Source organism: Meriones unguiculatus, chromosome 10 (assembly GCF_030254825.1).
Source record: "Meriones unguiculatus strain TT.TT164.6M chromosome 10, Bangor_MerUng_6.1, whole genome shotgun sequence".
Lineage (NCBI taxonomy): Eukaryota > Metazoa > Chordata > Mammalia > Rodentia > Muridae > Meriones > Meriones unguiculatus.
The window spans coordinates 93,907,729-94,051,907 of record NC_083358.1 but is presented as its reverse complement, the minus strand read 5'-3'; the positions used below and the strand labels follow the sequence as shown (position 1 = coordinate 94,051,907).

General features: G+C 37.5%; 1 long non-coding RNA gene across 1 annotated transcript; it reads right to left on the bottom strand.

Moving 5' to 3' along the window:
* Window positions 1-45,959: 45,959 nt before the first annotated feature.
* LOC132657060 (uncharacterized) lies at window positions 45,960-106,253 on the bottom strand. Its single transcript, XR_009594902.1, has 4 exons — window positions 106,170-106,253; window positions 76,614-76,929; window positions 74,593-74,700; window positions 45,960-46,653 (listed from the first exon to the last, which is right to left on the bottom strand). It is a non-coding gene; the product is annotated as an uncharacterized LOC132657060 (long non-coding RNA).
* Between the last annotated feature and the right edge of the window lie 37,926 nt (window positions 106,254-144,179).

The following is a 144,179-nucleotide window of genomic DNA, read 5'->3' as shown; positions in this document are numbered from 1 at the left end:
TTCTAGGTTATATCCATACCTGGTTCTTGGTGGCATATCAGTCTCAGAAAAGACCCCTGTGCCCAGATATATTTGGTCCTTGTGGAGCTCCTGTCCTTTCCACATGATACTAACTCCCCCTTCTTTCACATGATTCCCTGCAATCTGCTGAAGTTTTGGTTATGAGTCTTAGTATCTGGTTTGATACACTGCTAGGTAGAGACTTTCAGATACCCTCTGCGGTAGAATCCTATACTGTTGCTTGTTTTCTCCTATGTCCAATGCACATCCATTTGTCTTACAAAGTAAGGATTGACCATCTTACCTGGGACTTCTTTTGTAAATACTGGGATGGCCTGAGGAGGGAGAGAAATGAGGTCTCTTTCAGAGGCCCTCTGGGGTAGGCTCCTGTCCTGTTACTTGCTTTCCCCTAAGTCCAATGCACAACACATTTGTCTTTCTAAGTGAGGATTGATCATCTATCCCTGGGTCTTCTTTTCTGTTTATCTTCTTTAGGTGTAGAGATTTCATTATATTTGTCATATCTCTTTTTATGTTGTTTTTATTTTTTTAATTATTTATTAATTATACTAATTAATTTTTTATCCCCCCCGTGGTTGCCTACTTCCTCCCTTCCCAATCCTTCCCTTCCTCCACCCTCTGCATGCATGCCCCTCCACAAGTCCACTGATAGGGGAGGTCTTCTTTTCCTTCCTTCTGATCCTAGTCAATTAGGTCTCATCAGGAGTGACTGCAATGTCTTCTGTGGCCTGATGATGCTGGTTCCCCCTCAGGGGGAGGTAATTAAAGAACAGGCCAATCAGTTCCTGTTACAATGGAATCCACTTGGATACTGAACTGACATGGGCTACATCTGTGCAGGGGTCTTAGGTTATCTCCACGCATAGTTCATGGTTGGAGTATCAGTCTCAGGAAAGACCCCAGATTTTTTGGTTCTGTTGCTCTCCTTGTGGAGTTCCTGTCCTCTCCATATCTTACTGTTTTCCACTTCTTTCCTAAGATTCCCTGAACTCTGCCCAAAGGTTGCCCATAAATCTCAGCATCTGCATTGATATTCTGCATGTCAAAGCCTTTCACAGGTCCTCTGTGCCAGGCTCCTGACTTGTTCCCTCTTTTCTCATTTTTCTGATGTCCATCCTGTTTGCCTTTCAGGATAGAAATTGAGCATTTTAGCAAGAGTCCTCCCTCTTGATTAGTTTCTTTAGGTGTACAGATTGTGTTGGTTCATTTTATATTATATGTCTATATGAGTGAGTATATACCGTGTGCATCTTTCTGCTTCTAGGATAGCTCACTCAGGATGATCTTTTCCAGATCCTACCATTTACCTGCAAATTTCATGATTTCCTTGTTTTTTATTACTGAGTAATATTCCATTGGGTAGATATACCAAAGTTTGTGTGTCCATTCCTCCACTGAGGGGCATCTGGGTTGTTTCCAGACTCTGGCTATTACAAATAAGGCTGCTACAAACATGGTTGAGCAAATGTCCTTATTGTGTACTTGAGCCCCTTTTGGATATATGCCTAGGAGTGCTATCGCTCGATCTTGAGGTAGTGCTATTCCTAGTTGTCTGAGAAAGCACCAGATTGCTTTCCAAAGTGGTTGTACAAGTTTACATTCCCACCAGCAGTGGAGGAGGGTTCTTCTTTCTCCACAACCTCTCCAACAGTTTTTGTCTCTTGAGTTTTTGATCTTAGCCATTCTGATGGGTGTAAAGTGAAATCTTAGGGTCATTTTGATTTGCATTTCCCTGATTGCTGATGAGGTAGAGTATTTCTTTAAGTGTTTCTCTGCCATTCGATATTCCTCTATTGAGAATTCTCTGTTTAGCTCTCTACTCCATTTTTTAATTGGATTACTTGATTCTTTGATGTTTAACTTCTTGAGTTCTTTATGCATACTGGATATTAGTCCTCTGTCAGATATAGGGTTGTTGAAGAACCTTTACCAATCTGTAGGCTGTCTTTTGTTCTAATTACAGTGTCCTTTACTTTACAAAAGTTTTTCAGTTTCATGAGGTCCCGTTTATTGATTGTTGCGCTTAGAGCCTGTGCTGTTGGTGTTCTGTTCAGGAAGTTGTCTCCTGTGCCAATGAGTTCAAGGCTCTTCTCCAATTTTTCTTCTAACAGGTTTAGTGTGTCTGGTTTTATGTTGAGGACTTTGATCCACTTGGACTTTAGTTTTGTGCAGGGTGATGGATATGGATCTATTTGCATTTTTCATAGACATCCAGTTAGATCATCACCATTTGTTGAAGATGCTGCCTTTTTTCCATTGAATGGTTTTGGCATCTTTGGCAAAAACCAGTTGTCAGTGTCCATAAGTATGTGGATTTATGCCAGGGTCTTCTATTCGATTCCATTGATTCACCAGTCTATTTCTTTGCCAGTACCATGCAGTTTTTAGTATTGTTGCTCTATAGTACAGCTTGAGATCAGGGATGGAGATACCTCCTGAAGATCTTTTACTGTAGAGGATTGTTTTAGTAATTCTGGATTTCTTGTTGTTCCATATGAAGGTGAGAATTTTTCTTTCAAGTTCTGTAAATAATTGTGCTGGTAAATTGATGGGAATTGCATTGATTCTGTAGATTGCTTTTGGTAAGATCGCCATTTTTACTATATTAATCCTGCCAAGCCATGAGCATGGGAGATCTTTCCATCTTCTGATATCTTCTTCTGATTCTTTCTTCAGAGACTGGAAATTTTTTTTTCCTACAAGTCTTTGACTTGCTTGGTTATGTTCACACCAAGGTACTTTAGATTCTTTGTGGCTATTGTGAAGGGTGTTGTTTCCCTAATTTCTTTCTCAGCCCTTTTGGCTTTTGTATACAGAACGGCTACTCATTTTTTTTTTCTTTTTTAGTTAATTTTGTATGTAGCCACTTTGCTGAAGGTGTTAATCAGCTGTAGTAGTTCCCTAGTAAAATTTTTGGGTCACGCAGTTAAACTATCATATCATCTGCATATAGTGATACTTTGACTTCTTCCTTTCCAATTTGTATCTTCTTGATCTCCTTTAATTGTCTTATTGTTCGATTTTGTCCAATGCCTTTTCAGCATCTAAGGAGATGATCATGTGGTTTTTCTCCTTCAGTTTGTTTATATGGTGGATCACATTGATGGATTTCTGTATACTGAACCACCCCTGCATGCCTGGGATGAAGCCTACTTGGTTTTAGTGGATGATATCTTTGATGTGTTCTTGGATTTGGTTTGCAAGTATTTTGTTGCGTATTTTTGCATCAATGTTCATAAGGGAGGTTGGCCTGATATTCTAGTTCGTTGTTGGGTCTTTTTGAGGTTTAGATACCAAGGTGACTGTGGCTTCATAGAATGAGTATGGTAGTGTTCCTTCTGTTTTTATTTTGTAGAATAATTTTAAGAGTATTGGTGTTAGCTCTTCTTTGAAGGTCTGGTAGAATTCTGCACTGAAACTATTTGGCCCTGGGCTTTTTTTGCATGGGAGACTTTCATGACAGCTTCTATTTCCTTAGGGGATATAAGACTATTTAATTGATTTATCTGGCCTTGATTCAACTTTGGAATCAGTCAAGAAAATTGTCCATTTCATTTAGATTTTCAAATTTTGTGGCATATAGGCTTTTAATGTAAGTCCTAATTATTGTTTGGATTTTTTCAGTGTCTGTGGTTATATCCCCCTTTTCATTTTTGATTTTGTTGATTTGTATATTTTTTTCTCTGCCTTTTATTTAGTTTGGCTAAGGGTTTTTCTATCTTGTTAATTTTCTTGAGAACCAGCTGTTGGTTTCATTGATTCTTTGAATTGTTTCATTTATTTCTAATTTATTGATTTCAGCCCTGTGTTTGATTATTTCCAGCTGTCTACTTCTCTTTGGTTTGTCTGCTTCTTTTTTTTTTTTTTTTTTTTTTACTAGCGCTTTTAAGTTGATTGCATGAGATATTTCGAATTTCTCTTTTTTTTTGAATTTTATTTTTTTCTTATCAGTTACATTTTATTAACTCTGTATCCCAGCCGTGTCCCGCTCCCTCATTCCCTCCCAGTCCCTCCCTCCCTCCCTCCCTCCTCTCCACCGTGCCCCTTTCCAAGTCCACTGATGGGGGGGATCTCCTCCCCATTCATCTGATCCTGTTTTATCAGGTATCTTCAGGACTGGCTGCAAAGTCCTCCTCTGTGGCCTAACAGGACTGTTCCTCCCTTGGGGGGTGGGGAGGCCAAAGAGCCAGTCATTGTCTAATTTCTTCTTGAAGGAACTTAGTGCTATGAACTTTCCTCTGAGCACTGCTTTCATTGTGTCCCATAATTTTGGGTATGTTGTGCCTTCATTTTCACTGAATTCTAGGAAGTCTTTAATTTCTTTCTTTATTTCTTCTCTGGCCCAGCTCTCATTTGGTAGCAAGTTGTTCAGTTTCCATGTTTGTGTAGGCCTTTTGCTATTTTTGTCATTGAGGTGCAGCTTTTGTCCGTGGTGAGCAGATGGCATACAAGGGATTATGTCAATCTTCTTGTATCTGTTGAGTCTTGCTTTGTGACCAACTATATGGTCTGTTTTGGAGAAGGTTCCATGAGGTGCTGAGAAGAAGTCCAATTCTTTTTTGTTTGGGTGAAATGTTCTGTAGATGTCTATTTGATTCATGACCTCTGTTAGAGTGTTATGTCTTTGTTTAATTTCTGTTTTGTAGACCTGTCTTTGCTGAGAGCAGGGTGTTGAAGTCTCCCACTATTAATGTGTGGGGATCTATGTGTGGTTTAATTTTTATTAAAGTTTGTTTTACAACTGTGGTGCCCTTGCAATTGGGGCATGGATGTTCAGGATTGTGATATCTTCCTGAAGGATTTTTCCCTTGATGAGTATGAAATGTCCTTCTCTATCTCTTTGATTAATTTTTATTGAAAATCTATTTTATCAGATATTAGAATGGCTACTCCTGCTTGCTTCTTGTGTCTATTTGGTTGGAAAACCACTTTCCAGCCCTTTACTCTCAGGTAATGTCTATGTTTCTGACTTAGGTGTGTTTTTTGTATGCAACGATTGTTGGGTCTTGTTTGCACATCCATTCGGTTAGTCTGTGTCTTTTTATTGGAGAATTGAGTTCATTGATGTTGAGGGTAATTAATGCCCAGTGGGTGTTAGATCCTTTGATATTGATGTTGGCTATGGTAGTGTGTTTGTGTGTTTGTCTACTTTTGGTTTTGCTGTAGTGAGGTTATTTATTTCCTGTGTTTTCTTGAAAGTAGTTAGTTTTTTTGGGTTGTATTTTTCCTCTAGTACCTTCTATAACGCTGGATTTGTATATAGGTATTGTTGAAATTTGTTTTTGTCATTGAATATCTTGTTTTCTCCTATGAGGACTGAGAGTTTTGCTGGGTGCAATAGCCTAGGCTGACATCTGTGTTCTCTTAGGGTCTGCATGATATCCATCCAGGCTCTTTTGGCTTTCATAGTTTCTGTTGAGATGTCAGGTGTGATTCTGATGGGTTTGCCATTATGTGTTACTTGGCCTTTTTCCCTTGAAGCTTTTAATATTTTTTCTTTGTTCTGTATACTTACTATTTTGATTACTATGTGGCAGGATAATTTTCTTTTCTAGTCTAATTTATCGGGTGTTCTGTAGGCCTCTTATAGTTTTATAGGCCTCCCCTTTGAGTTGGGGAAATTTTCTTCAATGATTTTGTTGAAAATATTTTCTGGGCCTTGGAGGAGGGAATCTTCTTTTTCCTCTATTCCTATTATGCTTAGGTTTTGTCTTTTTATGTTGTCTTGGATTTCTTGGATGGTTTGTGTTAGGAATTTTTTAGATTTATTATTTTCTTTGATGGATACATCGATTTCTTCCATTGTATCTTCCACACCTGAGATTCTGTCTTCCATCTCTTTTGGTCTGTTGGTTATGCTTACCTCTGTAATTTCTGTTTTCTTTCCTAGGTTCTCTCTCTCCATGATTTCTTCCATTTGTGTTTTCTTTAATTTTAACAATTCTATGTCCAGATCTTGAACCATTTTGTTGATTTCCTTTACCTGTCTGACTGGATTTTCCTGTTTTCCTTCAATTCCTTCAGCTGTTTGTTTGAACCATTCCTTTGTTTCTTTTATTTCTTTCAGTGATTTAATCATTTCCTCTTTGAACGCCACAAACTGTTTGGCTGCATCTTCCTGCATTTCTTTACAGATGACCATAATCTGTTTTATTGTATCTTCTCCTAATTCTTTTGCATTTTATTTGCTTCCTCCATTAACCTCTTCAAAAGCATAGATGTAAGGTGTCCAGGGCTACTTGCCCCTGGATAACTTCTTTCTGGGGATGCCATAGTGTTTTGCCTTTTGCTGGTAGTGCTTTTTCGCTGGCCTCTACCCATCTCTCTGTCTCAGGTGTTGTCTGTTAATTTCTGGTGCCTGCTGGGTCCTTGGGTGGGGAGAATCCACTTTGTGGGGTTCTGAAATTCTCCTCTGCATTTTGGGTATGGTCAACTGAATGGTGGTGCTTCTCAGGAATTGTCACAGTTCACTTCAGTTGTATGGACCTGTGTGGTAACTGTGGTGTTCAGGAAGGATGGTGGTCAGAAAAAGTGTTTTCCCAGCGCCACCATCTTGCAGAAAAATCTGTTAATCATATCTTATAGGTCTATATAAGTGAGTATATACCATGTGTGTCTTTCTCCTTCTTGGATACCTCACTTAGAATGATCTTTTATAGATCCCACTGTTTCCTTGCAAATTTCACGATTTCCTAGTTTTTGATTGCTGAGTGGTATTCCATTGTGTAAAAATACCACAATTTCTGTATCCATTCCTCCCTTGATGGAAATCTGGGTTGTTTCCATCAACCAGGTTCTGACTATTACAAATAAAGCTGCTACAAACATGGTTGAGCAAAAGTCCTTGTTGTGTACTTGAGCAAATTTTAGGTATATGCCTAGGAGTGGCATAGATGGGTCTGGAGGAGGAAACACTATTTCTAACTGTCTGAGAAAACACCAGATTGACTTCCAAAGTGGTTGTACCAGTTTATATTCCCACCACCAGTGGAGTAGGGTTCGCCTTTCTCCACAACCTCTCCAGCATGTGTTGTCACTAGCAGTGTATCAAAGCAGATAGTAAGACTCTCAACCGAACCTTTGGCAGAGTGCAGGGAATCATATGAAAGAAGGATGAGTTAGTATGATGTGGAAAGGAGCTCCACAGGGACCAAATATATCTGGGCACAGGGGTCTTTTCTGAGACTGATACTCCACCAAGGACCAGGTATGGATATAAACTTGGACCTCTGCTCAGATATAGCCCATGGTAACTCAGTAACTAATTGGTTTCCCATAATAAGGAGAACAGGGACTATTTCTGACAGGAACTAAATGGCATGCTCTTTGACCTCCCCACCCCTCAAGGGAGGAGCAGTCCTGCTAGGCCACAGAGGAGGATTTTGCAGCCAGTCCTGAAGATAGCTGATAAAACAGGGTCAGATGAAAGGGGAGGAGGTCCTCCCCAATCAATGGACTTGGAAAGGTGCAGGAAGGAGTTCAAGGAGGGATTGGGAGGGAATGAGGGAGCAGGATACAGCTGGGATATAGAATTAAAAAATGTAACTAATGATAAAAATTTAAAAAAAAAACAAATGAGGTCTCTAAGGAAACAATTTTTAAGGGAAGGTTTTTCTTATTCTTAGAATAAAAATAAGAAATTAACTTTGATCTGGGTTTATATCTATTTAATTGACAAACCAAAACTGTTTCCATGTTAAAATTTCTATATTTAATTCTGGTCAAATCGAGGTTGGGTAAAATCAACATTAGAAGAATTGTTTTGGTCATTGTTTCTATACATACATACATGCTACATACAAACATACATTGTTTTTTATGTTACATTTACATGTGCTTGTGTGTTCATTTGCGTCTTCCTTGCTATTAAGTCAACTGTGAATTATCATTTGCTTATGCTGCCTGTCCATTCATCCTCCTTCAATATTCCTGACAATACAGGATTTTTGACAGTCTCACTATCTGATATAAACTGCACTTGTTTGTCAAGCAAATACTATTTTCCCTCAGAAATAAAAAAAATTAAACTTCTGGTGCACAAAAGTTTCCTGTTATAGAACTCCTAACAAATGGGAAACTCCTAACAAATTACCTACAGAAATGGGTGTTTATAGGATTATCCATTGCCTACCTTCCTACCTTTGGATCATCCATTTTGTTACATAGTCTCTAACTGAGAATAACTATCCTAGACTATATATATAATTCAGTACCTCACTCCCAATAAGTAACTTCTGAACAAAAGAGTTGAACACATGATCTTAATGTAGTTCCTGACCTCCTTCAGTCTAGGGTTGTGGTTGTTTTCAAAATCGTAAAATATTTCAGAATAAACTGTTAAAAAGAATAAGTTTATATGTCAAAAGTAAAATTGAGATCTGCAGTGACCATTCTAGGAGGTCCTGTTTCTGAGAAGGGGAGGCTGGCCTATGCTTTACTAAACATGTACAAACTTGAACAGCCATGTAGACATTTGCTTACAACGAGTCTGGCATTTTAGTCTTATTAATTTAGTCTTGACATTATTCTGAAGAAGTAATTTCCTGGAAATAGTAATATATAAAATGCTCTCTGGAATGAATATCAGCAAGCATTTTGTCACTATCTGTTATATTGAAGTTGTATAAAGTACACATCAGATAGGATTCATAAGAATCATGCATACTTACTTTTAATCAGAAAATACAAACAATCCTAACTGATATTATATTTAATGAAATTCATATTAGAGAAATGCACTTGTATAGAACAGAGTAATAACTTTCTGTCTAGATAGTTTTGAGGTTTATAAACCAAAGTTCCTATTTCTTCCTGTTCAGAGGTAAATTATTTAAAATCTAAGTCAAAAACTTCAGTTTTTCTGAAGAGGAGTCTTGGCCCTTGAGAATATCTTACGGGCCAATGGTTTGCCTTTATTCCTGTTGTTTAAATATAGCCCAGTTTTGCATGTGTGATGTTTAGTCTTCAGTGGTTTAAGAAACTTTCAAGTTCCTCATCAATTTTTAACCTCAGGTGAATGATTCTCAAACCTGAATGTTCACAGTTACTAATATGGTATCAATTCTCTTTTGTATTATGCTCATTTATAAAATGTGGATCTCACTCATATGTATGTATAAGACAGAGAGTGGGGTGTTTTGAGAGAGAGAGAGAAAGAGATGAGCAGAAGGACGAAGCAGGGGAGGAGTAGGAGGAGGAAGGGAGTGGGATGAGGAGGAGGCTGTTTATCATTTGCCTTGACCATATATTCCAAAACATGATCTTCTTGGAAACTCTACTTTACCAGTTACTGTCACTGTTCATAATGCACTCAAGTATAGCCAAATGAGTTAATTAAATTTATTAAATTATTAAATTTATCTGTGCACAAATCATTAGGGTATTGTTTATAGCTCTAGAGTAAAATACTTGTTTAGTATGATTAAAGCCTTGAGTTCTCAGTAAAATGTCCAAGAGAGTAGTCAGGCGACACAAACTATACTATAAGAATGCTGTTTGTGTAGTTGTTTTATTTTTAAGAGAGAAAAAGAGATGGAGAGAGAGACATATTTTTCTAAATATGCATTAGTTTTAAGTCAATAATAACTGTTCTTTCAATTTAATACCGTTCTATTAAAAATAGAGTTAGTAGATGATGTGTCATCATTTACCTAGAAAATTCCAACTAAAACCAAATGTCAGTATTTAAAAATCTGTATTAAAAGGCAAGCAGTAGTGGCACATGCCTTTAATCCCAGTACTTGGGAAGCAGAGGCAAGTGGATCTATCAGTTTGAGGCCAGCCTGGTCTACAGTTATTTCCAGGAAAGCCAGGACTACACAGTGAAACCATGTCTTGAAACAACACCCTTCACAATAGCCACAAATGACATAAGGTACCTCAGAGTAACCCTAACCAAGGAAGTCAAAGACTTGTATGAAAAAAATTTCAAATCTCTGAAGAAAGAATTAGAAGAAGATATGAGAAGATGGAAAGATCTCCCATGCTCATGGCTTGGTAGGATTAACATAGTAAAAATGGCCATCTTACCAAAAGCAATCTACAGATTCAATGCAATGCCCATCAAATTACCAACACAATTCTTTACAGACCTGGAAAGGAAAATTCTCAACTTCATATGGAATAACAAGAAACCCAGAATTGCTAAAACAATCCTCTACAATAAAAGATCTTCTGGAGGTATCTCCATCCCTGATCTTAAGTTGTACTATAGAGCAACAGTTTTAAAAACTGCATGGTACTGGCATAGAAACAGAATGGTGGATCAATGGAACCGAACAGAGGACCCAGAAATAAACCCACACACTTATGGACACCTGATCTTTGACAAAGACGCCAAAACCATACAATGGAAAAAAGATAGCATCTTCAACAAATGGTGCTGGTCTAACTGGATGTCTACATGTAGAAAAATGAAAATAGATCCATACTTGTCACCCTGCACAAAACTGAAGTCCAAGTGGATCAAAGACCTCAACATAAAACCAGACACATTAAATCGGCTTGAAAAAAAAGTGGGAAATACCCTAGAACTCATTGGTACAGGGGAAAACTTCCTGAACAGAACACCAACAGCACAGGCTCTAAGAGCAACAATCAATAAATGGGACCTCATGAAACTGAAAAGCTTCTGTAAAGCAAAGGACACCGTCATCAAAACAAAGCGACCACCTACAGATTGGGAAAGAATCTTCACCAACCCTTTATCTGACAGAGGACTCATATCCATTATATGTAAAGAACTAAAGAAGCTGAAAAGCAGCAAACCAAGTAATCCACTTAAAAAATGGGGAACAGAGCTAAACAGAGAATTCTCTGTAGAGGAATACCGAATGGCAGAGAAGCACTTAAAGAAATGCTCAACCTCGCTAGCCATTAGGGAAATGCAAATCAAAACAACCCTGAGATTTCACCTTACACCCATGAAAATGGCCAAAATCAAAAACTCAAGTGACAACACATGCTGGAGAGGTTGTGGAGAAAGGGGAACCCTTCTCCACTGCTGGTGGGAATGTAAACTTGTACAACCACTCTGGAAATCAATCTGGCGCTTTCTCAGACAACTAGGAATAGCGCTTCCTCAAGATCCAGCCATACCACTACTGGGCATATATCCAAAAGAGGCTCAAGTACACAAAAAGGACATTTGCTCAACCATGTTTGTAGCAGCTTTATTTGTAATAGCCAGAAGCTGGAAACAACCCATATGCCCCTCAACTGAAGAATGGATGCAGAAATTGTGGTACATCTACACAATGGAATATTACTCAGCAATGAAAAATAAGGAAATCATGAAATTTGCAGGTAAATGGTGGGATCTGGAAAGGATCATCCTGAGTGAGTTGTCCCAGAAGCAAAAAGACACACATGGTATATACTCACTCATATAGACATACAACATAGGACAAACCCACTAAAACCTGTGCATCTAAAGAAACTAAGCAAGAGAGAGGACCCTAACTAAAACGTCCAATCCCCATCCAGAAAGGCAAAGAGGATGGACATCAGAAGAAGAAGAAAACAGGAAACAACCTAGAAACCTACCACAGAGGGCCTCTGAAAGCCGCTGCCCTTCAGACTATCAAAGCAGATGCTGAGCCTGATGGGCAACTGTTGGGCAGGTGAACGGAATTTTAGGTAAGAACTGGGAAATAGTAAGAGCTAGAGAGGACAGGGTCTCCACAAGGAGAGCAACAGAACAAGAAAATTTGAACATAGGGAACTTCCCAGAGACTCATACTCCAACCAAGGACTATTCATGGAGATAACCTAGAACCCCTGCACAGATGTAGCCCAGGGCAGTTCAGAGTCCAATTGGGTTACATAGTAATGTGAAGAGGGACTGCCTCTGACATAATCTGATTGGCCTGCTCTTTGATCACCTCCCTCTGGGGGGGAGGGAGCAGCCTTACCAGGCCACAGTAGAGGACAATACAGCCACTTTTGATGTGAACTGACAGACTGAGATCAGAAAGGAGAGGAGAACCTCCCCTATTAGTGGACTTGGGGAGTGGCATGCAAGCAGAGGGAGGAGGGAGGGTGGGATTGGGAGGAGAGGAGGGAGGGGCTTATGGGGGGATGCAGAATGAATAAAGTGTAATTGATGAAAAATTTAAGAAAAAAGGGAAAAAAATAATTTAAGAACCTTAAATGACTTTCAAAATTGGAGGAAAACATGGAGTTAGTCAATTGGCATGGAGCACGTCTCGCCCCTGGGGGCAATGGTCTCCTGAACCTACTCAGACCTCGGACACCACCACTGCTAGTTCTAGAACTGACGCAGGATGTTCCAACGAGGGGTTAAGGTTTCTCATAATATTTCCTATAAGCCCACACCTGTTTGTCTATATCCCCCATTTTTATTCATTATTAGCCAGATAGAGCCAAGTAATTGTGGTAATGATACTTGCTTTTTTTGCCCAATGCTGGAATGCTAGTAAATTTAGGTATGCCCTGGTTACTCGCATGCCTCACTGGGTGCCTGTGCCCATTGATGCCCCTCACGCTATGACTCTCTTCAGACAGAAAAGGGATCTTGGAACTACAGCGACCATTGTTACTACCATCTCATTGACGGCTGTTGGAGCTACCACCAGGGCATTAGCCATGAGTCATACTGGGCAGACTGCTCAGACCCTGAATAATCATTTAGCCAATGTAGCTCATGCCTTAGTCGTACATAAAGGAATTAATGCTCAACTAAAAGGAAGCTTGATGGTGTTCAATCAGAGGATTGACCTCTTGCAGGAGCAAATAGATACCCTATGGCAAATCGCTCAACCTGGCTGTCAATGAAAGTATGCTGGACTTTGTGTCACTAGCATACAACATGAGAATTTTTCCTGTGCTGCAAATCTGTCTAAACAATTGTCGAGCTATATTTTAGGTAATTGGACTGGAGAATTCGATACTATGATGGAGCAGCTAAGAGTGGCCATTGTCACAGTAAATTCTACCAGAGTGGAGGCAGGACTAGCCACAGGATTATCAACATGGATTGCTGCAGCCATGAATCATCTGAAGGAATGGGCGGGCATGGGAGTGTTAGCAGGCCTTCTGGTGTTGGTCTCCCTGGTTTGCCTGTGGTATATATGCAAGATTAGAGTCTCACAACAGTGTGATGCAGCCATGATCATTCAGGCCTTTACAGCCATTGAAGCAGGACATTTTCCCCAAGCATGGTTGGATACCATAAAAAGCTAAAATGATACGCTCAGGATGCGAGGCTAAGCACTGCACTCAGGGTCAGCCGCTTTGGACCCAGAGAAGAGCATGTCTGATTGCATGCGAGTTGATGCCCCAGGTCCCGCCTCTGAGAAAAAGGTATGGGACGGGTCTGATGCTCTTTGGGTGGATGACACCTCAATGAACATCTGTACAAAGTCCCAATTTATTTCTAATATCAGAGATCAGACCTCTACTCTTGCCTGATGCGTCTAAAACAAAAAGGGGGAACTGTAGAGAGCTGCGGAATGCTATGCCTTAAAGATGGAGCTGGTTTCTGCCTTCCACCTTCCCGATGGTGAGTGCTCTCTGTCACGAACAACTCCACATTTGGCTAAGGCCGAGGATCAGGCTTGCTTCCATGTATGTGGACCTATCTGCATTGCCCCCGTGGCACGCCTGGGTTGGCTACCCAGAGGCTATTTAAGCTGTGGGCTGGATTTTCCCGGGGTCCGAGGATTGTTGAATGTTCCTGAATAAACAGCATTGAAAAAAAAAAAAAAAAAAAAAAGAACATTGAAGCTAAAATTTTCCGGCTGCCTAAAATTAAAAAAAAAAAAAAAAAAAGAAAAATCAAATTAAATTAACAAATGAAAAATACCTTAGTCTTATAAGGATTTTAGCTTAATTGATTTGGATTAATTCTGTTTGATCTACTATCTTATTTGTCCAATTAAAAAATCTTATTTTTCATGATTTCCTTGTTTTTATTGCTGAGCAATAATCCATTGCATAGATGTACCACAATTTCTGTAACCATTCCTTAGCTGAGGGGCATCTGGGTTGTTTCCAGGTTCTGGCTATTACAAATAAAGCTGTTACAAACATGGTTGAGCAAATGTTCTTATTGTGTACTTGAGCATCTTTTGGATATATGCCTACAAGTAGTATAGCTGGATCTTGAAGAAGCACTATTTCTAATTGTCGGAGAAGTGCCAGATTGATTTCCAATGTGGTTTTACAAGTTTACATTCCCACCAGCAATGGAGGAGGGTTCCCCTTTCTCCACATCCTCTCCAGCATGTGTTGTCACTTGAGTTTTTGGTGGGAACTGGAAAAGATCATCCTAAGTGAAGTATCCCAGAAGCAGAAAGACGCACAGGGTATATACTCACTCAAAAGCAGATATTAGATATATCATATAGGATAAATATACTTAAATCTGTACTCCTAAAGAAACTAATCAAGAAGGAGGACTACCGCTAAGTTGCTCAGTCCCCATTCAGAAAGACAAAGAGGATGGACATCAGAAGAGGGAAAAAACAGGGAACAGGATAGGGGTCTACTACAGAGGGCCTCTGAAAGGCTCTACCTTGCGGGGTATCACAGCAGATCCTGAGACTTACAGTCAAACTTTGGGCAGAGTGCAGGGAATCTTATAAAAAAAGGGGGAGACAGTAAGACCTGGAGAGGACAGGAGCTCCACAAGGAGAGCAACAGAACCAAAATATCTGGGCACAGTGGTCTTTTCTGAGACTGATACTCCAACCAAGGCTATTCATGGAGATAACCTAGAACCCCTGCACATGGCAGTTCAGTATCCAAGTGGGTTCAATAGTAATGGGAACAGGGACTGTCTCTGACATGAACTCAGTGGCAGGATCTTTGATCACCTCCCCCTACGGGGCGGGCAGCCTTATCAAGCTACAGAGGAAGACTATGCAGCCACTCCAGATGATACCTGATAGACTAGGAGCAGAAGGAAGAAGAGGAGGACCTCACCCATCAATAGACACGAGTGGAGAAGAGGGAAATGAGGGTGAGATTGGGAGGGGAGAACGAAGGGAGGTACAGGGGGGATACAAAGTGAGTAAACTGTAATTAATAAAAATAAAAATATATAAAAATATCTTATTTGTGTTCTAATTTAGAAATATATTTCAAGAAAAATGCAAGTGATCATAGTAAAATCTTTGTAAGGACGATTTTTAATCTAGTCAGACTTAAAATTCAGAGTTAATATTTGTGTTCTTACATGCGATCATGTGATGTTTCCTGCCCTTTTGGTTAATACATGGTCTGAATCTGTGTTCTGATATCATCCCAGTAAATTAGTCATGTTTTTATACTGTACTACTGAATAAGTACTAGCAAGGTAAATCACACATAAAAGTTTAACATTATATGATGATGTCCTATGAGTTTCTTTCATGTTTCATATAAATACTTAGAATCATATCTTACTTTGGGAAGTTAAACATTCATTAATTTTAATAATTCTTTTAAAATGACTTAAAAACTTTTAGTTTGGTATTTAAACACTAGCAATAATTTTGTATAAAATTATATGACTAAATCATGTTTCTTCCTCTGGTATTATGATAAAAGTAAAAATCCATCAAAATAAGTTAATCTGTGTTTTAGCCTGCCCTTCCATTGTATTTAAATATGTGTCAGGAAATAATGAAGTTTTCTTTATTGTTTATTTTAGTAAATAATTAATATTAGAATAATTTATTTATAAACTAATAGACATTATTGTATTTGAATATTTTGTTTGTATTTGTTAAATAGTATGGGATCACATGTGTACATAATAAATACTACATGTAAAATTAAATTTATTTCTGTCTGCTTTTATTTTTCTTATAAGAACTGACACACATAATTCATACTCTGAATATTTACAATGAAAGTATTTAATGCTTATTTTAAAGGAATAAAATGATTTATATATTTTTAGCTGGCATGGGATTTCATATTTAATGTTTTCATTTGAGGTGATCTAGGAAATTTATCTACTTCAAAAACTCCTGTAACATACATAATTAAATTCTGTATTAGATCCCGAACTCATATAGCTAAAGAGGGAGAGAAATTCAATGAATTCAAAAATTTAACCTGATATAATGGCAGCCTATAGAATGACTGAAACAGGCTGTCTTTCTGTGGCTTTGTGACTATGGACATTGAGAGGAAAATGAAAAATAAATCGTGGCTCTGATGAGACTATAGTACTTAATATTTTTCTATTAAAATCCAGTTTGTGAGTTCACAGATAAAATTTTTTAGATACTTATATCTCCATAATGATAAAAATCTTATCCATATTTTCTTTTCAAACACGATTGATTTCCATCTAATGCTACACATTTGTCTTGGCTACCCCCGTGTGCTGTGTATAAAAGACTCTGGTCTTTCCCCACAGCATATGAGCAGATTATTTACAGGTTCTACAAACCAGAGTAATTTGTTGTGCTACTCATTTTGTGTTGCTTTGTATGCAAATTATTCAACTTTTAAATTGATAACTCATTTATAGCTTTTAGAAAATAAAGTGTTAAAGGCTTATTAAAGCATACACAATCCACATTGTTCAGCATGTATGATACAGGCTACTCAGTATGTATAGTTATAAATGTACAGTAATAAGTAAATAAAGATGATACATACCATTTACCTGTTGTATAAATATTTCCCTTTAAATTTGTCATATATATATTAATTTTTATTAATTTTCATTTTTATATTAATCACAGGTTATTTACTTTGTATCCCAGCCATAGCCCCCTCCCTCATTCCCTCTCAACCCCACCCTCCCTCCCTCATCTCCTCTGTGCCACTTTCCAAGTCCACTGATAAGGGAGGTCCCTCTCCCCTTCCATCTGGCCCTAGCTTATCAGTTATCTTCAGGACTGGCTGTCATATTCTCCTCTGTGTCCTAGCAAGGCTGTTCCTCCCGGGGGGAGGGGGGAGGCAGTAAAGGAGCCAGTCATTGAATACATGTAAGAAATAATTCCTGTTCCCCTTACTAGGTAAACCCACTTGGATACTGAGCTACCATGGGCTACATCCGAGCAGGGGTGCTAGGATATATCCATGCATGGTTCTTGGTTGGAGAAACAGTCTCATAAAAGGCCCCAATGCCCAGATATATTTGGTCCTTGTGGAGCTCCTGTCCTCTCCTTGTCATATTACCTCCCAAATTTTGTAATTTTTAAGTGGTTCCTGGAACTTGTAAAGATCTTCATTCCTGGGGACTTTACTCCAAGATGAAAATATTTTAATTCAGACATATTGCTACACTATTACTAGCATATACTTTTACTAGCATATTTTTCTTTTTTATAATTTTTAATTTTTATATTAATTAAAGTTTATTCACTTTATATACCAGATATAGCCCTCTCCTTCATTCCTTCCCAGTCCCACCTTTCCTCCCTCATCTCCTCCCATGTCCCTCTCCAAGTCCACTGATAGGGGAGATCCTTCTCCCCTTCAAAGTGATCCTAACCTCATCAGGTCTGGCTGTATTGTCTTCCTCTTTGGCCTGGCAAGGCTGCTCTCCCTTCAGGGGGAGGCAATCAAAGAGCCAGCCACTGAGTTCATATCAAAGACAGGCCCTGTTCCCCTTACTAGGAAACCCACTAGGATACTGAGCTGGCATGTGCTACATCTGAACAGGGGTCCCTAAATGGAGGAATGGATTCAGAAACTGTGTACATTTATACAATGGAATATGACTGAGCAATTAAAAACAAGAAAATTAAGAAATTTGAAGGCAAATGGTGGGATCTAGAAAAGATTATCCTGAGTGAGGTATCCTAGAAACAGAAATATATACATGTTATTTACTCACTTGTAAGTGGACATTAGACATATCATATAGGATAAACATACTAAAATCTGTACACCTAAAGAAGCCAATCAGGAAGGAGGACTCTATCTAAGATGATCAATCCTCACTCAGAAAGACAAATTGGATGGACATTGGAAATTGGAAGAAGGAGAAAACTGAAAACAAGATAGGAGCCTACCACAGAGGGCCTCTGAAAGACTCTACCCAGCAAGGTATATGAGCAGATGCTGAGACTCATAAACAAACTTTGGACAGAGTGCAGGGAATCTTATGAAAAAAGAGGGAGATAATAGACCTGGAGAGGACAGGAGCTCCACAAGGAGAGCAACAGAACCAAAATGTCTGGGCATAGGGGGTCTCTTCTGAGACTGACACTCCAACCAAGGACTGTTTATGCATATAACTTAGAACCTCTGCTCAGATGTAGCCTATGGAAGCTCAGTATTACTTGCGTTTTTAATGTTAGTAGGTAACGGAGTTTGGCAGACTGATTGGTGATACAGCAATGAAGTAATTTCCTTCTAACAGGAAGTATTCTATTCCAACTTCATCTGTGAGATGAAACACAACTTTCACTGAAGTGCACTCAGTGAATATTTTCTAAGTATTAAAAATGGAAAGTAAAATATTATAGGTTTTTCTGCAATGATGTAAAGCTTGGTTCATATCTTAAAGGGAAATTTTAAGAACGGCTACTATGAAGGAAACTTACAAGTTATTTTATGTAATGAGCTTTTAAACTTCAAACACAAGCCCCATTTTCTTCCGCTATTTTTAGTGTCTTCTTTTTCATATATGCTTATTTTTAAAAATTATTACTTTTTTATTTCTTTTCCTTTGTTGTATGTACCTACTCATTTTCTAAAGTGTCCAGTTGTGTATGGCCTTAATTAGCTTAATTAGATATACTTTTTAATTAAAATAACTTAATTGAATACTATTTCAAAAACAGCATGTCTTTACTTTTCTGGGTTTTGGGGGAAAATATATAACAAATACCAATTTTCTCACATTGCATCAGCTCATTTTCTTACCTTGTGTCAGCTCACAAAATCATTATTAAAGAGTATTCATAACATTGATTTCTCTTTTCATATTTAATAATTATTCAGCATGTTTTTCACAAATGTGAGTTTAAAATAAATCTTAATTATGGTTTTATAATGTTCCAGCTATATTAGAGTATTACCATACAAAACAGAAGCCAATGCATAATGAGAATTGTCATGAATTTAAATAGCATTTGTACAGTGAGTATGATAAATTAAAACTTACAACTGAATTATTTACTAATTTTAATGTATGAATGCAATTACAATCTTCTTGCCTAGTAAGGGTTATCACACTGCACTATAGGATTGTTTTACAAAAGAGCCGTTTTATAAGAAACAGTGAAATCTAAATCAGAAAGTTGGCTATGATCCTACGTCACAGAGGGCAGAAGGAAGCAACATTGCGGATGGCTAATTATGGATTCCCACATCCAGACATGACTGAGAGATTTTTGTGGTTTAAGCCACCCAAGTTGGGACACTTAGTCATGGTCGCCCAAGAAACTAATATAATCATTTGTACATTTTTATTTAAAAACTGAACTGTTTCAAGGCTCCAGCTACTATAAAAATGAAAATAGACAGTGACATTTTATCTGTGATGCTCTATTTATTTACATGTTTTATATAAAAGTTTACAAAGATCATAAACAAGTGCTGTTTTAAAGAGTCACAATGACATTTCTTCACTGTGTCAATGACAACTTCATTAATCGAATGCTTTCGAGGACACACTCTTAATTACGAATCCATGTACTCTCCCCCAACTGAACATTCTTAAAGGGCCTGATATCATCTCCTCTGGTATAACAAAAATTTTAATCTGACTTCGATTTCCAAAATTTCATAAATTTTAATGAAATTTTTACTGTTTAGATTTGGGTTTTATTTTTTGTTTGTGAGCCTAGCCTTTAATGGCTGAGCCAAAATTTGCAGGCAAATGGTGGGAACTAGAAAAGATCATCCTGAGTGACATAACCCAGCAGAAAGACACAGAGTATGCATTCATGTGTACGTGGATACTAGCCATATAACATAGGATAAACATACTAAAATCTACAAGGAGGACACTAGGGAAGAGGCTGAAACCTCACTCAGAAGGGTAAACAGAATAGCCATCGGAAGTAGGAGAAAACAAGGAACAGGACAGGAGCCTTCCACAGAGGACCTCTGAAAGACTCTGCCCATCAGGGTAGCAAAGGAGATACTGAGACTCATAGCCAAACTCTGGGCAGAATGCAAGAAACCTTATGGAAGAAGAGGGAGATAGAAAGACCTGGAGGGGACAGGGACTCCACAAGGAAATCAGCAGAGCCAAAATACCTGGGCCCAGGGGGTCCTGCAGAGACTGATGAATCAACCAAGGACCATGCATAGAAAGGACCTAGATCTCCTGCTCAGAGCAAGCCCATGTTGCTCAGTTTCCTAGTAAGGGGGGACAGGGGCTGTCTCTGACATGTACTCAGTGGCTGGGTCTTTTATCACCTCCCCCTGGGGGTTGTAGCCTTTCCAGGCTAAAGAGGAAGATGACGAAGCCAGCCCTGATCAGACCTGATAGATTAGGGAAGGGGCATAGGGGGAGAAAAGGGAGATTGGGTGGTACCGGGAGGAGATGGAGGAGGTTACTGCCCTGTACACCTTGTTGGTAGGGTAAATTTTAGGTTGAAGTTTTTGCTGGTGGGTTGCAAGTATCTCTTACAGTGAAACAAAACTATATGAGGTAAAATTATATTTTTCCTTTTTTAGTAAATTGCAAAATTTATTATGTTTTTATAGACACATCATTTTACTTACTACATTTTGTATGTTGTGATGTTGTGTATACGAATGACCCCATAGGCTCTTACATTTCAATGCATTAGGGAGTAGCAGTATCTGAGAGGGATTAGGACAGTGGTTTTGTGGGCATAGGTGTGACCTTGTTAGAGGAAGTGTGTCACTGGGGGAGAGGGGAGGTTTCAGAAGCTCAAGTCAGGCCCAGAGCCCTATCTCTCTTTTTCTGCTGCTTGTCAATCCACATGTAGAACTCTCATCTACCTGCCAGCACCATGTCTGCCTGCATGCTGCCTTGCTTCCCACCATGATGATAACGAACTAAAACTCTGAGACTCTGAACAAACCCCAATTATATGTTTCTTTTTATTATAGTTGCCATTTTCATGGAGTTTCATCACTGAAACAGAATAGTGACTAAGATGTATAATAATTGTCTGTATACACATTTTACCTAATATATAGTATTGGTATGTAGTACGTTTAATGATATTCACACTATATATTATACATTATGTATGACATATATTGTATCTGATAATCAAATGTATAATATATAGATGTATGTTTAGACATTATTTTTTTTGTAACAGGTTAAATAAGATATTAGATAAAAAAAAGCAGTAAATAGACCTAGTTAAGTGTTATGTTTTTATTTACTTACTTAAGTTAGTGTTCATACCAGTTTCTATTAAAAACAGAGCCCATAAGGCAGGTCTATAAACCATAGATAACTTTCTTTTCAAGAACAATTCTTTTTGGATAAGCTAGTTAGGGCTCACGCTCCCAATCCTGATGCCTCAGTGCCCTGAGAACTGAGATTAAAGTGATTAAACTGAGATTAAGTGGGTACCCTAGTAAGAGAAACAAAGACTGTCTCGGACAGTGGCTGGCTCTTTGATCTCCTCCCCATGAGGGGGGAACAGCCTTGCCAGGCCACAGGGGAGGACAATGCAACCAATCCTGATCAGACCTGATAAGCTAGGGTCAGATGGAAAGTGAGGAGGATCTCCCCTATCATTGGACTTGGAAATGGGCATGAAAGTTGATGGGGGAAGGAGGGTGAAATGGGGAGGGAAAGGGGGTGGAAGCTACAGCTGGGATACAAAATAAATAAACTGTAATTAATATATGAAAATAAAAATTTAATTAAAAAAAGAGGTTGTAGTTAGAGGAGGCATTTTTCCAGGTGACAGATGTCCACCAGATCATCACAGTGCATGAAAGGTGGAAGGGAGGAGACAGCCAGGAGGGAAACTGGTAAAAAGCTAAGATTTCAGTTAAGAGCTGCTAAATCCCTATTATTTCTTCAAGGAGCACACCTCCCACAGACATGTAGCTGCTGAACCAAGACCCCCAGCCACTCCTTGTTGAGGGGAAGATGCAGATCCTTGACCTCAAAGGACCTCCACTCCATCCAGTCCCTAAAGAATTGGCCAAGGTGTTCAACAGCCAGAGAATTATGAATATGGATCCAGAAATCCGAGGAAATGCCGTTCTTTGTGCCCAATCTGAAATGAGTTAGAAGTTGACAAAACTTCTTTTGTAAATGGCTTCACTTTTCTGTGTCACTTAAAAAAGAAAAATGCCAGCACTCAGAAATATGACTCAGAAATCAGAAATGGCAGGGAATATGGCATGACACAGTTCCTCTGAGAAGGGATACTCCTCAGGAGCCTCCATCAGCTAGAACAGCTTTTGAAGTGAACAACAACAACAACAAAAATATTAGGGCTGGAGAGATGAGGCAACTTCTGATAGCTCTCCTGGTAACGGAAAATGTTGGTTGAAGGTTAGTACTCTCGAGGAGGCTGGAGACTGCTAAAAAAATGTCAAATGTCAGGGTTTAGGTTGTCAACCCCAGAACACAGGCCTTGTCCCTAGTCCTGTCCTTGTGTGAATTTTACATAGACAGGTTGCGGATTTAAATTCACCCACCAGGAGACAGTTTCCTCCCTGGACAAGGTACTCGGTGGACCTCCAGGTAGAGGAAGACCTGCCTCTAGCTTGAGCCCTGCTCAACCCTTAACTCCAGTCTTAGTTTTTCTTCTGGAAGATGCTCCTGGCAGCAGCCCAGTTGCCAACTGCTTATAAGAAAGGGTAATGTGGGAATTTGAGACCCAAAACATCGTATATCTGAAATGGGTAACAATGAAAACAAATGGAAGTTCTTGAACCCAAAGTGTCTTGAGTCAGGGAAGAACTACTTCTGTGGTGGAAGAGGACGAGAGGCGTGAGTTATGTGAGACAGGACATTTTCTCCCTCTGTGGTAACAGCAAGTCAGATAGCTAGAAGGCCCAAATTCTCCATTTCGGATACGTGACTGTCTCAGTATTTTTTTTTTTTTTTTTAGGGGAGGAAAGACTTTATTTCACATTATAGGCTACACTCTATTACTGAGGAAAGTTAGGGGAGAAATATGAAGACGTTTTAAAGGGATGCTGCTGGCTAATCCGCAGGATCGTACTTAGCTAGCCTTAAGGCTTTTGCCTTAAATTCTGGAGAACATGATCCTAAAGTTACATATTTTTAGAGATGGTGAACTTTTTGGAGTTGCCCTTGAAAATTGGGGCTGATAGTGTTTCAGCATGTATATCCATTGAAATTCAATAATATTTTAGAAATTATGACATGAAACCTGTAATTTAAATCTCCCCCAAATAGATTAAATAGTTATTCATAAATTTTAAAATGTTTAAATGAGATAAGTAGCACACCTTCAAAGACACAGTGGAATTTAAAAGGACTGCTGAATTAGAGTACCAGTAAAGGCCCTAATTGCAAAATGGTGAACAAGGAATGTTACACTGGGGAAGAGGTTTTTTTCATATGTTCATACAGGAGAAGAGAAATTATGGGTTCCATCAAAACTAATAAAAATAAAAATGACAGAGGAAGACCACCTGAAGATCTTGGCCACACACAAGAAGAGATAAATCAAGAAGACTAAACAGAACAACTAACATAAATTAATGATCCTTTCACATGGGAACAACTCTGAAACTGACTGAGACATAAAAATGTCTCCAGCCAGAACTTCAACAATACATGGCCAATAAATCCTTGGCTACAATATCCTCAGATTTTTTATGCCATTCTTTTAATTGAAAAAGGTAAAATTGGTTTACAGTTTAGTTTCATCATGCACATCTCATACATTTATAATATCAGGACTGTATAATTCTTATGAGAAATGATATCTTTGCAGAACAAAAGGAATGGACAGTGGAGACGCTGGATCAAACCTGACAGAATCATCCTTCCAACAGGCGAGACATTGACACAGCTGATCCAGCATCTTGCATGTTCCAGTATTCTGCTTGTTCCTGCCTCAACTGCTGTTTCTCATCAAAGTCTGCTCCCAAGAGAGCTTTGAAGAAAGCTATTAATCTCAATTGGTCCAGCATTTTAGACTGTTCCAAACAGGACTTCGGTTAAGCCTGAATTTTCTCAACATTTAAAAACTGGACCACAAAAGTTAATGCTTGCTTAATTAACCATTCTTTTCCAATTTCCTTTGGGCTTCTAAAAGGATTTCCGCATGTCCAAAAAGTCAGCTAGAAAAAATTTCATGAGAAAGACTTTCCATTTTCTTTAAGAGGGGTTGGGTAGGTTTTTGGTTGTTTTCTGGGGCTATGCATGTTCATTGTCATTGGGAGATCATTATAAGTTGTTAATGATCTTTTTCAGAGAGAAAATAAGATAAGGATATTAGGTAATGCAAATTAGTTTTTAGTTAATTAACTCATATCATATCATACAGTAGTCTAATTTTTCACAGGAGTATACATCAGAGGTTTAACAGATAAATATGATGATATAAAGATAGGTAAGTCTTCAAAAACCTCAGAGACCTACAGAATACGACATTTTAAAATGTCTTTATTATTTTAAAGATTCTTTGACAATGAGCTAGGTCATTTCCTGGCAGCACCCAGCCTACTTCAAAGACAATAATGAGCATCAAAGAGCCTCCATATGGAGATGGCATCAAATGTGGCAAATGAGCCACTCAGGCAAAAATAAAATGCCCTTGTTTCAGGACAGACAGAATTCTGCCAAAAATGGGCAGGCTTAAATGCAGGACAAGTCGACTGCTGAACTCTGCCAAGACAGGGTAAGCAAGTCCTAAATAGTTTCTGCTTTACATATATGTCTGTCAAATATACTGAGCCAGATGGCTGAAGATGATGCCCCAACGTTATAGAAAGTTTTGAGTGACTGTTCAGGCAGCAAACTGTCTCTGTCATTTTTTTTTTCTTGGAACCTGCTAATACGTACTTCCTTATTTACTCCAGTAACTAATTTCATTCCTTCTCAAATCTCTGGTGGGGCTGAAGACCAAATAGTTAGAACTCCACAATTGAGTTTAAGTTGTTTAGAATTTAAGAAAATGTTTTCATATAGGTAATACCAATAAGGATAAAAGTTAATTTAGGTATACACCTCCAAATTTGTCAAGATAGGATAATAAAATACGTTCTCCTAAGCTGCTAAATACTCATAGACTGGACATTGCACAAGTAAATTTTACCTGATAGTTTTCATAACTATTATAATTATTATTGTATTGAAAGAAAAGGAGCCTTTTATTGAAAGGGGGAAATGTTGGTATAATCTTCTTGTGGAATGTATACAATTTACTATTGTTCATTCACATTATGATTTCTCTATCCCACTATATGGTTTCAATCAGGATATTGCATTGTGATGCTTATTCTAAGCAACACTTGTCTCAAGTTTGTATAAACACGCCACCATTTGTTCTCTGTATTGTCAATGAAATAACCAGCCAGTAATGAGAAATGGAGAGAATAGGGTGGTGAAGAGGAAAAGAGAAAGAAAAGAGTGTAAGTAATAGGAGAGGAGAGATTAGGCAGGAGAGGACTTGAATCCAGGAAGAGAGATGAACCGGATCTAAGATATGACTAAAAGCAAGTATAATGGGTAAAATCTGAATGGCAGGAAGCTATGTGGGCTTGGGGTTTAGGATGAAGTCCTGTTGCCAACATTGTGATCTAGGTTAATTAAATAAATCCTAGCCTCTAGTGTGGTGATTTTGGCTGGTTTATGAATAACCACTGTTTAACTGACAGGTAAATCAATAGTAAAAATATTAACATTCAACAATAAATATTAGTGTTTTTGTTTTTTCTTTTTGTATTTCTAAGGACAGAGGGAAAAATAAGACACAATCTTTCACTTATTTGATTATCTTCTTGTTGTATACTTGAACATATTTTTGATATATGCCTACGAGTTGTACAGCTGGATCTTGAGGTAACACTATTCCTAATTTTCTGAGAAAGCAACAGATTGATTTACAAAGTGGTTGTATAAGTTCATATTCCCACCAGCAATGGAGGAGGTTCCCCTTTCTCCACACCCTCTCCACCATGTGCTGTCACTTGAATCTTTGATTTTAACTATTCTGATGGGTGTAAGGTGAAATCTCAGGGTTGTTTTGATTTGCACTTCCCTGATTACTAAGGATGCTGAGCATTTCTTTTAGTGTTTCTCTGCCTTTTGGTATATTCTGGATATTAACCCTCTGTCAAATATAGGGTTGGTGAAGATCATATCCCAATCTGTAGGCTGTTGTTTTGTTCTGACAACAGTGTCCTTTGTTTTACAGAAGCTTTTCAGTTTCATGAGGTACTGTTTATTGATTGTTGCTCTTAGAGTCTGTGCTGTTGCTGTTCTGTTCAGGACATTGTCTCCTGTGTCAAGGAGTCCAAGGGTCTTACCCACTTTTTCTTCTAACTGATTTAGAGTATCTGGTTTTATATTGAGGCCTTTGAGTACTTGGACTTTAGTTGTGTGCAGGGTGATCAGTATGTATCTACTTGCATTTCTCTGCATGTAGATATCCAGTTAGATCATCACCATTTGTTGAAGAAGCTATCTTTTTTCCATTGTATGGTTTTGGCATCCTTGTCAAAAATCAGGTGTCCATAAGTGTGTGGGTTCATGTCTGGGTCGTCTATACGATTCCATTGATCCACCATTCTGTTTCTATGCCAGTACCATGCAGTCTTTATTACTGTTGCTCTATAGTACAGCTTGAGATCAGCGATGGAGATACCTCCTGAAGATCCTTTTTTTAGAGGATTGTTTTAGCGATTTTGAGTTTCTTAATATTTCATATGAATTTAAGACTTTTTCTTTCAAGTTCTGTAAAGAATTGTGTTGGTGATTTGATAGGATTGCATTGAATCTGTAGATTGTTTTTAGTAAAATGTCCACTTTTACTATGCTAATAATGCCAAGCCATGAGCATGGGAGATCTTTCCATCTTCTGATATCTTCTATTCTTTCTTCAGAGACTGAAAGTTTTTTTCATTCAAGTCTTTGACTTGCTTGGTTAGGGTTACACCAAGGTACTTTATGACCTTTGTGGCTATTGTGAAGGATGTTGTTTACCTAATTTCTCTCTCAGCCCTTTTGTCTTTTGTTTACAAGAGGGATACTGATTTTTTTTTTTTAGTTGATTTTGTATCCAGCCACTTGGCTGAAGGTGTTTATTAGCTGTAGGAGTTCCCTGGTAGCATTTTTTGGGTCACTCATGTATAATATCATATTATCTGCAAATAATGATACTTTGACTCCTTGCTCTACAAACTGAATCCTCTTCACCTCCTTTATTTGTCTTACTGCTCTAGCAAGGACTTCAAGAACTACGATGAAGAGATATGGATAGAGTGGGCAGTCTTGCCTTGTCTCTGGTATCAGTTGGATTGATTTAAGTTTCTCTCCATTTAGTTTGATGTTGGATATAGGCTTATTGTATATTGCCTTTACTAAGTTTAAGTAAGTGCCTTTTATTCCTGACCTCTCCAGGATTTTAAACATAAACAAATATTTGATTTTATCAAATTCTCTTTCAGAATCTCAGGAGATGATCATGTGTTTTTTCTCCTTCAGTTTGTTTATATGGTGGATTACATTGATGGAATTTGTATACTGAATCAGCACTGCATACCTGGGATTAAGCCTAGTTGGCCATAGTGGATGATATCACTGATGTGTTCTTGTGTTCGGTTTGTTGTGTATTTTTGTGTCAATGTTCATGAAGAAGATTGGTCTGAAATGTTCTTTCTTTGTTGGGTCTTTGCGAGGTTTAGGTATCAAGGTGACTGATAGAATATCATAGAATGGGTTTGGTAATGTTACTTCTGTTTCAATTTTGTGGAAGTTTGAAGAGTATTGTTAGAATTCAGTGCTGAAACTATTTGGTCCTGGGAATTCTTTGGATGGGAGATTTTGATGACAGTTTCTATTTTCTTAGTGGATATAGGATGACTTATTTTATTTACCTGGTTTTGATTCAACTTGGGCAAGCAGAATTGATCAAGAAAAGTGTCCATTTCACATATATTTTCAAATTTTGTCATGTATAGGCTTTTGAAGTGAGACCTAATGATTGGATTTCCTCAGTGTCTGCTGTTATGCCTCCTTTTCATCTCTGAATTTATTGATTTGGTTATCGCCTCTGTGCCTTTTAGTTAGTTTGGCTAAGGGTTTGTCTATCTTGTTGATTTTCTCAAGGAACCAGTGTTATGTTTGTTTCTAATTTATTGATTTCAGTCCTGATTTTGATTATTTCCAGCCCTCTACTCCTCTTGGGTGTGTCTGCTTCTTCTTCTTCTTCTTTTTTTTTTTTTTTCTTGTAGGGCTTTCATGTGACCTGTTAATGTACTTGCATGAGACATTTCGAATTTCTTCTTGAAGGCACACTAAGTATGAACTTTTCTCTTAGCACAGCTTTCATTGTGTCCCATAAGTTTCAGTATGTTTTGCCTTTATTTTTATTAAATTCTAGGAAGTCTTTTTTTCTTTCTTTATTTCTTCCTTGACCCAGATGTCATTGAGTAGCAAGTTGTTCAATTTCCATGTGAATGTAGGCGTTTTGCTATTTCTGTTGTTGATGATGTCCAGCTTAAGTACATGATGGTCAGATAGGTTACAAAAGATTATTTCAATCTTTTTGTATCTGTTAAGGCTTGTTTTTTGAGCAACTATATGGTCTATTTTGGAGAAAGTTCCATGAGGTGTTGAGAAGAAGGTAAATTATTTTGTGTTTGGATGAAGTGAATGGGTGAGATGTCTGATAGGTCCATTTGACTCATGACCTTTGTTAGGGTCATTGTTTTTTTTTTGTTTAATTTCTGTTTAGTTGACCTGTCTTTTGTTGACAGTGGGATGTTGAAGTCTCCCACTATTAACGTGTGGGGATCTACATGTGGTTTAAGTTTTATTAATGTTTCTTTTACAAATGTGGTGCCCTTGTATTGGGGGTATTGATGGTCAGTATTGTGATGTCTTCTTGTTGGAATTTTCCTTTGATGAGTATGAAGTGAGCTTCCCCATCTCTTCTGATTAAATTTGATTGAAAATCTATTTTATTAAATACTAGAATGGCTACTTCTGCTTGTTTCTTGGGTCCATTTGCTTGGAAAACTCTCTTCCAGCCCTTTACTCTCAGGTAATGTCTATCTTTTTTACTTAGGCGTATTTCTTTTATGCAAAAGATTGTTGAGTCTTATTTATTAACTTGTCCTGTTAGTCTTTGTCTTTTTATGGGAAAGTTGAGTCCATTGATGTTGAGAGAGATTAATGACCAGTGGTTGTTAGATCTTTTAAATTTTACTGTTAGTTGTGGTAGTATGTTTGTGTGCCTTTCTACTTTCAGTTTTGCTGTAGTGTGTTTATTTATTTCCTCTGTTTTCCTGACTGCAGTTAGGTTTCCTGTGTTGTATTTTCCCTTCTCGTATCTTCAGTAACACTGGATTTGTGGGTAGGTATTATTTAAATTTGTTTTTGTCATTGAATATCTTGTTTTCTCCATCTATGAGCACTGAGAGTTTTGCTGGGCATAATAGCCTGGGCTGACATCTGCGTTCTCTAAGGGTCTGTAATGTATCCATCCACACTCTTCTGGCTTTCATAGTCTCTGTTGAGAAGTCAAGTGTTACTCTGTTTGGTTTGCCATTATATGTTACTTGGCCTTTTTCTCTTGCAGCTTTTTGTATTCTTCTTTGTTCTGTATACTTAATGTTTTGATTATTATGTGGCGGGAGGATTTTCTTTTCTGGTCAAATTTGTTGGGTGTTCTGTAGGCCTCGTGTTCTTATAGGCCTCTCCTTTAAGTTGGCATAATTTTCTTCTATGATTTTGTTGAAAATATTTTCTGGACCTTGGAGATGGGAATTTTTTTTTCTATTATTATTCTTAGGTTTTGACCTTTCATGTTGTCTGGATGGTTTGTGTCAGGAATTTTTACATTTAATATTTTTGTTGATGGATATATTGATTTCTTCCATTGTATCTTCCACACCTGAGATTCTTTCTTCCATGTCTTGTAGTCTGTTGGTTATGCTTACCTCTGTAGTTCCTGTTTTCTTCCCTAAGTTCTTCCTCTCCATGATTTTCTCCGTTTGTGTTTTCTTTAATTTTTCCTATGCTATTTTCATGTCTTGAACCATTTTGTTGATTTCTTTCACTTGTCTGACTGACACCTGTTTGTTTGAACATACCTCTGTTTCTTTTATTTCTTTTAATGACTTAATATTATTTCCTCTCTGAAGGCCACAAACTGTTTGGCTGCATCCTTCTGTATTTCTTTACAGATGGCCATATTCTGTTGACTTTATCTTCCTCCATTTCTTTAGGGATGGCCATAATCTGTTTGACTTTATCTTCCTGTATTTTTTTTTTACACATTTTATTTGTTTCCTCCATTATCCTCTTTATAAGCATAGATGTAAGGTCATCTTCTTGGATTTCACTTAAGATAGCGTTCCAGGGCTACTTGTGTCGGGATAGTTGGGTTCTGGAGATGCCATATTGTTTCGGTTTTTGTTGGTTGTGTTTTTACGCTGACCTCTACCCATCTGGCTTTCTCAGTTGGCTGTTAGTTTCTGCTGGTTCCTGGATTTCTGGGGTGGGGAGAATCCTCTTGGCAGGAAGATTTTTTTTTTTTCCTGAAGGAGGCCTTCTCTGTTTTTTGGGTATGGTCACCAAATAGCTGGTGTTTTCAGAAATTGCCACAGCTCACCTCAAGTGTATGGACCTGTGTTGTAACTGTGATAGTTGGTAGTCAGTGGGGACTCTTTTCTCACCAGAAGAAGTCCTGGAGATAGCTGCCCTTCCACTAGGTTTCTTGCTCTGAATTTATTGGGGTGCTGCTGCTCATACACTGTGTTTGCTGAGTGCAGCCTTTCTGAAGAAGCAGGGAGTCCTGCAATTTGGTCAGTTTAGTTAGAAAGACAGGTTGAGCCTTGGTGCAGTGTCTGAGGCTAATACTATGAATCCTAGGCTTCTGTGCATCTGAAGTTGGAGCTCTGTGTCCCAGTACCCAAGTGGTAATCAGTGGAAGGTGAACTCAACACTCATGCATTCACCTGGAGGCTAGATTCTGGAGCCTGCAGGAACCTAGAAACTTTTCTGGAGCTGGATGTCCTGAGGTCAGACCTGATGTTTCTCCCAACGTGCGGTTCCCTCCCAACAGGGGTAGCCAGTCTGTGGTGTTTTGGGGTCTATAGTTCAGTCTGAGATGAGAGTAGAGCACACAGGCACAGGCAAGTGGCTTCACACTGGCAACTGGTCACCTGTGAGCCTGCAGGAACCCAGGAACTTTTCAGGAGGTGGGTTTCGGCTGAGTGCCCTGAGGTCAGACCTGATGTTTCTCTCACCTTGGGAATTTCCTCCAGACAGGGGAATCCCAGTCTCTGGTTCCTTGGGTCCCACAGTTCTGTCTGAGAGGATGAGTCTGACAGGACGGGTCTCTGGGCTGGAAGCTGAGCATATGCTGGAGCCTGGCACCTTCTCCAGAGATTGTCTGGATGACCTGAGGTCAGTCCTGATTGCTTCCTTCACCATGGGTTTTTCTCTCAATTGGAAAACCCAGTCTCTGGTGTTGTGGGGCCCACAGTTCAGTCTGGGATGGTGATCAGAGCACACAGGCATGTGGTTCTAGGCTGGTGACCGAGCACCTGCTGTGACTCAGGAACTCTTCCAGGGTTTAGCTGGGTGACCTGAGAATTGACCAATTGCTTCCACACTGTGTAGTTTCTTCTCACCTGGGAAACACAATTGCTGGTGTTTTATGGCCCAGAATCCGGTCTGTTGGTCGCTGTACAGTCAATGCTGTCCTGCTTATCAGACACAGTGTCTTCTCAATGCTACCATCTTGGATCCATCTTCAATTTACTGACTTTTGAAATAGGTGGAAGATAATTTATAAGATATTTTTATGGGGAATAAAACACTATTTTTTAATACAGGACACTCAAATAATAGGATATCCCCATAGAAAGCTACATTACATGCAGATGAATTAAGTTCTGTGTCTTAAAGTAGTCATCAAAAACTAACTCCCCTGAAAAATGATTAATGTCTGTGACTCTGTCACCTTTACCTCAGACCATCTTGCAGACAGGAAAACTTTTAAGTAGAAGGTTTTGAGGGTGGGGTTGGTGTCCCAATCTCTGGATGTCTTGCCTGGTTACAGGAGATGATTGGTTCAGGCTCCATATTCCCTGTTACTAGAAGTTTTAGCTAGACTCATTCTCTTACATTCTTGGGAGTTGGTATTGCACTAGGCTTTTAGCTTATCCCTGAGATGGCCCCAATTCCAGTTGTCTCTCCCATCCCTTTCTCCCTCCATCCTCCTTCCATCTGATTCCTTCAGTTCCCATTTCCACTTGCCCCCAATTCATATATGACTTGTATTCTATTTTGAGTTTCCAGAGAGATTGATATGTTCCATAGTGAGCCTCCCTAGTTACTTAGCCTCTCTGGGTCTGTGCATTGTTACATAATTATCCTTTACTTTACAGCTAATCTCCACTTAGAAGTGAATAGACACTATGTTTATCTTTCTTGGTCTGAGTTACCTCACTCAGGATGTTTTTTTTTCTAGTTCCATCCATTTGTTGACAAATTTCATGGTATTATTATTTATTATTTATTTTTTATTTTTATTAATTACACTTTATTCACTTTGTATCCCCCCATAAGCCCCTCCCTCCTCCCCTCCTGACCCCACTCTCCATCCCCCTTCTTCACACATGCCCCTCCCCAAGTCCACTGCTAGGGGAGGTCCTCTTCTCCTTCCTTCTGATCTTAGTCTATCAGATCACATCAGGAGTGGCTGCATTGTAATCTTCTGTAGCCTGGTAAGACTGCTTCCCCCTCAGGGGAAGGTGATCAAAGAGCAGGCCAATCAGATTTTGTCAGAGGCAGCCCCTCTTCCCATTACTATGTAACCCACCTGGACACTGAACTGTCATGTGCTACATCTGTGCAGGGGTTCTAGTTTATCTCCATGAATAGTCCTTGGTTAGAGTATGAATATCTGGGAAGTTCCCTGTGTTCAAATTTTCTCTGTTGCTCTCCTTCTGTGGTTCCCGTCCTTTCCAGCTCTTACTATTTCCCACTTCTTACATAAGATTTTTTAATAACTGAATAATAACCCAATGTGTAAATCAATCATATTTTCTTTATCCATTCTTTTAGTTGAGGGGCATGTAGGTTGTTTCCAGTTTCTAGATATTATAAATAAATCTGTTATTTATTTAGTTGAGCAAGTATCCTTGTGGTAATACAGAACATGTTTTGGTTATATGCCGAGAAGTGGTCAGTATGAAAGCAATGCTATGAAAGACAGCTCACTGCTACAATTCCTTGAGCCAGGAACTATAATCTGGGTAGCTCATGGACCTTGGATTGAAACAAGAATGACTGGAAAAAAAATAATGAAAAGAGTCATAATTGTATTGTTATACTCATAGACAGGATCCTAGCATAATTGTCATCTGAGAAGCTTCATCCAGAAAATGATGGGCACAGATGAAGGGACCCACAACCAAACATTAGATGGTGCTCGGGCAATCCTACAGAAGAGTTAGTGGAAGTATTGTAAAAGCTAGAGGGGTCAAAGACACCACAAGAAAAACCACAGAATCAAATAACCTGGGGTCCTAAGGGCTCAGATACTGAACCAACAATCAGGGAGCCTTCATGGGTCTGACCTAGGGCTTCTACATATATGCTATGGTTATATAGCTTGGTCTCCTTATGGGACCCCTAACAGTAGGAAAGAGGGCAATTTCTGACTTTTTCGCCTGCTCTTGGGAACCTTTTCTCCTATTGGGTTGCCTTGTACAGCTTGAATATGAAAGGAAGTGCCTAGTCTTAACGCAACTTGATATGCCATACTTGGTTGACATCGATGGGAGGCCCATTCTTTTCTGAAGGGAAATGGAGGATTGACTTAGAGAGATAGCAGGGGTTGGGGGGCAGAGACAAGGGGAGGTGGATGAAGTAGAAACCATCATAATATATAAGAGAAGAACAAATCAAAAGAGGAAGGGATTAAAATGTAAAAATTAAACTCTAAGGCATTTGTTTAATAATAAATAATTAAATAGATAGTATATTGCTTGTAATGAATTTAATGATACAATAATAAAGTTATGATTGATAAAAGACATTAATTTTATGAAGTTCAGAAACTTCTTTCTGGACAAGTAAAAGACAGGAGACTGAGGTGATGACACACAAGCAGGAAGAATTTATTTGCAAAAACATATCTAGTAAATGATCATTACCTCAATATAAAAAACTCTAAAACTTCAACAATAATATATCTCATAGATATTTAAGAAGCAAATCAGGGGCCCAGGAGAGATGACCCAACATTAAAGTCCACTTTTTGTTCTTTCCTAGTACTTAGGATCAATTCCCAACATCCATTTGGCTTCTTACAACTATCTACAACTACAGTTCCAGGGGATCTGGAGCTTTCTTCTGGCCTCCACTGGGATCAGACACGTGTTGTATAGACATACATACAGGCAAAACACTCATGTCCATACAATAAAACAAAATATAATCTATAAAAGGCAAAAGCAAAAGAACCCCCAAGGAATTTAAAAGATCCTCATTTTAAAGAAATTATGAAAATGTCTTATAAGCAAATAAAATATTCAGTGTTATATTTTAAATGAGAACTCATATTTGGGTAGTAATGACATGCCATTCTATTCTTATTAGAATATATAAAATGTATTGTGGATAATGATCAGTATAGAAAGGATGTGAAATGATGAGTAATCTCATTAATTGCTAGTAGGTATGAAAAAGTAGGCAGACACGTTGGAATAAAGTTTGGTAGCTTTTTATGACATTAAAATATTACGTCTTACAATATACTATATTTACTCATTATTTCTTACTTGACACAGAATATATGTAAAATAACTATTAAAGTATTTGAGATTATTTTATTAATAGTCTGAATATAAAGTAATCACAATGATAATTCTGATTTCAATGAATAAGAAAAAATACAACAGAAGATAGAACTAAAGAAGCATAGAGTAGATAAAGAATCTCTAGTGAGGAAAATATTTTTAATATTATTCTGAATTAAATGAGATAGTTATGATCCATTTTAAACATTGCCATTGAAGAAAAGGCTAGTAAGACAAAACTCTATTATGCTTAAAGCCAAGATTCATTTACCTTTCACATTTTAAGTAAGTGTACTCTGACACATTTCCTAATTGCTTAAACATTTCCTTTTTACTGTGATTTCATTTTCCCTAAATCTATCTGTCTTTGTGTTTGCTATGACATTGTTGTCACAATGTTGAGTTTCTGCCAGTGCAGCAGATGGCATCAGATACTGTATCACCAGCTTCTAATATATAATTCAGTGAAAAGTCAGAGGAGACAGCACAAAAAGATGGATTTTGATTAAATACAGCTAAGTATTACTTATTTTATCACTCATTAAAATGTATAGTCATGAGGAAAGCTACAAAATTATTTATATTATGAAAATTTTGTAATAACTACATACATAAACTAATGTGGCTTAAATTAAAATCCATTTTCTAACCACAGTTAATATTTAGGACTTGCAAATCTCATGCTTCTCTATAGAGAAATGCAATGACAACATATCATAACTGATCTAAATCAGAGAACAAAATAACTGTTGTGGTTTAAGTGAGAATAGTCCAAATAGGCTCATGTGTTTGAATACTTGGATCTGCCATGGTAGAACTGTTTGGGAAGGAGTAGTAGGTGTGAGCTTGTTGGAGGAATGTGTCACTGTGGCCAGGCTTTGACATATTAAAACATTTTCAATGTTCATGTTTCTTTTTCTCTGCCTTCTATCTGTAGCTCAAGATGTGAGCTATCTGCAGCACCTGTTATCCAGACTTTAGTTTATTCTGCCGTCATGAAATCTAACTGTCTGGAATCATAATCTAAAAATTTAACATGTTCTTTTTTAAATTTTCCTTGTTACTAGCGTTTTATCACAGTCATACAAGAGTAACTAGGATACTAACATTTCTTAATGACGAGCAATACTATAGCATAATCACAGCAAGTTTTGTTCTTAAAGCCAAACTTCTACATTGACTTAAAGATTTTTTTTGAGATACAATTATTAGCATACCTTATCCTTCTGAAATGGTCTAGAGAAAAGAAAAATGAGTCCTGTGAGGAGAATGCTTCAGAAATAAAGAACACATTTATATTTGTTATTTTTACTTTTAAGAAAAATGTTCCTCAGTTACTAATTTAGAATGCTAGTATCAAAGATAGAAAAAAAAACAAAATGAATTTATAAGCATTCAACAATAGTGTCTCACACTTCTTAAGGAACATGTATACCACTGATCCTATAAAGATGTGATAGATCATTATAGTCAAATAAGTGAAATCTGTGCTTGAAAGAAATGTTCTGTGGGTAATGTAAAAACAAATGAAAGGTTAAAGAACTTATAAACTCAACAAAGCCATATACTTTATGGTATTTTAGAAATTTAGAAGAGGAGATTCCCTTCTAATAGATGCAATCAAGAAAATAATATACAGTGGCTGATGTTTGATCACCTCCCACTGAGGGGGAAACAGCCTTACCAGGCCACAGAGGAAGACAATGCAGCCAGTCCTGATGAGACCTGATAGGCTAGAGTCAGAAGGAAGGGGAGGAGGACCTTCATCAATGGACTGGGGAAAGGGCATGGGAGGAGATGAGGGAAGAAGGGTGGGACTAGGAGGGGACTAGAGAGAGGGCCAGAACTGGAATACAAAGTAAATAAATTGTAATAAATAAGAAAATTTTTTTTTCAATGCAGTTTATTCAGGAACCTTGAACAATCATCTGACCCTGGGGAAAGCCAGCCCATAGCTTAAATAGCCTCTGGGTAGCCAACCCCAGCATGCCACGTGGGCAATGCAGATAGGTCCACATACATGGAAGCAAGCCAGATTCTCAGCCTTAGCCAAATGTGGAGTTGTTCGTGACAGAGAGCACTCACCATCGGGAAGGTGGAAGGCATAAACCAGCTCCATCTTTAAGGCATAGCATTACGCAGCTCTCTACAGTTCCCCCTTTTTGTTTTAGACGCATCAGGCAAGAGTAGAGGTCTGATCTCTGATACTAGAAATAGATTGGGACTTTGTACTGATGTTCATTTAGGTGTCATCCACCCAAAGAGCATCAGACCTGTCCAATACCTTTTTCTCAGAGGCAGGACCTGGGGCATCAACCCACATGCAATCAGACATGCTCTTCTCGGGGTCCAAAGCAGCTGACCCTGAGTGCAGGCTTAGCCTCGCATCCTGAGCTTAACATTTTAGCTCTTAATGGTAGCCAACCATGCTTGGGGAGACTGTCCTGCTTCAATGGCTGTAAAGGCCTGAATGATCATGGCTGCATTACACTGTTGTGAGATTCTGATCTTGCATATACACCACAGGCAAACCAAGGAGACCAACACCAGAAGGCCTGCTAACACTCCCATGCCTGCCCATTCCTTCAGATGATTCATGGCTGCAGCAATCCATGATGATAATCCTGTGGCTAGTCCTGCGTCCACTCTGGTAGAATTTACCGTGACAATGGCCACTCTCAGCTGCTCCATCGTAGTATCGAATTCTCCAGTCCAATTACCTAAAATATAGCTAGACAATTGTTTAGACAGATTTGCAGCACAGGGAAAATTCTCATGTTGTAGGCTAGTGACTCAGAGTCCAGCATACTTTCATTGACAGCCAAGTTGAGCGATTTGCCATAGGGTATCAATTTGCTCCTGCACGAGGTCAATCCTCTGATTGAACACCATCAAGCCTCCTTTTAGTTGAGCATTAATTCCTTTTTATACATGTAAGGCATGAGCTACATTGGCTAAAAGGTTATTCAGGGTCTGAGCAGTCAGTGACTCCTGGCTAGTGCCATGGTGGTAGCCCCAACAGCCGCCAATGAGATGGCTGTAACAATGGCGGCTGATATTCCAAGATCACTTTTCTGTCTGAAGAGAGTCATGGCGTGAGGGGCATCAACGGGCACAGGCACCCAGCGAGGCATGCGAGTAACTAGCTAGCTAATTTACTAGCATTCCAGCATTGAGCAAAAAAGCAAGTATCAATACCACAATTACTTGGCTCTATCTGGCTAATAATGAATAAAAATGTGGGATAAAAACAAACAGGTGTGGGCTTATAGGAAATATTATGAGAAGCCTTAAACCCCTCATTGGAACATCCTGCATCAGTTCTAGAACTAGCAGTGGTGGTGTCTGAGGTCTGAGTAGGTTCAGGAGACCATTGCCCCCAGGGGCGAGACGTGCTCCATGTAAATTTACTAACTCCAAGTTTTCCTCCACTTTTGAAAGTCATTTAAGGTTCTTAAATTATTTTTTTTTCCTTTTTTTTTTTAATTTTTCATCAATTACACTTTATTCATTCTGCATCCCCCCATAAGCTCCTGCTCCCTCCCCTCCCAACCCCACCCTCCCTCCTCCCTCTGCATGCATGCCACTCCCCAAGTCCACGGATAGGGGAGGTTCTCCTCTCCTTTCTGATCTTAGTCCATCAGTTCACATCAAAAGTGGCTGCATTGTCCACTACTATGGCCTGGTAAGGCTACTCCCCCTCAGGAGGAGGTGACTAAAGAGCAGGCCAGTCAGTTCATGTTAGAGGCAGTCCCTCTTCACATTACTATGTAACCCAATTGGACTCTGAACTGCCCTGGGCTACATCTGTGCAGGGGTTCTGGGTTATCTCTATGAACAGTCCTTGGTTGGAGTATGAGTCTCTGGGAAGTTCCCTGTGTTCAAATTTTCTTGTTCTGTTGCTCTCCTTTTGGAGAACCTGTCCTCTCCAGCTCTCACTATTTCCCAGTTCTTACATAAAATTCCATTCACTCTGCCCAACAGTTGCCCATCAGGCTCAGCATCTGCTTTGATAGTCTGTAGGGCAGAGGCTTTCAGAGGCCCTCTGTGGTAGGTTCTTAGGTTGTTTCCTGTTTTCTTCTTCTTCTGATGTCTATCCTCTTTGCCTTTCCAGATAGAGATTGGACATTTTAGCTAGGGACCTCTCTCTTGCTTAGTTTCTTTAGATGCACAGGTTTTAGTGGGTTTGTCCTATGTTGTATGTCTATATGAGTGAGTATATACCATGTGTGTCTTTTTGCTTCTGGGACAACTCACTCGGGATGATCCTTTCCAGATCCCACCATTTACCTGCAAATTTCATGATTTCCTTAGTTTTCATTGCTGAGTAATATTCCATTGTGTAGATGTACCACAATTTCTGCATCCATTCTCCAGTTGAGGGGCATCTGGGTTGTTTCCAGCTTCTGGCTATTACAAATAAAGCTGCTACAAACATGGTTGTGCAAATTTCCTTTTTGTGTGCTTGAGCCTCTTTTGGATATATGCCTAGGAGTGGTATGGCTGGATCTTGGAGAAGCACTATTCCTAGTTGTCTGAGAAAACGCCAGATTGATTTCCAGAGTGGTTGTACAAGTTTACATTCCCACCAGCAGTGGAGAAGGGTTCCTCTTTCTGCACAACCTCTCCAGCATGTGTTGTCACTTGAGTTTTTGATCTTGGCCATTCTCATGGGTGTAAGGTGAAATCTCAGGGTTGTTTTGATTTGCATTTCCCTAATGGCTAATGAGGTTGAGCATTTCTTTAAGTGCTTCTCTGCCATTCGGTATTCCTCTACAGAGAATTCTGTTTAGCTCTGTTCCCCATTTTTTAAGTGGGTTACTTGGTTTGCTGCTTTTCAGCTTCTATAGTTCTTTATATATACTTGATATGAGTCCTCTGTCAGATAAAGGATTGGTGAAGATTCTTTCCCAATCTGTAGGCAGTCGTTTTGTTTTGATGACTGTGTCCTTTGCTTTGCAGAAGCTTTTCAGTTTCATGAGGTCCCATTTATTGATTGTTGCTCTTAGAGCCTGTGCTGTTGGTGTTCTGTTCAGGAAGTTTTCCCCTGTACCAATGAGTTCTAGGGTATTCCCCACTTTTTTTTTTCAAGCCAATTTAATGTGTCTGGTTTTATGTTGAGGTCTTTGATCCACTTGGACTTCAGCTTTGTGCAGGGTGATAAGTATGGATCTATTTTCATTTTTCTACATGTAGACAACCAGTTGGACCAGCACCATTTGTTGAAGATGCTATCTTTTTTCCATTGTATGGTTTTGGCATCTTTGTCAAATATCAGGTGTCCATAAGTGTGTGGGTTTATTTCTGGGTCCTCTGTTCGGTTCCATTGATTCACCATTCTGTTTCTATGCCAGTACCATGCAGTTTTTAAAACTGTTTCTCTATAGTACAACTTAAGATCAGGGATGGAGATACCTCCAGTAGATCTTTTATTGTAGAGGATTGTTTTAGCAATTCTGGGTTTCTTGTTATTCCATATGAAGTTGAGAATTTTCCTTTCCAGGTCTGTAAAGAATTGTGTTGGTAATTTGATGGGCATTTTATTGAATCTGTAGATTGCTTTTGGTAAGATGGCCATTTTTACTATGTTAATCCTGCCAAGCCATGAGCATGGGAGATCTTTTTTAAATGTTAAAAAAGAAAATAATATAGAGACAATTTTGAATAATGCATATTTACTAGATATGAAAAATGGAAATGGAATCTCTCCATCGCAGCGTACTTGATGAGTATGCATAAGGTCTTGAGAGTTAAGTACCCAGCAGTATAAAAACAACAAAATTAAAAGCAGAAACTAAAATCCAAGCCGTTTTTGACAAATAATAGCATTTTAAAATAATTTTTTAATTTTTATTAATTAAAGTTTATTCCCTTTGTGTCCCACCTTAGTTTCCTCCCTCCTCCCCTCCGAATCTCACCCTCCCTCCCTTTTCTCCACTCATGACCCTCTCCCAGTCCACTAATAGGGGAGGTCCTCCTATCCTTCCTTCTGACCCTAGTCTATCAGATCTCAGCAGGAATGGCTGCATTGTCTTCCTCTGTGGCCTGGTAAGGCTGCTCTCCTCTGAGGGGGAGGTGATCAAAGAGCAGGTCAGTCAGCTTATGTCAGAGAAATAATAGCATTTTTAATAAACATGTTATAAAAACAGAATAAGCACATTCAGAAGAATGAAACCATGTTCATATTTCTCATCTTTTCCAGACACCAATTCCAAATATGCCCAAGAACTTAATATAAGACATGAACTCTGAATGCTTAGAAAAACTATAGGGGGACCAATTTACAGGCCTACACAAAGGGCTTTCTGAAAAGGACAGTGATGCAAATTTAATAGGATTTTATGAAACTAAGAAAAGTTTTACAGTGAAGGTTTATAGTTTAAGTGTAACATGATCCCTGTAAGCTCGTGTATTTGAACACTTACCCTCTAGGCCATGGTGGGTTTTTTTCATTATTATTATTATTATAATATTTTTTCATGATTTATTATTATAAATTATTATTTATAATTTATTCACATTGTGTCCCAGTTGTAGCACCCTCCTCATCTCCTCCAGGTCCCACCCTCCCTCCCTCTTTCTCTTCTATTTTCCTCTCCTAGTCCACTGATAGGGGAAGTCTTCCTCCCCTACTGTATGACCCCAGCTTATCAAGTCCAGTCAGGACTTTCAGGAACCTCATCCTCTGTGGGCTGACTAGGTAGCTCCACCAGGAAAAGTGATCAAGGAGCAGGCAAACAAGTTCATGTCAGAGACTGTCTCTTCTCCCATTACAAGGGAACACACATGGAAACTGAGCTGTCTATGGGCTACATCTGAGCAGGTAGTCTATGTCCTCTCTGTGCCTGATCTTTGCTTGATGCTTCAGTCTCTGTGGTCTCCCCTGGGCCCAGCTATTTTGGCTTTGTTAGTCTACTTGTGTGGCTCATGTACGCTCCGTGTCCTTCTCTCTCCCCCTTCTTCCAGAAGACTCCCTGTACAAAGGTTAACTGTGAGTCTCTGCATCTGTGTCTATCCCCTGCTGGGTGGGGTCTTTCAGAGGAGAGCTGTGGAAGGCTCCCACCCTTTCCTCCCCTACCGCTTACTATATCTGCTGTGTTTTCCCTTTGGAATGAGAATTTAGCATCTTCCATATGGTCCTCCTTGTGCAGTGGGTGCAGAGGGTACAGAGGACTATTTGAACTGTGGAGCCTGGCTCAAGAGATTTCAGAGGAAAAACATCGTTGTATGTGACATAGATATCTAGTGATATTTTGGTTATTAACTCTGTATCCCAGCGGTGTCCAGATCCCTCATTCCTTTCCAGTCCCTCCCTCCCTCCCTCATCTCCAATGTGCCCATTTCCAAGTCCACTGGTGGGAGGGACTTCCTCCCCACTCATCTGATCCTGTTCTATTTTTGTTTAAAGCTCTCTATATTTATAAATACATGTATATGAGCATATGTAGCTGTAAAGAAAAAAATTAAATTATGACATTCAAGGGAAAATGGGTTGGTCAGGAAATTATGACATTAAGTGAGGTAACTAAATTTTCAGAAAGAAGAAAAATGTAAAGAATATTGTGGATGGTGCTCATCTCTCCTCTATCTTATTCCTCTTCCCACCTATGAATGTGTCCAAATCTCTTGTTTCTTCTCCCAGAAATGCTCACTTCTACATTCAGGTTTTCAGGTAATACACGATTTTATCTATATACAGTCTAGACCACAAATGAGAGAAAACCTATAATACTTGTCTCTCTAAGGCTAACCCAATTCACATTGTGATAAATGTCACACTGATTTTTATATTGGCTGGGCAAGTAAATATTATCAGTTCATAATCAATCTCTTTTGTCTGCATCCTTATGAAAACTTTATATTATTTGTTGTCGTGATGACTGACATTCTGAATGGGGTGAATTTTAAACTCACAATTTATTAGTGAAGGAAAACTTTGTTTTCAAGTATCCATAAGAAAGTCTCACTTCACTTTTGAGTATTATCTGTTCATTAGTCCACCTATTGACTGCATACAATGTTCTTGTTATTTAGTTTTTCAGACATTTGTATATTCTACATACTAATTGTTTGTTATACAGGTAGCAATGATTTTCTACGTTCTTTAGCCATCTTGTTACTCAATACTTTCCTCACTGCAAGGAACATTTTATACAAATCATCTCTCATTAATCAATTTCAATTGCACTTCATGAGTTACTAGAATCATATTCAGAATGTCCTTACCTGTGTTGATACCAAAACTGTCTGCTGCATTTTTTCCACTGTCAGTTTTAGAGTTTGAAGTCTTAGTGTTAAGGTCTTTGATTCATTTACAGTTGATTTAAATGTCAGTTTAAATCAGTATAATGTGATTCAGCTATACCACTCCTGGATAGGTACTCAAATGAAATCGGAAAAACAAACAAACAAACAAACAAAAAAACATAGGGAGAGACATTGAACATCAATACTCACCCTTTGTATTACTCACAATGACCAAATTAGGAAAGTAGCCTAGATGCCCATTAACATCCTAATGCATAGAGAAGATATGATATGTATAAACAGTGGAAATTTTTCATACATAAAAAGAGAAAATTGTCATTTGCTGGAAAATTAATAAAATTTGGCTTAATTATTTTAAACCAAATAAACCAAACTCAGAAGAAGGATAAATACTATGTCTTGCCCATATACATATATATATATATATATATATATATATATATATATATATATATATATATACATACACACACACACACACATACACCCACACACACACACAACCACACACAAACATACACAATACTATAATGTATAAAACATGTGAAAAATATATGAATATATCGGCATTGGATTTATTATATAGTCATTACTAGGATGTACAAAGAGGGCAGGAAACATTTTGCATGCTTTTCCCCATGTGCAGTGTACTTATTTAACTACCTAAACAAGACTAGCAAAAGAAGAATATTTGAGGGCAAGGATGAGGAGGAAGAGAGAGTAGTGGTGATGCAAATAAGAGTATGGGTAAAAAGTCATACAGAAGCCCATTATTTTATGCTAATTAGAAATACTATATATTAATTAGAGAAGACTTAGAAATAGACCCTTTTACAGCTTTATATTTGTGTGTTAATACATTTTTATCTGTAGTGTATATGTATTTGATATTCCATAACATAACCTGTTTAACTGGTGCTTCATAATACAGTTCTTTGAGTTATTCATGTAAAATGTATAGGAAAATGTTGATGCATAAAAATCCTCCACTGTCACTATGAATCTAGCAGAAAGCTCCCTCTGCCTTCAGGACTGTGGAGCATGAGGTGACAGCTTCAGTCTGTCAGAGCTATCTGATATCCAAGGAGAAAGATAACTTCTAAGAATGACAAAATGGGAGGTTTGAAGTGTGATAAGCCACTTTATAATGTGCCTTCCTGACTGACTGTGAACGGTTCTTTTATGTCACTTTCTGACATTGCCAAAAGTACATTTGTTGGAGATGCTAATAATTCAGACGAAAGTGAAAATTTTTTGAGGGAATTCTACAAACACTTTGTTCAGGTACACACAAAAATGCATTGTGAAGTAGCTATCAGATAAAATTTTTAATTTCTTTCAACCATAGTTTTGTATAATTCCCAGGGTGAATCTAAATAATGATGTTTAATTAGTCTATATATATTCAAAAACATGAAATCTAAATCAGTTAAAATTACCTAATAGGGAAAAACTAATTATTAGCCTTTCGGCACAATTTTGGGTTTGATGTCCTATAACAACCAAATTATTGAGATATAACATAGATAAATAAGTATAGTAGATTTAATAGTTTTTGTTTCAATTTGTATTATTATTGAGAACTTCATCCTCATGCAATGGATTGACGCCATTCCCACATTTTCCAGTTTGCTTTAAATTCCTCTATATCCTGCCTCTCTTAGGTTCATGACCTTTTCTTTAGTTATTTCTTTCATTATTGTTACTATCTGTACATATATATATATGTAAATAAGCACATATAATTTGCTGAGTTCATTCAGCATTGTGTGTGTGTGTGTGTGTGTGTGTCTGTCTGTCTGTCTGTCTGTCTAACCATTTGCAATTAGACATATGATTTAGGAGCTCTTCCCAGAAGGAACTGAATTGTCTTCCACTCACTGGCAATTTACGATCTACAGTTTTTCACATCGGAGTAGGACAATATGGAATTTTCGTGTTCACACTAGAAAGCCAATTGGTGACTTCATTATGATGGTATTATTCAGGCAACAATATTGTTGGTAATTCATGAACTCATCATTCCTGTCATGCCTTGGAGCACTATGCAGTAAGAGGCATCCTGGGCCTATGACTTTTACAATATTTACACAGTAGTGTAAGGGTTTTATTGCAGGTATATCTTTGAAGCTGTTGGGCAGTACAGAACTCTTTACTCTGACTCATTATGGAACTCTATAATAGAATAATAGTCTCAATTTGATACCAAACAACCTTTTTTTTATTATGACAGAGAGATGTTCTTAGTCATGCTTATAATAATAAATATTAAGAGTACGGTGAGAAGTTATATTGGTTGAGCAAATGGCAGGATACAGGTGTCTTCTTAGCTCTGACATTTCCAGCCATGGGTTCTTGCTTAGGTTTATAGTATCATGTGTGAGTTTCTTTCTATTGATCAGACTTTAAGTCAAATAATACAGCAAAGGATTATCCTCAATAAAACAGTGCCACTTTTGCACCATTGGGGATGTCTTATTGCTGTAGTCACTGTTGTGGTTTGTAAGCTCTCCAGTGGGATAAATATTGATAGTTTGAATGAAATTATGTCCCTTGGGTTGATAATGTACTAACAAAGATCCATAGAAAAGCAAAGGCTACAGTCCCAGGTATAATGTACTATCTTTTTTTTTTTTTTTTCCAATGCAGTTTATTCAGGAACCTTGAACAATCATCTGACCCTGGGGAAAGCCATCCCACAGCTTAAATAGCCTCTGGGTAGCCAGCCCCAGCATGCCACGTGGGCAATGCAGATAGGTCCACATACATGGAAGCAAGCCAGATTCTCAGCCTTAGCCAAATGTGGAGTTGTTCGTGACAGAGAGCACTCACCATCAGGAAGGTGGAAGGCAGAAACCAGCTCCATCTTTAAGGCGCGGCATTACACAGCTCTCTACAGTTCCCCCTTTTTGTTTTAGACGCATCAGGCAAGAGTAGAGGTCTGATCTCTGATATTAGAAATAGATTGGGACTTTGTATTGATGTTCATTTAGGTGTCATCCACCCAAAGAGCTTCAGACACGTCCGATACCTTTTTCTCAGAGGCGGGACCTGGGGCATCAACCCACATGCAATCAGACATGCTCTTCTCTGGGTCCAAAGCAGCTGACCCTGAGTGCAGGCTTAGCCTCGCATCCTGAGCGTAACATTTTAACCTTTTATGGTAGCCAAACATGCTTGGGGAGACTGTCCTGCTTCAATGGTTGTAAAGGCCTGAATGATCATGGCTGCATTACACTGTTGTGAGACTCTAATCTTGCATATATACCACAGGCAAACCAAGGAGACCAACACCAGAAAGCCTGCTAACACTCCCCTGCCCGCCCATTCCTTCAGATGATTCATGGCTGCAGCAATCCATGATGATAATCCTGTGGTAGTCTTGCGTCCACTCTGGTAGAATTTACCGTGACAATGGCCACTCTCAGCTGCTCCATCGTAGTATCGAATTCTCCAGTCCAATTACCTAAAATATAGCTAGACAATTGTTTAGACAGATTTGCAGCACAGGGAAAATTCTCATGTTGTAGGCTAGTGACTCAAAGTCCAGCATACTTTCATTGACCGCCAAGTTGAGCGATTTGCCATAGGGTATCAATTTGCTCCTACACAAGGTCAATCCTCTGATTGAACACCATCAAGCCTCCTTTTAGTTGAGCATTAATTCCTTTTTATACATGTAAGGCATGAGCTACATTGGCTAAAAGGTTATTCAGGGTCTGAGCAGTCTGTGCAGTATGACTCCTGGCTAATGCCACGGTGGTAGCTCCAACAGCCGCCAATGAGATGGCAGTAACAACGGCGGCTGTAATTCCAAGATCACTTTTCTGTCTGAAGCGAGTCATAGCATGAGAGGCATCAATGGGCACAGGCGACCAGCGAGGCATGCGAGTAACCAGCTAGCAAATTTACTAGCATTCCAGCATTGGGCAAAAAAGCAAGTATCAATACCACAATTACTTGGCTCTATCTGGCTAATAATGAATATGGGGGATATAAACAAACAGGTGTGGGCTTATAGAAAATATTATGAGAAGCCTTTACCCCCTCATTGAAACATCCTGCATCAGTTCTAGAACTAGCAGTGGTGGTGTCCGAGGTCTGAGTAGGTTCAGGAGACCATTGCTCCCAGGGGCAAGACGTGCTCCATGTAAATTGACTAACTCCATGTTTTCCTCCACTTTTGAAAGTCATTTAAGGTTCTTAAATTATTTTTTCCCTTTTTTTTAATTTTTCATCAATTACACTTTATTCATTCTGCATCCCCCCATAAGCCCCTCCCTCCTCCCTCTGCATGCATGCCACTCCCCAATTCCACTGATAGGGGAGGTTCTCCTCTCCTTTCTGATCTTAGTCCATCAGTTCATATCAAAAGTGGCTGCATTGTCCTCTACTATGGCCTGGTAAGGCTACTCCCCCTCAGGAGGAGGTGACTAAAGAGCAAGCCAGTCAGTTCATGTCAGAAGCAGTCCCTCTTCACATTACTATGTAACCCAATTGGACTCTGAACTGCCCTGGGCTACATCTGTGCAGGGGTTCTGGGTTATCTCTATGAATAGTCCTTGGTTGGAGTATGAGTCTCTGGGAAGTTCCCTGTGTTCAAATTTTCTTGTTCTGTTGCTCTCCTTGTGGAAACCCTGTCCTCTCCAGCTCTTACTATTTCCCAGTTCTTACATAAAATTCCATTCACTCTGCCCAACAGTTGCCCATCAAGCTAAGCATCTGCTTTGATAGTCTGTAGGTCAGAGGCTTTCAGAGGCCCTCTGTGGTAGGTTCCTAGGTTGTTTCCTGTTTTCTTCTTCTTCTGATGTCCATCCTCTTTGCCTTTCTGGATTGGGATTGGACATTTCAGTTAGGGTCCTCTCTCTTGCTTAGTTTCTTTAGATGCACAGGTTTTAGTGGGTTTGTCCTATGTTGTATGTCTATATGAGTGAGTATATACCATGTGTGTCTTTTTGCTTCTGGGACAACTCACTCAGGATGATCCTTTCCAGATCCCACCATTTACCTGCAAATTTCATGATTTCCTTAGTTTTCATTGCTGAGTAATATTCCATTGTGTAGATGTACCACATTTTCTGCATCCATTCTTCTGTTGAGGGGCATCTGGGTTGTTTCCAGCTTCTGGCTATTACAAATAAAGCTGCTACAAACATGGTTGTGCAAATTTCCTTTTTGTGTGCTTGAGCCTCTTTTGGATATATGCCTAGGAGTGGTATGGCTGGATCCTGGGGAAGCACTATTCCTAGTTGTCTGAGAAAACGCCAGATTGATTTTCAGAGTGGTTGTACAAGTTTACATTCCCACCAGCAGTGGAGAAGGGTTCCTCTTTCTGCACAACCTCTCCAGCATGTGTTGTCACTTGAGTTTTTGATCTTGGCCATTCTCATGGGTGTAAGGTGAAATCTCAGGGTTGTTTTGATTTGCATTTCCCTAATGGCAAGTGAGGTTGAGCATTTCTTTAAGTGCTTCTCTGCCCTTCAGGATTCCTTTACAGAGAATTCTCTATTTATCTCTGTTCCCCATTTTTTAAGTGGGTTACTTGGTTTGCTGCTTTTCAGCTTCTTTAGTTCTTTATATATACTGGATATGAGTCCTCTGTCAGATAAAGGGTTGGTGAAGATTCTTTCCCAATCTGTGGGCAGTCTCTTTGTTTTGATGACTGTGTCCTTTGCTTTGCAGAAGCTTTTCAGTTTCATGAGGTCCCATTTATTGATTGTTGCTCTTAGAGCCTGTGCTGTTGGTGTTCTGTTCAGGAAGTTTTCTCCTGTACCAATGAGTTCTAGGGTATTCCCCACTTTTTTTTCAAGCCATTTTAATGTGTCTGGTTTTATGTTGAGGTCTTTGATCCACTTGGACGTCAGCTTTGTGCAGGGTGATAAGTATGGATCTATTTTCATTTTTCTACATGTAGACATCCAGTTGGACCAGCACCATTTGTTGAAGATGCTATCTTTCTTCCATTGTATGGTTTTGGTGTCTATGTCAAATATCAGGTGTCCATAAGTGTGTGGGTTTATTTCTGGGTCCTCTTTTTGGTTCCATTGATCCACCAATCTGTTTCTATGCCAGTACCATGCAGTTTTTAAAACTGTTGCTCTATAGTACAACTTAAGATCAGGAATGGAGATACCTCCAGAAGATCTTTTATTGTAGAGGATTGTTTTAGCAATTCTGAGTTTCTTGTTATTCCATATAAAGTTGAGAATTTTTCTTTCCAGATCTGTAAAGAATTGTGTTGGTAATTTGATGGGCATTGCATTGAATCTGTAGATTGCTTTTGGTAAGATGGCCATTTTTACTATGTTAATCCTACCAAGCCATGAGCATGGGAGATATTTCCATCTTCTCATATCTTCTTCTAGTTCTTTCTTCAGTGATTTGAAATTTTTTTCATACAAGTCTTTGACTTCCTTTGTTAGGGTTACTCCGAGGTACCTTATGTCATTTGTGGCTATTGTTAAGGGTGTTGTTTCCCTAATTTCTTTCTCAGCCCTTTTGTCTTTTGTATACAGGAGGGCTACTGATTTTTTTGAGTTAATTTTGTATCCGGCCACTTTGCTGAAGGTGTTTATCAGCTGTAGGAGTTCCCTGGTAGAGTTTTGGGGTCACTCATGTATACTATCATATCATCTGCAAATAGTGATAATTTGACTTCTTCCTTTCCAATTTGTATCCCCTTGATCTCCTTCAACTGTCTTATTGCTCTAGCAAGGACTTCCAGCACTATGTTGAAGAGATATGGAGAGAGTGGGCAGCCTTGTCTTGTCCCTGATTTCAGTGGGATTGCTTTAAGTTTCTCTCCATTCAGTTTGATGTTAGCTGTAGGTTTGCTGTATATTGCCTTTACTATGTTTAGATATGTGCCTTGTATCCCTTATCTCTCCAATACTTTAAACATGAATGGATGTTGGATTTTGTCAAAGGCTTTTTCAGCATCTAGGGAGATTATCATGTGGTTTTTTTTTCTTTCAATTTGTTAATATGGTGGATCACATTGATGGATTTCTGTATATTGAACCACCCCTGCATACCTGGGATGAAGCCTACTTGGTCATGGTGGATGATATCTTTGATATGTTCCGGTATTTGGTTTGCGAGTATTTTGTTGAGTATTTTTGCATCAATGTTCATAAGGGAGATTGGCCTGAAGTTCTCTTTTTTGGTTGGGTCTTTGTGAGGTTTAGGTACCAAGGTGACTGTGGCTTCATAGAATGAGTTTGGTAATGTTGATTCTGTTTCGATTTTGTGGAATAGTTTGAAGAGAATTGGAGTTAGCTCTTTTTTGAATGACTTGTAGAATTCTGCGCTGAAACCATCAGGGCCTGGGCTTTTTTTGGACGGGAGACTTTCGATGACTGCTTCTATTTTCTTGGGGGATATAGGACTATTTAATTGATTTACCTGCTCCTGATTTAGCTTTGGTAAGTGGAATGGATCAAGAAAATTGTCCATTTCATTTAAATTTTCAAATTTTGTTTCGTATAGACTTTTGAAGTAAATCCTAATGATCGCTTGGATTTCCTCAGTGTCTGTAGTTATGTCCCCCTTTTCATTTCTGATTTTGTTGATTTGGATGGTGTCTCGCTGCCTTTTAGTTAGCTTGGCTAAGGGTTTGTCTATCTGGTTGATTTTCTCAAAGAACCAGCTCTTGGTTTCATTGATTCTTTGAATTGTTTTATTTGTTTCTAATTGATTGATTTCAGCCCTGAGTTTGATTATTTCCAGCCGTCTGCTCCTTCTTGGTGTGTCTGCTTCTTCTTTTTCTAGGGTTTTTAATTGAGCCATTAAGTTACTTGAATGTGCTGTTTCAAATTTCTTCTTGAAGGCACTTAGTGCTATGAACTTTCCTCTTAGCACTGCTTTCCTTGTGTCCCACAAGTTTGGGTATGTTGTGTCTTCATTTTCATTGAGTTCTAGGAAGATTTTAATTTATTTATTTATTTCTTCCCTGACCCAGCTGTCTTTTAGTAGCAAGTTGTTCAGTTTCCATGTATGTGTAGGTTTTTTGCTATTTTTGTTGTTACTGAGGTCCAGCTTTATTCCATGGTGATCAGACAGGATACAAGGGATTATTTCAATCTTCCTGTGTTTGTTGAGGCTTGCTGTGTGACCAACTATGTGGTCTATTTTGGAGAAGGTTCCATGAGGTGCTGAGAAGAAGGTAAATTCTTTTGTGTTTGGGTGTAAGGTTCTGTAAATGTCTGTTAGGTCCATTTGATTCATGACCTCTGTTAGAGATGTTGTTTCTTTGTTTAATTTCTGTTTTGTTGACCTGTCCTTTGTTGAGAGTGGTGTGTTGAAGTCTCCCACTATTAGTGTGTGGGGATCTATATGTGGTTTAAGTTTTATCAATGTTTCTTTCACAAATGTGGGTGCCCTTTTATTTGGGGCATAGATGTTCAGGATTGTGATGTCTTCTTGGTGGAATTTTCCCTTGATGAGTATGAAGTGTCCTTCCCCATCTCTTTTGATTAATTTTGGTTGAAAGACTATTTTATCAGATATTAGAATGGCTACTCCTGCTTGCTTCTTGTGTCCATTTGCTTGAAAAGCCTTCTTCCATCCCTTTACCCTCAGGTAATGTCTATCTTTGTGACTTAGGTGTGTTTCTTGTATACAACAGATTGCTGGGTTTTGTTTACGCATCCATTCTGTTAGTCTGTGTCTTTTTATTGGAGAATTAAGTCCATTGATATTGAGAGAGAGTAATGACCAGTGGCTGTTAGTTCCTTTGAATTTGATGTTGGCTGTGGTCATATGGTTGTGTGCTTGGTTGCTTTTTGTTTTACTGTAGTGGGGTTATTTATTTCCTGTGTTTTCTTGAATGTAGCTAGTTTTCTTGGGTTGTATTTTCCCTTCCAGTGTCTTCTGTAATGCTGGATTTGTTTGTAGGTATTGTTGAAATTTGCTTTTGTCATTGAATATCTTGTTTTCTCCGTCTATGAGGACTGAGAGTTTTGCAGGGAATAGTAGCCTGGGCTGACATCTGTGTTCTCTTAGGGTCTGCATGATATCTGTTCAGGCCCTTCTGGCTTTCGTAGTCTCTGTTGAAAAGTCAGGTGTGATTTTAATGGGTTTGCCATTATATGTTACTTGGCCTTTTTCTCTTGCAGCTTTTAGTATTTTTTCTTTGTTCTGTATACTTACAGTTTTGATTATTATGTGGTGGGAGGATTTTCTTTTCTGGTCTAATTTATTGGGTGTTCTATAGGCCTCTTGTATTCTTATTGGCCTCTCCTTTAAGTTGGGGAAATTTTCTTCAACGATTTTGTTGAAAATATTTTCTGGGCCTTGGTGCAGGGAATCTTCTTTTTCCTCTATTCCTATTATTCTTAGGTTTTGTCTTTTTATGTTGTCTTGAATTTCTTGGACGGTCTGTGTCAGGAATTTTTTAGATTTAACATTTTCTTTGACAGATACATCTATTTCTTCCATTGTATCTTCCACACCTGAGATTCTTTCTTCCATTTCTTGTAGCCTATTGGTTATGCTAACCTCTGTAGTTGCTGCTTTCTTCCCTAAGTTCTTTCTCTCCACAATTTCTTCCATTTGTGTTCTTTTTAATTTTTCCAATTCTATCTTCAGGTCTTGAGCTATTTTGTTGGTTTCTTTCCCCTGTCTGACTGTATTTTCATGTTTTTCCGTCAATTCCTTCAGCTGTTTGAACAATCCACTGTTTCTTTTATTTCATTCAGAGATTTAAGCTCAAGGAATTGAGCAGAAAAGGTTTTGTTTTACAGATCTTACAGGAGGTCAGGAGAAGAACAGAGGAACAAAACCTTTTCTGCTCAATTCCTTTTGTTTAAAACATTATTACAGCAATAACTATCAAGATAGTACACTATAGGTAGGGAGCCAAGATGGCGGCACCGGGAAAACAGCACTTCTGAGAAGCAGGACAGCACTTTCCGTGCAGAGACCAAGAGACTGAACTCGGGGCCCTGAAACTACATTGATCGTGTTTCCCAGGTGAAGGGAGGCTCCTGTAAGTAGAAACCACGGAAAGATATTTACTGTCTTCCTCATGAATTTATAACTAACTTAGAACCTCCTGCTGAGGATGGGTACAGCCCACAATGGCCTAAACCATCCCACATCAATCACTAATCAAGAAGTATCCACATAGACTTGCCAATCTTGCAGAGCCATTTTTTTCTCTTTTTCTGGATGACCCTATTTTGTGTCCATTTGATAAAGCTACTAATCTTTATGCATAAGAAATACCCAGTATTTTTCTTTTTCTGGGCACAGAGGTCTTTTCTGAGACTGATTTTCCAACCAAGGACCATTCATGGAGAAAACCTAGAACCCCTGTACAGATGTAGCCATGGCAGATCGGTATCCAAGTGGGTGACCTAGTAAGGCGAACATGGACTGTCTCTGACATGGACTCAGTGGCTAGCTCTTTGACCTCTTCCTGCTGATGGGGGAGCAGCCTTACCAGACCACAGAGGCGGAAAATGAAGCCAGTTCTGATGAGATCTGGCCAGAGATCCGGGATTTCATCTGTGAGACCATATCCTCTATATATGACATGAGAACTGCACACATGGAATCTCAAAAAAATGCTCAGCTAAACACACTTACACAGTGACAACATGTATTGACATGTTAATTTGAGTGAAAGGAAATTCACAAGGCCTCACCTATAGATCTAAAGTTACAGGAAAGTAGTGATTTCTGAGGGAAGAATAATTAGTCTTCTATATGAGGAATCTCTGTAGACAGCCCTAACCACATGTATGTATGTATAAGCAACAGTAAATGCCATGGGAACTACTTTTTATATTCTGAATGGTGGTAATTTTCCAGTTTTCTTTGATATCTTCCCTTGAATATAATATTATTTGGCTAGGGAATTGTGTTCAACGTTTCTGACTTTTATGTAATTTTTTAAAGAAAACTACTGTGATCAGAATGATATGAGATTACCTGTTACTTTGTAAACTCAGTGTAACAAAAGAGCGGTAGCTCTGCTTCTACACTAAAGATCTTATAGAAACTTCCCATTTCATTAATACTTTTGGTTGTTCCACACATTACATTTCTCTTTGTTTCTGGTAACAAACATGACAAAGTCCTTTTGCATTCATAGAACTTCATTCAAGTGGTTAAAAAAAATACTGCATGGGGATGTATACAAGCAAATACTTTTTTTTTTATTTTTATCAGTTACATTTTATTAACTCTGTATCCCAGCCGTGTCCCGATCCCTCATTCCCTCCCAGTCCCTCCCTCCCTCCCTCCCTCATCTCCACCGTGCCCCTTTCCAAGACCACTGATGGGGGGGACCTCCTCCCCATTCATCTGATCCTGTTTTATCAGGTATCTTCAGGACTGGCTGCAAAGCCCTCCTCTGTGGCCTAACAGGACTGCTCCTCCCTTCGGGGGTGGGGAGACCAAAGAGCCAGTCATCGAGTTCCTGTTAGAAATAGTCCCTGTTCCCCTCACTTTGGGAAACCAACTGGTTACTGAGCTACCACAGGCTACATCTGAGTGGAGGTTCTAGGTTATATCCATACATGGTCCTTGGTTGAATGTCAGTCTCAGAAAAGACCCTGTGCCCAGATATATTTGGTCCTTGTGGAGCTCCTATCCTTTCCCCATCAGACTAACTCCCCTTCTTTCTTATGATTCCCTGTACTCTGCCAAAGGTTTGGTCATGCTATACCACTGCTAGGTATATACCCAAAGTTTGTTCAAGTACACAAAAAGGACACTTGCTCAACCATGTTTATAGCAGCTCTATTTGTAATAGCCAGAACCTGGAAACAACCCAGATGTCCATCAACGGTGGAATGGGTACAGAAATTGTGGTATTTTTATACAATGGAATACTACTCAGCAATCAAAAAGGAGGAAATCATGAAATTTGCAGGCAAATGGTGGGATCTAGAAAAGATCATTCTGAGTGAAATATCCCAGAAGGAGAAAGACAAACATGGGATATACTCACTTATATAGACCTATAAGATATGATAAACATAATGAAATCTATACACCTAAAAAAGATAATCAATTGAGCGGACATGGGGTAAGATGATCAATCCTCGTTTAGAAAGACAGATGGGATGTGCATTGAACGTATGACAGGAGTCTACTGAGCGCATCTGAAAGACTCTAACTAGCAGTGTTTTCAAAGCAAATACTTTTAATGGAAGTTTTGACATTGGTGATGGTAGCAATAAAGTCATGTGCTGAGAAAGACTATACTGTATATATTATATCTAATTACAGTTTATCTATATTATAACCTATCTAATTAAAATTATATCTAATGTATAGTCTTACATTTAATCTATTAATATACCATGTGTGCCATTTAAAATGAGAAGACAAGGAAAAAAAATAAAAAAAATCAATAAAATAATGAATCACATAAAATAATTTTCTTTTTGTCAGTGCTGGAGTAACAATTGTTTTATGGTCTCAGGAAAAAAAAAGACTTAAAAAGACTAAAAAATATTAAAGGAGGTCCTCTCCTATCAGTGGATTTGGAAAGGGGCAGGGAGGAAATGAGGGAGGGAGGATGGGATTGGGAGGGAATGAGGGAGTGGGATACAGCTAATACAAAGTTAATAAACTGTAACTAATATTAAAAAAAATTAAAAATATGTAGGAACCACTATTAGGCCGAAAGGTTAACAAGATTTCAAGTCACACACTTGAGTCTTAGAAAGCAGTTACAGAACCAGACTTCTGAAGTCCATGGAAGAAGGCCGCACACAGAAGAGGAAGATTTTACAGTTACACACAAAGAGCACACCAAAGAAGCATTGTTAAAGGTTTATTTATACTGAGGTAAATGTGAAGCTAAACATCAGATTAAACTGGAAGATAACATGATTATACTTAATTTGCAGCACTGTTTGGGAAATGGAACCTGAGAATACCAAGCAATTATACAAAAAAACACTTAGCTATTAGCATAGATCTATCAACAGATCACATAATGGAAGAGGGGTCTAGTGGAAACTATATCCTAGATAAATGAAGTGTTTGTTAGATAAAATTTAATGTGTATTCTGAGATAAATAAGGAAAGAAAAAAGAAACACTAGGGATTCCTAACTTCCTTAATAATCAGAGATCACTCTTTGACTCACAAATGACTAACTAGAATGTCTGAATATTATTAATCAATCTTAGTACATGAGTCATGAGTTAAAAACAACAGACCACAATTCTTAAAACAAGTCTGAAGTTTAGAATTTTCTAAATATAAGTAGGTATCAGAATTTTTTTTTTTTTTTGGTGTTGTAAATGTAATCTTCACTGTATTTAGAAAGATACATTTATAAACACAGATCACAAAAGAAGATGGCTCTGTGTCTAATGGGTCCTGGTATTAAAAACATATTCAGTAAGGTTTTTAGACTTGCCTTGCCAATTTTTCCTCTTATATGAAATAAGTGTGCTTATGTTACCCACATCCTCTAGTGGGTAAAGGAACTTAGAAGCAAAAACAAAACAAAACAACAACAAAAAACCTTTAGCAACACCTTTCTTAAGAACAGGGTTAAAAATAAAACAATGAATACTACTGTTGTTATTCACATATTCCAAAACTTTGTCCAAATGTGTAAACTCAGTTTCAGGGAAGTCCTAATATAGACTAGCTTTTATGCCCATGGGATGCTTCACCTCAATGGATCATTTCACGCTATTGTTATGCTGAATATATATTACTTCTCACCAAATATGAATAGATGGAAATATGTCATTCTCTCTCTTAAAAATGCAAAGAAAGTTGGAAATAACTATAGAATATATTAAGTAGACATACATGTGTCTGTGCTAATAGAGGAATGGAAGGGTGCTCAAATTATGAAAACAAAGACAGAAAAGTGTAGAAGAAAACTGAAAGAAGTGGAGCAAAAGAAGTGGTGGGGTAACAGGGTTAGAGCTGGTTGGATTTGCCTTAAACAACTCTGGGCTTTTAGTGTGGTTCATAGCACATCTTTGACAAATATTATGCTATGATTGGTTTTATGAAAATAGGACTCTATCAGTTATGACAATATCACACTGCCTTACTATTGCAAATTAGAGTGCTATAAGGCTATGACATACATACTCCTAACTATTGCATGAAATATGTATTTACTCTCATCACTATGCAAGTATATGCAGTCAAATTTATACTATGAAAAGGCAAATGGTTGCATTTTGTGCATCTTGTTTTATAAGATAAATTTCAAGAAGTTGTTAGTCAAGAGACTTCTACTGGAGTGGAAGAATGAGAACAATTCACATTTTAGTGATAGGAGCTGTTTTATTCCAACCATAAACTCTAAGCAAGTATATGGACTTTCTAAGGTTTAAACTCTTCCTTTTCTCCTAAAACATTCTCCTAAAATATTTCTTCTTCTTCCTCCTCCTTCCCTCTGTCTCTCTCTTCTTTCCTCTTTTTCCATTTCTTTTTCTCCCTCTTAATATCTCCTCTTCAGAGATAACTTCAGGATCATCATTGTGTCTGGCTCTTTGTTCCATATTGTCTTATTCCAAAGATGTCAACATAATATCTTCATTGATTTTTGTTTCCAGATGTCTGAATATATATAATACCAATTTAAGAGCTGAGAATTTAAGCTTCTCCTATTATTAAAATTATCATAATTGGACTATAATTTCTGAACTATGTGATTAACACAGAAAATACTCAAGCATGGTTACTAAATAAATGTGTAAAATTCATTTGTAATATTTCTTGGGACAACTCTGTATTCACACATGATTATAAGAAACATAAACAATTCTTAAAACACCCACTAGAATATGTGTGTGTGTGTGTGTGTGTGTGTGTGTGTGTAATTTAGTGTCATATTATATACCATTCAAATAAGGTCTCAGCCATATAAAAATAAAGGAAAGACTAATCAAAATTCATATCAAAATAAAAATGAAACATTTTATTTTACTTTTAATACAGAATTTGCAATGTTAGAAAAAAATTCGTACATTTTGTAAAGTTATTAGGACAGAATATTTCAGAACTTTTCTTAGTATGAATATAGAAGATTTTTTTAATAATTACAATAGCATAGAAAGCAGAATGTATAGATAGAGCGAACAGTACTTTGCCAAAATTTAAAATATGTACAATAAGGAATATTCACAACAAAAAGAGAAGACCTATCAGGATTTTACTGTTATGGCTGGTTTTGTGTTTCAAGGAATACATAAAAATTTCGTTTCTTGAATTCTAAATTATTTTTATATCATACAGTTATCTGGGAGTGTGCAAATTGTACCCCGACAGATAAAATCAATAAACTATCTCAGTTACTGGGATATATTGGAAGAAAATTTAAAGCAGGGGTTCTGACTGTGCAAGATGTTTAGAAAGGGAAGTTAGAAAACTGAATAGCCAAGGAGAAGGAATAAAGAGAGCCTGCCTTGGGCTGCTATTTGTTGACCAACCCAAGGAAACCAACAATGAATTCTATTCTGACAGTGGAAAAGGTGGTTGTATAGTAGGAAAATGAAGTACATTGACTGAACAGCTGTTCTCTTAAAGAACTTTTGAAAAAGTAGGAACAAGTGCCATTACCAGAAAAAAAAAAGTTGGATGCTGTTAGGCTCTCTGGTCTCTGTAGTGTTTTTTTAGCTTCCACAAGAATGAATTAAAAACAAAGAGCCTTGCACTAATTGAGACAAATTCCTGAGCAGAACACCAACAACACAGGCTCTAAGATCAACAATCAATAAATGGGACTTCATGGGCTGCATGTGTGCAGGGGTTCTAGATCATCTCCATAGCTCAGTCTCCAAGTGGGTTCCCTAGTGAGGGAAACAGGGGTTGTCTCTGTAACAAACTCAGTGGCTGGCTCTTTGATCACCTACCCATTAAGGGCCAGCAGCCTTACCAAGACACTGGGATGGGAAAACAATGCAGCCAATCCTGATGGGACCTGATAGACTGGGGTGAAATGGAAGGGTAGGAGGACCTCCCTTATCAGTGGACTGGGAGAGGGACATGGGAGGAGAAGAGGGAGGGAAGGCAGGATTAGGAGAGGACCAGGAAGGGGACTACAGCTGGGATACAAAGTAAATAAATTATAATAAATTTTTAAAAATTAAAAATCTAACTTCCATCACAAAAAAGGAGGGAAATGGAAAAATAAATTCTTATTACTTTGCATATAGAGCTAGTTAGCATCTTCTGCTTTTAGAGAGTAAAAGGTATTTTTAAAAGTTAAAATCATTGGGAAGAAAGTTCCAGGCTACCCCTTTCATCATTATCCTAAGTCTTTAAGCACATAATACTGCAAATGTGCTCTTCTTAATGGTGGGTGAAGTGTACATTTTTCTCCATTGTGTTCATTTTTGTCTTTGAGGGAAGATAAATGTCGTTCTTCCAAAAAGTTTATTTCTTTTATGGCTTTGTGTACTGTTATCTTTAGTACATGTATTAGATCAAAATAATTAACGTACACTACAGTTTTACAGAGATAAACATAAAAGGAACCTCATCTCCATTGGATATAAATTACATATAAAATTTACATTTGAATTAAATGGAATTTATCTATAGGCTTTATGAAGAAATAATTTTCAGGAGCTACTAGATTTATTAGAATGTTTGTGTAGCTCTATTTCCCATGTCTACATAGTTTTACCCTTGTTCTATTGCTTAAAGCAAAGGCCTAAAGTTTATCTAATCAGTGCATTGTTAGCACTTCAATATCAAACAGGATCCAAATATGTGATTCTGTAAGACTAATTGTTAAATATATGGCTATGCATGCTTTATTCTTGTAATATTTTTAATATTGTTACATTTCATAAATGCTAATTCATTAAACATTGTTCATTGCTACTGAACAACAAGACACACTGACAGAAGTCCTGCCACAAGGAAAATGGCATCTATTGACACAGAAGTTTGTGTGAAATGCCTGGTTTCCTTTGCTTGTAAAGAGCAAAAATTAATTGACTATGACACCAACAAAGAAGCTCATTTCCATGCCTCGATGAGTTTTCTAAGAACCCATTTCTCCTTTAATGTGTGGTTGTTTAAATCTATGTTTTAAAATTCTCTTCTTGTGTCCATTCCTCTGGAGGATGATACAGACAGCCTTGATAAGACCTGCTAGGCTAGGGTCAGAGGAAAGGGGAGGAGGACCTCCCCTGTCAGTGGACTTGGGGAGGAGCATGGGAGGAGATGAGGGAGGGAGACTGGGATTGTGAGAGAAGGAGGAAGGGGGCTACAGTGGGGATACAAAGTGAATAAACTGTAATTTATAAAAAAATAAATTAAAAAATAAAAATAAATCCGATTATTGCAAAATACTTTACTCAGTTCCAGTAAAATCTCTCAGTAAAGTGTGAATCTGCCAGAGATTTTTCTTCTTTTTCTTTTTTTTTTCACTTTATAAAATTTATTTATTCTCAGAAAAGATCCCAGTGTCCAGATTTTTTTTTTTTCTTTCCTTGTGGAACTTCTTTCTCATCCAGGTATTTCTATCTCCTCCTTCTTTCACAAGATTCCCTGCACTCTCCAACAAAGGACCATGAATGGAGATTACCTAGAACCCCTGCACAGATGTAGCCCATGGCAGCTCAGTCTCCACTATCTCTGACATGAAAGCAGCGACCAGCTCTTTGATCACCTCTGCCTGAGGGGTGTGCAGCCTTACCTGGCCACAGAGGAAGACAATGTAGCCACTCTTGATGATACCTCATATCAAGATTGGATGCTAGGGGAGGAGAGCTTCCCCTATCAGTGGAATGGGGGAGAAGCATGGGGGAGAAGAGGGAGAGAAGGTGGGATGGAGAGGGGACGATGGGGAGGCTACAGTTAGGATATAAAGTGAATGAATAATTAAAAAGTTTAACAGAAAAATTGTTTATTTATAAACTTTAAAATTTATTTTCCCCTCTGCAGGAGGATTGATCATCTTACCCAGGCTCTTCCTCCTTGTTTAGCTTCTTTAGGTGTACAGATTTTAATATGTTTATCCTATATTATTTGTCTAATATCCACCTATAAGTAAGTATATACCATGTGTGTCTTTCTATTTCTGGGTTACCTCACTCATGTTGATCTTTTCTAGTTCCCACCGTTTGCATGAATATTTCATAATTTCCTTGTTTTTAATTGCTGTGTAGTATTCCATTGTGTAAATGTACAACTTTACATTCCCACTGGAGGAGGGTTCACCTTTCCCCATTATCTTTTCCAGCATGTATTATCACTTGAGTTTTTATCTTAGCTAGTCTGATAGGTGAAATCTCAGAGTCATTTTTATTTGCATTTCTCTGGTGACAAGGGATGTTGAGCATCTCTTTAAGTGTCCCTCTGCCATTCAATAATCCTCTGCAGAGAATTCTCTATTTAGCTTCATACCTCATTTTTTTTAATTGGATTGCTTGATTTGTTGCTTTTTAACTTATTGAGTTCTTCATATATCCTGAATATTAGCCCTTGTCAGAGGTATGGTTGGGGAAGATCCTTTCGCAATCTGCAGGGCAGATGTTTTGTTCTAAAAAAAGTGTCCTTTGCTTTACAGAAGCCTTTCAGTTTTATGAGGTCCCATTTATTGATTATTGGTCTTAGAGCCTGTGCTGTTGGTGTTCTGTTCAAGAAGTTCTCTCCTGTGCCAATGAGTTCAAGGCTCCTTCCCACTTTTTCTTCTAAGAAGATTAGTGTATCTGGTTTTATGCTGAGGTCTTTGATCAACTTGGACTTCAGTATTGTGCACGGTGATAAATATGGTTTTATTTGCATTTTTCTACATGTAGACATTCAGTTAGACCAGCACCAGTTTTTGAAGATGCTGTCCTTTTTCCATTGAATGGTTTTGGTTTCTTTGTCAAATATCAAGTATCCATAGGTATGTGGGTTTATTTCTGGGTCTTCTATTAGATTTCAATGATCAACCAGGCTGTTTCTATGCCAGTACCATGCAGTTTTGTTTTTTTTTTTTTTTCATTCTTCAGTTGAGGGACATCTGGGTTGTTTCCAGCTTCTGGCTATTACAAATAAAGCTGCTACAAACATGGTTGAGCAAATGTCCTTTTTGTGTACTTGAGCCTCTTTTGGATATATGTCTAGGAGTGATATGGCTCTCTTGTATGGTTCCCATCCTCTCCAGCTCTTACTATTTCCCACTTCTTACATAAGATTCTATGCACTCTGCCCAACAGTTGGCCATAAGTCTCAGTGTCTGCTTTGATAGTCTGCAGGGCAGAGCCTTTCAGAGGCCCTCTGTGGCAGGTTCTGAGGTTGTTTCCTGTTTTCTTCTTCTGATGTCCATCCTCTTTGCCTTTCAGGATGGGGATTGAGTATTTTAGTCAAGGTCCTCTCTCTTGATTAGTTTCTTTAGATTTTAGTAGATTTACCTTATGTTATATGTCTACATGAGTGCGTATATACCGTGTGTGTCTTTCTGCTTCTGGGACAGCTCACTCAGGATGATCCTTTATAGGTCCCACCATTTACCTGCAAATTTCATGATTTCTTATTTTTCATTGCTGAATAATACTCCATTGTGTAGATGTACCACAGTTTCTGCATCCATTCTTCAGTTGAGGGGCATCTGGGCTGTTTCCAGCTTCTGGCTATTACAAATAAAGGTGCTACAACCATGGTTGAGCAAATGTCCTTATTGTGTACTTGAGCCCCTTTTGGATATATGTCTAAGAGTGATATGGCTGGATCTTGAGGAAGTGCTCTTCCTAGTTGTCTGAGAAAGCGCCAGATTGATTTCCAGAGTGGTTGTACATGTTTACTTTCCCACCAGCAGTAGAGGAGGGTTCCTCTTTTTCTACAACCTCTCCAGCATATGTTGTCACTTGAGTTTTTCATCTTGGTCATTCTGTTGGGTGTAAGGTGAAATCTCAGGGTTGTTTTGATTTGCATTTCCCTAATGGCTAATGACATTGAGCATTCTTTTGAGCATTTCTTTAAGTGTTTCCCTACCATTCCATATTCCTCTATTGAGAATTCTTTATTTAGCTCTGTACCCCATTTTTTAATTGGATTACTTGATTCTTTGCTGTTTAACTTCTTCATTTCTTTATATAGTCTGGATATTAGTCCTTTGTCATGGTTGGTGAAGATCCTTTCCCAATCTGTAGGCGGTGGTTTTGTTCTGACAACAGTGTCCTTTGCTTTACAGAAGCTTTTCAGTTTCATGAGGTCCCATTTATTGATTGTTGTTCTTAGAACCTGTGTGCTGATGTTCTGTTCAGGAAGTTGTCTCCTGTGCCAATGATTTTAAGGCTTGTCCCCACTTTTTCTTCCAAGCGGGTTAATGTGTTTGGTTTTATATTGAGGACTTTGATCCACTTGGACATTAGTTTTGTGCAGGGTGATAAGTATGGATCTATTTTCATTTTTCTACATGTAGACAACCAGTTAGACCAGCACCATTTGTTGAAGATGCTGTCTTTTTTCCATTGAATGGTTTTGGCATCTTTGTCAAAAATCAAGTGTCCATAAGTTTGTAGATTTATTTCAAGGTCTTTTATTTGATTCCATTGATCCAACAGTCTGTTTCTATGCCAGTATCATGCAGTTTTTAGTATTGTTGCTCTATAGTACACCTTGAAATTAGGGATGGAGATACCTCCTGAATATCTTTTACTGTAGAGAATTGTTTTAGCAATTCTGGGTTTCTTGTTCCATATGAAGGTGAGAATTTTTCTTTTAAGGTCTGTAAAGAATTGTGTTCTTAGTTTTATAGGAATTGCATTGAATCTGTAGAATGCTTTTGGTTAGATGGCCATTTTTACTCTATTAATCCTGCCAAGCCATGAGCGTGGGAGATCTTTCCATCTTCTGATATCTCCTTCTAATTCTTTCTTCAGAGACTGGAAATTTTTTTCATATAAGTCTTTGACTTGCTTGGTTATGTTCACACCAAGGTACTTTAGGTTATTTGTGGCTATTGTGAAGGGTGTTGTTTCCCTAATTTCTTTCTCAGCCCTTTTGTCTTTTGTATAGAGGATGGCTACTGATTCTTTTTTTTAGTTAATTTTTATGTAGCCATTTTGCTGAAGGTGTTAATCAGCTGTAGTAGTTCCCTAGTAGAATTTTTGGGTCACTCAGTTAAACTATCATATCATCTGCATATAGTGATACTTTGACTCTTCCTTTCCAATTTGTATCTTCTTGACGTTCTTTAATTGTCTTAAGTTTGGATTTTGTCAAATGCCTTTTCATCATCTAAGGAGATGATCATGTGGTTTTTCTCCTTCAGTTTATTTATGTGGTGGATCACATTGATGGATTTCCATATACTGAACCACCCCTGCATGCCTGGGATGAAGCCTACTTGGTCATATTTGATGATATCTTTTATGTGTTCTTGGATTTGGTTTGCAAGTATTTTGTTGAGTATTTTTGCATTAATGTTCATAAGGGAGATTGGCCTGAAATTCTCTTTTATTTTTTATTTTTTTATTTTTTATTTTTTGTTGGGTCTTTGTGAGGTTTAGATACCAAGTAGACTGTGGCTTCATAGAATGAGTTTAGTTCCTTTTGTTTCTATTTTGTGGACTAGTTTGAAGAGTATTGGTGTTAGCTCTTCTCTGAAGGTCTGGTAGAATTCTGAGCAGAAATCATCTGGCCCTGAGCTTTTTTTTTTTTTTTTTTTTTTTTTTTTTTTTTTTGCATGGGAGACTTTAGATGACAGCTTCTATTTCCTTAGGGGATATAGGACTATTTAATTTATTTACCTGGTCTTGGTTAAGCTTTGGCATATGGAATCTCTCAAGAAAATTGCCCATTTCATTTAGATTTTCAAATTTTGTGGCATATAGGCTTTTGAAGTAAATCCTAATTATTGTCTGGATTTCTTCAGTGTCTGTGATTATGTCCCCCTTTTCATTTCTGATTTTGTTGATTTGGATACTGTCCCTCTGCCTTTTAGTTAGTTTGGCTAAGGGTTTGTCTATCTTATTGATTTTCTCAAAGAACGAGCTCTTGGTTTCATTGATTCTTTGAATTGTTTTATTTGTTTCTAGTTGATTGATTTTAGCCCTGAGATTGATTATTTCCAGCTGTCTAGTTCTCTTTGTTGTGTCTGCTTCTTTTTTTCTAGGGCTTTTAAGTAAGCCATTAAGTTGCTTGAATGAGATGTTTTGAATTTCTTTTTTTTAATTTATTTATTTTTACATTTTTTTCTTTTTTAATTATACTTTATTCCCTTTGTATCCCCCCTATGCTTCCCTCCCTCTTCCCATCCCAATCATTCCCTTCCTCTACCCTTTGCTTGCATGCCCCTTTCCAAGTCCACTGATAGGGGAGGTCTTCTTTTCCTTCCTTCTGATCCTAGTGAATCAGTCTCATCAGGAGTGGCTGCATTGTCTTATTCTGTGGCCTGGTAATGCTGCTTCCCCCTCAGGGGGAGGTAATTAAAGAGCAGGCCAATCAGTTCATGTCAGGGACAGTCCCTGTTCCTATTACAATGGAACCCACTTGGATACTGAACTGCCATGGCTACATCTGTGCAGGGGTCTTAGGTTATCTCCATGCATGGTCCTTGTTTGGAGTATCAGTCTCAGGAAAGACCCCTGTGCTCAGATATTTTGGTTCTATTGTTCTCCTTGTGGAGTTCTTGTCTTCTCCAGATCTTACTGTTTCCCACTTCTTTAATAAGATTACCTGCACTCTGCCCAAAGGTTGCCCATAAGTCTCAGCATCTGCATTGATAGTCTGCAGAGCAGAACTTTTCAGAGGTCCTCTGTGTCAGGCTCCTGACTTGTTCCCTCTTTTCTCCTTCTTCTGATGGCCAGTCTCTTTGTCTTTCTGGATAGGAGTTCAGCATTTTAGCAACAGTCCTCCCTCTTGATTAGTTTCTTTAGGTGTACAGATTTTAGTAGGTTTATCCTATATTATATGTCTATATTAGTGAGTATATACCATGTTCATCTTTCTGCTTCTGGAACAGCTCACTCAGGATGATCTTTTCCATATCTCACCATTTGGTTTGTGTCATGAGTCTTTTAGATTTATTATTCTCTTTGACAGATACATTGATTTCTTCCACTGTATCTTCTGCACCTGAGATTCTTTGTTCCATCTCTTATAGTTTGTTGGTTGTGCTTACCTCTGAAGTTCTTGTTTTCTTTCCTAGGTTCTCCCTCTCCATGATTTCCTCCATTTGTGTTTTCTTTAATTTTTCCAATTCTATCTTCAGATTTTGAACCATTTTGTTGATTTCCTGCACCTGTCTGACTGTATTTTCCTGTTTTTCCTTCATTTCTTTCACCTGTTTGTTTGAACATTCCTCTGTTTCTTTCATTTCTGGGTAATTTTTCCCGAGACATTTTCGGGGTGGTGGAATCGGCTGAGTGCTCTGAGATCAGACCTGCTGTTCCCCTCCCTGTGGGTTTGCACCTGACAGAGAAACTCAGTTTCTGGTGCCCTGGGGCCCACAGTTCTATCTGGGGCAGCGAGTCAGGCTGCAGGCAGGACTCTGTGCTGGTGCCTGTGTTCCCTGGCTTGGCTCTGGGCTGGCTGTTACACTCCCACAGAACCCCAGGTCTTTTCCAGGGATTGTCTGTGTGTCCTAACATTGGTCCCAATCATTTCCTGTACCGTGGGTTTATCTCTCGACTGGAAATCCCAGTCTCTGTTGTTGTGGGGCCCACAGTTCAGTCTGGGACAGTGATTAGAGAATACTGGTGTATGGCTCTGGGCTGGCGACTAAGAGCCTGGTGGAACCAGGGACCTCTTCAGCAGTTTAGCTGTGTGAGTTTAAGCTGATTGAATCTCCCACCCTGGGGTATTCTCTCACCCAGGAAACACAATCACTTGTGCTTTAGGGCTGCAAGTTCTGACTGCTGGTCACTATGCCAGTCCTGCTGTTCTGCTGGTCAGAATGAGAGTCTTCTTGGTGCCGCCATCTTGCCTATCTCAAGAACTATTTTTTAATTATTATTATTTCCTCATTGTCTGTTGTTATATACCCTTTTTTTTTGTTTCTGATTCTGGTAATTTGGATAGTATCCATGTGTTTTTGAGTTAGTTTGGCTATGGAGTTTGTTATTTGTTTTTAGTTTTTTTCTGTTTATTTTTAAATCTTGTTGATTTTCTCACAGAACAAGCTCTTGGTTTCATTGATTCTTTGCATTATTTTCTTTGTTTCCAATTTATAGATTTTAGCCCTGAGTTTGACAATTTCCTGTTGTTTACTTCTCTTTGCTGTGTTTGCTTTCTTCGGTTCTATAGATTTCTTGAGTAATACTAGTTACTAGTATGGGATTTCTTCAATTTCCTGAGGGAGACATTTAGTGCTATGAATTTTCCTCTTATCACTGCTTTCATGGTTTTTAAGAAGTATGGATATGTTGTGACTTCATTTTCATTGAATGCTAGAAAACCATTAATTTCTGTCTTTATTTCTTCCCTGGTTCTGTGGTCATTGAGTGGGGAATTGTTTAGTTCCCATTAGTTTGTAGACTTTCTATTCTTTCTGTTGTTGACCTCCAGCTTTCATCCATGGTGTTCTCATAAAATACAAGAGTTTATTTCAGTCTTCTTATATCTGTTGAGCTTTGCTTATATATCCTCCTCACTATAATTTTTTTATTTTACCTAAGTGCACATGACCACCATTTCTGATAATAAATAGCAGTTAATAATGGCACGATCCTAAACCAATTACCTTAAATATAAAACATAACTTTTAGGGGACGTATTACAGTACTCAGTCACAGAGATATGTGATTCCTTCTTTATCCTACCCTTATGCTCCAAATACATTACAAAATAGTACACATTTTTTAACTTGAAAAATTCTTTCTTAAAACTTTAAAATATCTGTCTAATAGAACCAAATTCATGCAGACAAGTTAATTAGTGAATAATACAATATATCTCCATTCCTTATACTAACTGGCTTTTCACTCAAATGAAAAATTCTTCATGAAAGAAAAATCTAAAAGAGCACACTGCATAAGTGCCTTTGAGTCCCAGCTGTCTGATTAGGGGATTGTGTTTTCAGATGAGATTCTATGAAATTAACCTCACACTAATAACCCTTCACTAAGCATAAAGTGTCTAACTTATTATCGTTATAAAAATATTTTCAATCGCTAGATGGAAAATACTTTTTAAAAATCAGTGATTTTTCTGCCTACTAATTGTCCTTAGCTGAGCAAGTACTTTAACTTTCCAGGATGATAATGCACAAGATCAGGATAGTGAATGAAGCACACACATTGCAGGAGCCATTTTTGCAGGTAGAGGTAATCATAAGGTTACAGAGAAATGATAAGCTCACCTACTGGGCCTAGAAAGGTACTTTAGCAATTAACAGGACTTACTGCTTTAGTAGAAGACCCAACCCAGCACCCACACTGCTCTTCAAAACCATTTGTAACTCTATTTCCACAATAAGCAGTGATGTCTTCTGACCTTCTTGGGTACCAGACACATGTGTAGTACACATACAAACATGTAGCCAGAACACTTATGCGTATAAAATTGAATCCTCTTTCTTTTCTTTCTCTCTCCTGGGACTGAAATTGAAATCTAAAAATGAATCCCCTAGAAGCAATTATTACCACACAAAGAAGTATTAAATTCTCACATTCCCTTAAAATGTATATTTTAATGTATTTGTGGCTTTTTAATATGTGTTATTTTATTCCCAGGTATAGATGTCAAAATTCTTATATATAATATTCATAAGTGGAGTAAAGCCAGTTTGAATGGATGATATGCAATATAGAATGTGGTGTTGGTTACCTAAGAATAGATCTAAAGTGATGCTGCCATCACATTTTAGGGAAAGAAGAAGAGTGGGTATTTAATTAAATCTGCATAAAATATGAACTTCAGTTAAAGATAAAATCTATATCAACCTGTTAATTATGACAAAATATCCCAAAGCAACACAGAAATGAAAGAATAGGATCTGTTACATATGAACTCTCTAGAATTTTTCTGTGAATGAAATTATTGCAAAACAAAAGCTTATTTGTCAAGGTAATTTATAACAATATAGAACAGATTTTGCAAAGCATTTCTATTTGAAGGTGAAATTTATTATTTTAAATGAATTAACATTTTTATCTAGGGTCAGATGGAAGTGGAAGAGGACCTCCCCTATCACTAGGCTTAGGGAAGGGCAGGGAGGAGATGAAGGAGGGAGGGTGGGACTGGGAGAGAATGAGAGAGGGGGCTACAGCTGGGATACAAAGTAAATAAACTGTAATTAATATAAAAAATAAAAACTTACAAAAAACATCATTTTTTTATATTCTCAATATTGGTACTTTTGTGCTTTGTGGAATAATACTCATACACTAAACATACTGACATTATTAGAATCAAATCCAAATAATAAAGGGAACAAAATATCACTTACATTCCTCAGTGTAACACACCAGGAAAACTAAAATGCTACTGGTTGTGATTATGCACACTGTGTGACCATAGTTAGCAAGCTGATATTTGCTTTTTCTTCCAAGAATCCTCAAAATTTATTTTGTGTTGTGTGTCAATACATTGTATTTATTGTAGAGGGGGTGGAGATATGGACATGTATATGTCATACTCATTTGTGTATGCACGAGGTCAGAGGACAACATGAAGGGCTATTACCTTTTCCCTGTGGATTCCAAGGATCAAATGCATCTCATCAAGACCTGTTTGGCAACTCTTTTTACACCCACTGAGCTACATCACTGGCCCTTTCAATAATTTGAAATGAATAAATATCAGCTATAAAAGTAGTGGGTTGATTAAAGGAGTTAATAGAGATGCATAATGAAAAATAAAATTTTCTACTAACTACAACACAGAACTAATTCTAAGATCCTTGAATTTTTTCATGTTAGAATAAGTTCATTAAAGGAGTAAGCAAGACCCTCCAAACAACTTTCTACTTTTCCTTTTCAGTAACAAATTATTTTGATTTGTATCTCCCTGATGACCAAGGACTTTAGGTAGTTCTGTAACTGTTTCTCCACAGTTCAATAGTCCTATGTTTGGGATTCTGTTTAGTTCTGTACCCAATTTTTAAATTTGATTATTTAGTTTCTTGGTGTTTAATTGCTTGAGTTCTTTAAATATTTTGGATATTAGCCCTTGTCAGAGGTAGGGTTGGTAAAAATATTTAGGCTGAATTTTTTGTTCTGATGACAGTGTCCTTTACTTTACAGAAGCTTTTCAGTTTCATGAGGTCCCATTTATTCATTGATGATCTTAGAGCTTGTGCTGTTGGAGTTCTGTTCAGAAAGTTATCTCTCTGCAAATGAGGTCAAGGTTCTTCCTCAACTTTTCTTCTAACAGATTTAGTGTGTCTGGTTTTATGTTGAAGTCTTTGAACCCCTTGGATTTGAATTTTATGCCAGGAGATAAATATAGTTCGATTTGCATTTTCTACATGTAGACATTTAGTTAGATCAACACCATTTCTTGAAGATGCTGGGTTTTTGTTGATGTTGTTGCTGTTTTTCCATTGTATGGTTTTAACTTCTTTGTCAAAAAGAATTGTCTGTAAGTATGTGGATTTATTTCTGGGTCTTCAATTCGATTCTATTGATCCACCAGTCTATTTCTATGTCAGTACAATGCAGTTTTTATTACTATTTCTCTGTAGTACAGCTTCAGATCAGGGATGGAGATACTTTCAGAAGGTCTTTTATTGTACAGGGTTGGTTTAGCTCTACTGCTTTTGTTTGTTATGTTTTGTTTTTCCATATGAAATTGAGAATTGTTCTTTCAAAGTCTGTAAAGAATTGTGTTGGTACTTTGATGAGAATTGCATTGAATCTGTAGATTGCTTTTGGTAAGATGGCCATTTTCACTATGTTAATCCTACTGATCCACGAGCCTGGGAGATCTTTACATCTTCTGATATCTTCTTCAATTTCTTTCTTCAGAGACTTGAAGATTTTTTTTTTCAAATAGGTCTTTCAGTTGCTTGGTTAGAGTCACACTAAGATTGTTTGTTATTTGTGGCTATTGTGAAGGGCGTTGTTTCCCTAATTTCTTTCTCAACCCTTTTGTCTTTTGTATTCAGGAGGGCTACTGAACTTTTCCGAGTTAATTTTGTATCCAGTTACTTTGCTGAAGGTGTGTATCAGCTCAAGGAGATCTCTGGTAAAAGTTTTGGAGTCACTCTTGATCCCCTTGGTACCCTTGATCCACTTGCCAATTTCAGAGTTTCAGATCCTCTGCACTCAGATAAAGTGCAGACTGATTGCAGCCATCTTGGAGCCTCCAGCTTAAACAGTTTTATTAATTTCCTTCAAATGTTTTTTCTGATGTTTTTGCTCTTTCTTGGCTTTGTTGCTTTCTTTCTTTCTTTCTTTCTTTCTTTCTTTCTTTCTTTCTTTCTTTCTTTCCTTCCTCCCTCCCTCCTTCCCTTTCTTTCTTTCTTTCTTTCTTTCTTTCTTTCTTTCTTTCTTTCTTTCTTTCTTTCTTTCTTTCTTTCTTTCTTTCCTTTCCTTTCCTTGACTTTTTAAAGGTATTTATGCATTTCTTCCAACTGTTTCCTTTCCTGGATTTCTTTAAGGAATTTATTCATTTTTCTTTAAGGAACTCTGGAATCGTCATATAGTTAGTCTTAACATATTTATCTTGAACTTCAGCTATGATGAAATATCCAGGGTCTGTGAATGTAGGATTGCTGGGAATTAGTGGAGACCTTTGGCCCTGGTTGTTTTGATTGTGTTCATAAGCAGTCCTCCGGGTTTGGGGTAATTAAAGTCTAGGTGCTGATTTCTGGGTCTGCCTTTATTAGGTCATGTATTGTTCCTTGTTTTCTCTTTCCTCTCTGAATTTTGAGAGGATGTGCTGGCTGTGTGTTGCCTGTTTTACTTGCCTGCTCTGCTGTTCATAGGGAACACCTAAGGCATTGGAGGCTGGCATGCAGTCACATGTTTTCTGAGGGAGGGGAGGAGACATGGGCAACGAGAAGGGGAGGCTGCAGCTAGTGCTCTGTTACAGTGCTAGGGAGGATACTGAGAGTTAGAGTCAAGTGAGATAGAGGGAGTGGAGAAGGTCTTCCTGCATCCTAGTTTTCTGGCAGGAGAGACCCACAGTTGAACAGGGGGTGTCTGCTTGATTAGCAGTGGGCTGGGGCATAGAAACTAGTGAGTGGAGGGACATTAGGAGGAGCAGTCTATGTGAACCCCTGGAGATGTGACCAGGGGTAGAAGGAAGCCGCACATGGTATTCTATTATAGCCTTAGGGAGGAGCCTGGGAAATGGTGTTTGGGGGAAGAGGTAGCAATATTCTTTTTCAAAAGATGCATTCTCTCTCTCTCTCTCTCTCTCTCTCTCTCTCTCTCTCTCTCTCTCTCTCTGTGTGTGTGTGTGTATGTGTGTGTGTGTATGTGTGTGCCCACACGCGCATGTGCGCACGCGAGCACAAGACGAGATCTTAAGCTAGAGCAAGCATATTTGCAAGTATTCTAGAAAAGAAAACATCGAATTCCCTGCTGTTATAGTTAGGAAGATTTGTGAGTCACTCAATGTGAATATTCGCAACTGAATCCTGTTCCTTAGCTAGAATAGCAAGTGCTAGTAACTGGAGATCTTTATTGACAGCCCATTATTTATGTTTTACATAATTATGTGTTTTTAAAATTAAGATAACAGGAAATGTATTTTTAGAAAACAATTGTCCAATGAAAGGACAATTTTTTCCTTATTACAACTAGTAGAATTAAGCCTCTCTTTTCTAATTTGTATTTACTGTACAGTAATCACATGAACTTAAGTGACTGTGACATCAATAGAGACCATGCAAAAGACATCTGACTTTAAAGAAGAAAATCAGAATTGAATATAGACAAACTATTTAAATGTTTGAGTTGTAAGGACATTGTTACTATAACAATAAATTGGAAAGAAAAATAATTACTTAAGTATGGTGTTTTTGAAAATATGTAATTATTAGGGCAGTAATTATAGCTCTTTTTTTTTTCTAATTCTAAGCAAATTACCTTAGTGAGATTAAAATACAATACCCTTTCACTAAACTGTTGTACTCCTGGTAGTTTTTTTTTTTTGTAAACATATTTTAAAACAGAAAATAAAGACATGAAACAAAATTCTAAGTATTTCTAAGTATTCTGTCATACCTACCCATGAACGAAGGTGAAATCATCTCAAACAAGTTGCGAAGTAAAGATCATCTCGCAAAGCTGTGCTCTGACATCCCCACAAAGGCATAGTACAAACATGCTTAAATTTACATGTTTAAATGTATACACTTCTACACAGGTGTGCACATACATCATACATAAAACACAAGCCAATGCATTGCATAATTCAAACAAAATATACCCAATCAATGTGAGGACTGTGTAACCCCATTGTTCAAAAAGAAACTCACTGTCTTAAGGGTGAATGACCTAATCTTAAACTCCTATTTCAAAAAGGAGAAAAACCCACAAAACTGTGCTTCAGCACTCACTTCTGGTAATATTTAATGATCGCTAATCACTGAATGCCTGAAGTCTACCCAGGTGTTCTTTTGTATGTTCAATGATATCTTTTAGTCAATGCTTCCTTCAATAAATTTCTCATAAGAGTCCATAAAATTTTACATACAAATATGAATCCATAGAAATAATGGCTCTACATAACAGTATTGGCTATTCATGATCTCCATCCGCACCCTTCTTCACCAAGTATCTGAAATCCATTCTGAATACCCTGATGTTCTTTACAATAGGGTGAGTAAAACAATTACAGTTTGGCCATCTGGTGTTTGGCCACGCAGACAAACAGTTACAGTTTGTCTTTCTGGACACCTGATATTTGCTAAATGTCAATCATAGAACTGTCAATCTGGAATTCTCCGAATCTTGCTGTAACCCTAAATAAAAACCACTCTCTCCCTGAGCTCAAGGCTCTACACTCAAGATCCACTGGGTTGGTGATGGTGTGGGTCTGAGCTCAAGCTCATAATAAAGATCCTATTGTGTTTACATTGGAATTTACTCCTTGGTGGTCTTTGGGGTCCACAAGACTTGGGCATAACATCAACATATAAAATTGTTCAAATATATAAAATTTTGTTAAATGTTTTACTTTTATCTTTATCATCCATGAATAATTGAACAAGATTGTTCTTTATATGTTTAGATTTACATAAGTAAGTGTTTCACTCACTAAGTTACACTGAAGAAGGGAGCCTTTATCTTTCGCATTGCCTTTCTGGAGTATCTTTCTCAAATTTCATTAGGTGTTACAGTGACTTAATTATAGAATTTCAGGTGTTAATACTTCCAACTTATAAATACTTTGAACTCTATCAGCCATGTTTTCCTTTTCTTTACATGTGGGGGTTGGTAAAAACTATCATTACCAGGCTTGGTAGTGTCAAATCCTGAACTCTGAGAAGACTAAAGAGCTGTGCATGTCTGGAAAAGGTGTGCAAACTATTTCCTGTTTTGATTTCAATTAACACAACATTCTACCTCTATTTTTACTCACCTGAGATCTCTGGGGATTCATTACTTAAGGACTGTTTGTCCAATAGTCCAATATGCAAATGTCATACAAGTGTCTTGCCTTAGGATATGCTTACTCATGTCAGGATGGCTGAAAACAAATAAGTATGATAGTACAAATTCATGATAAAGTCCATAATGAAAGGTATGGGGAAATATTTAATTATTAACTATAAATAACATATTGAGAATAGGAAAATATTCAAAACAGTTCTGAAATGAGTTCAAGGTCCACAAATATCTCATGGAAATTCAATCAAGTTTGATGAACACTCTTAGCAGAGGTAAAAAATGTTTTTATTTTTTTTTTATCTCCATTACCAAGTTTTAGCAGCAATACCTCTATTGAGCAGAACTTTCCCCTCTTTCATATTTAATCACCTTGGTCAATTGACCAAATGCTTTGTCTCCTGCCATCCCCCAATTGAGCACTCCATTCTATTTTCTGCAATAATACTCTTACATCAATTTAGGCAAAAGTCCACCCTGTAATCTACACTTATGACTAGTGATTTTCCATCCACTGATCCCTAAGCTGTCCTATGGCTATAAATACTAATTTGTTTATGTCATGTTCAGAACTTCTGGGATCAGTTCTATATGAGATTGCTTTCCACTATTGAATAAAACTCTGCTATTAATTGTCCAACTGCAGTTATTTTAAGAGCTAAATCATAAATACACAAATAATTTCAGCCATAAAAATAATTAAAATGTCAAATGAGTAATATTAAAACAAGTATTAATTATTTGGATTAGAGTCTAATTTATTTAAGTCTAGAAAACCAAACATGATCTTATATTAGTTTAAAGGGAAAGGGTTTAATATGTGCAGATTATAGCATCAACATAAAAGGCAAATAATATATTCAGGTGATCTTTCAAGGGCTTATCTGGCTGATGCTGTGGGTTTTGTGACAGACATAATCCTATTAGTGCTAATAAGAGTTAAGATGTATTGAGTGCACTGTTCTAAGTGCTTTGCAGGTCTTAAGTTGTTTAATCCTTACAAGCACCTTAAATGGCAAGGGCTATTGTTATCCCCATTTAAAAGATCTGATTTTAGATATAGTATAAAAATAGAACTGAAATCCATAACATTCACAAACTACATAGCTTGTGGGTGGAGATTCAAAGGATTGTGAACAGTAGCACTTACAATGCTGATTTATTCTGTTTATATTACCATTTCTGCTGTCATGTAACTCACTATAAAACCTCTAATTTTTTGGTCTGGCTTACCAAAGAAAGATACTTTTACATATAAATTATCCCACTTGATCTGGTCTCATTGATTAAAGATTATTTCATAGCATCTACTTCCCTGTATCTATAAAAGTAGTAAAAGTAAAACCACTTTTGTTATCCACAGGTTAAGCTTCAAATGGTTTCTGCATCTTAACTATATTTTTTTGAATAGCCCATAAATGACCTCTGAAATGTCACAATAATTGTTAGTAGTAACTTGATCCCACTTCATAAACTTTAAGAGCCATTCATAAATTGTGTCAAAAAATATTGCTTACAGAAATATGGTAGTAAAAACTTCATGACAAGGATCCAACATGATGAGACCGACCACTCAGGGTATCAGAACAGCAGCTCAGCAGTGAGAGCAGGGTTCCCAGCAGGCCATACTGTGGACCCCAAAACCTTTAAGTCTGTGTTTTTCAGGCGAGAGGAAAATCCACAGGGATAGTCTACGGTCCATATTCAGGCCACCCAGCTAATACCAGGAAAAATTCCCTGGCTCCCTTGCAGCAATGCAACAACCCTAACCTACTGGCCCAAGCCTAGCATCTGTGGATACCTACCGGGGGCCACTGGCTAGTGGCTAGGACCGTGGGCACTTACAGTCACTGCCTGTGGATTGAATACCTTCCTGTACTGAGGGTGAGGCTTCAAACCAGGAGCCCACTCTCACAGTCCTGTAGACAGCTTCCAGGTCACTGTGCCTAGTGGTGCTCACTCTCACCAACCTGTCAAGAGGATTCTTTCTGGTACCTTTGGGGAGGCACAGCTCCATTCTGCCTGCTGTCCTACTGCCTGGTTCACCTAGGGCAGAATCAGCCAGCCTCGCACAGACAGTGAACACAGCAGAACTGAGCTCCGATCAGGATTCACGTCCCATTCATTGTCTGCCATCTCAAGGAAGCCAGTGGGGCACTGGAGCAGTTGTAAGCACAGAGATCTTTCCACTGAAGTCCCAGCCCCATGGCTCACGTAGGCCAGAAAGAGCAAGCCCAGCACAGACAGAGAGCCCAGCAGGGCTGAGTTAGGCGCAGGACCAAAGTTCCATTGTCCTTCTTCCCAAGGAGGCCTGCGGAACAATAGAGCAGCTCTAGGTTTTGAGAACTTTCTGCCTGCTCCCCAGCAGCCTAGCCCACCTGGGTCAGAAACAAGCCCATTATAGCCAGTGAACACAGGGAGTTGAGACAGGGGTGGGACCCGAATCCCATTCTCCACCATATTGAGGAAGCCTGTGGGGCACTAGCACAGCTATAGGCTGAGAGATATTTCTGCCTATACCCTTGCTATCTGGCATACATGGGTCACAAACAGTGAGCCAGCAGAGACAGTAAATCCAGCAGAGCCTATCTAGACTACAGAGACAGGTGGACCCAGTCTGCAATACAGCCTTCAGGAACAATCTGTCAAGGCTACAAACAACCAGATGGAGACCAACCTACAAATACAGGCAATAAAAACCGAAAACACCATGGCTTCACCAGAATCTCCAAAAATCAACGGATGTTTTATTGCATCTGAAACATGGGAAAATGATCTTAAATCTATAATTACGCAGTTAGTTATTCAAGGCACATAAAGAAGAAACGAACAACAACAAAATAATAGATGCCATCATGGACAGACAGGAATCCACATTCAAACACCTGAAGGAAATGAATAAAATTATTTAAGACAAGAAAACTCAATTAGAATCAGTAAGGAAAAAACAAAAAGAGAAAACCCTGGATTTAGAGAACTTAGAGAAGAGATAAGGAACTAAAGTCAAGAATCAACAACAGAATAAAGAGATGGAGGAGCGAATCTGAGGCACTGAAGATACAATTGCAGAAATTGATACATCTCTCAAAGAAAATATAAAATCAGAAAAATTACAGATACAAAACATCCAAGAAATAAAGGACTTCATGAAAAGAAGAAACCTAAGAATAAAAAGTGATGCCTTTAAACACACAAAAGGCCTACTGAACACCAAATAGACTAGAAAAGAAAAGAAATTCTGCTCACCACTTAATAATCAAAACACTAAATTTACAGAGCAAGAAAAAATATTAAAAGCAGCAAGGGAAAAAGGGCCAAGTAACATACAATGGCAAACCTATCAGAATTACACTAGACTTCTCAACAGAAACCATGAAAGGCAGAGTACAGATATCACGCAGACACTAGGAGACAACAGAGGCCAACCCAGACTACTATACCCAACAAAACTTTCAATCAACATATATGGAGAAAACAAAATATTCCATGACATAACTAAATTTAAACAATGTATGCATGGCAACCCAGCCCTACAGAGATATTAGAAGGAAAAACGCCAACCCAATGAGATCAACTACACCCAAGAAAACACAGGATAAATATACTATCACAACAAGAAAACAAAAATAAAACAAGCACACAAATATACCACCAACTCCACAATAAAAGGAAGTAACAATCATTGGTCACTAATATCTATGAACATCAATGGCCCCAGTTCTCCAATAAAAGGACACAGACTAATGGATTGGTTCCAGAAACATGATCCAACATTCTGCTGCAACCAAGAATCACATCTCTGCAACAAAGATAGACACTACTTCAGAGTAAAAGCCTGGTTTCCTATGCAAATGGACACAAAAAGCAAGCTGGAGTAGCCATCCTAATATCTATAAAAATCTGCATTGCCCACGTGGCATGCTGGGGCTGGCTACCCAGAGGCTATTTAAGCTGTGGGCTGGCTTTCCTGAGGGTCAGATGATTGTTCAAGGTTCCTGAATAAACTGCATTGAAAAAAAAAAAAGAAAAAAAAATGGTTATTCAATCAAAATTAAACAAAATATATGGAGAGGGATACTTCATTCTCAACAAAGGAAAATCCACCATGAGGACTCACACTCCTGTACAACCTATGCATCAAACACAAGGGCTCCTGCATTTGTAAAAGAAACTCTATAAAAGCTTATATCACACATCAATCCCAACACCTTAATAGTGGGAGAATTCAACACCCATTCTGGTAAAAGGACAAATCATTGAGGCAGAAGCTAAACAGATAAGTTATGACACTTACAGAGATCTTAAATCAAATGGATCTAATGGATGTCTGTGGAACTTTTCACCCAAACACAAAAGAGTATAGCTTCTTCTCAGGACGTCACAGAGCCTTCTCGAAAATTGTCTAGATTGTCAGGCACAAAGCAAGCCTCAACAGATACAAGAACATTGATATAAAAAATAATCCCTTCTATCATATCAGACCACTATGGTCTAAAAGTAGACCTCAGCAAAAGAGGAAATAGCAAAAAGCCTACACACACGGAAACTGAACAACTCTCTCCTCAATGACAACTGGGTCAAGAAGGAAATAAAGCAAGAAATTTAAGACTACTGAGAAATAAATGCAAATGAAGATACAACTTACCCAAACTTGTGGGACACAATGAAAGCAGTGCTAGAGGAAAGTTCTTAGCACTAAGTGCCTTCATAAAGAAAATTTTTTTTATTTTTTATTTTTTTTATCAGTTACATTTTATTAACTCTGTATCCCAGCCGTGTCCCGATCCCTCATTCCCTCCCAGTCCCACCCTTCCTCCCTCATCTCCACCGTGCCCCTTTCCAAGTCCACTGATAGGGGGGACCTCCTCCCCATTCATCTGATCCTGTTTTATACATAAAGAAATTTAAGACATCTCATACAAGCAACTTAACAGCACACATGAATGCACAAAATAAATAAATAAGCAAAAGAAGCAGACACACATAGAGGAGTAGATGGCTGGAAATAATCAAACTCAGGGCTGAAATCAATACATTAGAAACAAATAAAGCAATTCAAAGAATCAACAAAACCAAAAGCTGGTTCTTTGAGAAAATCAACAAGAGAGACTACCCTTAGCCAAACTAACAAAAAGGCAGAGGGCACTGGCCAAATCAATGAAATCACAAATGAAAAGGGGGACATAATGACAGACACTGACAAAAATAAAAAAAAAATCTTTAGGTATTGCTTCAAAATCCTATATGCAACAAAATTTGAAAATGTAAATGAAATGGACACTTTTCTTGATAGACTCCATTTACCAAACCTGAATCAAGATCAGGTAACTAGATTAAATAGTCCTATATCCACTAATGAAATAAAAGCTGTCATCAAAAATAGTCTTTCATTAAAAAAAAGACCCGGACCCAGACGGTTTCAGTGCAGAACTCTACCAGACTCTACCAAAGAAGAGTTAATGCCAATACTCTTTAAAGTATTATACAAAATAAAAACAGAAGGAACATTACCAAACTCATTTTATGAGGCCACTCACCTTAATATCTAAACTACCCAAAGAAAAAACAAAGAAAGAGAACTTCAGACCAATCCCCCTTTATGAACATTGACACAAAAATACCCAGTAAAATACTTGCAAACCGAATCCAAGAACACATTAAAGAAATCATCCAACACGACATAGTATGCTTCATCCCAGGAATGCAGGATTGGTTAGATGTATGGAAATTCATCAGTGCAATCCAACACATAAAAAAACTAAAGGCAAAAACAAAAACAAGCAAACAAACAAACAAAAAACATGATCTTCTCCTCTTTTCCTTAGATGAAAAAGCATTGACAAAACCAACACCCATTCATGTTTAAAGTTTTGGAGAAATCAGCGATTCAAGGTACATACAAAAACATAGTAAAGGCAATATATAATAAGCCTAGACAACATCAAACTAAATGAAGTGAAACTTAAATCAATCCTACTGAAATCATGAACAAGACAAGGCTGCCGCCACTCTCTGCTTATCTCCTTCAGCTGATAAATACCAACAGCAAAGTGGCTAGATAAAAAATTAACTCAGAAAAACTCTGAAGCCCTCCTGTATCCCAAAGATAAATGGGCTGAAAAAGAAATTAGGGAAATTGCACCCTTCACAATAGCCACAAATAAAATAAAGGACCTTGGTTTGACGCTAACCAATCAAGTGAAAGACATGTATGAAAAAAAAAAAGATTTCAAGGCTCTGAAGAAAGAAATTGAAGACAATATCAGAAGATGGAAAGATCTCCCAGGCTCGTGGATTAGTAGGATTAACATAGTGAAAATGGCCATCCTACCAAAAGCAAACTACAGATTTAATGAAGTTCCTATCAAAGCACTAACACAATTCTTTACAGAACTTGAAAGAACAATTTTCAACTTCATATGGAGAAACAAAACAAAACAACAACAACAAAAAACAGGATAGCTAAACCAACCCTGTACAATAAAATATCTTAGATATCTCCATCCCTGATTTCAAGCTGTACTATAGAGCAACAGTAATAAAAAGGCATGGCAAAGAAACAGAAGATCCAGCAATAAACCCACATACCTACGGATACTTGATGTTTGACAAAGAAGAAAAACCATACAATAGGAAAAAATAGAACATATTCCACAAATGGTGCTGGTCTAACTAGATGTCTACATGTAGAAAAATGCAAATAGATCCATTTTTATCGCCCTGCACAAAACTAAAGTTCAAGTGTATCGAAGATCTCAACATAAAGCCAAACACATTAAATCTGTTATAAGAACATTTAGAGAAGAGCCTTGAGTACATTGGCATAGGAGACAACTTCTTGAACAGAACACCAACAATGAAGGCTCTAAGATAAAGTCAATAAATGGTACCCCATAAAACTGAAAATCTTCTGTAAAGCAAAGGACACTGCCAACAGAACAAAGACGACACCAACCCTACATCTGACAGAATGCTAATATCAAGACTATATAAAGAAGTCAAGAAGGTAAACACCAACAAAACAAGTAATCCAATTAAAAAATGGGGTACAGAGCTAAACAGAGAATTATTAGCAGAGGAGTATCAAATGGCAGAGAAACACTTAAAGAAATGCTCAATGTCTTTAATCATCCAGGAAATTTATATCAAAATGGCTCTGAGATTTCACCTTACATCTATCAGAATGTCTAACATTAAAAACTCAAGTGACAACACATGCTGGAGAGATTGTGGAGAAAGGGGAATGGCTGGTGGGGATGTAAATTTGTACAACTACTTTGGAAATCAATCTGTTGTTTTCTCAGACAATTAGGAGTAATGCTACCTCAAGATCCAGCTATACCACTCTTAGACATATATCCAAAATATGTTCAAGTACAGAACAAGTACATTTGCTCAAATGCATTTGTAGCAGCTTTATTCGTAACAGCCAGAATCTGTAAAAAACCTAGATGTCCTTCATCCAAAGAATGCATACCTAAATTGTAGTACATTTATACAATGGGATACCAGTTAAGCAATTAAAAATCAAGGAAATCATGACATTTGCAGGCAAATGGATGGAACTCAAAAAGGTCATCTTAAGTGAGGTAACACAGAAACAGTAAGACACACATTTTATGTATTCACTTATAAGTGTATATTAGCCATATGACTTAGAATAAACATACTAAAATCTACAGTCGTAGTGAAGTTAAACAACAAGGAGGACCATATGGAAGATCCTGAAACCTCACTCAGAAGGGCCAACAAGATAGAAATCAAAGTAGGAGAAGACAGGAAACAGGACAGCGGCCTTCCACAAGTGGATTCTAAAAGACTCTATCCATCTGGGTATTGAAGGAGATGCTGAGACTCATAGCACAACTTTGGGCAGAGTGCAGGAAATCATATGGAAAAAAGAGAGAGATGGAAAGAACTAAAAGGGACAGGAGCTCCACAAGGAGATCAACAGGGCTGAAAAATCTTATCTCAGGGGTCTCTCACACAGTGATGAATCAATCAAGACCTATGCATGGAAAGGATCTAGAACCCTGCTTCAGATGGAGCACATGGGCAGCTCAGTCTCAATGTGGCTTTTCTAGTAAGTGGAGCTGCGGCAGTCACTGGCATGAACTCAGTTGTCTGCCCTTTGAGCACCTCCCTCTGCACAGGACCCAGAGAATCAAGCTGGATTTGACCCTAAAGTCTTCTACATGAAGACTACTTTTCATCCTTCTATAAGATTTTACTCCTAACCAGCTGTGACACCTATGCCTCATAACAATGATCATTTGGGTGACCTATCCCTAGAACAATGGTTCTTAACCTGTGGGTCAGGACCCACCAGGTAACCATCTTTCTCCAAAATTATTTACATTATGACCCATAAAAATAGCAAAACTACAGATATAAAGTAACAAACACAAAAAAATATTGTTGGAGGTCATCACAAAATGAGAAATTGTATTAAAGGATCAAAGCATTAGGAAGGTTGAAAACCACTGACCTACAGGTTCAAAAATGGCACATATGTTGGCAGTAACCAACAACTGTGCAATTGGAATTAAGGGCCACTTAATAGGAATGAAATCACACATGGTACTGTAAACCCAACCAGCTACCTAGATGAGAACTTTCTAATGCCACATTCCTAAATTTCTTACTACATTCTAAAAGCTTAACTTATACACGGAGGTAATTGTAGAGTTCATCCACTTTCCAGAGGCTTTTGTCTCTGTTACACTGGCACCATCATAGAAAGCCACAACTGCTCAAAGTACAGAGATCAACTGACTATGGAGTGCTCAACACCAACTGGCATATCTACAGTGCAACTTCTTTACCAAAATCTTGGAGAATCTCATGGAAGGGAAGGCAGAGAGATTTTAAGAACCAGAGAAGTAGGGAGTCTACTGGGGGTAATTGCATGTTTTAAAATGACAGAGAGCTACATGCATAGACTCTCAATAATAAGGCTCCCTAAACATGATATGAGCAATTTTAATGCCAGTCAACACGCCAACATAGATGAATGAATTCATGGATGCCCCCACCCCTGAAGAGATCTAGAAAATGCATCACTGGTGAGAGAGGGAGAATTAGTCTTCTCCAGGAATGAGCCCCTAAATTGCTTATTCAATACAAAAGTCATCCTTAAAACCATACATACTAGTAAGTACTAGAGACTTATCATTATGTATTTTATGCTTATCTATCTATCTATACACATAAAATAATAATTAAGATAAAATAACCATGACTTTGAGGAGTAGGAGAGGCATATGAGGTGTTTGAAGAATGAGAGGATAGGTGAATGATGTAATTGTATTTTGATTAATAAAACAATTGCTAAGCAAGTTAAAAATAAAGATAACAAAGGAAAATATTTGTCTAAGTTATTAGAATATTATAACCATGAATTATCCGTTGATAGGAGCCATATATGTAGCATACTAGACTGATTCTCCAGATCATGTGGCATTCAAATTATTATCTATTCCTGCTTTTACAAGGTAGCATTTGTTTACAAGTCAGTCTGACCTCTAAACTGGTCTCAACCTCTTTGTTCTAACTATTTTAGAAGCTGTTCACCCCGATGGTTGAATATACATATGCATGATATTCCTCTATCTAAGATAAACTATATTTTTGTTTTCTATTGTTATTATTTATTGCAAGTTATTCAATTTGTATGCTGGCTGTGGCCCCCTTCTTCATCTTCTCCCAATCCCATCCTCCTCCTCCTATGCCCCTCCCCTAGCCCTAGTGTACTGATAGGGGAGGTCCTCCACCCCTTCTATTTATTAGCCTATCAGGTCTCATCAGGACTGGTTGCATTGTATTCTTTTAAACCTTGAATGCTCTCACAAATCAAAAGGACACTGCTAACATTATTTGTATTTGTAAGCAAGTGCCTACTCTATATAAAACTTTACAATTGTTGTCTTTCTGTCCATCCTATTATGAAACATATACTATTTATTAATAAATATCTGAAGTATGCAAATTTAGTAGCCCAATGTTTGACTAATTAGTTCCTTTCTAGCCAAAGAAAAATTTCCTCCTGATCAAATTCAAACAATTCTCTGTGTTTTAGAATTTTCCCTAAAATATGCTTATTCTGATTCATGAAAAATGTGCTGAAAGATTTGCAAGTACAATTTCATAACACTTATATAAACATGCTTTTCCAATTTAAAATTGAGTTTACTGCTAGAAATAGCAGAACAAATTGAAGAAAAACAGGAGTTTGTAAATGCTGTGAATGCAATACCATAACTAAGAAAACCAATAGCAAGCCTTAAACAACAGTTTTTACTTTTATGATCATACAAGAAGGGGGAAATGTGCTTATTGGATAAAACTAATATAAATATGTATAATATTTTAATGTTTTTTACTTACCATGTGAGAGTTTCGACTTCAAAAATAACAGGAACAGAGCACAGATAAGTTAACTATTGTGATAATCACATGGTTGTTAATTTCTAGGATTTTAGTGATTTGCCACTTAGGCCTTTTTGCCACTATGTGAAAATGTATCTGACCCCTCTAATTATTATTTAATTAACACACGACACTGAAGCTTGATATCCTCATATACATCAGACACATATGAAAGACAAGAAGAATATCAAATTTTATGGCCTGTCATTGTATTATTTACCAGCTCTTCCAGCAAATCTATGATTCCCCAACAGTGGATGCATTAGTCCTCACAGCTTCTGCTCACCCTGGCCCTGGCTGGACATGAGAAGCCAACAGAGACTATCAAACAGTTTCTCTCTCTTGGCAATAGCTTTGTAGCAAACCATCTCTGATCTGCACTTCCCTATAAGCTGCTTTCTTTACACTATAGAGAGCACATTTCTCTCAAATTCACTATAGCCGATCAGATGGTCATGGCTGAGCAGAGATAGTTTTTTGCTTTATTTTGTTTTGTTTTGTTTTTCCCCCTCCACATGTTTGGTTAAGGTGCTATTTCCTATGGACTCTATGTTACTCCATTCGACAATCCCACATGATAATTTGTGTTTCTTGTACTCAGTGAATGTATTTGAGTATTTGGAGTACTTTAGTTAATGAGGCCTGGGTGAGTGGATTGACAATTAGGTTTTGCAATGGACAAATGATAATTAAAAGAATTGCCAAATCAGTGGTAGCACATGTAAGGAGGTGTTTCTGCGGTTTAGAGAAATAAGATGGCTGCCCTGGATTTATAATCCACTCTTCAAGTGTTGGTGTGATCTTTGTATTGTAGTAAATGTGTGGCTTAGTGTCTTTGTTTAGCTTTTACATGTCACCCAAAATATAAGTGTTACAACTTATATAAACATACCATTTTACATTTATGATAATCAGAAGGCTGGTATCCAACTAAATGGAATAAAATCAAAGCATTTATAGTGTAAGTTACTGACTGGAGGTTCTTTTTTCTGTTATATGTGATTTTTTACTTCACAGATTGAACATCCTCACTTGCATTTCTTAGCTTACGCTCTCTTTATATTTAAGGTTAGATACTCTGCATCTTATCATCCAAGTAAAATTTCTCATGGTGTCTTTTCTCCAGTATTCCTTTCTCAGCTAGATACCCATGTGGTTGAATTAAATAATTCAAGATGATTTCTGTACCTGCATTTCTTGAGAAACCACATCTGTAACACATCTTTTACCACATGATACAGTAAATACAGTTTATACCTAGGTCCAGAAATAAAATGTGAACATCTAATTCAGTTTACCATTACCATCTTCACTTGCAATGATGCTACTAATGCACTTAGTCCCTCATTCTCCACACCAACCAGCAAACATCATCACAGGCAGTTTGACTTTATTTAATGTGGTCAAAACAGATATTAATGTTTTGGAGGGGCTGATCTTAATCTTACCTGATGAACATGGTAGTTTATAGATGTTTTGCTTATCTCTATATTTAAAAACCATCTTAGTGGTCCATGGCACTAATCATACTATAGAGAAAGATTGGTTAAACACAAAAAGGATGTATATTGTATAAGGGGGAAAATATGTTTGGTGTAACTTCCATGTCATTTCTCTACAGTCTTGTTTCTGGAGTGTTAGTAGTTTGATGTGTGTAACTCTAGCCAGTAAGGGCAGAAGTGAAAACAGATGAGATGAAGATGCAATTAATGGAAGTTTTAGCACAAAGTGTGTCCTTCAAACAGAGTACAATGGACATCTGCAATCAAACTCTATTATATTTTAGTACTTTCTCCTCAGCTACAATTATACAGATTATGGGGAAGATATGGATAGTCTATAGCCTGTAGTCTCCATATTATTGCTCAATAAACTCCACTTAGGGAACATTGGTTTGCTACATATTAGGTTTGATTTCTGTATCTGTGGTGTGCCTTTCCAGGTTGGAATAATTCAGGTTATGGGATCATGAAATCCAATAAGGTTTCTGACTAGTTGAAAGCCATTCTCTGAGTATCTAGGACTCCTTACACCACTAAACTGTAGAGAAGGGAGTTAAGATGTTGAATAAAGGAATAAAAGGTTAACCTTAATTTATAATTTAGAATGTGTGTATAATTTACTCTGTGTGTAAGAGTGTGTGTGTGCACCCGCATGCACAAGCTGGAAGCTGAGGAAGGCAAGCATATGCCATTGTGCCATGGTGTACATAAGGAGATCATCAAATATCAGTTCCTTCCTTTCATCCTAGATTCCACCCTTCCATCATAGGTTCCGACCTAACAGTAACACAGATTATGAGTCTTATACAAATCACCTGTCAAACCCAACATCTTGTTATCCTTGTTAAGACAAAATTTTACTATGTTTTCCTCATACTCTGTGCCCCCCCCCAAATTAAGGTAAACAGCAAAATGTCAATAATCAAAAAGGAACAGATTGAGATTTTGAAACATTTTACATATTAAGATTCACTATGCTACAATGAAGACACTGATCAAAGGAATTAACTTTAAGAACATGTAAACTATTGGATTGAGCTCAAAAGTAATATTACACTGCACATTAGAGGACTTGTAAATAATTTCATGGCTCTATGAGTTCTTCTGACTTTTATAAACATATACTGAATTTTCAATATGTATTCAACGTCGTGCTTTTCTATTTTCATTTTATATTCAGCAGTACACTGTTTCTATTAAGAAATTCCTCTTTCATTCAGAGGCCCTCTGTGGCAGGTTCCTAACTTGTTTCCTGTTTTCTTCTTCTTCTGATGTTCATCCTCTTTGCCTTTCAGGATGGGGATTGAGCATTTTAGCAAGAGTCCTCCCTTTTGGTTAGTTTCTTTAGATGTACAGATTTTATTAGGTTTATCCTATGTTATATGTCTATATATGAGTGAGTATATACCGTGTGTGTCTTTTTGCTTCTGGGACAACTCACTCAGGATGATCCTTTTCAGTTCCTACCATTTACCTGCAAATTTCATGATTCCCTTATTTTTCATTGCTGAGTAATATTCCACTGTGTAGATGTACCACAATTTCTGTATGCATTCTTCAGTTGAGGGGTCAAAGCAGATGTGGAGACTTATGGCCAACTGTTGGGAAGAGTGTATGGAATCTTATGTAAGAAGTGGGAAATAGTAAGATCTGGAGAGGACAGGAACCCCACAAGGAGAGCAACAGAACCAGAAAATTTGAACACAGGGGCCTTTCGAGAGACTCATACTCCAACCAAGCATCATGCATGGAGATAACCTAGAACCCCTGCATAGATTGTAGCCTATGGCAGTTCAGTGTCCAAGTGGGTTCCATAGTAATGGGAAGAGGAACTGCCTCTGACATAAACTGATTGGCCTGCTCTTTGATCACTTCCCCCTGGGGGGAGCAGCCTTACCAGGCCACAGAAAATGACAATGCAGCTACTCCTGATGAGATCTGATAGACTAAGATCAGAAGGAAGGCGAGGGAGACTTCCTCTATCAGTGGACTTGGGGAAGGGCATGCATGAAGGAGGGGGAGGGAAAGTGGAATTAGGAGGGGAGGGGTGGGGTTTATGGGGAGATACAAAGTGAATAAAGTGTAACTAATAAAAGTTAAAAAAAGGAAATTCCCCATGAAATATTTCCCCAAATGACTACTAGATTAAATTACTGGCAAGTTCTAGAGGGTCGTTTTGCAAGAAACTTCAACAGAACATCCTCACAGTGACTGCTCTGTTACTTCACCCATAGCTCTGTATTCTCCACTAGGTTTGTCAACTTTGGACTGCTAACAGGTGGCTCATTTCTACCCTCGCAATGTGAGAATGACTATGTCATCTCTCCCAAACACCTTCCAATTATGTTTACTTCATATTAGCAATTTATCATCACTCTAAATGTTTCATTATACAAAGCTGTAGAAATTGTTCAGTTGCTCTCTGCATAATGGACCAAGATTTAGACACATAACAATGAACCATTTAAACAAATTATTTCCCTCCACTTCTCCTCAGTTATGCATCTCTGCTTGCTCGCTCACTCTCTCATTTTTTTACTCCGTAGTATTGATTTATTTTTCTAAAAGTGATTATCCATGCAAATGGTGAATTCTTTAGAATTCAACATTTTTGTGATCTTTGTGAAATTTACTTTTGTCTCAGTATTTATGTACAATGTCTTTTAAAATGTAAAAGTTTACCTAGGAGGCTACCAGCAATGGCTTATTCCTTTCTCCTTAGTTTAAGACTCTTAAAAGAGTGATTCCCGTAGAGGATACATGAAGAAAATCTTGCTTATATCCTTACCTACAGATCCTATATATAGTTTTATACTGTATAAGCCAGTTATAAAGTTGTTGTTATATTTGTGGAAAACGTCAAGAATTTGATTTGGATTCACATATCTATGAATGCTGAGAACTGTACAGTCTTTAAATAGATCATATTATCACTCAATATCTTGTCTTGACTAGCAGAGTATCTCCACAGTATTTGTTGTATTACAGATTTGATAGGAAGAAATTATTTCCAACTTATATCTTAATATGTTTCAATTAATTCAAAAAAACTAAAAGGGTTTGTCTGAGAATATTTGCCTCAGATCCTAAGATCAACATGTCTAATTTTTATAATATTTGAAAGTATTTCACCTTTGGCTTCTTATTTTTATACAATCACTAGTCACTTAGCTTAAGTGGACAGGAAAAAGAAAAAAAAACTGAATGAATTTTGTTCAGTTTATTTTATCCAATAGTCTAAGATTATCGTAGGCCATGATGGATGTCATCTACAATTTATGTGTTTGGATTTTCCTACATAAATTGATCTAATTAAGAAAAAGCACCACAAACAGGATTTAACCTGTTTATTGTAATATGTCCATAGACTCCATTGACTTAGGAATCTCTTCTCATTGACTATCTTATGATATACCTCATTGATTTTTTTTTTCCCTAGGCAGAGTTTCCCTGTTTATGTAGCCCTGGATGTCACAGAACTCTTTTGATAAGCCTGCCTTTGCCTCCAGAGTGATGATGGGATTAAAGGGATACACCACCACTTCCAGGCTGTTTTTGTTGTTGTTTGTTTGCTTGCTTATTTGTTTTGTTTTGTTTGTTTGTGTGTGTTGTTTGTTTGTTTGTCATGTTTTTGGTGAATTTTTCTCTCAAATGATTATTTATAAGGTTATATTCTGATTCCTTGCATGCCTGTCTGGATTGTCTTCCCTTGCATGCTTTAATGTATCTTATTTATCTTTACAGAGATATGAGTTATTGCAATGTACATTATATTGGTGCATTGTCATGTCCTTTCAAAATTGTTGAAAGTAGACTCTTAGAAAATGGCAGGCTCAACTATCCTAGACTCCAGCATATTTGTATCAAGAGTCCTCCATGGGTGGTCTGCTGTCCCTTGAATTGTCACAGAAGAAAGGAAATGAGCAATAGCTAAGAATGTTGAAAACATTGTGTCTTGAGAACAACTAGGACAAAAACAATTGGATACATTTTTTTTAATTTTCTTTCTCATTTATTTATTTTATTCAGTTTGCATCTTTGTAAACAGTTCCTTGCTCCCCTACCAGTCCTACCTTCTCTACCTCCTCCTTCTTCCTCCCCTTTTCCTCAGAAAAGAGGTATTCCCTTTCCCATCCACCCCAGTTCATCTAGTAAAATCAAGATTGAAGGTTTCCTCTTCCCCTGTGGCCTGCCAAGGTAGTTCATACAGGGGAAAGTGATCTAAAAGCTAGCAAGTGAGTCCCTGTAAGATCCAGTCCTCATTTCCCTTACTAGAGTACCCATGTGAATCCTAAGCTGCCAATCTGCTACATCTGTGTAGGGGGCCTATGTCCAGTTCATGCATGGACTTTGGTGGTTGCTTCAATCTCAGCAAACCTCTCTGAGTTCTGGTTACTTGGCTCTGTGGAGCTTCTATCAGCTGCAGGTCATTTTTCTCTTTCCTCCCACTTTTTCTCAAAACTTCCTACACATTGCGCACTATTTAGCTATGAGTCTCAGCGTCTTTTTAAAAAAAATATTATTATTATTATTATTATTATTATTATTATTATTTATTAAAATGTATTCAGTTTGTGTCCTGGCTGTTACCCCCTCCTTCATCTTCCCCCAGTCTCTCTGTCTTTCCCTCTCTCCCTCTTCTCCCCTATGCCCCCCCCCCCAGTCCACTGATAGAGGAAGACTTCCTCCCCTCCTATTTGACCTTTGCCTATCAGGTCTCATCAAGACTGGTTGCATTGTCTTCCTCTGTGGCCTGGAAAGACTACATCCCCCAGGGGAAGTTGATCAGAGAGCCTGCCACTGAATTCATGCCAGAGAAATTCCCTGCTCTTCTTACTAGAGACCCCACTTGGAGACTGTCTATGGGCTACATCTGAGCAGGGCTTTTAGGTCCTCTCCATGCATTGTCTTTGGGTGGGGTAGGCTCATAACCATAAATGCAAGAGTTCAGCATCTGTTTTGAGGCACTGCTAGGTAAAGCCTCTCAGAGAACAACTCTGACAGGCCCCTGTCTGCAAGTTTAGCGGAGCGTCTATCACAGTAAGCTGAGCAGAATGCCTCTTTTAATTCTTTTATTGAGAACTCCACTTTAGATTACTCGCATATTTTTACTTTGGTAATTTGTTTCCTGACTCTGTTTTTAATTTATTTTTTCCTTTTAAAATTACTTAATTTCTTTCTTCACTTTACATCTCAATATTAGCCCCCTCCCTCTTCTCCCCCTGCCCCATGTTTCCTCTACCCTCCCTTTCTCCCCCCTGCCCTCCCCACAAAAAAGGAGATTTTTCCCCCCAAACCCACCCCAGCACACCAAGTCAAATCAATACTGAGCACATCCTCTTTGTTCAGAAAGTCCTTACTGAGTAATGCCTTTGCTCTTTTTTTTTCCAAGCTATTTAGTGTGTCCTGTTTCAAATTAATGTCTTTGGTCCACTTAGATCTAATTTTCATGAAATGAATATAGGCCTAAATTATTTTTTTCTATAAATAGACATCTAGTTTCTCCAGTACTTTTATTGCTTGCCTTTTCTCCAGTATATACTCTTTTTAACTATTTGTCAAATACAAATGCCTGTAGTTACAAGTACACCTTTCTCATTCTTTGATTCCATTAGTCTACATGTCTGCTTTAAGCTAGGAAACTAATGACTACAAAGAGAAGGGGAAGTAGTCTGTCCTAGAGATGAGTCTTTTTACTGGGTGTCCAAAGGACAGTGCCAGTATTGATGACATATACACATGAACAACAAAACAAGCTTAGCAGCTTGTTTCTCTATTTATCTGCACATACAAATTTACAGAAATATATGTGTAACAATAGTAGTCAAATAAAAGAGAGGCTGTCGATTTTAGAGTGGGGTAACACTGGGGGAATTTGAGGAGGGGCTGGAAGGAGGATAGGGAGAAGGAAAAAATGCAATTCTGTGTCAATTAAAAAAAATTAAAGAAGAAAAAGACTAGATGGGAATATGCATATAATGAAGTATAAATAGAAATTGCAAAAATAAGAGGGAGAGAAGAAGAATATAATTTCCAACTTATTGACTCTTGGATTAATAGCTTTGTCTTTTGTGATGAAAGTGACTCAAGAAAGGATTTATTTTAGCTAAAAATTCAAGATAGAGTGTATCATGAAGTGAAATTAAAAAAATAAAGAAAACAGGCATAATTCACTAATCACATTGTTTAAGGGGTCATAATATTCTTGAGATTCACTCATCAGTATCAATATGCAGAGCTGGTTTAGATGAATAAGTTTACTATTTAAACTATTTGTATCTTTTGAGAGATATTTGGGTAATTTACATTTTAAACTTATCACAAGTAATGTCTGTCATAAAGTTGCTATGCATGAATAGTGTGAGAACATTTGTTTTTTCCTTTTATGTAAATAGACTATAAAAGCAGAAGAAGGGTATACTATATATTTATGTTTTATTTTTCAAATAAAATGTTGAAATGCTTTCTACAGTGAATGAATCACTGATGCTTTCCACAGTAATGGGTGTGTCATCTTCAAACCTATATTGGTCTTTTACATAACAAGTAATGAGGATAGATAGCTAGTATTTGAATCATGTGACAATATAATGTTAGTCATTTGAATTCAAATTTTTATTTTCTTAATGATTAATGATGTTTAAAATCATTCCATGTTCTTATTAAAAATGAAATATTTGTATTCATGAACTAGCTCTTCATTTTTTCCCATTCTTTAAATTGGTTTCTTTATCTCACAAGTCTCTAAAAGCAGTGATTTTTTTTGTCCTTTTCTGTTTTGATTTTTACCTCCTCCCCTTCTATCTACCCCTAGCCTATGACGTCTCATCGGGACTGGCTGCATTGTCATTCTCTGTGACCTGATAAGGCTGAACCCTCCACGGAGAGGTGATCAGAGAGCCTGCCAATGCATTCACGCCAGAGAAAGCCCCTGCTACCCTTACTATGGGCTACATCAAGCATGGGCTTTAAGACCTCTCTATGCATGGTCCTTGGTTAGGGTATTTTCTTGTATTAATACCTTCATGGTTAAATTTGAATAATCTAATGGCAATTGTACATAGATGATATCAATCAATTTTGAAAATTTATGTCAAAAAAATTTAAACCCAGAGCCCAAGAAGTGCCCTCTGGTTTTGTAGAGTTAGTGTGTTGCTCAGGGATTCATGGGTGCATGTTAGTCCTCTCAGCATCTCCCTTCGGAAAGGTCACTCCGCTTTCTCACAGATATGATCATATGTGAGGGGAATCAATTTGAGATAATTCCCAAGTGTGTTTCAACTTATTGTTGATCACTTAGTGAGATTTTCTGTTTTTTCTTCTAGCTCTGAGTGTCTTTTCTGGTCTCTCATACAAAACACTGACTTGGTTGGACAGTCTAACAATAGAGAATAGTGGAGTTAGCTCAGCATTTTAATTATTTATTTAATTCCCATAGAGAATTTTCACTTGCTGGATTCTGTAGTTTGACCCATGTTGATGTCATTGAAGATGGTAATATCTGAATGAGGGATCTGTGGCTCTGTTCAAAAGATCATGCCACTTTTGATGGCTGTCATCTCACTGTACCACATTTTTGTTTGTTTGTTTGTTTGGGGTTTTTTGTTGTTTTTCTCTTCTCAATAGTCATATGTGATGTTTTCTGAAAAACTCTGTGTCTTTTTAATTTTATTGGTATAATGTATTCTTCTCCTGAAGCTTATTATATATAATTTGCCACATTTTTACTCCCGAGTTCCTGGTTAATTAATATTCAAATCCAAGAGATTAGGCCTTCTACCTTAATGACTAACTTCATTGTATATTCATTTAAAATTCTTCTAAACCAATCCAGTAGTATATGTCTGCTTCCAGTTTCAAGAGATAAAATTCACATGCTTGTTATGGGCATTTGTCTAGCAGTTGCCAATGGCTATCAGGACACTTATTCCCTCTCATGAGAATATCAGAAAGAAGGAAAAAATAGTTTCTCCAGTACAATTCTGTAATTCCATTACTATGGTGACATTTACAATGAGACTGGTGGATCAACGGAATCGAATAAAAGACTCTGAAATAAATCCACACACTTATGGACACCAGATTATCAACAAAGATGCCAAAACCATTCAATGTAAAACAGACAGCATTTTCAACAAATGGTGCTGGTCTAACTGGATGTCTACATGTAGAAAACTGCAAATAGATCCATAATTATCACCCTGCACAAAACTAAAGTCCAAGTAAATCAAAGAACTCAATATAAAACCAGACAGAGTAAACTGCTTGGAAGAAAAAGTGGGGAAGAGCCTTGAACTCATTGGCCCAGGAGACAACTTCCTGAACAGAACACCAGTAGCACAGGCTCTAAGAGCAACAATCAATAAATGGAACCTAATGAAACTGAAAATCTTCTGTAAAGTGAAGGACACTGTCCTCAGAACAAAATGACTGCCTACAGAATGGGAAAAGATCTTCACCAACCCTATATCTGACAGAGGACTAATATACAGTATATATAAAGAACTCAAGAAGTTAAACAGCAACAAATCAAGTGATCCAATTAAAAAAAAAAAAAGGAATACAGAGCTAAACAGAATTCTCAATAGAGGAATATCCAATGTCAGAGAAACACTTAAAGAAATGTTCAATGCCCTTAGTCATAAAGGAAATGCAAATCAAAATGACCCTAAAATTTTACCTTATACCCATCAGAATGGTTAAAATAAAAAACTCAAGTGACAACATATACTGGAGAGGTTGTGGAGAAAGAGTACCCTCCTCCACTGCTGGTGGAAATGTAAACTTGTACAACCACTCTGGAAAGCAATCTGGTGTTTCCTCAGACAATTAGGAATAGCGCTTCCTCAAGATTCAACAATACCACTCATAGGCATATACCCAAAAGAGGCACAAGTACACAATAAGGATATTTGATCAACCATGTTTGTAGCAGCTTTATTTGTAATAGCCAGAATCTGGAAACAGCCCAGATGCCCCTCAGTGGAGGAATGGATACAGAAATTGTGGTACATCTACACAATGGAATATTACTCAGCAATAAAAATAAAAAAAAAAAAACAAGGAAATCATGAAAATTTCAGGTAAATGGTGGGATCTGGAAAAGATCATCCTGAGTGAGCCATCCCAGAAGCAGAAATACGCACACTGTATATACTTACTCATATAGACATATAATATAGGATAAACCTACTAAAATCTGTTCCCATAAAGAAACTAATCAACAGGTAGGTCTTTTGCTAAAATGCTCAATCTCTAAAGGCAAAAAGGATGGACATCAGAAAAAGGAGAAAAGAGGGAACAAGTCAGGAGACTGACACAGAGGACCTTTGAAAGGCTTTGTCCTGCAGACTATCAATGCAGATGCTGAGATTTACGGGCAACCTTTGGGCAGAGTGCAGGGAATCTTAGGAAAGAAGTGGGAAACAGTAAGATCTGGAGAGGATAGAAACTCCACAAGGAGAGCAACAGAACCAAAAAATCTGAGCATAGGGATCTTTCTTGAGACTGATACTCCAACCAAGGACCATGCATGGAGATAACCTAAGACCCCTGCACAGATGTAGCCCATGGCAGTTCAGTATCCAAGTGGATTCCATAGTAATAGGAACAGGGACTGTCTCTGACATGAACTGATTGACCTGCTTTTTAATTACCTCCCCCTGAGGGGGAAGCAGCATTACCAGACCAAAGAAGAATACAATGCAGCTTCTTCTGATGAGACCTAATAGACTAGGATCAGAAGGAAAGAAAAGAAGACCTCCCCTATCAGTGGACTTGGGGAGGGGCATACATGCACAGGGGGGAGGGAGAGAACCACAGGGGGGATATAAAGTGAATAAAGTGCAATTAATAAAGAATTTAAAAAAATTAATGAAATAGAAAAATGAATAAATGAATAAATAAATTAAATACTGAAAATATACCATTATATATCCATGTAATTTAAAGTCTGTCTTTGGTACTTTCTATGCTTTTATCAAAATTCAAATAAAATTGGTAAGTTAAAATAAAAGGCAATAATTATTTCCTACTTAATAAGTACAATTTAAATATTAACTTGTTAAAATTGTTTTTTTCTTTGAAAATTTCATATGTATTATAATCTGAATATCCTTTCCTTATTCTTTCTTATCTCTCTCCCAATACTAAAAATTCTCTCTTCTCCCTATCAGTTCCTTTCCATGATTGATTTTCATCCTTTTTGTACGTTAACTTATTTTAAGTAAGGCTTTCTGTGAGACCATTGCATTTAAAATACCCACAGCTGGGATGCCTAGAGAATAAAATTTTATTCATATAAAGAAATTTAAATTTAGTTAAAAAATTAAAAAAAAAATTAAATACCCATTGGAGTCGTTCACCAGCAGCATAAAAATGAACAAATCCTTCTCTACTTGAATTAATCAGTAGCAAACAATTCAGGCTTGCGTACTGGTGTATGCTCAGGTCCTCCTTCTCCCTCCGTGCCTGACTATTGAATGGCTTCTTCTTCTGCAGAACCGATGCTGGCATCCACAGCTGTGGTGCTAGGTGTGTTCACGGTGATGACGTTGTGCTGCACATGCATTCCATAGTTTATGTACATGCTATCTTCTACACATAGCATTTCAGTGTGATCATAGTACAACTTAGATTGCTTGCTTATTGCTTAGTAGTCCCTCCTGTCTCGAGGACATGATTAATTTTAAACCAAGTCTACAAATGTTCAAAAATGTATTCAGAGTACTCTACTAACAATCCAATCTAATTTATTGATACATTTTCTCAAGGCATGGCTTTTTAAAATACTTCAGTCTCTACACTAATCCCTTAAGATAACAATAAAGCAGGCTTATAATTGTCCCTTGATAAAGGGGTGACTTCATTGTCTATACTGTTAAACTAAGATTGCCCAGATAAGTGTTTCTGCTATTTTCAGAGTTGATACTATAAGAAGAAAGCATTGTTTTTATCGTTTTTCAAATGGATGCTATCTCAGATATGGGCTTCTTTTTCTACCAAAAATATGGATACAAAAGCTATATGGGACAGGGCAAAACCTAAACTTCAGTGAGCATTTAACATGAATAGAGATTATGAGTTCACAAGAGCTTATAAGAATTGGCAGCACTTTAAGAAAACAAAATGTTGAGAGTAGCTTTATCAATATACATTAATGGAATTATAATTTTCAAACTTCTCTTGAAAGGACAAGAAAACAATGTTTTAGTTTCCATTCTGTTCTCTGGATGAAGATGGCTTTATGTATATTTTTACCCTTTGTATTTCCAAACATTTTAGAACAGCGTTATTGATCTTTCTTCTCTCAGTTCTCATGAACTGCGTTCCCTGGGAAACTACAAATAACCCTCCTAGGACTTTACTAGTGCCTGCCTACTCAGTAGACCTAGCATTACTCAGCTTTAATGAGACTGAGTCAGGTCCACAGGCCTGCTGATTTTCATTTAGGTAATTCCAAAGCCCTAGTCACTGCCTCTCCAACCTCAAATTATGAATCCCAGACCAGAGAGTCGCCACAGAATCAGTTTAAAAAATAAAATAAATGAAGAAATAGTAAGCCACTTGGGAGTTCTCAAGTAAATGATTTGGCCAAGATTTGCTGTATTATAGAGCAGGACTCTGCAAATTGCCTTAGGAAAAAAAGAGATTATAAATTTTGTAAGCCATAAGATATATGCTGTGTAAGCTTAGAATCAGTCATAGCTATGCACTTTTTCGCAATGGATAGAGATGTTTTCCAACAAAATACCACTACAAAATGTTCGTATTCTTGAAAGTAATGATTTAATTTTATTAATTGATGTACATCCTAAGCTATTTATGATTATCTCAGGGTTTGTATATGTTTGTATGTGTTCCTATGAAGAAATCTTATCTTTACTCATGTTCACTTGGTTTGAAGAATTTATTTTATAAGTATTCACAAAATTATGACTAAATAAATAATAATCTATAATTAATCCTCATAAAATTAGATTAGCAGTAGTGCCCTATGCAATTAAAATTGTTGATACAAATTTAAATTTATTCACATTAGAGGGTACAGTCCATGATGTCAAGGAAGTTGTTGTGGCAGAAGTGTGAGAGAAGTAGTCACTGTGTGTGACGTAAGGAAGAAGAGAGATGGATGCTGGTGCTCAGCTCACTTCCTTCTAGTAGGACCCTCGCACACAGGATAGTATAGGGTGGTTCAGCCAATCTTATGTAATCCAATCTAGAAATTTTCTCATAGTCATACCTAGAAGTTTATTTTCTGACTCTAACGCCTTTTAAGGTTACAATAGAAGTTAATTGTCACTATTACCTTAATGTAATATAATAAAAACAGTACAGACTTAATGGCTTATGATTACAGATATTTGTATTTTATAATTTTACAGGTTGACTTTCCATTAGTAACCTGACTGTGTTCAGTGTTGAGGATGAAGTACTTTCTGGTTGGCTTGTGGCTCTTTGCTCACCTAATGCAGACGGGAGGACTCATAGATTTTCACCTGTAAGAGATACATCACCAAGGCATGAGCATTTTCTAAGGCTGGAGCCTGAAGTGCTGTCACATGGAGAAGATGGTATTCAATTCTGTGAAAATTAACAGAAATTCTGTCTACAACAGGAAGCAGGGTTAGAAGGCAGCCAATTAACAGGAGTCTATTTACATCATTACAGGTTGCTTACTTGTAAAGAGAATATAATTTATAAATTTTAGTCTCTATTATCTTATTTGTATTAGGATCTCTGTCAATATTGTCTCTGCATAATTTGATTGATCTAAAGATTCACAGGATTATTATTCTACATCTATGATTTTTTCCAATAGTCTCCTAATATGCTCACATACACATATGTGTATACCTGAGCTGAATGTATAGCTCAGTAGTGTAATCATGCACCTGTATGGTTTGTGCTTTAAAAATGATATTCAAAGTCTGAACACTAAAAAGTACAAATAAAATTATTGCACATAGTTTAGTTTATTCCTTAGAGTAAATGAAAATTAAACAAAATAAGTAATGTAAAATACTACTTTACTTTTAACAGATTTTAGATAAAAAGTGAGGAGGAGCCTAGAACTCATTGGCATAGGAGACAACTTCCTGAAGAGAACACCAACAGCACAGGCTCTAAGAGCAACAATCAATAAATGGGACCTCATGAAACTGAAAAGCTTCTGCAAAGCAAAGGACACCATCATCAGAACAAAATGACAGCCTACAGACTGGGAAATGATCTTCACCAACCCTATATCTGACAGAGGGCTTATATCCAGAATATATATACAGAACTCAGGAAGTTAAACAGCAATAAATCAAGTAACCCAATTAAAAAATGGTGTACAGAGCTAAACAGAGAATTCTCAATAGAGGAACATCCAATGGCAGAGAAACACTTAAATATTCAAGTCCTTAGTCATCAGGAAAATGCAATTGAAAACAATCCTAAGATTTCACCTTACAACTTCAGAACGGGTAATATCAAAAACTCAAGTGACAACCCAGGCTGGAGAGGTTGTGGAGAAAGAGTAAGCCTTCTTCACTGCTGGTAGGACTGGAAACTTGTACAACCACTTTGCAAATCAATCTGGCACTTTCTCAGAAAATAAGGAATAGTGCTACCTCAAGATCCAGCTATACCACTAGTAGGCATGTATTCAAAATATGCTCAAGTACACAACAAGGACATTTGTTCAACCATGTTTGTAGCAGATTTATTTATAATAGCCAGAATCTGGAAACACCCCAGATGTACCTCAACTGAGGAATGGATAAAAAATGGAATACTAAGAAATTAAAAAACAAGGAAATCATGAAATTTGCAGGCAAATTGTGGGAACTAGAAAAGATCATCCTGAGTGATGTATCTCAGATGCAGAAGGACACACATGGTATGTACTCACTAATAAGTGAATATTAGACATATAATATAGGGTAATCATACTCAAATCTGTACATCTAAAGCTAATCAAGAAAGGACTCTAGGTAAGATGTTCAATCTTCATTCAGGAAGGCAAAGCAGATGGACATCAAAAGAGGTAGAAAACAGGGAACAGGAAAGCCTAACACAGAGGGCCTCTGAAAGACTCTACCCAGCAGGGTATCAAAGTAGAGACTCATAACCAAACTTTGGGCAGAGTACAGGGAATCTTATGAAAGAAGGGGGAGATGAAAGATGAAAGACCTGGAGGGGCCAGGAGCTTCACAAAGAAAACAGAACTAAAAATCTAGGCAGAGGGGTCTTTTCTGGACTGATACTCCAGCCAAGGACAAGTCATAGAAATAACCTAGACCCTCCTTACAGATGTAGCCCATGGCAGCAAAATGTCCAAGTTGGTGTCCTAGTAAGGGGAACAGGGACTGTCTCTGACATGAACTCAGTGGCTAGCTCTTTAATCACCTCCCATTGATGTGGGGTGGGGCAGCCTTACCAGGCCACAGAGGAAGACAATGCATCCACTCCTGATGAGAACTGATAGGCTAGGGTCAGAGAGAAGAGAAGGAGGTCCTTTTCTATCATTGTCCTGGGGAAGTGTCATGGGAGGAGAAGAGGGAGGGAGGGTGGGATTGGGAAGAGATGAGGGAGGGGGCTATGGCAGGGATACAAAGTGAATAACCTGTGATTAATATAAAAAATAAAAATGATTATAAAAATAGATTAATTAAAAATAAAATAATACTTTAAATATTCTGTGTATTTAAATGTAAACTTATAATTTAAACAATGATAAATGCCCAAAAACATGATATTGTCCTCTAAAAACATTGTAGTATTAGTTTTATAACAAGAACACAGTAAAAATGTTTTTGTTTTGGGCTGAAGAAATATTTCAGTGGCTAAGAACACTTTCTGCCCTTCCAGATGACCTGAGTTTGATACACAGCACCCACACTGTTGGCTTACAACTACTTGTAACTTCAGGTCCCAGGGGTAGGAGGCCATTACCAGCAATGTTTGTATGTACTTACCCACAGAGACATACGAGTGTAGGAAACAGCAATAGAAGTTACGTTATAAAATACTTATTAGTAGATTTGCTTAGACCACATTAATTAACCCAAGGGGGATTTAGAAAGAAGCATTGCCTCCAAAACTACCCCCAAAATAAATGCTACACTAATCAGGCATGTTGAGATAAGCATGTAAATATCTCTTCACCTGGATAGTGAGCCATAGTTCCTGATTTCCATCCCCAAAATATCTCTGCAGTGGACTGATGAGAGGTGGCAGTGTGGTGTCACAGCCATCATTATACACTGTTCTAACGTCAAATCCCCACACTAATATAGAAAAATATACATCTTCTAGGTGGACAACACAACCCTTAGTTACAACTACAGAAAAAAGGACAATACGTGTACACTTGTAATAATTCTGAAATAATACTCTTAGTTCTTATATTAGTGAAAGCTAGTGTTTTGCCAAATTAATAGCTTCTAAGAGTTATTCTCTATATCTATACCTATATATTATCACAAGGTGTTAGTTCAGTAACAGAGTGTGGCAAGAAATTACTGTTCTAGGAAATAAAACTAGCCTAAGATTTACTAAAAAGAGTATTATCATATAATATCTTGGGCCTCTATTAGAGTTTCTCCATTTTGTTTTACCTGCTTCTCTGTTGTACCCACCAGGGCATTTAAAATTGCCTTCATTTATGACTTTCATTGTACTGTACTGTGTGTGTGTGTGTGTGTGTGCACATGTATGTCTATGTGTCTATGTGTCTATGTCTATGTGTCTATGTCTATAGACGTGTGTAGCATGAGTGTAGCTGCTTCCACATTGAAACACAGACGTTGAGGTAAGCTAAGTCTGTTCTTGAGCAAAGGTCATTCAAAATGGCTCCGGAATGACATATCTCTTATACCCTTCAGATGAGAGCTGTGACTTATAAGTTGACAGGCAGGAACCACAGTTAGCCAGCTGTCTTATTTAGTAAGAGCATTTCCTTCATTTCTAAAGAGAGAATATAGTTTTTATTATAATTACATTTACAGTATAATTATATTAATTTAAATAATGAAAAAATTCAAAACTATTGCCTGTTCCTGATCCTTACAGAAAAAAAATTTATATATATATATATATATATGTGTGTGTGTGTGTGTCCCAGGTAAAACAACTTATTATAATATCCTCTCGTTCTCTGAATGATTTTGTCATGTAATCTTTGAGGTTAAACTTTACAAACAATTATAATTGATCAAAAAAGCTTTACTTTTAGGGAACTAAAATGAAAAATATAAACATTGCGCCATAAGAGTAAGATAGATTAGTATAATTTCTTTAAGCACTTGTCATACAAGTGATTGCTCTCCATTTGTTTAAGCTACTCCGTATGTGGGGGAAAGGAGTTTATCAAAATATTATATATATAAAATGATGAATTATGAACCTATAATACAGTGAAAACATTTTAACTTTGCTTTTATATGTGTGTTTCTCCACATATACATAGTACAGAGAGATTCAAATGTATGATAGATGAAAAGTTTCAGGATCTTTCTAGGAATTTGGGGTTTAAAATTTTGAGTTTTTTCCTATATGACAACTAAAATTTGTAAATTGATACTTTATCCATTTTGTTGTGTGAGATTTTCCGGGGATATGTGTCTTTTGTGCAAAGACAGGCCCTACTCAAAAGTAAAACAAGTAAATGGCATCACTTAAGTATAGTTTAGCAGCATTACTTACTGGAACTCAGGTGAGGATTTGATTATAGGACTATGGATGAGGGGTCACTTACAGAATAGTAGGCAGCCCAAAAGTAGCTGAATCTCTGAAAACCCACCCTAGTATGGATAATGATTCTCTAAAACTGCCTGCAATTTTTTCCAAGTTGTAGGCATTACATGAATAAGTCTTTTCTACTTTGCAGCAAATCTTTCCTGTAGACAACCTTGGAAAGGAAAGGCCTTATGAATCATTCAACTTTTGGGGCTTGAGGTAATTTGTGAAATTCTGTTCTTCCTCCAGAAGGAGGAAGTGAAAATAGTTACATAGCACTCTACCCTCTCTTCTGGTTCTTATATACTACCGCAACCTTAGATTGTTACTTAATGCTTGGAGGGCTTGAAGAGTCATAAAACACAACCCCCACTCCCAATGCCCCCACATGCACAAACACATTTAATTATAATTATAGATAGATAGATAGATAGATAGATAGATAGATAGATAGATAGATAGATAAGTATTGATTTGGGAAATAAACAATCTTCTATTAACATGCTGTAGAGAAGAAATTATTCTTTGAAATTTTCTTTAAGTTACATTGACATTTCAACAATATAGATGTTTAACGATAATAAAATAAAAGTTTGAACAGTTATCAAATAACATACATATATACATATTTGTATGCATAATTTAAGTTTTATTACATAAGCTCTTTGCATTCTGTGATATATAAGGACAATTTTCACTCAAATGTAGATGACTGTCTCAGATGTAAGATAAAATTAACGCTAATGCATTTTTTCACCCATAGTACTGGTGAGTAAACCTACAGTCTCACACATTTCAGCATTAGCTAAAATTCATTCATTGACAAAGTTTTATTTAGTGATTTTTTTTTCATTTTTTAAATTTTTTATTTAACTTTTATTAATTACAGTTTATTCATTTTGTATCCCCCCATAAGCCCCTCCCTGTCCCTTTCTGCATGCATGCCCCTCCCCAAGTCCACTGATAGAGGATGTCCTCCTCTCCTTCTTTCTGATCTTAGTCTATCAGTTCTCATCAGAAGTGGCTGCATTGAACTTATCTTTCAATTTACATATATTACCAAGTGTGATTTTTGGAGGGTTTTAATTGTCTTCTCTATTAATAGAAGGACTATTTAATTGAATAACAAAATATTTTTAATATATTTTAATTTATTGTTTATCTTAATCCACTTACATAATGTGTTTGATACTTTCAAAGGCAGTTATTCTTATGTAAAACTAAATTTTAAATATGGCTTTTAAAATCATTTGAATTATATTTTCAAAAATTAATGATCTCCTAAAAGCTTTAATATGTATATAAACTTTTATAGTAAAATATCTTTCACTACTTTGTTAATTTCTCAGTCATAAATGCCATGACAGATTGTAATAGGTCAGACATTGGTATCTCTTCACTAATATATTTACTTATTATGTATCCACTGTTCTGTCTGCATATATGCCTGGAGGTTTGAAGAGGACATCAGATCTCATATAGATGATTGTGAGTCACCACGTAGTTGCTAGGAATTGAACTCAGTACCTCAGGAAGAGCAACCAGTGCTCTTAACCTTTGAGCCATCTCTCCAGCTCTGGTTCACTAACCTTAAAACACCTTCCTCACCCACAGCCAAAGACCTTGCATACAGAGAACCTAGACTCCCTGTTCAGAGGAAGCTCATAGGCTTCTTAGTTTCCAAGTGCTTCCCTAGTAAGGGGTACAGAGGCTGTCTCTGATATCAAGTCTGATGTTGGTTCTTTGATCTCCTCCACCTGAGGAGTGTAGCCTTGCCAGGCCACAGATGAAGATGTTTCAGCCAGCCTTGATGAGACCTGATAAGCTAGTGTCATATATAAGGGAGGGGAGGTCCTCCTGAATCATTGGACTAGGGAAAGGGCATAGGGGGAGAAAGGGAGGGTGGGTGGGATTGGGAGGAAATAATAGAGAAGGCTGCAGTGGGGATACAAAGTGAATCAATTGTAATAAATAAATAAGAAGTAAAGAAAAGAAAGGCATAGTCACATGTGTAAATAAATTTGATTAATATATAATATTACTGAATTGAAGAAAAGAAGGATAATGTTTTCTTTCAAATGTTCAAATTAACATTTATAAAGTGATCAAAGACAATAGATTGATGGTGTAAAGCTAGTGAACTCTAATCAAAAAGAGACTAAAAGGAGACTAAATATTATGGTAAAAAGTTAAAATACTTGGGGAAATCCCTATTTTAATAAAATATTATTTATCAAATCTTGACCCACCATCAAATATCACCTTTAAGTTTACTAATTATTTTTGAAAACAGAAGTATCCCATAGATATTTTAAAGTGAACATTTGTAATAGATGCTTCCAATGTTAAGTTCCAACTATGTTTAAATTCATTATAATTTTGAAGTTTAGGAACAAACAAACATAATCTTCCTTGAGTGTTTCAAAATAATATAGAATATAGATAAGCTACTATAGCTATAAACACAAACACAGAATCAAATAATTTTGAAGGCTAGTAGTTTATTATTTTAATAAGATGAGCTTAATATGAAATAGAAGCCACATTCCGCAGCTCAAGAAATATCAATGCTTATTTATTTAATTAAATTGCTTGGTACAAATAGGTCTTCTGGTAACACTGGATGACAGCCACACCCTCCTTTGTGCAGAGCATTTGGGATTTACCACAGATAGTTATTTCCAGCCATTTGATTAGGAACAGTAAGCTTATTTTATTGCAATAATATAAAAATTAAATATAGCTTGAATCTGCCTCATATCCTCCCAGGAGCCTACCTTGAATTTTGTCTCCAGCTTGTTACCCCCACTCTCAAATTCTCTTTTATCTACAGGTCTTCTGTCCTCTCCCCAGGTCTGATCTACACCCTCTTGATTCTTTATACCCCCTCTCCTACCTTGTTCAAGCAAAGATGCCCAGTAGCCGAGTCCATAGACAATGAAAAGGACACCCTCAAACTAGATTACTCTCCTGACTGAGGGAGAGGAATCCCAGCCAACCCACAGAAACTTTGACCCCAGGGAGGAGTGCCAGGAGAGGAAACTTTGGTCAGTAGCTATTGCATCAGAGAAGAACCTATTTTTAATAATTAAAGTAAATATCAATTTAAAAGGCCACCCTTAAATTGTGCTCTATAACTTTTTCTTTTATTATAAATTTTTTCCTTCTTTAAATTTTTACCTTATTTTTATTTATTACAGTTTATTCACATTATATCCCTGCTGTAGCCCCCTCTCCCACCCACTCCCAATCCCATCCTCCCTCCTTCTTCTTCCCCTATGTCCCTCCCCCATTCCAATGATAGGTGAGGTCCTGCTCCCCTTCCATCTGACCCTAGGTATCAGGTCTCCATCAAGGTCTCCATGGACTGGTAAGGCTGCTCCTCCTTCAGGTGAAGGTGATCAAAAATGAGTTCATGTAAGAGACAGTCCCTGTTCCTATTACTTGGGAACCCTCTTGGACACTGAGCTGCCGTGGGTTACTTTTGTGGAGGGGTTCTAGGTTATCTCCATATATGGTCCTTGTTTTGAGTATCACAAAAGAGCCCTATGCCCAGATGTTTTTTGGTTCTGTTGCTCCCCTTGTGGAGCTCCTGTTCCCTACAAGTCTTTCAATCTCCTCCTTCTTTCATAAAATTCCCTGCACTCTCCCCAAAGTTTGGTTATGAGTCTCTGCATATATTTTGATACCGTGCTGGGTAGAGTCTTTGAGAGACCCTTTGTGATAGGCAACTGTCCTCTTCCCTGTTTTCTCCTACTTCCAATGTCCATCCCATGTGCCTTTCTGAATGAAGATTGAACAATTTATCCAGGGTCACCCTTCTTGATTAGCTTCCTTACATGTACAGATTTTAGTATGATTATCCTATATTATATGTGTAATATCCACTTATAAGTGAGTATATACCTTATGTGTCTTTCTGCTTCTGAGATACCTCACTCAAGATTTCTTTTCTAGATCCCACCATTTGCCTTCAGATTTCATGATTTCCTTGATTTTAGTTGCTGAATGGTATTCTATTGTGTAAATGAACCACAATTTCTGTATCCATTCTCCCGTTAAGGGATATCTCGGTTGTTTCCAGCATCTGACTATTATAAATAAAGCTGCTATGAACATGGTTGAGCAAATGTCCTTGTTGTATACTTAAGCATTTTTTGGATATATGCCTAGGAGTGGTATAGCTGGATCTTGAGGTAGCACTATTTCTAATTGTCTGAGAAAGTGCCAGATTGATTTCCAAAGTTGTACAAGTTTACATTCTCAGCAGCAGTGGAGGAGGGTTCTCTTTTCTCCACATCCTCTGCAGCATCTATTGTCACTTGTGTTTTTGATCTTAGCCATTCTGATGGGTGTAAGGTGAAATCTCAGGGTCGTTTTGATTTGCATTTCACTGATAGCAAAGGATGTTGAACATTTCTTTAAGTGTTTCTCTGCCATTTGATGTTCTTCTTTTGAGAATTCCCTGTTTAGTTCTGTACCCCATTTTTAAGTTGGGTTACTTGATTTGTTGATGTTTAGCTTCTTAAGTTTTTTATATTTTCTGGATATTAACCCTCTGTTAGATATAGGGTTGGTGAAGATTTCCTTTTGTTAAGTTCTTCTGTGATTTCGATCATACTGATGTTTTTTTTTTTTTTGAGTCCTAGGTTCTAGTATTTTTTAAACATGTTTTCATATCTTTGTTGGTCGTCCAGTATTAAAATATCATCTCTGTAATTCTCTAGATTTATATATCTCTTTTGTATTCCAAGCTTGTACGTAAAACTTGCTGCTCAGTAATTCTCTTTGGACTTCTGACAGTAATATGACCCCTAAATCAAACGTCACATGTCTCCCCAGCATTTTTTTTCCCACTGGCATTTGCTCGGTTTCAAATTTTCAGTCTTCTGACATGCCTACCTTGTACTTTCTCAAATATATCAGCAAAACTTCTTTCTGTTTTCAAAATATGAAAATTTCTTAATATCTATGTCTTTTTGTGAGCTTGAAATAGATTAACGTCTCCAAACCTTCTGATTTGAAATACTGCAAATGCCTTGGAACTGGTTTTCTTGTTAGCATCTTTGTTTGCACATAAACTGACCACATAAATCAGATATATGAGGATCTTTTCATTTGCTTTACGATGGAATATTTGAAAGAAGACAAATATACCTAATTTAACTGAGGATAAAAGAATGGTTTGCATAAAAAGAATTACCAGAGACTTAATCTAAACACTACATATTTAAACTAAGGGGGAGTAGAATATGTCTAGATACATGGTATGTGTGTGACAAGAAGCCACATCCTATTGTGATATATACATTAATTATTGAGTACAAAGTATGAGTACAAAGCAGACATTCATTCCTGAGGGACAAGATTAGTGGAAGTTTATAATGTGAAAGTAAAGATGATAATTTAGGAAAGCAAACAAGTAAAAACTTATGCAAAGACATATGGAAATAAGAACACAGAAAAATAGAAGCCACAGAAGCCTACAAGAGGGAGCTATGACTAAAGTTATTAGTGCTAAATTTATATTAGATTGTGCTAGTACACTAATCAGCTGAATGCCCATAACGAAAACCATGGATATAAGTGTCATGTAAAAACCTATCTGCAGTTAAGGGTCACATACTTACAAACCTAGGGAATTAAATAATATAAAATATCAAATGATTAAGAGTACTTCTCAATTACTGTTTATAAAATAATCACAAAAGGGGCTGGGAAAATGGCTCAGAGATTAAGAGTGCTTTCTGTGTTGCAGAGCATCTTTATAGGATCCCTTTACCCACATGCAGCTTGCTACCATTTATACCTCTGGTTCCATGTAACCTGATGCTTCCTGATTTCTTTTCTCAACAGGTATGCACAGGGTGTACATACATAGATGAAGGCAAGCATTCATATACCCCAAAATACAGGAAAATGATGGATAAAATAAACACAAAGAAATGTATATCACATTCTGCTCTAACATTATGCTATGATTTCATAAATTTTTGAACAATATTTGAACAAATAGGAGGTAAAAGTACCCAGTATCATTGTTTTTTCTGCCCCAATGTTCATAAATTATTTGAGAACAATTTACACACAGATGCCATCACCCATGGAGCGTCCCGCTGAGAGCAAAGACTCAAGGAAAATGTATAAATTAAGACAGAGACAAGAGAGTGATAAATGCCAGGTTGAGTACATGGCTCAGTGGGTGAAGGGCTTTCAAGGATGGATATTTGAGTTTCATTACCTGTCCCAACAAAAATCCTGGACGCTGGAATGTGATTCCAGAACTGGCAAGATGGAGAAAGAAAGATCCATCGGGCCAGCTTATTTCTTCAAATTGATTATCTCTATGCTCACTGTCCAAAAGATTTGGTGGAGACAGAGAAAGATATCTGGCCTCCACAAGCATGTACACACACATGTAGGCAAGAGTACACATATACACACAAGGAAAGAGAAAGTTGTAAAGGCCTTAGTGAAAAGAAATTTTATAAATGGGTTTCAATTCATGATTAGAAACAGAAACACAATAGGATCATTTTCTCAACTTTTCACATTCTTCATTCCTATACACAGTTTTCAAACCAAATTTATATAAGTTTTTTACTATATTTCTACAGGTAATAATAAGCATACACTATGATTCAATGTTTTAAAAAAGGATGTGAAACAGTTGACTCCATTAGTTGGGACTTCCTAGTTTGATAAAGCCCCTTTTCAAATATTTTTATATTTTTAATGAAATTTTAGGAATGCACAGGTAATTATTTGACAGTCTTTGGCATGGTAATAAGCGTAACACTACCAAGATATTAAACCAAGGTCTTATATTTATGGCGACAAGTTTCAATACCATATAGTTATTATCCACATGCATTAAATAACTTCTTGGGTTGTGATGATCTATTTACATGAGCTACAGAATAACTATGTAAGTCTACATAATATTTTAATTACCGTCACAGAAGAAACAAATAGGTGTAATTTGTTTTAAAAAATTCCACCTGAATATTTTCTTGAGAATATGAAGTTTCAATGTCAAAGGGAAACTAAAACTCAAGGAAAGAGGGATGAAAGTGCTCTTCCTTCTTTAGATTATATTTTCATTGCTGTATAAATGTTGTAATATCATATCCTAAACACCTAAAAACAAGAAAAATTAAATTGCTCCTTTGCTTCCTGAACCTTGTTATTTTTGCTTCAAATTTGCAAATATATGCATATATACATACATACATACATGCATACATATATATGGCAACATGTATGTGGATATCTGAGTATTGTGGCATACTTCTTACTCTAATTGATAATTTTAAGATTTTTTTTGTAAAACTATTATTATTCAAAGCATAGTGTACTTATTCTAAATGCTATGGAATATATTTGCAATGAAAAATTATTAACTATGCAGACTATCTCAGTAAGAGGCTTAATTGGAGAGTAAGATGTGTAGGCATAGCTCTGCCCACTAGAATATCTACTTGTGGTGTCCTTTAACTTTTCTAAGAAGGGACGATACAAGTGTCCTGGTGTGTAAAGCGCCTGCTGTGCAAATATGAGCAACTGAGCTCGGGTCTCCAGTGCCCACAGAACGTCTGCACACAATGCAACATCTTGTAATCCTTTCTGACAGAAATGAGTGCTGGTGTTATTAGAGAGTGCACACAGCCAAAACTGGGAGTTCCATGTTCTGAGAAGAATTCCGCACAATAATAATAATAATAATAATGATGATGATGATGATGATGTAAGGTTCAGTGAGAAGACATCTGATATCAACGGGCCATCATGCATTCATACATATGTATATGCACAGCCACACACACACAACTTGGCCTTAAAATATTCTGTTCATGGAACTGTGTCTTCCAAACCATTCCGATGTGATAATAATATAGGATTTTCTGGTATTTGAATTAAAATTGTTGAGACTAATTAATAGGTAGATTTTTTTTGAGGTGCAAAAAAAGAGCTCAGGGAATTCACTTTAATAGTCACAACAATGTAACAATGCTTTGGAAGTAACAAAAATTCATGCCTTTGCAGTGCAGGTAGTTCCATAGGATTTGAATAACTACACGAATTAATATTACACATTTTATATGTATGGTTTTCTGCTGGTCAATTTAACATTCAACGAATTTTGCAAAGAGAAGTAATTTTATGGAAAGTGAACCCGACGGTATAAAGCTGAAGCATGCAGAGGTGTCATTACCTGCAACATACTGGAAGTGACACAGACACAGATGGAAACCCTATTCAAGGCTGTTTATGCTGCCTTGAATGTGATTAACTATTTTATTTTACACTTTGATTCTATGCCTCACGTGCATTTCATTCTTTCCATGGTACATTAGGTTAATTTCTAATATAGTTTATATCATACTTAACCATTTCTGAAAACAAAGTAGTTGTCCGTTTAATCACAGATAGACCTCATGATTTTCTACAGTCTCAGGTACAGCATATACTGATTAATTTAAACATCTATGAGATACTTCCTGGTACAAGTGTAGGGGCCAAGCAGAAAGTGTCCCTTCTTCTGTAATTATCATAAATTATCTTAAATACTAATGTAGTATACTGTGGGATAGCATTATGAATCTAATCATGATATTGGGAGTTTTTAAGAAATTAGAAACTACTGGTCCATCAAAGAGAGATTAAGGAAAACTTGCAGAAAATAATCCTTATCATTTTACTCCTAGCTTCACAAATAGCAGAAACTATTTTGTTATTCTGCTGTAAGTGCCACATATCCAGTAATATTGCTAAAGGAAACATTTTTAATATAAATTTGAGAGTCAGTTTGTGTGAACTGTATCAAAATATATGGGAACTAAGAGACCCAATTAATTATTAAAGAATGTTATTAATTAAAACGTTAGCAGTAGGCTGATGAGGTAGCTCCATGAAGAAAGGCACACGCTGAGCCAGAAAATCTGAGCTCTCTACTCTGACCTACAGTAGGAGAGAAGCAACCGCCCCAGTTGTATTCTGGAGTCTACTCCTCTCTATGTGTTCTGTGAAGCACACACGTACACACTTGTACAAACATATACATACAAAATAAATGCAACTTAAAATTAAAAATATAATTGTGACACAGAATATCATTCTCAAAATTAGAGGTATGAAAATTAAAACTAAATGATTATAGTGCATACACATTTTACTGTGTGTAAATTTATTTGACTCACTCTTTTAGAATTTTTTTAAATGATAATAGAGTGTAAATTCATGGCAGTTTTCTGAAATATGCAAGTTCCTAATGGCATCACTCTATTTCCTCAATATTAAAGAGAAATAATATTATTCTCTGAAATAAACTTCAATATGGAATCAATTCTAATTGCTGCACTTTCTTAAAGAATTTCAACTGGAGAAAATTAATTTATAATAGAAAATATTCAAAAACAAAATTGGACCACACTTATAGCCCTGTTAGGGCCTGTGCAATCTTCCATGTGTTCCAAGAACATTGTTGACTATTTAACTACTGTAACTTGTAACTAATCACAATATAACAAAATGCAAGAAAAGCATGGATGGAGTATAAACAGTCATTAGCTTTCTTTTTTGTTTTCTTTTTTCTTATGATATGCAATCTGGAGATGTCACAGAAAATTTGGTTTCCTGAAATTATAATGTAGTTTTTCATAACTCATGGCAACTTAGCAATATGCTGTTCTATAGATTTCTTCAAAATATGCTATTACAATGAGCATTTTGTTCTAAGAAAAACCCATTTTTGCAGTTCTCATGGTTTTATTCTAATGATTTTTTGAGTATTTTTCATTGGCTCCCTTACTAGACCCAAAACTCAGTACACTTCAGAATCTGATTTTCTGGTACTTATTTGGTTCAGATAATCCAGTTCTCTGAACCGTTATGACACGTGGAATCAAAATATATGCCAGTTGATGTCTTGTCTTTCATTTATATCAGCAGTTGTAAAAAGCTTTATTTTCTTTATGGTTGGTTTTCTCTAGAGACAAGCACCTCATGATTTGCTTCTTTAAGTATCACAAGCAAGTGTCTAGTTGTACAACCTTAAATTTTCAAACTTAATCTTTTATAATTCCTGTCTTGAAGGATATGTTAGACGTTTTGTTCCTATTTATACCATTGCCCTTGCCTTCCATCTATTTCTATTCTGCTATAAGTCCAGGTAACTTTGTCCTAACTTGGCAAGCTAAAGTCATTTGTGAAGAGCAACTTCAATTAAAAAAAAATGCCTCTATGGGATTGTCTTTAAGGCTGTGCGTCTTTTTCTTGATTAACGATAGATGTGGAAAAGCTCAGCTTATGAGGGGTGATGCTTTCATGGGCACTTGATCCTCTGCTGTGTAAGAAAGTGGGTTGAGCTAGCCATGGGAGCAACTATGGCCTCTGATTCAGTTTCAGCTTCCAGTTTCCTGATTATGACTATTTTTTTACAAAGGACTGTCACTTGTAACTTGGAATCAATTCTTCCCTCCACAGATTTATTTTGGCCATGGTGTTTATCACTCCAGTACAAAGTAAAAAAAAATATACTATGTTAATATAGGCCTTCAGGATCCTGAGTTAAGGCACAGCTTTATTTTTTAACATTGTTTTCAAGCTGTCTTTCTTGCAATCTACTAGTGCAGCCTTTGTCACATTCAAATAAACTTGGTTACCCCCACACACTGTCAGTTTTAAATGTAGCAGAACGGCATTAAATGTTTCTATGCCTCTTTGAAATCCACATCTTATTTCTTTTTGTTTTTCTGTTTTATTATTTATTACAATTTATTCACTTTGTATCCTGGCTGTAGCCTCCTCCCTCATCTCCTCCTAGCCCCATTCTCATCCCTCTTCTTTTCCTATACCCCTCCCCTAGTCCACTGATACAGGAGGTCTTGCTCCCCTTCCATCTGACCCTAGTCTATCAGGTCTCATCAGGACTGGCTGCATGGTCTTCCTCTGTGGCCTGGCAAGGCTGCCCCTTCCAGGAGTTGGTGATCAAAGAGCCTGTCACGGAGTCCATGTCACAGACAGCCCCTGCCCCACTTACTAGGGATTTCCACTTGGAGACTGAGCTGCGTATGAGCTACACCTGAGCGGGGATTCTAGGTCCTCTCTATGCATGGTTCTTTTTTGGAGAATTGGTCTCTGCAGGTCCCCTTGGAGCCAAAATATTTGGCTCTGTTGATCTCCTTGTGGAGCTCCTGTTCCCTCCAGGTCTTTCCCCCTTCTTCCATAACATTCTCTGCACTTCGCCCAAGGTTTGTCTATGAGTCTCACCATCTGTTTCGATAAACTGCTGGGTAGATTCTTTCAGAGGCCCTCTGTGGTAGGTTCCTGCCTTGTTTCACATCTTATTTCTTATCAGTGAACTACATGAAGGTTTGAAGTATCTAAACACTATTGAATAATTTTCTTAAGTAGCATCTGTCTTTTCAGTTCCATTGTTCAACTGCTGTTACTTTAAAGTTATTTATTTAAAATTTAGATCTGCTTTCTCTCTATATTACCCTCTCTATCTTTGTCTCTTTCTCTGTGTGTGTGTGTGTTTGGGTGTATGCACATGTGCATGCGTGTACTTCTTTCTTTAGACCTTTTCTTTTCATCAAACGTGTGTGGATTTTAGAAAATGCTACCCAGTTGCCATGGCAATTTTCTCATCAAAAGTACAAGTTGAATGGAATCTAGGACCAGTCACTAATTCTTTTAAACCAGAGACCTGGGTAGAAAATAGTTCAATGATTTGACAGTGTCACTGTTTATGTGATTCTAAGATGGGTGAATAACACATTACTTCACTATAGAAAATAGTCCTGAAGTGTTGCTTTATTTTGTACAGCATAGTAAGCCAAAGCTGCAATGATTTGATTGTTCTTTGATCCCTGGTATTTTTATATGCATATTATTATTCCAATAATTTATAACTTATAATTCTCTTAAACACATAATATATGCTATATTTACTACTTTAGCTTGTTTAAAAATAAAATAAATAATTGTATTAAATATCTTCTTATTGTAGTATACTGACCAATGATTTCACTAATGTATATATCTATATCCATAGCTTTATTCTCTATGTATTCAACTATATCTATATTTAACATTTTAATCTTAGTCTACATGTGCTCATCTTTTCCTAAAAAAGGTACATATTTGGAGGGGCCATAGATACTGTCTGTCCATAGTCCTTGGTTGGTGCTTTTAAAAAGACAAGACAATAAATGACTTTTAAATATTGGTCAGATAAGTACTTAAGACTCCTGATCTTGAAAACAAAAGTCCTTACCTTTAAACAAGTCCACAATTTGATTCCGCCTTTAAACAAATAAAACCAAACCAAATATATGCAGAAGTTAAAATAAATGATATTTTCCATAGGCATATCAAAAATAGGTCTGAATTCTTCATTTTCTTTTCTTGTTTGTGTTATCCATATGTAAGACATCTATATTTATCATTTGTATCCTTACACATCTTTGTTTCTTAAATTATACATTCTGGGAAATATTTAGTATTAAACAGGTGTTTGAAAAAAGTACATATTATATACAAATGAGTTCAAAATAATCCTACTGTATTGGAAAAAATCAAGCCAAAATTCAATTTTTTAAAAGAGTGATAAACAAAAGGCTATTACGAGTGCAAAGAAGTTCTCTGCATGACAGACCTAGGTGAGAGAAATGTCTTTTATTTAAAGAATTACAAATGTCTGTAGACAGTTGTTTTAGTGATTTACCTCACATACCTAACTCAGACAAGATTCAGACCAACAGAGGAGTAGACAAAAATAAACAAACAAATAAATAAAAAAATAAGGAAACCAAAGCATGTTGTTGAAAAAAATACAATCACTACAATTAGTCATTATTCCTTTGGTTTAAAAAAAAACAACCATGAAAACAATTAGCTGAAATTTCGAAGTAAACAAAGCACTTCATCACTCTGAAGGCATCGTTAGTGGAGCTAAAACACTGCCCAGATGAATTCATATTTTATGAGGATAGCAGACTTCTGCAGTTTGCTAGACAAGTAGGTTTTCTAACAGGAACTCAATGACTGGCTCTTTGGCCTCCCTAACCCCCCAAGGGAGGAGCAGTCCTGTTAAGCCACAGAGGAGGACTTTGCAGCCAGTCCTGAAGATACCTGATAAAACAGGATCAGATGAATGGGGAGGAGGTCCCCCTGCTATCAGTGGACTTGGAAAGGGGCACGGTGGAGATGAGGGAGGGACTGGGAGGGAATGAGGGAGCGAGGGAGCAGGACAGGGCTGGGATACAGAGTTAATAAAAAGAAGTTTCGATACTCCAACCAAGGATCATGCTTGGAGATAACTTAGAACCCCTGTTCAGATGTAGCCCATAGCAGCTCAGTGTCCAAGTGGGTTACCTAGTAAAGGGAACAGGGGCTGTCTCTGACATGAACTGATTGGCCAGCTCTTTGATCACCTCCCTCTGAGAGGGAGCAGCCTTACAAGGCCACAGAGGAAGACAATTCAGCCAGTCCTGATAATAACCTCATAGGCTAGAGTCTGATGGAAGGGGAGGAAGACCTCCCCTACCAGCGGACTAGGGGAGGGGCATGAGAGGAGAAAAAGGAGGGGAGGAGAGACAGGGCTATAGCTGGGATACAAACTGAATAAATTTTAATAAATAAAATAAATAAATAAGGGTTAAGAGAGATGTCTCAGCCATTAAAGGCTAGTCCACAACCAAAAATAAATAAATAAGTAAATAAAATGTGAAAAAATAAATAAGTTTTGAAGTCATTTGTTTACTAAAATGAACTTTTAACTCCAAGAGCCACATCAGGTTTATATTGAAATTTAAAGATTTCTTTCTGAGTTGAGGCTTCATGTTTTGCTTAGTCAGAAGTGTTAATTAAATCACATCCCTTTCCAGTGGCTTTTGTATTTTACTATGAATGTTAATGTAACATAGCACAATGTTTCTGATGCCAATAGAATAAATCCTACTATAAAACAACTTACCCACGGCTGAAAGTGAGCTAAGTGCTTTTTTTCGTGATCGATGTATTTCATACAGTGTGCAGCAGGTGGGTGTTTTTGTTACTGTCTAAGTCCTTAAGTATGCAAACATTTTTCAAATCTCCATATTGATTTAATGAACATCTAATTTTACAACATGGGGTATCCATTCAGTAATAATCCAAAAGATAAAAAAAAAAAAAGTGTACACATGCTATATGTCAGGGCAAATGCTAAGAGACAACAGTCACAACGAAAAGTTTCATATACACTATCACTTGGCAAAAATAATCTCCAAGGTTTACTTTTAAACACAGTATTTATCACAGTAAACTGACAGAGTCACTATGGAGAATTTTAATTAGAATATAGAAACAAGGGCAAAGCAGTAGCACAACATTCATGATCTAAGTTTATTCTTTTATACATTCTTTTTTCTTTTTTAATATTAATTACAGTTTATTAACTTTGTATTCCAGCTGTATCCCCCTCCCTCATTCTCTCCCAATCCCACCTTCCCTCCCACATCTCCTCCCTGACCCTTTCCAAGTCCACTGATTGGGGAGAACCTCCTCCCCTTTCATCTGACCCTGTTTTATCAGGTATCTTCAGGACTGGCTGCAAAATCCTCCTCTATGGCCTAGCAGGACCACTCCTCCCTTGGGGGGTGGGCAGGTCAAAGAGCCTGCCATTGAGTTCCTGTCAGAAATAGTCTCTGTTCCCCTTACCATGGAAACCAATTGGTTACTGAGCTACCACAGGCTACATCTGAGAAGGGGTTCTAGGTTATATCCACATATGGTCCTTTGTTGGTGAAACAGTCTCAGGAAAGACCCCTGTGCCCAGCTATATTTGGTCCTTGTGGAGCTCCTGTCCTCTCCAGGTCATACTAACTCCCCCTTCTTTCATATGATTCCCTGCACTCTGCCAAAGGTTTGGTTATGAGTCTCAGCATCTGCTTTGATAGACTGCTAGGTAGTCTTTCAGAGGCCCTCTGCAGTAGGTTCCTGTCCTGTTACTTGTTCTCTCTAAGTTTTATATACCTGAAAATTACTTTGTGAAACTAATGTCATAATTCGGGTTGCAGAGAAGAATTGATGGAGCGAGGACAGTTCCGAAGGACATGGATATGGTATTATATTGTTTTAATGTTAGCGAAATATACCTCTTAATTCATGAAGAACCATTTCAACTGTGTCTTATGGGTTGAGGAATAACCAAAAATTGACTACACAAATATCAGACTCAGATTGATGGATGTTTTTTGAGCAATGAACAAAGGGTGATCATTCAGGGCCATAATCTTTTTTATCATTTATAAATTAAAAACAGAATTTTACAGAAAATAGATACGGTGTTATGCTGTGTGGTAGAATTTGAATGTTAGATTTCCACTTGGTGGAGCAATTTAGGAAGGATTAGGAGGTACTCCTATATTGAAAGAGGTTTGTCACTAGAAATAAACCTGGAGGTCTCAAAAATCTATGTATTCTCTCTCTCTCTCTCTCTCTCTCTCTCTCTCTCTCTCTCTCTCTTCCTCCCTCCCTCCCTTTTTTCCTCCCTCCCTCTTCCTGTCTCTTTATCTCATCTGTCCTTCTACTTCCTGCTTGTGGAGTAAATGTTACTGGCAACTACTTCTCCAGTGCATGCCTAGCTGTTGCAATGTTCTTCACTACAGTGTTCATGAACTCATTCCCCAAAACTTCAACAAACTGCTTTCTTTTGTAAGTTTCCTTGGTCTGATGACAGTTTCTTTTGTATTACAGAAGCTTTTCAGTTTCAAGAGGTCCCATTTATTGATTGCTGCTCTTAGAGCCTGTGCCCTTGGTATTCTGTTCAGGAAGTTTTCTTCTGTGCCAGTGAGTTCTAGGCTTTTCCCCACTTTTTCTTTTAGAGTCTCTCCTTTTATGTTGAGGTCTTTGAACCACTTGGACTTTAGTTTTGTGCAGGGTGATAAATACATATCTATTTTCATTTTTCTGCATGTAGACATCCAGTTGGACCAGCACCATTTTTTAAAGATGCTGTCTTTTTTCCTTTGAATGGTTTTGGCTTCTTTGTCAAAAATCAAGTATTCATAGGTGTGTGGGTTTATTTCTGGGTCTTCTGTTTGGTTCCATTGATCCTCCTTTCTGTTTCTATGCCAATACCACACAGTTTTTATTACTGTACCATAATACTATAGTACTACTTAGCAATCAAAAACGAGGAAATCATGAAATTTCCAGGCAAATGGTGGAATCTAGAAAAGATCATTCTGAGTGAGGTATCCCAGAAGGAGAAAGACAATACGGTATATACTCAGTAATATAGTCCTATAAGACATGATAAACATAATGAAATCTATACACCTAAAGAAGATAAACAAGAAAGAGGACCCGGGGTGAGATGATCAATCCTCATTTAGAAAGACAAATGGGATGTGCATTGGACGAGGGAGAAAATAAGTAACAGGACAAGAGCCTACTGCAGAGGGCCTCTGAAAGACTCTACCTAGCAGTATATCAAAGCAGATGCTGAGACTCATAACCAAACCTTGGGCAGAGTGAAGGGCATCATGTGAAAGAAGGGAGAGTTAGTAAGACCTGGAGAGCACAGGAGCTCCACAAGGATCAAATATATCTGGTCTTTTCTGAAAACTGACACTCCACTATATATGGATATAACCTAGAACCTCTGCTCAGATGAAGCCTGTGGTAGCTCAGTAACCAATTGGTTTCCCATACAGCCATTGAAGCAGGACATTCTCCCCAAGCATGTTTGGATACCATAAAAAGCTAAAATGATACGCTCAGGATGCGAGGCTAAGCACTGCACTCAGGGTCAGCCGCTTTGGACCCAGAGAAGAGCATGTCTGATTGCATGCGGGTTGATGCCCCAGGTCCCGCCTCTGAGAAAAAGGTATCGGACGGGTCTGATGCTCTTTGGGTGGATGACACCTAAATGAACATCTGTACAAAGTCCCAATTTGTTTCTAATATCAGAGATCAGACCTCTACTCTTGCCTGATGTGTCTAAAACAAAAAGGGGGAACTGTAGAAAGCTGTGGAATGCTGTGCCTTAAAGATGGAGCTGGTTTCCGCCTTCCACCTTCCTGATGGTGAGTGCTCTCTGTCATGAACAATTCCACATTTGGCTAAGGCTGAGGATCTGGCTTGCTTCCATGTATGTGCACCTATCTGCATTGCCCACGTAGCACGCCTGGGTTGGCTACCCAGAGGCTATTTAAGCTGTGGGCTGGCTTTCCCCGGGGTCCGAGGATTGTTCAATGTTCCTGAATAAACTGCATTGAAAAAAAAAATTCGTAAGAAAATATTTTTAATATTTTACAATAAAAATGAATGTAAAGACAAAAAAAAAAAAAAAAAGAGGAATAGGGACTATTTCTGACAGGAACTCAACGGCAGGCTCTTTGACCCTCCCACCCCTCAAGGGAGGAGCAGTCCTGCTAGACCACAGAGGAGGACTTTGCAGCCAGTCCTGAAGATACCTGATAAAACAGAGTCAGATGAAAGGGGAGGAGGTTCTCCCCAATCAGTGGACTTGGAAAGGGGCAGGGAGGAGATGAGGGAGGGAGGGAAGGTTTGGAAGGGAATGAGGGAGCAGGATACAGCTAGGATACAGAGTTAATAAAATGTAACTAATAAAAAATAAAAAAATATAAAAAAAGAAAAAAAATTAAAAAAGAATAAGTTACCTTGGTCATGGTTTCTCTTCAGAGCAATAGAAAACTAAGACAGGTTGCAATCCACTATTTTTTGTAGGGTTATAGCAAAAATCATTGTTACTATATTAATAAGGCTATGGCTACTGTAGACTACAAACTGTGTGTGTGTGTGTGTGTGTGTGTGTGTGTGTGTGTGTGTGTAGGAACTCTCACGCCATCAAAGTCTGTGCAACAGTTGATGCCAAGATGTTATAGGACATTTTATTTCAGATGAAGTTTATACTGTACTTAAATAACTCCTCCTTTAACTGAATATGAATTTTCGTCAGTCTTGGCCTGGGGTAAATTTGCTGCACACAAAATCTCCCTTTCTTCTTTTGCTTCTTGTCTTGTCAATTCTTTTGAGATAATTTGTGTTCCATCCTCTGTCTTTAGGACTTTCAAATTACTTTTACTTGGATAATTTTTTCCCCAAAAATATTTAGCAAGAAAGTTCAGTAGAGAAAATGACTTGCTGCTGGTCCCTGGTTGTACTGTTTTTCTTCATGCCTGTTCCCAGGTACCTCTGGGACATCAGCAGGACACAACAAGCTTGCTTTCTTGCGACTGTCAAAATTCTGTGTACTTGTTCCAGCAAAAAGCCATGTAGCTTTCATTTTTCTCAGGTTGATTTTTCTCTAGAGAGATCTAAAAATACAAATCCAAACTCAAGTTTAATGAAATCTACCTCCCACGTATTATTTTAATGGAACAAATTATTGTAATGAAAAGTTCTAATTCTCTAAGCTAAAACCACCTATCATGTAGGAAAATCATCACAAATTTTGATTATATTATGAATATGATCCTGGTCCTATTTAATCCAATTCTCCTTGTTCTGCTCTAAGACCCTTGACAAAATGCTCTAGGGTTGTGTGGGATCAAAATGGCTACTCTGATTAAATCTAAATTTCAGAATGATGATCCTAAATTGTGACAAATACACATTCCTGTATTCAACTTCATAATCATACAAAATGGATTATTCTTATTTTCACACTGTTAACTAAGGCTTATACATGTTAAATAACATATATTCGGTCGCACAACTAGATAGGAAATGATGGAGGCAATAAAATTCTATGCTGAGTTATATTCATTTTATAACCATATAGTTTTGATTTAAGTACAACTTTCTTTTTTATTAATTTTAATTTATTCACTTTGTATCCCAGCAGTAACTCGCTCCCTCGTCCTCTCCCACTCTTCCTCCCACATCTCCTCCCATGACTCTCTAAAAGTTCACTAATAGGGGCAGTAATCCTCTTCCATCTGACCCTAGCCTATCAGGTCTCATCAGGACTGACTGCATTGACTTCCTCTGTGGCCTGGTAAGGCTGCCCCACCCCCATCCTTCATGAGGAGGTAATCAAAGAGCCAGGGTCACGTCAGAGACAGACCCTGTTCCCCTTACTAGGTTACCCACTTAGAGCTGAGTAATATTCCATTGTGTAGATGTACCACAATTTCTTTTGATGACTGCCTTTATTTCCTTGGGGGAATATAGGATTATCCAATCTATTTACCTGTTATTGATTTAATTTTGGTAAATGGAATCTATCAAAAAAATGTCCATTTCTTTTAGATTTTCAAATTTTGTGACATATAGGCTTTTGTAACTAGACCAAATGTTTCTTTGCATTTCCTCAGTGTCTGTTGTTATGTTCCCCCTTTTCATTTCTGACTTTGCTCATTTAGATAGTTTCTCTGCCCTTTAATTAGTTTGGCTAAGGGTTTGTCTGTGTTGTTGATTTTCTCAAAGAACCAGCTCTTGGTCTCATAGATTCTTTGAATTGTTTTATTTGTTTCTAATTATATGATTTCAGCTCTGAGTTTATTTCCAACCCTCTAATTCCTCTTAGGTGTATCTGCTTCTTTTTTTACTAGGCTTTTAGGTATACTGTTAAGCTGCTTGTATGAGATGTCTCAGACTTCTCTCTGAAGGAATTACTGCTCTGAACCTTCCTCTTAACACTGTTTTTTATTGTGTCCCATCAATTTGTGTAATTTTTGCCTTTATCATCAATGAATTTTAGGAAGTCCCTAATTTCTTTTTTCACTTCTTCCCTGTCATTGAGTCTACAGTTGTTTAGTTTCCATGTGTATGTGGGCTTTTTGTTATTTCTGTGTTTTGTTTTGTTTTGTTTTGAGGTCTAGTTTTAGGCCATGGTTGTCTGATAGGATACAAGGGATTATTTTGTTCTTCTTGTATCTGTTGAGGCTTGCTTTATGTCCTACTATATGTTCAGTTTTTGAGATGGTTCCATGAGGTGCTGAAAAGAACGTATACTCTTTTGAGTTTGGGTAAAAAGTTCTGTAGACCTCTATTTTGTCCATTTGATTTAGGGCCTCTGTAAGTGTCATTATTTCCTTATTTAGCTTCTGTCTAGATGATTTGTCTCTTGGTGAGAGTGGAGTGTTGAAGTCTCCCATTATTAAGGTGTTTGAGTCAATATGTGACTTAAGCTTTAACTATGTTTACTTTACAAATGCAGGTGGTCTTGTATTTGGGGCACAGATGTTCAGGACTGTGATATCCTCCTTGTGATTTTTTCCTTTAAGAGCTTTGTTCCATTCTTCTTCAGGTGTCTCTACTTGTGACTCTATTTGTTTGGCTGATGTTGCCTGTATTTCTTTCAGAGCATTGTTACTTTCTTCTTTATGTGCCTCTAATAACTGGATAAGCATAGATTTGAGATCATTTTCCTGTGTTTTTGATGAATTAAAGTTTCCATTGATTTTTGGTAAAGCCACGATGTCCTGAATTGTTTGGATGTGTTTTTATGCTGACCTCTAGCCATCTGTTTATCTGTAACATTTTCTGTCTGTTCCTGGAGTCTGTACTTCAGACTGGGTCCCTCTGTCTCTGGTGTCTCGAGTATTCTTCAGGAAGATGAGAGAGAACCACCTGTTCGAGAGTAGATGTTAGTGTTTCAGCTGTAGCTAAGGGAGGAAGGTTGCAGGCACATGTGAGCTACCCTGGGAGTGTGTATGGAAGTGTGCCTTGAAGGCCAGGGTGCTAAAGAATGTAGATGCCTGGATTACTAGGCTTTTAGGTATACTGCTAAGCTGCTTGTATGAGATGTCTCAGACTTCTCTCTGAAGGAATTTACTGCTCTTGGGGCATAAGTACATGTTGGGGTGTTGGTGCTGTTTGTGGGCGAAATGCACATGTGCATATGTCCTGAATGCATCAGGGGCCTGCAGGACTATGGTACTGTCCTCTAGGTATTCAGATCTGTCTGAGTTAAACCATCTTGTCTCTAGGAATTGTTTGACTGGCCACCAGGAGACCCACAGAACAGGGGCTTCAATGTTGAGAACCCTTTCTCAAGGATTCCTATGTTGCCCACAGTGGAGGTTTGGGGGGGGAGGGATCTGATGTCTGGCGACTAGCTTACAGGGACCCTGGATCTGGGGCTTTCCATACACTCATTTGAAGGTGCTAGCAGGCCTTATTGGAAAGCATAGAGGTTTCCCCTGTTCTCTGTGCTCAGATGTGGTCCCACATGGACAAATGAAAGTATTTGAGATTTGTCAGCTCCGAAGTGTCCACTGTTTGTTACACAGGGAAGGGAGACTCATACTTGGGACAGCTGCCTCTGTTGTCTCAGTCACTGAGTAAGGAGGCTCATGCTTAGGACAGCTGCCCTCTGCAGCTACAGACTTGGGAGGCCCATACAGCCACTGCCTCTGCAGTCTAGGTCACCTAGCAGAAAGGCTCATGCTTGGGGCAACCACTGCTGCCTCTGCAGAGCAGGGAGGCTCTTGCTTGGGCTAAGGGGAAGTGCAGATAGGTTTAATATTCTCCACTCTCAGGCCCTGGAGAGGTCTACAGGTGACTGGATTCAAAGTGGTCCAGCTCAGGTGTTGTCCTTCTCACCAGGAAGCCTCAATGTCGATGTTCTGGCTTCAGCCACCCCTCTACTCACCAATTTCGGAGTTTCAGATCCTGTGTCTCTCAGATTCAGTGCATGCTGTTCGCCGCCATCTTGGACTCTTAAATACAACTTTCAATAAGTAAAATTGTTATCCAACCATATAGTCAGGCTATGTATGATTACAAAAGCGTAATAATGTTGACTTTATTTTTAAAAAATGGAGTTATATGAGGGTTTTAATTATAATAATCATTTCACCTGCCATTTTATATTTAATTGGTAAAAATATATTTTGTAGAAATATTTCTTATGCAGAGAAATACACAAAGTATGCACTCTAATTTTCATGTACATTTCTAGATCTTAAGACACTGCATTCATTATGGACATGTAGTTCATGTCTCCTTATTTCTTCATTTCATATATTTCTGCATTTAACAGATTAAGGTAGATCAAAATGTAAGTATAATCTTAACCACTGAGCCACTCCTTCTGCAGTGATAGCACACACCTTTAACTCCAGGACTCAGGAGGTAGTGGTAGGCAGATATCTGAGTCTGAGGTCAGAGTGGTCTACAGGGTGAGTTTAAGGATAGCCAGAACTACACAGAGAAAACATGTCTCAAGGAAAAAAAGATAGAAAGTGTGCATTAATGTCTTGATGAAGCAATCGCTTAGGTTTGTGTGCCAGCATCATCTCTGTGGATTGTATGCATAAAGGGGTCAGCTATTAGTAGTAAATTTTGTTCACTTCATAACTTTTATATAATCAATTTCATGATGAGATTGTGGAAGCAAATCCTTATTTTTTCCAATAATGTAGGGAGACTTTGCAGGTTAGCGCTTTCATTCCAAGGGTAAACGATGTACTTTTAGTCGATTAACTTTTTGTCCTTTGTTCAAAGTACAGAAATGATAAAAAGTTACTGCATTCAGCCTGATAATTTATTTTTGGTGTTCCAATTACCACATAGAAAAGTTTAGTTTTATTGTACTTTACGGTATTGAAGAAACAAGTTGTCTGATGTAAGGGGAGTTTGTCTTAATGGTTTTAATTTACCTCAGTGTTCCTCTAGTAGGAATAGCTATATTGAAATTTTAAAAAAATGCTCATTTTAAAGTTTTTTATTCTAAAAAATAAACTAAGGTCAGAGTTTTGTGGAACTGTAATGGGAATTCAGCACACACCTTAATCTTGATTTCTTTTTTGCCCATTTCATGCCTATTTCAACTAATTTTTAAATGATATATTACCTGCTAGCTTTTATTTTAAATTAGAAAGACATTTTTAGAGGTTATTATTCTCAATGTAGAAGATTAGATTTCACATTCTCCATTATGGCCTGCACTCTGAAACCTAGAATTCTACGGAGAACTGTTCTTCAGATCTTTCTTTTATCCAGTATCTAAAACTGTCACATACAATGTCAAAAAGTGACTTACTCTGCCACTTACTCTGACATCTGACCCGAAGATAAAAGTTCCAAACCATGAGCACTAATACCATTTATCTCACTCAATTATTTGGCAAGAACAGCGCTAGTCCTCAGATTTTTATAATTCATCAAAAATTGAACTCACCAGTAATCGCCTCTTGTTTGCTACATTTGTGCCCTAAACAAACCTAAACGAGGAGGACCCACTCTATAAGAACCTGAATTAATTCATTCATATCAATAAATAGTAATTAATTCAATTAATCAAGGTTAAATAATTACGGCAAAAATTAAAACTCTCAGTATGTTTTTTTTTTTTCCTCTTGTATGCAAGAAGGAGAATGGAGACTTCTTTATAGTTAGCAAATAGTGTTTTAAGCCTGGAAGCCAATGCTTATCATTTTTTTCTAACTATAACACTTTACAAACACAATCATATCTGCTACTGATGCTAGAAAAGCAAAATTCATATGATTATTACTGTCTATTGAAAAAGAATGGAGGGGTAACGATATGAGTGATTTTGTAAGATTTCAGTTCTCACTTAGCTCCATCATAAAATAAATATGCTGTGATACTCAGAGCCAGGGAAATGGCTCAGCAAGTAAAGGAACTTGCTGCCTTTACTGACAACCTGAGTACTCAGTCCTGTCCTGAGGATTTATTTACAAGGTAGAAGTAGAGACCTAAAATATAATTTGGTTTGTTATTTGGAATTTTGTCTCCACAAAAATATTGTAATCAGTTGGTGCTTACACACACACACACACACACACACGTAAGTAATTTCTCTAAAATAAAACAAAATATGCAAAACAGGCCTCTCATCTAATTTAAGAATATAAAGAATAAAACCTAATTAATGTTAAATCCTCTTAGTTTGTTCTTCTTATGAGGTTTAAAGATCCGTTATTCTTGGCATGTTACCTGGTGTTGTCTGTGTTCAGATCTTGCATATGTAGCCACACTTATGAGGTTCCGCGGCTGTAATTTCCCTGTATTACATAGAAAACAATCCCATGCAGATGCCCTGGTTTTCTGTTTCTTACAGAAATTATGCTTTCTTGTCCATTATGTTTTCTGAGCCTTAGGAAGAGGGGTTGTGTGGTAGATGTATCAGGAGGGGCTGAGAAACCTAATTTGTTATCTAAGGGCTCAACAGGGTCTATTTATATTTATTTCTTTACACACACAAACAAATACACATACACACACATACATATTTGTAACAATAATAACCAAGATCAAGAGAAACGATGCTTTGAACTTCAGAAGAATTGTGGAAAGGTAATGGGAGACACTAGAGGAAGAAGGAGTAAAGAGCGATAAGTTAATTATATTTTAATTAAATATACATCATATACATGTACATATGTAAAAGTAATTTGTGAAAATAAGTCTATAAATTTGAAAAAAGCAAGGAGGTACAAAAAATGAAGAACAAAACATGAGAGAACAAAAAAATGAAATGATGTAAATATTTTATTATTTCAAACAACAAGTAAATAAATAACTTTAAGTTCATTGTTATCATAAATTATTTTCTACTTTCTACACAGTAATTTGGTGTAATTTATGTAATAAAATCTTAGATACTTATATTTTTCTTGGGAATTAGCCAAAATAATTTAATGTCAATCACAAGTTATTAAGGAGCGAAGTAAAAGAAATATAGAAATAAATGTTATGGGGCCAGATAAATGTCTAAGGAGTTAAGATCCCGCCTATACGTGCACAGGAAACAAGTTATGTGTTGAGAACCCAATCCATTAGTTCTCATCATCTCTTAACTCTAGTTCTAGGGGCTTTGGTCTCAGTGGTTACCTGCTGTCTTGTGTATATGTACACAGGCAGACAAAACTGCATAATTTAAATACAATAAAATAAATCTTCTATTTTTAATAAAAATGTTAGCATGTGGGCATGTCCAGGCTTACACATATACACAGACACTCAATAAATAAAAAACAAATGAATAAATAAATACAAACTTAGAACAATACATTATCTGGCATGTAAATTTTAAAATGCAATGTTTCTAAGACTTCTAACTAGTCAAGAAATATTTAAGAAATCCTATTAAGTAGCCATTCCAAAGCATTTATAAATATTTTCTATTTTCCATCAAATAAAAATTTAAAATACAAGCAAGATGTATTTAACCTATTTTGACATGACTAAAAGTTACTTTAAAATATGAGTGGAGCAACTGAAATCCAAGGATGTATGGTAAAGAGGACTGGGAGAACCATCATAAAACATGAAGCATAGTCAGAAGAGAGATGGGGAAAACCTTCCCAAGTTAACAAAACTTTATCCTATGTTGCTTGGATTGATCCATGACCACCCGCTAATATGTACTATTTAATATTTGATATGGCAGTTTGTCATTGGGTGATACCAGGGTTCAGAGAACATATCTGTAAGGGTCAAGGCTCCAGCATAGCACAGAAATGGACAGAGACATATAGATACTAACAAGATGCAGGGAGACATGTAATGAGAAAAGATACACTTCCAAGGGGAAAAAGGTGTGTGTGTGGGGGGGGGGGAGGGTTAAGCATTAAAATGGTTCCACTGTAAAAGTAATAGAATGTTTTTGTTGTATCTTAGCGACTTTAAATTTTCTATAGGTAAAGTATCTGTTACATTCAGTTCCATACCCACTTTCATATGCCACATCACATTTTAATTCGTAAGTCTCCCCCAAGGACTATGTGTATTTAGTTTAATGATGAGGCACAAGGTACCTTGAAATAATACCATAAAGTGCCTTTATACTCATGACAATGAGTGAGTGATGCTGGGTGCTTACCAAGTGTTTTCATCCCTGTTCCTGATAACTTAGTTGTTTGTGTACTGATTTTATAAAACTTTTCATTAGGTCTTCTCTACCTCCATCCTGTTTGTCTGGCTGAAGATAAAATCATATTTATGTAAAATGTATGCTAAGCTCATGATCTGTGATTGCTGTATGAGATTATAAGATATAATCAGTCACCAAAGACATGCAACATAAATGTTGTTTTTATTTTCTCAGAACTGAGAATGAGATGAAAGCCATTTGCAACCCTTTTTGGTTCTTTCTGAACTCTCACTGGGCTGAATGAACTCAGCTCTTCTGGCCTAAACTCCTGTCCAAGCTGACAGATTCAAACTGCTTCTCATGGCTTTTAAATGGATATCTCTGCCCAGCCTCAAAGTGATTCTGAAAATATGTTTTAATCTTCAGGCTCCTTCTCATTCTCCACCTTGTTCTGTTTTCACTTGTGTCTAGCTTGTTCTCTCTATAATCTGTCTGTGTAAAACTGTTCTGGTAACACTCTTACGGGAAAAAGCCCTCTTTAATCTGCACTGCTCTCAAGTACCCTCTTTCTCTCCTGTCCTGATCTCATGAGAGTAAGGCACATCCTATCTCTTACCCAATCTGTCAAATCTTTCTCTGGTTTGTCAATTAGACATCGCTGCTCATCAATTAGACATCACTGTCAAACATGGACAAAGATGACCAATGGAGCCAACAAATCTGGGCCAAGATGGGCCTTTGAAAATTGATGCACCAACAAATGCCCATGTATGGAGAAGACCTAGACCTCCTGGTCAGATGCAGTGTATAAGCAACTCAGTTTCCACATGGGTTCCCTAGTAAGGAGAGCAGGGGCTGTTTCTGAAATGGACTCTGTTGCCTACTCCTTGATCACATCCTCTTTCTGAGGTGGCCTTTCCAGGCCACAGAGGAAGAAGATACACACTATCCTGAAGAGATTTGATGGGCTGGGGTCAGTCGGTAAGGGAGTATGACTCCCCTTATCTGATGACTTGGGAGAGAGTATAGGAGGTTGAGAGGGTGAGACTGGGATGAGATAAGGGAGGCTCTACTTTGAGGATGTAAAGTGAATAAATTTAAAAAAATAAATTAAAAAGATAAGCATATTAGTATAGACAAATCTAAAATGAAAAGGGACTACGATAGACAATTAAATACTAAAGGTAATAATACTTGCTTTGAGTATTGAAACGTGAGATTTATCAATAAGATGAACAAAGAACTGAGGCACTAAAAATATTCCAACAACTATAATATTATATAACTTGATAACATATGTGTTTTAACAAACACAAAAATAATTGTTCAGAAGGCCACTATATGTAAAATAGCACAAGCAAGCAAGTAAGCATTTGAGAAAAAAGAAAACAGAATTATATGTATCCATTCCCAGGTCTTGTATGTCCTATAGTATACTTATCACTTCTACCAAAACAGAGACACAGACTATGGAGAAAACAGTTTTGTACAAGTCAAGGATTGATGGGGCAAATGGCAAAGATGGTACTTCCCATCTCAAAGGAAAATGATTCACAGTCTTTAAAAGGAAAAAAAATTCTCAGTGTATCAATTTTATGGGGCAAAGTACTTCGTTAACAACGTACTTTCTCCATCTAACTTATCTGAAGGGTTCATAAGAGACAGAGTCACTCTTTGCAGTTTTCAGTTTGACCTCTGGTACCCCGTTAACAAAGTTTGCAAGTGAAAATGGTGCTCATAAATGATAGCAATATTTATGTAAATTATATATTTTCTATGTATCATTTCAATAATTTCCAGATTATATAGCATAGTAAAAGTAGTAAAATATTTATATAATGATATGTAAATAGTGGTTATGTTGTGTTGTTTTAGGAATAGTGACAAAAACTGTCTTATATTTTTAGTAAAGAAGCAATGTTTTTCTTGTGTGTGTCTGTGTGTGTGTCAAATAGATTTGATACCCACTTACTTAAAATCACATCTGTGGGACCACATTTGGCAAGACTAAAATGTTGCTCTGAATTTAAATTAGTTCAGTCATTCTTAAAAATAATATTGAGGTTATCCAGGAAACTGAGAGTAGAATTACCATAGGACATGGGAACTCAGTTTCTGGGCAAGTAGCCAAAGTAATTGAAATTGGTATGTTAGAGACATAGCCGCATTCCAAGGTTCATTTCAGCATTTCTCACAATGCCAGGATGTTGAAGTAACATCACTGGCATCAGTAGATAAGTTAATAAAATAAACATGAATGGTTGCCCAATAGAGGACTATATACCACTAAAATCAAGGAATTGCTATCATTTCTGAAAGGATGTCTGGAATGTGTGGGCCTTATGTAATGGGAAATATTTTAGGCACAGGAGAAATAGCCTTGAGTGTTAACACATGAGGAACTTTTTCTCCAAATCCACATGTTATTCATTTGCATGATCAATGGGAAAATCTATAATATTTTATTTAAAAATGCAAGCTATACATTATTTTCGTCCATTATGTATGTTAATCATATTGATTTGTTTGTTCATTCATGGTTTTTATTTTTAGACTTTTATTTATTCTTCTTTCATACAATACACCCTTATCGAGGCTTCCTCTTTTACTCTCCCAGTTTTCCTCCCTCTTCTTTCCTCCAGATACACTCTGCCTATGCCTGGTCTGCCCCTGCAAAAAGAGCAGGTCTCCCAAAGACATAAACCAAACACAGCGCAAGATAAAATAAGGCTAGCCATAAACCTTCACATCAAAGCTGGGGGAGATAGCCCAGTAGGAGAGATAGAGTCAGCCAAAAAGGCAAATTTGTCAGAGATATTTTTACTTCCACTGTCAGGATTCCAACAACCACCGCATGCATGTAGAGGAGTTACAGTAGGCCTAAGAAGGATCTGGAATTGCCTCTTCCGTCTCTGTGAGTGTCTGTGAGGCCTGCCTGGTCGATTCCATAGGCCATGCTCTCCTAGTGTCCTTGACCCCTCTAGCTCCCACAATTCTTTCTCTCTCTCTTCAGGAGGTTTTCCTGAGATCTGTGGGGAGAGGTCTGATAGAAGCCTTCAAACTGGGCTTTCTCTAGCTAATGTTAGCTCCTATATGTGGCCAAAGGCAGCCTCTCTAATGAAAACTGGTCTAGGCACAAATCTATGAGTGTAGAAGAGCATCATTGGGAACCACTCCATTGAGTTGGTTCAAACTTAGGTCTCTGAGCTATTAAGCCTCCAGTTCCTGGTCATTAAAGTAGCGTCAGACATGGCTTCCCTGTTATGGCATGAGCCTCAACTTAGACAAGTTATTTGTTGAACACTCCCACAAGTTCTGTGCTACCATTATCCCAGCAAATCTTACAGGAAGAACAGACTGTATGAAGAACATTTTGTGTTTGGGTTGGTGCCACACTCCCACCACTGGAAACCTTGCCAGGTTACAGAAGATTGCCAGTTCAGGCTCCATATCTTCCATTACTAGGAGTCCTCACTAGGGTCACCCCGGATATTTTCACTGCTCTAGATTTCCACATTCCTCCCCAAAGCCCTCTAGATGCGATAATCACTCTCAGGAGTATCTTCCTTCATCACCCCTACCTGACCTCCTGTTCCCATTCCCATCCACCACCCCAACCCAGTACACACATGGAGTCTATTCTATTTTACCTTCTGAGTGAAATACATGTGTCAGTCTCTCTTTGTTGCTTATACTCTACGGGTCTGTCGATTATACCATGGTTATCATTTAATGAAGAGCTAATATCCACTTAAAAGTGAGTACATACCAGGTTTTCTATCTGTGTCTAGGTTAACTCACCCAAGATGGTTTTTTTGTTTGTTTCATTAATTTTCCTGCAAGTTTCATGGTGCCATATTTTTTTTAACTGCTCAGTAATAATCCATTGTGTAAATGGACATTTGCTTTGTTCACTCACCAACATGAGCTGTTACTTTCATTATTGATCTTTAGCCACTCTGACAGGTGTAAGATAGACTCTCAAAGTAGCTTTGACTTGCATTTTCCTGATAGCTAAAAATGCTGAGTATTTCAAGTGTTTCTCAGCTATTTGAGATTCTTTTATTGAGGAGTCTCTGCTTAGATATGTAAACTTTTCCTAAAATTGGATTGTTTCTGATGCTAGTTTCTTGAGTTGATTCTGTATTTTGGATTTTAGCCCTCTATTGGATGTGGGGTTGGTGAAAATCTTTTCCCATTCTGTAGGATGGCATATTTTTTCCTATTGATTCTGTTCTTTACCTTACAGAAGCTTTTCAGTTTTATGAAGTGCCATTTATTAATTGATGATCTTAGTACCTGGGCTATTTGCATTTTCTTTAGGAAGTACTTCCTATGCCAATGTGCTTAAGACTATTTCTTAAATTTTCTTCTATGTTATTATTTGATCCACTTGGACTTGTGCAGGGTGATAAATATGAATCCATTTGTATTCTGCATGCAGCCATCAAGTTGAAGATGTTTTCCTTTTCTATTGCATATTTGTGGCTTTATAAAAAAAATCAGGTGTCTTTAAGAGTGGGTATTTTGGTTTAAGTCTTTTATTTGATTTCAGGATTGTTTTAACTATCCAGAGGATTTTTTTGGTGTTTTGTTTTGTTTTTCCATATGAAGTTGACTTTTGTCTTTTCACAATGTGTAAAGAATTATGTTGGAATTTTGATGGAGATTTCATCGAAACTGTAGATTGCTTTCAATAGGATGCCCATTTTTACTATGTTGAACATAGTGATCAATGAGCATGGCAGACATTTCCATCTTCTGATATGTTCTTCTATTTCTTTCTTATTTTTTCACTGACTTTGTTAGTTTGTGTCTTTTGTTTGGGGGCTTGGGTCCACTGAAAGTCCATTGATTAAGAGCTATAAAGAACCAGTGGTTGTTAATTCCTGTTATTTTGGTGGTGGTGGTGGTGATGGTGGTGGTAGTGGTGGTTATGTATGTGTGTGTTTCCTTTCTTTTTTCTTTTTTTTTCTGGTATGAGATTATTTCCTGTTTTCATTGATGTAACGAAATTTCTTGAGTTGGAGTTCTCCTTCTAGCACTATTTATAAGGCTGCATTTTAGAGAAATATTGTTTAAATCTGATTATATTTTATGGAATATGTTCTTTTCTAAATTTTTCATGATTGAAAATTTTGCTGGGTATAGCAGTCTTAACTGGCATGCTTGGTCTCATGGAGTCTGCAGAATATCTGTCTAGGTCATTCTGGCTTTTAGGGTCTCTCTGGAGAAGTCAAGGGGAATTCTAATCGGTTTGCTTTTAAATGTTACTTGTCTTTTTTCCCTTAGAGCTTTTAATATTCTTTCTTTTTTTCTGTATAAATAATGTTTTGATTATTATCTAAGGGGTCGACTTCCTTTTTGTTGTAATTTACTTGGTGTTCTGTATACTTCCTGTAACTTTATAAGCATCTCTTTCTTTACGTCATTAAATTTTTCCCCTATGATTTTTAAGAAATATTTTCTGGGCCTTAGGTTTGGTCTCTTCATAGTGTCCCACATATCATGGATATTTTGTCATTTTCTCTAAACTTGTTCATGCAGCTATTTCCAGAAGAGACTGCTTTATAGCAGGTTTCCTGGAGTTCTGACTTCTTCAATGATCTCAGAACCATAGATGCAGGAACAGTAATGTCGATGAACCCACTGAGACTGGGCCACTCACAATTTCTCATATCTTCATTGTTTTTAGTTGTGTGTGTGTGTGTGTGTGTGTGTGTGTGAGAGAGAGAGAGAGAGAGAGAGAGAGAGAGAGAGACAGATGTTCTCCATTTATTGTAATAGGAGGCTTTTTAAATAAAGGTGGTAGCTACACATATCTGGGGTATATGGAAAAGATTTAGAATGTAATAAGAAATTGTGATGTTTTAACAAACTGGTGGTGGCAGTTTCTTTTTTTTTAATTTTTTTCTTCACAATTTATTCACTATATATCTCAATTGAAGCCCCCTCCCTCAACTCCCCAGTCCCACCCAGCCTCTCTCTTACCCGCATCCTCTTACCCTAGTCCACTGAAAGGGGGAGTTCTCCACTATTGCCATCTGCCTATAGCTTGTTAAGTATCATCAGGACTGGTTGGATCCTCTTCCTCCATGGCCTGTCAAGGCTGCATCATCAGGGACAAGTGATCAAAGAGAAGTCAACTGAGTTCATGATAGAGGCAGCCACTGCTCCCCTCACCACAGATTCACATGGAGACTGAGCTACCAATCGGCCACATCTAAGCAAGGGGTCTAGGTCCTCTCCATGCATGGTCCTTTGTTGGTTCATCAGTCTGCAGGATCCCCTGGGCTCAGATCTTTTAGTTTAGTTGGTCTCCTGTCCCCTCCATGTCCCTCTACTCCCACTCCTCTCTTCCCCCATAAGACTACTTGTGCTCTAAGCAAAATCTGGGCCGAGTCTCAGCATCTGCCTACATCCCCTGTTTGGCAGATCCTTTCAGAGGACCCTAGCACATGACCTCGCCAGCTTGGAAAGACAGTTGTCCACTAGGGGCCATGCTTTCCATCCTACTGGGCAAGTCCTTAGTCCAATTAGCATTTGTCAGGTGTCATTAGCAGGTAAGTGCCCCTTATTGCACCTTTGTTTATACCTTGCCATGCCGGTAATCGTAATGTTTCATATATATTAAAGTTGGGTAGTGTGGTTTAATTGCTTCCCTTCCCTGTTAGATGGGAAATTATTTTCTGGAACCATGAAAGCTAGACATAAAAGAAAAGGCTTTAAACATCAGAGCCAATGGAACAGTGTCATAACAGTGTGCTCTCTTCAGCAATAGGGCATCACTTTTAAATAATGCAACTTTAAAGAGCAAGCCTGAGATGACCCTCAAGCCCAGCTTGATGCCAAGTCCATGTCCAGTGCCACAGGACTCGAGTGGGCAGACCACACCAAAGATGACCCCTGCCTAGTGTCACATGGCATCGGTGTGGCAGAGCACTTTTGAGAGGGCTCCAGACACCCAGAGGTCCCTGGTGCTATTACAATTATCAAGTAAGTGGTAGAGAGATGGAAGAAGAGGAGCAGAAGGATGTTTGAACAATGAAGACAGGTGAAACTGGAGGCTTAAGGATAGTGAGTATCCAGCGATGTCACCTAAGGCCATGAGGTCCTGGCCCATGCTGCTTACAAGGGCCATGTCTAGGGCCAAGGCCCTACAGCAGAGTGGCTGTTACCACCAAAGGCTAGGGGAACTTCCCTGGTCTGCATTACCACCTGGGGTCATATTGATGTCTGAGGATGGTACAGAGCTGGCCTCATCCCTTGCTTCAGCCTCATGGGAGCTGGCCCTGAAGTAAAAGATATGAGAGCAGGGGAGCTAGCCTTGCCACTCTCCAGCCGCAGCACTCTGGAAAGCAGGCCTACACCTTTCCCAAGAAGCACAGTAGAGATAGCCCTGGTTGTGGGGTTGTGGGCGAGCTGGCCCCCAAAGTACTTACACAGGAAAGCTGCTACCACCCTTCCATACCCACTCCCTACCTCCACCTGTGCCAACCCATCAGTCACCACCCATGGCAAGTGGGAGTGCTGGCCCCATGGTCATGTGTACAGGATAACAGCCTCTGCCCCTCAACAGCTATAGTACTATGGAGAGCAGGCCCTGCACTTCACGTGGGCAGCAACATAGATCTGGTCCTGCTGCCGTAGGCTCCGGTGAGCTAACCTCTGAGTGCATGAGAGCTGGAGAGCTGGAGAGCTGTCTCTGTCCCTGCCAGCTGTAACTTTGGGTGAGCTCCATGACACAGGGCAACAACAGTATACCTGAGAGGAATCCTGGTGAAGATCTAGTAATGATAGTGTGGCAGAGGCCAGAGCCTCCAACGAGAGCAATGACTCATTGCAATGACATTTATCCATTTATTTATTTATTTTTAATTTTATTTTTCTTATTAGTTACATTTTGTTAACTCTGTGTCCCAGCTGTATTCCGCTCCCTCATTCCCTCCCCAACCCCACACTCCCTCCCAATGACATTTAAAAGTAAAGAAGTATGGGCAAATGGGTATACTGTGGGACACGCTGGAACATACTACAGCTTCCACAATGAAATTTTTTCCTTTATTTTTCTTTTTGGGAGGATGTGGCAAGGCTGTAGGACAGCCATGAAGGGAATGAGAGATGAATGGGATTCAGATGCATGATTTGAAATTCACAAAGAACTGATAAAAAGGTAAATAAAGTACATTGTTATTATTTTAATATTTGGGCTGAGGATATAGTTCTGCTGGTAGACAGCTTGCGTAGAATCTAGAAAGCCCCAGGCTCCATCCCTACAATCATATTAGCCAGGTGTACTTGTTTATACTTTTAATCCCAGCACTTGGAAGATGGAGGGTGGAAGATCAGAAGTCCGAGTTCATCCTCAGGTACATAACAAATTCAACATCAGCATGTGCTACATGTTCTCCTGTTTGAAAAGTGGAGTGAAGCCATGTGCAATATCTTATAAAGCTGTTCTTATTAGATATACGCTATATATGTAATTAGGAGGGCCTGAGAAAGTGATGGAGTTATGGGGAAAATGAGGGAAGAGCAAGGAAAGAACTGACACCGTAGGAATGGAGGAGTAAGTTTTAGTGATTTACTGTACTATACAGTGAAAACACTTAATAATATTTTATGTATTTCAAAGTTGCTAAACACATAGATTATAGATTTGCATAATATCCTCATCCCAAAATTAGATTCACAAATTGACAGAGTAGTTTTCTTCTTTAAAATAATTCTGCAGTTGTGTAGATCAGATTCTTATTTTTTTTCTGCAAAAAATATACAATTATAATTCATTAATCTGTAATCAATTTAAGGAAAGAAAAGTAAAAATAAAATCAAACCAGAATAAACATTGAACAAAGGCTGAATGTAAACAGAATGGATTGAACATATAGATTACTCTGTTAATACAACTTTAGATAAATGAAGGTATATATCCATATCTACAGGGATAGATGATAATAGGTGGGTAGACAATAGATAGAAAGATAGATAGATAGATAGATAGATAGATAGATAGATAGATAGATAGATTACAGATGAAGTTTAAGCAATAAAATTGTTAAAGTAGATGTATTCACATTGGAAGCAATTAAATATGATGGAAGAACAGCAGAAAGGAAAATAAAGGAAGCAATGAAAGGAAGGAATGTGGTGAACTGGGAGCAGTGGGCATGCATATAAGCAGAAATGCTGATCCTAAATGTGTATATATGCATGCATTTTTTTTAATTTTATTTTTATTTTTAGTTACATTTTGTTAACTCCGTGTCCCAGCTGTATCCCGCTCCCTCATTCCCTCGCCAACCCCACATTCCCTCCCTGATCTCTTCCCGGTCCCTTTCCACGTCCACTATATATGCATTTATATCTTATATCTCTCTGCTCAAAGAATGGAACACATCGAACATATGGGTCTTGACATCTAACTAAATAATGGGTATTTATTGGGACAGAGACAGAGTAGATATGAGAGAACACAGAATTTCTTTCATAAAAAAAGAAATTAAAAAAAGATAAGCAGATATGGTAGCTCACAACATAGCTCAAGCTTCTAGCTCAAGAAGTTTGGGAAGCTGTGACATGAGGATCATCTTGCATTCACAGCAAGAATGATCACTTTCTTAACTAGACACTTCCAAACTCCTGACATCTCTAATATCCTAGACTCTCCATCGCCACTGATAATTCAATTTTAGTACTTAAATATAACCTTTTCTACAGCCTTTGTTAGGAATATGACCAATTATTGCTCATTGCTTAGACTCATAATATCTTACTTAGAATCTTGGTGAAAAACTGTGTTATCACATATCTTTTCTATTAGCCATTCTGTCATAATCACATAAATAATGAAGTTTGGCAGTGAGCTTGAGCAGTTTGTGACTCCATGACTGCAATGTCACGGACCGATAACCCAGACAAATAATTGCTTTTGTATTTCTGTGTAAGAAGGGTGCCCTGGAGGAACTGTTTTATAAAAATAAATTATTTCAAAAGTGTTTGTAGTTTTTCACACTATATCTGTGATGGTCAAGGCCCTATCAATTTCTTCATCCTAGAGAAAAGGTTTCAACTGTCCCAGTACAAAGAGCTTGGCTTCTTTGTCACAGTATTAAGGGATGGCTTCTTTATATTCACCTTTAATAAGTTTCTTTTTCTGGGAAAACAGCAGGTTTTTCACATTTTTGTGCTGGAATTTTACTTTACTATAAGTGTGAATAATTGCAGCCAGTAATAACCATGCCATTATGCCATTATCTAAAGAGTATTTTGTCTTGCAATTATCTCATAAAATTAACATTACTTTTAAATCCATTCCCATTCACATTTTCAGGACATACAAAATTTGTAGACAAATTATTTGCCAGAATATAATTGAAATGCACTCAATCCCAGTTCTTACTAAAGTTTATCTATCTCTATGAAATTTCTACAGTGCAATTTGCATCCTACTATTTCAATTTCTACCAGTATTCTGTCCTAAATTCTGACTAACATCACTCACCAAGTGTTACTTACAGCCAACAGTGGTGGTGCAGACGTTTAATCACATCTCTCTCGGGAAGCAGAGGCAGATTAATATCTGAGTCAGAGGCCAGCCTAGTTTACAGAGAGAGTTCCAGAACAGCAAGAGTTACTCAGAGAAACCCTTTCTCAAAAAAGAAAAATTGCATCTCCCTGATGGCTAAGGATGTTGAACATTTCTTTATGTCTTCCTCTGCTATTCTATATTCCTCTACAGAGAATTCTCTGTTTAGCTCTGTACCCCAATTTTTAATTGGATTACTTGATTTGTTGCTTTTTAACTTCTTTAGTTCTTTATATATTCTGGACATTAGCCCTCTGTCAGATATAGGGTTGGTGAAGATCCTTTTCCAGTCAGTAGGCTGTCATTTTGTTCTGTTGACAGTGTCCTTTGCTTTACAAAAGCTTTTCAGTTTCATGAGGTTCCATGTGGGATCTAGAAAAGATCATCCTGAGTGAGGTATCCCAGAGGCAGAAAGACACACAAGGTATACTCACTAAGTGAATATTAGACCAATAATATAGTATAAACATACTAAAATCTGTACACCTAAAGAAGTTAAACAAGAAGGAGGACCATGGGTAAGATGATCAATCCTCACTCAGAAAGACAAATGGATAGACATTGGAACAAGGAGAAAACAGGAAAAAGGACAGGAGCCTACCACAGAGAGCCTCTGAAAGACTACCCAGAAGTGTATCAGAGCAGATGCTGAGACCCATAACCAGACTTTGGGCAGAGTGCAGGGAATCATATGAAAGAAGGGAAAGTTAGTTAGACCTGGAGAGGAGTGGAGCTCCAGAAGATCAACAGAACCAAAATATATGGGCACAGGGGTCAGGAGACTGATACTCCAACCAAGAACCATTCATGGAGATAACCTAGAACCCTTGCTCAGATGTAGCCCATGACAGCTCAGTACCCAAGTGGGTTCCCTAATAAGGGGAACAGGGACTGACTGTCCCCAACATGAACTCAGTGGCTGGCTTTTTTACCACCCCTGAAGGGGGAGCAGCCTTGCCAGACCACAGAGAAGGACAATGCAGCCAGTTCTGATGAGACCTGATAAACTAGGGTCAGATGGAAGGGGAGGAGGACCTCCACTATCAGTGGACTTGGAGAGGAGCATGGGAGGAGAGGAAGAGAAAAGGTGGGATTGGGAGGGAATGAAGGAGGGGGCTACAGCTGGTATACAAAGTGAATAAACTGTAATTAATATGTAAACAATAAACATTTAAAAATAAAATAAAATTTTAGTTAAAAAAGTTAATTACAATAGGCTATGGCTCCTCTATTATGCCTTTGACTACAAAGTGTTTAGATTTATGCACCAAGCCAGTTCAAAAGGCTTCAGAAATACTTAATCGCGTGTAGTCCTAGAGCACAACCACACAGTTTTGGTACTAGCATTCTGTGTCTATCTATGACTTTGGCATTGCCATAACACAGTTCCTAAAAGCAGCAATAATGAGAGGATGGAATTACTTTTGTTTCTGGTTTCAGGTTCTTTGTTCCATCATAGTAGGGAGGGGCACAGGTGAACATCTCAGCTCATAACTGGTACAAATGACCTGCAAACTCCTATATGCCTATTTGCATCAATCAAGTACAATTTTCAGGCAAAAATAATTATAAATAGTCGCCATTATTAAATTGAAATATTGACATTTAACGTCTCTTAAAAACACATTCGCTAATCGCCATCTGAAAATAGCAGGACGATGGCACATTTATACTTTGACTATTTAAAATAAGAAAAGGAAAATAAGAAATCCTGCATGATGAAAGCAAGGCTGAGTATAGAGCTAAGTGATGGAATATACAGTTAGAATGCCTTACCATGAACTTAGCCCCATCACAGAGAAAGAAAGAGAGAAAGAAAGAAAGAAAGAAAGAAAGAAAGAAAGAAAGAAGGGGGAGGGAGAGTGGGACTGAGAGGGGAGGAGGGAGAGGTTGATGGAGGGATACAAAGTGAATAAAGTGTGATTAATAAAAGTTTAAAAAAATGAAAAAAGAAAGAAGGAGGTAAGGAGGCGATAATAGGACTAATAAAAGATAGAAAAATACAAATACTTTATGTAAAAAACTTTTAGCTACTGTAATTGAAATATATTTATTGAAAAGAAAATATAACAAATGAGAAAAAATACTTTTATTATGAATTTTACTTTTTTGGCATTAATACATAAACCTTTACCTTGACTTGTTCATTTTCACATACGTGCTGTGTGTGGAAGAAAACAACTATGCAGACTAGACTTAAAGGTCCTATGCTTAGTGACCAGAAAAATCACTTACGGGAAGAATTTTATGTGTCATTGATTTAGACCTGCTCCACTTTAAATGAGGCCCTTGGCAATGACCTGAAGAATGCTGGCTGGGGGCAGCTTCAGGGGTATCAGTGCCACAGGGAAAGGTCAAGAATTGCTTTCCAGCCAGAGTTTCCTTTGTTGCAGATGCTTTAGATTTTTTTTCAGTATTTTATTTCTTTTTTTTCTCTCCTAAATGTCCTCAGTACATTCATCTTCAAGACTGAATAACACATGAAAATAAAATCAGAAAGATACAGTTCTCAGAAATCTCAAGTAATTATGAGAAAAGACTATTCTCTATTTTAGTTCTCAGATTAAATCTGTCCTGTGCATTAATCCCTTAGTGGATACGCAAGATTTTATCATTTCGTAACAAAGACAAGGATGGGATCAAGAATATACACAATATTAATTTATTTTCAAGTATTAGGTTTGCATAATTCTCAGAAATCTTTCCTAGAAATAATTTTATAGTACTCTTGTAAGCAGTGATTAAATCTGAGTACATGTTTGATCTTGAGATAGTTGGATAATTTATGCTTATCTAAAACCATGAGTTTTATGAAGACATGGCATTAGTATATTAATTTTTGTACATTTTTATAGTGCCTAATGAGTAAAAGCAGTTTTTCATTTTTCAAATATTTGCATGTGTATTGTAGTTTCTGCAGTATCCTACTTGTTCTTATATAATGCATACTTCCTTTTCTCAATAAATATAATTTTATATAAATATGTTATCATAATTAATTTTATGTTAAAACACACATATGTACATATATTGTATATTTATGGCAAAGTATAAGTGTTTAATGTATTCAACTACAATTGAATAATGTCATTAAATTTGTAACAATGAAATAGAGGATACTGATAATGTCATCCCATATAGGGCAGGAACAAATAAATAAAAATAACTGTATCTTTGATGTACTAAACACAGGTTATATCAAGATCCATACTCTTTATATCTTTGGTCACACCATGTAGTCTTCCTCATCACATCTTTTTTTGTGAGCCTGTATACTGGCTGTGATGAGTTTTCCAGTTCTGCACATGTATAATTAGGGAATATTTATAACTTGACTGTATTTAAAACTGTCATGGAAAACACTTTTACATGTATCTTTGAATGTGTTTTCAGAAAGCTGCACTAAGGTGTGAAGACCTACCCTGTATATGGACACTGTTAATCCATAAGAGTGTATGCAGAAGAGAGACAGAGACGCACACACACAGAGAGAGAGAGAGAGAGAGAGAGAGAGAGAGAGAGAGAGAGAGAGAACTAGCTAATGCTGAAGAAGCCTTATGTAGGAAATCCAGACTAGAGCACTTACAATTTGAGAAGTGCCTACATAGGTTGTGAAGGACCCTGATTCTAGTCCCCAGCAGGGAGAGAGAAAGGAGAGAGAGAGAGAGAGAGAGAGAGAGAGAGAGAGAGAGAGCGCTGAGTAAGGTGGAGGGAGGAAGGGGAAAGAAAGAATCTAATGTCTTCTACTTCCAATTCCTTCTCAAAATTCCACAAGAATCTTTATGGTATTCTCTTTAAACAGATTAAAATCTTCTGAAGAGCTCATTACATCTAGAAAAAGGAACACAAACATTGCATGGGTTAGGTAAGAATGACAATGTAAATTTAAATAATAAACGTAGGCTTTCTTTGATGTTATAAGAAAACGGACTTGATTCTTTTTGGACCAAATGATGAAAGTAGTATTTTATATTTTTTCTTTAATGTTCTATTTTCTGATAACCCTCCATCCAAATTGAAAAAAAAAAAAAAAAAGTGTGTGTGTGTTTGGGTGTTCTCCAAGGAAACCTGCTGCGGGAACTGCAAGTGATTGATAACTCCAGCTGTAACTCCTCAGGAGCTTATACTAACTGTTTCAGAGCTAGACATAGGCATACCATAGACATAGTCAGGAAGGACACCCTTGCCGTTACTATGGAACTCTGAGTCCAAAATGATGATTCACAGAGTCCTCAGGCACATTCTTGAAACTTTTTTGGAACTGCATTGCATTCTTCTTATCCAGTATTTTCCTCTTCCACTGCTAAAGACTGTACTGAGATGTCTTGTTTCTCCTTCCCTGCCCTTCCTAGATTCCTGGGTTTCTGGCAGAAAATTTCTCCTTAAACCTTATACAACTTCTTAGCTTTTCTTTCTAATATATATTTTATCTGTAAAATTATTTTTTAATTATAATAACTTCTTTTTACACTCAAATTCTTGTAATATACACAAACACATGTATGTATATA